Raw genomic sequence first — 144179 nt, forward strand, 5'->3', positions numbered from 1 at the left:
AAGTATTCAGTCTGTCTGTATTAAGCTTCCACATAGAACCGATGTGGCATTCTTGAAAATGTACTGAATGTATAATGTGCATCTCCCAAACACAAACTAATTAACCAATACTGCTTGGAATTAACAGGTAAATTCTGCTTTTGTGTGTTAGCATTACTGAAAAATCTAGGAAGTTGTATAGTAACTGTACGGGCAAATAACTGATTTAAGTAGTTCAGTCCATATTTTTTTTTTTCAATTTTTTTTCATTTGTAAATGTACACATTACATTTATTTACAGTATTTTTTCAAGGAGAAAATTGGCAGTTTTCAAATATTAAATTCTCCCACCCACAGGAAAATGCAATAGTTAACACAGTATCTGGAGAACAGCACCAGTGCACACTATACTGTAGATTTTATAATGCACAATAATCTTTTACGAGAAAAGAAGACATTTCATGTCTAACATAAGGTTCTCTCTGAAACATTCAGTCACTTTTTAAAATATGAGTAATTGCAATTTTCTGTGCATTCACAAAGAACAAAATTCGAATAGATTTTTTAATGGAACATGCATGTTACTTAACCATTTGGCTCAGCTTCAATGTAACTGCTGCTGTTTCAGCAGAAAGGAACAAACGAATGAAGTATGATATCATATAAATACTTGACATAAGTGTTCACAGCCTATTTGAAAATCATAAATATTATGAAGCCAAAATATACAGAACTGGCAGGACAGTCACATCAGAAAATTTACCTTAACAGTAATTGCTGAATTACTTCATTACACAATCAGTCTATTTCTCACAGTTCACTGGTAAATAATTTGTCTGCAAGTATTTTCAGAAACTATAAAAACCACCAGTACATTATTCAGATTAAATTAAATTTGGTCTATCTAGTATGTATACTCCGATTTTTAAAAAAAAAAAATCACTGCAGAATTTAAAACATTCACCAACCTATATTTCTACATATTTACAAGCTAAAATCACTGACAAATATCACAATTCTGAAAGAAAGTAGTAATAAAAACTGTATCATTTTTGGTAGCTAGACATACTGGTAAGTTGTTCTACAAACAGCAAAAATACATTATGTTTTATTTATATACACACGTACGTAATACCATACACACAAAACTTCCTAAGGCATTGGTCATAAATATACAGAATATAATTCATTGGTCATAAATATAAAGAATATAATTCATCAGTATAAATTAAAATTGTAATTACATACTTCAGTAACTATTTGTACCACCTTGTGTATGTCTTTCAGTGAACAGTCGCAGCCAATTTATATCTCATTACACGAAGCAACTGTTGATTTGTCTAGTTAAAACTGTCTCATTTCAGTATAGTACAGCTTATTATCTGGTGAAAGGCTTGAGGAAAAAGTGAAATGATCAGTACTACAACATATGGAACCACTTATGGCTCAAACTGCGTGTGTGCACCCACCCTGCCTGCGCGCCCACACACACACACACACACACACACGCACACACACACACACACACACACACACACACACTAAACTGAGACTATGTATGCTGGTACAATTTTTTAATCAAAATAGTTCAATATCTGGTACTATCAGTGCAATGAAAATTCACAAAAATCTAAAAATATCAGATGTTTTATACACATATATTTCTTAATATCAACTGGTATATAGCAATATTTGTACAGTTATGGAAATACATACCAAGAACAAAGGTGAGAAAGGTCATCAAATATGCTCCATTATTCACCGATTCAAAATCTCTCATACATAAATGTTCAAGAGTAGAAGAGTAATATCTGGCAACATGTAGGCACATAAATTTAATTGTAAATATACATAACTGATGCACAAATGCAGTAGTATTTTTGTTTTAGGAAATTCATGTCATTTGGAGACTCCCTTAAATGTTTTTTGTGGGCTGACTACAAGGTATTTTTCTCTGCTTCCTTCACTTTCGTGTTTCACCAAAATGTCCATGTTCCTTTTATATACTTTGGACTACTGGTTTTACATACACTAACCCACCTCCTATGTCACTTAAAATGGTATCTACATACACTAGGTACATTCCTGCTATGCACATTACTTCGTTTTGTAAAACAGTGGTCACAGACCTTTCTCCATGTCAAGCCACACCCATAGTGACATTTTGGCTGTGCTTGACAAGAAGAAGATCGCAATTTTTTGGCAATTGGAAGCGATTCCGCAATAACAGCTGCCGTTACAGAACGCAGAATTCTCCCTGGTTCTCTGACAGAACCAACAGTTGCTTTATGAGAGTCTGATGATGAATTCTGTGGCCACACTGACCTACTTGATGTGACCATCAGAGAAGCAGAAGGCCTTCTACGAGTCACAGCTGCATTTCGGCGTAGTTGTCCAACATGTGTGGAGGTCATTTTTCTTCTCTTTCCCCAGCGCTTCCCACAATTGTGCCCATTTCTTGAGCAACTCAATCCAGACTGAAAGAAAAAAAAAATGGATGACATTTGTAATGTGATTCATATGAATCATAAAGAGCACACATTTCAACTGAATGACATTTAACTATTGGTGATTATGAGACAACCACCAAGTTAGGGAGGAAAGAGAAAGTAGGGAGGGGGCAAGGAGTAGGGAATGGGGATACAGGACAGATTGGGAGAAGGGATCTATGAGGGAGGGGAAGACAGAGTGGAGGAGGAAGGAAGAGTGAGCGAAGAAAGAAAGGTAGAGGGCATTGGAGAAGGGATGACCGTGTAGGAGGGGAAGAGTCAGAGTATGCTGGAAGGTAAGGCAGTGGAAGGTAAGGCAGTATAAAGGGAAAGGGAAGTGGCAGATACGGGTTTAGATGGCAGGGTGGGGGTTGAGGGTCTCGTAGCTTTTTCCAACAAAGCTGTACCACTCTGTATAGTTCTGTACTCATAATTTCAACACCAAACCTCCCTGTAATACATAGATTTCTTGTAGCATCTGCCACAGAGTTTTTCGAGAGCCTCTAATGCTCTCATACCTATTGAATGATCCTGTGACCGAAATGTGCCACATTTTGCTGGATTTTCCCCTATCTCTTCTATTGATTCAAACAGGGAAGGGTCTTTGAGTGATTACCAAAGCATAAGATTTAGTCAAATGAGTGTTTTGTGACATCTTCCACAGGTGAACTGAATTTCGTTAATAAAAATTTCTTGGTTTTCCAGCTATGTCCGGTGGTTAAAAATCCACAAAATTTTGACTGAGCACACTTTGGTCATTATCAAGCAGAATGAATACAGAGGGGCTGCTGGTATGCCCTTACATTATACTCTATCTGCTGGTTGTGACATCACTGGTGCTTGCAGCTTCACTGTGTATACAGACACATGTTGACTAATCTTTCAACATGATGACTACCTGATCCCCTGTCATGCTGAGCTACAGGCTGCTATCTCTATTTAGGGTGGCATCTGATGATATTTCAATGGCTTCTTTGATTACATAGTTCCAGAAGCTGTTAGCGTGAGCTACAACAGAGGTCATCTCAAAATTGATCCATGACCTTTTCTATAGCCCACCGTTAAAACGAATGTTACCTTCTTGCACTGTTCTAAGTGTGCAGAGTTTGTCCGACGTAAGAGCCACCCCGGATGGTGTCTTTTAGACATCCTGTGTTCCAAGACGTACCACAGCCATAAGTGATCTCAGCAATTACTGGATTTTAGTTGGAGGCTTAAGAATCAACTTGATTTGGTGGCTTTTTACCAGACTTCTTATCTTGGCCAATAGGGAGCCATACAATGACAAAAATTGTGATTCTTCTTCGAGATCACTTCATTTGTTTGGTATGTGCTGAACTATTGCCTGAAGACCTTGCGTAGATGGCTCAGGTCATAAGCGCAGATTACCTGCATCTGTTACGTTCTGTAACGATGTACCACTGTTTTTACACAGTGCTTCAGCTATTACCATCTGCCACAGAAGTATGCACAAGGGCAGGAAAAAAACCAACCTTGTTTTCTAGCTGTTCTGCGGCTCCGTGTCATGCAAGACAGTCACGTGCTGAAGAGACACAAAATCAAGTCCATTTTCGAGCCTTCGTAAAAAACGTGGCATTTGCTTAAACCAGTTAGAGATATGACAAGCCTTGGAACACCTGAGTTCTACAAGATAACTTGCGAGTATGACCAATCTTTTGTCCGACAAACAGTGTTCACTGTACAATAATGGAAGGAGTATGGGAAGCTTTATTGCCTACACTACCCCAAATAGTTTTAGTTAGTAATGCTATACAGATCAAATATGACAAAAGCTGTGTCACAGTTTGCACTAACGGCTTCTGGTGCTGTGTAGTTACAGGATTTTTAAATAAAAATCACTGCTAACACTCATCAGAGAGAGTGTGCCTTACAGCTCAGGGTGGCATGAGATCCAGGAATTATGAGGCTGAAGCAGGCAAACTGAATGTGGAGCCAATGTATGGTCACATATGGTAATTCCACTAGCAGCAGTGACATCACAGCTGGAAAGCTGGAGTACATAGGGGCATACCAGGAGCCTAGAAGCTATCATTACACTTGACAATGACCAAGGGATGCCCAGTTGAAAGCTCGTGGTGTTTTAACCACTTAACGTGACTGAAAACCCAAGACAACATGAGAATCTGAAGTCTTAAATTACACTTCCTAAGTCATTCCATGTGAAATCCACCAATAAAAAATAAATAGAAACCTTGATGATATAGCATTTTGTAATTTTTTGCCAGTTTATTCTGCCTATCAAAATAAGGAAATCCAAAATTATGAAGGTTTTCTGAACATTTCATTTTTGAATTGTTCAAGTGTGGGATTTTAAAATAGCCACATGACGAAATTATTTGACATACAGATGTCAAATTTGTACCACTTTATTCTGTTTATTACAGGCTTTATAAATATGTGCCGTTTGACCAATTTCAGTAAAATGCTAATTTTTCCCAAACCAAACCACCTGCAAATTTTGAAAATTTCATGATCAGGTATTTTGTTTGTTTTGGAAAAAAAGTATGTTAATCATACACTACCCCGTAATATATGTGCCCAATTTCATGATGGCATTCGAAAGAGAACATATGGAAATACATTTTATTTTACTGCTATTTGTATTGCTAACTGTATCTCAACTGCACTTGCTTTGCAAGCTGGTTCATAAAACTATTGTTAAAATGAAATTAATGAGTACCAATGAAGCACTCTTCAGTATATCATTTAAAAATTGTACTAAACTATGGCAGATAACAATTGACATGGATAATGTAAACATTATTACGCATTTTCCATTAACTTTTAATTTACTGTTGCTCAATTCGTATCTGTGGAACAACTGTGTGTGTGTGTGTGTGTGTGTGTGTGTGTGTGTGTGTGTGCGCACACACATTGTTCTATACAAATATGAGTATATATAATAAAACAAGAACAATCATTTCTGTTGACAGTAATTCACTTCAATAGAGATGGATTGTTGACGCAGAATCAGCAAAGCACTGGCAAGGGAAAGAGAACCAGGTTGCTGTGTGGATGTACAAGTCATTAAGTATGTGTGTTCGGCAGAGATAAAGTGGCAGAAAAGTGTAGGTGTCATAATTAACAATGCTTAATTACCCAATAAAATGTTGGAAGGCACATACTGGAATACAAGAAGTACCAAGCAGAGCCATCAAAGTGAAACATTATATCTGTTGTATTTCAGCATGTGCTGTTTAACATTTTATCGGGAAATTTAGCATTTAAATTTGTGACACTACCACATTTGTGCTAATTTGTCATCTGAGGAACTCCCTACAGAATGAAACCAGTGGCTTAATAAACACACATCAAATAAAAAAAGTTAAAGTGGCTTTCTAACATTCACATTAATAATTGTGGAAGCACAACATAATCAAGTATTATCTCCCTCCCAATTGATTAACTGGTGTAAAGCATATACGCCATCAGTCAATTTTTGTATGTGACAAATGATTAGTACGCACGGTGAGTTCATCTCAAAGCATATAGGTCATGAGTGAATATCACACATTATTTCAAAGTTTTCTGAATAAAATGTATGTTAAAAGTTTCTCAAGACACCTCTCAAAAACTGAAATATTTCGATTTTCTGGTGATTTGTTAAACATTATAGACCTCTCTACGTAAGAGTATTTGTGGATATATTATAACAAAAGGGAAAATAAAAAAATTGTAATAAAAAGCTGCAAGCAACTGAGATTTGAACTCTTTTCAATAAAAACCTTGTTCACAATACTGTCAGACATGATTAACACAAGCACACTTCCGAGCTTTTTCTCATTTTTAATTTGGAAAATTCAACTATGAAAATTTAACTTCGTTAACTTCAAAATCAAGTTTTGAAAATATGAATAGTCACAGAATGTTAACTGTCTTGCAGAATGATAAAGTGGAAGGACTGCTAACTGTCAGCCATGACATTAATGCTTGAAATTCTTAGACTGTTAAAACATTTTTACATTTACATGGAAGAATATGAAATTTTTTCGATTCTTTAATAAATTATTTTCTCTAAAACCCCCATCCTGAATATTCTAAAAATTGCATGGTATGTTAGTTGGTTATAGTACTTATGGATCTGAGAAATTTTTACGTCAGAAATAACTACTCTCAAGGTAAAAAAAGTCCTGGACACTTAAAAATTTAAACTGATTGCTGATGTTGAGTGAATGTAATGCAAAATTGGTATATCTTAGTCAAAAGAATTATTTACAGTCTCATAAGTGGGTGGGAAAACAACTGTTCATTTTGTTCAAGAATTTTATTAAAAAAAATTAGATATATAAAACAGCTTTGTATATATATTTTTCTGTTTCTGCTATTATTCACAAATTTGTATTGTCTTCTGTCATGATTTTACTCCTTTATGATATTCCATGAATTAAAACTGCTTACGTTCTAACAACACAGTACTGTTTAAATGAATTCTTTTTTTTTTCCATCTGCTCCTCGTTGAACATGTATACCGTATTTACTCGAATCTAAGCCGCACTTTTTTCCAGTTTTTGTAATCCAAAAAACCGCCTGCGGCTTAGAATCGAGTGCAAAGTAAGCGGAAGTTCTGAAATATGTTGGTAGGTGCCACCACAACTAACTTCTGCCGTCGAATATATGTAGCGCTACACAGGCATGCTTTGCAGGCACAAAGATAAATACTGGCGCCAAAACCTCTGCGTCAGTATATTTTAAAAAAAAAAAAAAAAAAATAAGGGGCGGAAGACGAGCTTTTTTCTCCGCCCCGAATTTCGACCACTGCATTTTCATTTTCATACATTATCCAACGAAGTAAATACAAATTCCGTATTGTTCATCTTCGAATGTAGCAGCTTTTCAATGTACTACGAAAGTCCGACTGGCAAGACTGTTTGTGATGTTTGTCAGTATGGCCAATTCTACATTCTGAATTTTTTCCTACCTGTGAGAAGAGATGGTTGCTAGTGGAAACTTTTGTGAATCACATGCAGTATTGTCTTCACCATAAGAATAATACGAATATAAACATTTTGCCATGTATTCTTTCGTGTTTGCTGCTATCTCATTTAAATCCTGTCTGGCTAATAAACTACGAAACTAGAGTAAGACAACAGAAAACGTGGAAGTATACACATATCATATCATGTTTATATTCGTATTATTCTTATGCCTAATAGGGATACAGTCAGAAATGAAGCACGGCAATTGACTAGATTTTTGAATCTAAGATGACTAATTTCTGTGAAGAAAGTAATGTACTAAAGAGGCGTCTGCAAAGATTTTCAAATGGAGAAAAATTTTTGCTAAACTCTCGTTCAGAACATATTCTATCATACGCAGTTTATTACTTGGTTCTTGTTGATCATTAACAAAGAAAGCAGCAGTGTAAATAACAACAAATAGCAGTCTCTTGCCATTGTTTCGCTACTGAGACAATTCCTCTTTTTTTTTTTTTTTTTTTTATTGTAAGCGGCAGTAGCACGCACAAAAGCAAACCATGCCGCGAGCGGCGACAGGTCGCAAACATTCATTATCAGAATGCGACAAACAATGCATGACACAGTACAATAATGCATTTTCAGCTCGGAGTGACGTAAACACCTATAACAAAGAGAACAGCACTTATCAGATCAAAGAAAAATAAGCAATCAATTCAAACCAGACTAAACACGTGAAAAATGAAGGATACCCGTACAAATACGGACGGAGTGCCTGAGGCATAGCAATGGTTACCTGGTAAAGCTTAACTGCTAAACTTACTGCTCGAACCAAACTACTGTAGCTGTATTGTCATTCATTCGACCTAAACTGTGTCTCATATTACAATGGACCAACTTTGTTTCGCTTTGGAGGTGCGGCCTAAAACTTCTCTCCCCTTGAGTTTCGAGTCTCAAATTTCAGGTGCGGCTTAGATTCGGGAAATTTTTTTTTCCTTAGTTTCGAGTCTCATTTTTCAGGTGCGGCTTAGATTCGAGTGTGGTTTAAATTCGAGTAAATACGATAGCCGAGTTGGATTCGCACATGGACAAGGATGATCAGAAGACAGTACTTGGGAAATGGGAGTTGCACACTGACCTGCTAATGATGGCCATTTCAAAGAATTTGCTGGACCATAAGGTATCATAATGGTTACATCTTGCAGCTCATGCAGCAAAATTATCTGTCCCACCCGCCACTGATAGTAATACACACAAGAAATGAAGTTGCTAAGAACAAAGATCTCTGCATTTCACACAAAGAAACAGGATGCATTTCGTGGAAAACTGTTGTTGCAATGTATATGCCACTCTGGAATGTAACCCAGCAGTGACTAGACAGAATTCCTGCCACTGGCTTCAGAGCAGACCAAACTTTTCTCTTTTTTAAATGTTTCGTAGTAATTTTGAAATGGTCAGTACAAATATAATATCATCTCCTACAGCACAACAGTTTCATGTTGGAGATTAAATTCTGTCGCAAGATGTTTACAGGGATCTCCAAACCACCACACACACTTTTTCCATGAGCTGTTGCTGACAATACACATTTTTTTCTTAATTCTGTACAGTATTTTCCAAGCCCATAAAGATAAAAGTAGTTTGTAAAATGACATGCTGCACCATCTGTCACATACACATGGTTACGAAATGTATGGCCTCTAGATGCTATGTCATTAATTATCATGCTCGTAGCATGCATGTGCACTGTCATGATTGACGTCATCAATGATGATAGAAAAATAGTGTTATGTTCCAAGGAAGTGAGCAACACATGTCAATATCGACACTTGTGATGAATGCCAGTGGTCACTATGAACTTCATTCTGCAAAGAGAAATACCAGTTCTCGGCAAAGTCGAAATGAAGAACTGTGTTAGTATGTGGGATGTGGCAGATTTTACTCCTGCTATGGTCTGTATCCCAATTCTGCAGAAATAATGATGAGCTACTCCTTTCATGATCCAATGCCTAACCTCTGTAACAAACTTCCCTAGTTCCACTGTCTTCTTCACCAGCTCTCCTCCTTCGCACAATGAATAGATTACATAATTGTCAGTATCCGGAATGTGTAATGCTTCAACAGCACAAGGATACACTGCACACTCTTGCAACCAACATGTGTCTTGCAGCTCTTGACACAGAGACAAATCATCAGGTCCACCTCTGTGCAGTTCTTCCCTGTGACACTACTTATTGTGAAATTCTTCCCTGCGACACTACTAATTGTCAAACAAATAATTTTCAACAAAATATGGAATAAAATTCTAAGGGACCAATTTTTAAATTTGGGTTCTCCTTTTCATTAAGATATATGCTTCTCTTACTGATCTTGTCATATCTTTTCACTTTAACTTTTTCACCGTTTTCTTTAACAGAGATAACATCAGTGTGATTAAGACTTTGTCTGCTGTAATTTTTGCCCTCACTAAGGTAATATTCCAGAGCAACATTTAGCATATCATCTTGCAATGGATGCCCGCAGTAGAAATCTGGTCATGCACCAATACCTTTTTCATTCTTTATTTTACTAGCTTTTGGAATTATATAATTTGATGCTTTATATGAAGGACCATTTAGAAATATTAATACACCCAAGACAATTACATCAAGAAAAAAAGAAGGAAAACTTCCAAATTTCTGTTTCCTTTCTTGAGTCAAAATACTTGCCAACTTCCCCCCCCCCCCCACGCAGGTACCTGATGACCCGACCCGACCCGACCCGACCCGACCCCCCCCCCCCCCAACCCACCCGAACTTGATGGCTATAGTTTTGGTTGTATTATTTTTTACTGGAAAGGAAGGGTACCAAGAAAGAAAGACACAAAATGCAGAATGTACAGTGCATTGGGTGACCTACCCCAAACGATCTGAAATTCTATAAAATTTGGAAGAGGTATGGTAGGTCAAACACAACAATGGGGATCACGAAGTTAGGGTGAAAAGTTGTATTAAGTGCCGGAATGATGGGGGGGGGGGGGGGGGGGGGGGGGGACGGGTGTCCAAAATCATAAACCAAAGAAGAGCCCCCTGAAGGGGGTAAGTATGGCAGCATCCTGGGGTGATGCCCCATTCTTCTGAAGTTTTGGAGAGGCACACCGCTGTTACTGCTGGCATCATTGTGTTTGGAGCCATCGAGTACGACTTTAGGTCATGGATGATGGTGATTAAGGTACTCTGGCAGCTCAACAGTATGTCACAGACATACTGTGTTCTTGTGCTCCCTCTCATGTGGAAGAACCATAGAACTATTTTACAATAGGACACTGTTCGCCACACATGGCACACACATCTATGAACTGTCTGTGGTGTTGAGGTACTCTCGTGGCCAGCAAGTTCCTCAGATCTCTCACAGATACAACAAGTATGGGACCAACATGCATGTAAAGTTCGTCTCAATGGCAGTATCCGGGATATAAAGGACCAGTTGCTACAGTTGTGGGCCAGCTTCCTTTGGAGAGAATACAACAGCTTAAGACACCCTTCCTAACCCAATTGGTGCATCCATCAAGGACAAATGGGGTGGGTGCAATGTCATACTGACAAGTGGGCTCACCTGCCAGTTTCTTTGCAAATTTGGCTTGATTTTGAGATATCAAACTTCACGTACTCTCTCAAATTGCGAAGTTTCATTACCTTCTTCCATTCTGGATGGTTCATTTTTACTGACGCGCAGTGTGTATTTTAAGAATTTTCGAAAAACCTCTCAAATCATTCTACACAATGGTGCATATTTCTTTATTATAAACCTTTTGGACTCTCCCGGAAACATATATGAAGCATCTGCCTGATGTATGAGATATCAAAAATTCATCATCTCACATGGTCTATCACTGTCTTTTACACTTTAGGATCTCAATTAAAATGAATAATGATGTTTATAAATGATACAAAGAACACTACTAATTCATGAACCATGTAGTGCACAAATTTACAGACAGAAAACCTGTAATGGCTATTAACACACTGACTGTGTCACACTGTAAAAGGAAGGACAGTGTGTTTGAAACTAACTTTATCAAATCCAAAAATTTTATCTCACTTGGAAAGTGGAGCAAATGTAATTACAACAATGCAATGTAATAACACTTTAAGTAAAAAAAAAAAAAACTGTGCTTCAACTTCTTTTTAAATGATACACTAGTTCTCTTACAAATAGCAAGGGATATTGTAAAATGCTGTATTGCTAACAGTCACGGCATAAAAATAATGATGGGATATCAAACAACACAAATTTATTTGCTAACTTAAAAAGTAAATGTAACAACATATGGAATAGTGGAGGCACCGAGTCACTGACGGGCCCATACACAAGACTGAAAACTTGCTGGCTTTAGGATGAAAGTGGGTTCCATCATCTATCCGATCTACAAAACATACTTGACCATCCCTATCACATTCCCACTTCCAGACCCTTGCCATACGAGTCATTTCGCTGTGGAGGATCTAGATGCAAAACCTATCCAATTCATACACCCAGTATATCCTACTCAATTACCATCACAGGCTTACCCCATTCCATCAGAGGCTGGGCCACCTGTTAAAGCAGCCATGTCATATCAGCTTTGCTGAAATTTCTCCACAGCACAATGTATGTGCATGTCCACCTGAACAACTGGCCACTGCCACACTGTGACTCAGAATTGAGTTCACCCAGCAGTAGAACAAGCTGCTGAGGACAATGTCCTCAATTTCAATGGCTGCTTCACAACGCATACTATATGGAAACTTTCTTCAACACCTGCTTCTCTGAATTACATAGACAGCAGTTGTCCTTGCAATGCAACCTTTATTCTTGTAATCTTCCTGCCCACAAACTCCACTAGCCTCCGGCTCATGTTCACCTCTGCACTGCCTCAGCACCTTAATTTCACCAAGCCCACCCCCTCAACCTCTTCCTCACAATATCTCCTCCTGTACTTTCACCCCCGGCTCTCCTTCCCACTCCACTTCTCCAGAGCATCAGCAATGTGTGTTATACAAACTCACAGGTGTTGGTTCTCATGTGTCACATTCCTATCGTATCATGTGCACCTGCCACATACCTATTCTTATCCAATACATCTGTCGCCTCCCCCAAATTATCTGTCATCCTTCCTCAAACCTCCAACCCTCCTTTCTCTAGCCTCCCACTCTACCCAATAAAACTCCTCATTTCAGTCAACCTGCAGACGAGCAGTTGCATGGGGGGTGGGGGTACATGCACACGCTTATGTGTGTATACGTACTCTAGCACAAGAAAAGGATTCAGCCAAAAGTTAGTAACTTTTCAGTCTTGTTTACATTCCTATCAATGAAACAACACCTCTACTATTCGGTGAGTTGTTACCTTTGTTCTCAAGTTGTTTACATTCTGCCAGAACTTTCCATTAGTATACACATGTACTCATTGTATTTTCTTACCTTCACTCGCGATGAGGTAACTGCATGTCTGTTATCAGACTCGTTTCCCAAACTGTGCTGTTGGTATGGAAATGATACGTTTGTTTGCCGGTCAATGGCCTGTTCCCAATTATTTCGTTGTGTTACAGGCATAACAAGAGATTGTGAAGCAACAGAGTGTCGCCTATAATCCCTACGTTGCATTACTGATGACGTGAATGTCTTCCCATCAAGAGACTTACTCCTCCTAATGCCCTTATGGTTAACATGAGGAGAAATAATTAATTGGTCATTGCTGGTGTGATTTAGAGATGTTGCTGCCTGCAAGGCTGAGGAACATAAGGTGTCATGTGACTGGCTCCTCCTCCTCCTTTTCCTCCTCTTCTGTGGAGTTGTAGAAGTAGCTAGTAACTGCCTGTCATCAGCATCAATCTTGGAGCTATTGTCCTTGTTCAAAGCAGAAATATCTCTGCATGCATCAACAGACTTGCTTCTGCGAGTCCTCTTAAGAATAACAGATGATGTGATTACCTTTCTGTTATCAGACTGGCTTCTCCTCCCTCTAAGTTGATTTGGAAATGAAGCAACCGATTGCCTGAGAACAGACTCTTTGCTCCAACTTCTCTTCCCATCTTTTGTAGTGGCAACTAATCTTTCATCAATCTGACATTTAGTACTACTTTCCTGATTCACAGATGATGTACCATTTGTGTCTTCTGATAGGTTTCGCCTCCGCTTCTGTTGTTGAGATGATGATGATGCTGAAGCAAATGACTGTTCACTGTCTATGTGCCTCTTAGAATTTCTGGTCTGTGTTTGAGAAACGTTCATTGTAGGTTCATCACCAGCATCTCCATTACACTTTTCCTGTTGGGCAAAATTTGTTGTGACTCTTTTCCTATCATATGACTGGCTCCTTATCCTCTTCTCTTTGGATGTGAATGTAGTAACTGTATCATCAGAATTCTTCTTACAGACTTCTTGGACTGAACATGAAGGTAACTTAAGTGTGTCTGCATCACTGCATAGCTTCCTAGAGCTCTTCTCTGGTGATGGGGGACCTGCATCTGAGAGAATATCATTAGGTTGGGGTTTAAAACTTTTCTTTTGCATTAAACGTGATAAAACCAGTGTTCTGTCATCTGAATGACTCCGTTTCCTCTTATGCTCAACAGTAACTGGTGAACTCATATTCTTGATACTATGTTTACCCCATCTGCTCCTGTGAGATGAAAGGACTGTACTCATATCCTCAGACTGCCTTGCCCACCATTTCTGTTGCAACAAATTTGAAGCAAATGGTACATTCTCATTTGAATGGTCTCTCATATTCGGGCAAGTTAAAAGTGAAGTAACAGCTTCTGTGTCATTCAATTGATTCCTCTTACTTTTCTGGAGTGGTTCCACCCTACTTCCCTCCAAAACAGTATCATTATCGGCATTATTTAAAGAGCTGTTCGTTACAGTCTGCTGCCAATCCGGACAAAAATTCTCAAGTTTTGCTGTGTAGCATGTTGGAAACGTGGTAACCTGTTGTTTTGTGGTAGTGGTAGCCTTATTTTCATCAGAACACACTTTAATTTCCTCTACTCGTGCCGCAGCCAAAGATGTTTCATCTCTTCGCACTGAACAATTGTCCTTAATTGTCAGACATACAGGATCACTGAAACAAACAAAATACAACCTAATTAGACACAATAACTGTAAAAGAGTAACATGAAGTGCAGTTACTGCATATAGTTTTTTCTTTTTACGTTCCTACAAATTACTGTTCTTTTAGCAAACTTAAAGGTTCCTAACATGCAAATCTTTTTGTATGTCCAACCTGAAAGTAATACACATGCCCATTGAGTATATGCATAACTGGAAATGCAATGATTCCGCAGTATACTAAAATAATGTTGACAGAATATTCACTGATGAAAGGAATCAACAGAAATCTGATACAAAATTTTATTTTCCTAGCAATTTGTCCTACCATATGAATGGCAGCTGTGACTATCTTCAATCAAAGAATACATGGTAGATGTTATATTGGTGTGTTTTCAGCCAAAATGACAATTCCATTTTTGTGCTGAATATCTCTAGGACTAGCATATTAGTCATTTCAAAACTATGGGCCCTTCACTGTTCCTCAACATCTGACTCCATTGCATACTGACCATCAGTGTACTGCACCTTAACAGAATTGTGTATTGGTAATGGTAGTGTTCTCTTATTTCAGGCGTGAACATTATTGTTCGGTTGAAAAGGAACACATATTTAAGAGAAAATATTTATTACATCATTTTTGGGAAATGGAAAAAGATCCATAGTATTTTCATGCCCAATGTTCTAAGTGCAGTTTTAACATACGGGAAACAGACTTCAGTGATACAAAGCTGATTTACAGCAACAAGAATCCGCAACAGTGAATATAGAAGTAAATGGTGTTCAAGGTTTCAGCAACAGGGACATTAAACACATGTTAGTAGCACTGTGTAACAATGATCTGCATTCAGGATGATTACAATAAAACTACTAATCAGGAGACGGTACTAGACCTGGCAATGTACAATTAAGGGTTATATTTTCAGAATGTTCAGACGAATGTGTCACTTCCATGACTCCATAAAACACTTCATAATCAGTATTTGAAATTTCACAATTACCAACCAAAACATAACATAACATTTACAGATGAAAAGAAAACAACACTCCTCTAACTTCACCAAGCTGCAATGCATTGGAGAGTCTAAGGGAGCTGTGGTAAGTCCATAATTATGAAACAGGTAAGATTAATTTCATTAGAAATCAAACAAAATAAGTAAATCTTGTTGTCTTCTTGTCACAAAGTATATAATGAAAGACGGTTAAAATAATTTTTCCCTAACTTTTGGATCAAAACTGTGGTTATGGGGGTAATTCTGAAATTCAGTTCATTTTCGCAAAATAGCATCTTTAGGAAAAATGGGTATGTTTGTAAACACTGTAACTTAATTTATAAATAAATTTTATTGAACTGGCTTTTGTCGGGGGAAAAAAAAAAATCAACTACGATACAAAACCATTACAATGCTGGAATTATGCTTACAAATACTACACATCTGTAATGACAGCCTTTAGCCTTACCTAAAGATTTTTGTAAATTTCATGATTTTTCACCATAATCACAAGTTTCATCATCTTAATTTTTGTTTCACATATTGTTCATTATCATATTTTTCAACATAAAAAAAAAAATCAGAAGGATGTTTGCTCCGTTTTAACGATTTGAAACAGAAAGAACGTAAATTATTAAGTGTGCAACTGACATAAAACACACTGGTGACATTGCAAAAAGTGTTCACTCTTTTAAGCAAGTTATCAATAGAGAATATTGTGTCTAATCGAAAAGTATATGAGCTACTGGTGCTTGTGTTAGGAATATGCAAAGTCACTAAAATATTTTCATACAGGATACAGCATATATTAGTATGAAGTGGCCACGAATCAAGTGAGGAAGATCCACTTGGTCTCATGAATCTGAACTCTCCATCTCCACTTATGTTCTGTCATCACAGACAGCCGCAGCTAACATTTCTTCTTTTACAGTGACAGAGGTCTTTTTTTAAGACCTTGCTTGGAAGTGCAGTGAACTTGCATGAATTTAATAGAAGATGAGACATGCTTATCAGCAGCTTGCTTTCATTTAGTGGTTTGAAAAAACTATTCACTCTTTTTCCCAGAATGATAGAACCATTTATATATATATATATATATATATATATATATATATATATATATATATATATATATAGAGGGAAACATTCCACGTAGGAAATATATATCTAAAAACAAAGATGATGTGACTTACCAAATGAAAGTGCTGGCAGGTCGACAGACACACAAACAAACACAAACATACACACAAAATTCAAGCTTTCGCAACAAACTGTTGCCTCATCAGGAAAGAGGGAAGGAGAGGGAGAGACGAAAGGATGTGGGTTTTAAGGGAGAGGGTAAGGAGTCATTCCGTCCTCCGTCACAGCGGGACCCACCTCCTCTTCCTCAAAATCACCCTCTCCAAACCTTCCAGGAATTTCTGACTTCCAGCCTTGCCTCTCAATCCTTCTTCAAAAACCTTAATCCTACTCCCAACATCACCACTGCTGAAGCCCAGGCCATCCGTGATCTGAAGGCTGACCGGTCCATCGTCATTCTTCCGGCGGACAAGGGTTTCATAACCATGGTACTTGATCGTCGGGAGTATATGACTGAGGGACTGCGTCAGCTTTCAGACAACACCACATACAAAGTTTGCCAAGGTAATCCCATTCCTGATGTCCAGGCGGAGCTTCAAGGAATCCTCAGAACCTTAGGCCCCCTACAAAACCTTTCACCTGACTCCATCAACCTCCTGACCCCACCGACACCCCGCACCCCTACCTTCTACCTTCTCCCTAAAATTCACAAACCCAATCATCCCGGCCGCCCCATTGTAGCTGGTTACCAAGCCCCCACAGAACGTATCTCTGCCTACGTAGATCAACACCTTCAACCCATTACGTGCAGTCTCCCATCCTTCATCAAAGACACCAACCACTTTCTCGAACGCCTGGAATCCTTACCCAATCCGTTACCCCCAGAAACCATCCTTGTAACCATTGATGCCACTTCCTTATACACAAATATCCACATGTCCAGGGCCTCGCTGCGATGGAGCACTTCCTTTCACGCCGATCACCGGCCACCCTACCTAAAACCTCTTTCCTCATTACCTTAGCCAGCTTCATCCTGACCCACAACTTCTTCACTTTTGAAGGCCACACATACCAACAATTAAAGGGAACAGCCATGGGTACCAGGATGGCCCCTTCGTACGCCAACCTATTCATGGGTCGCTTAGAGGAAGTCTTCTTGGTTACCCAGGCCTGCCAACCCAAAGTTTGGTACAGATTTATTGATGACATCTTCATGATCTGGACTCTCAGTGAAGAAGAACTCCAGAATTTCCTCTCCAACCTCAACTCCTTTGGTTCCATCAGATTCACCTGGTCCTACTCCAAATCCCATGCCACTTTCCTTGATGTTGACCTCCACCTGTCCAATGGCCAACTTCACACGTCCGTCCACATCAAACCCACCAACAAGCAACAGTACGTCCATTACGACAGCTGCCACCCATTCCACATCAAACGGTCCCTTCCCTACAGCCTAGGTCTTCGTGGCAAACGAATTTGCTCCAGTCCGGAATCCCTGAAGCATTACACCAACAACCTGACAACAGCTTTCACATCCCCCAACTACCCTCCCGACCTGGTACAGAAGCAAATAACCAGAGCCACTTCCTCATCCTCTCAAACCCAGAACCTCCCACAGAAGAACCACAAAAGTGCCCCACTTGTGACAGGATACTTTCCGGGACTGGATCAGATTCTGAATGTGGCTCTCCAGCAGGGATACGACTTCCTCAAATCCTGCCCTGAAATGAGATCCATCCTTCATGAAATGCTCCCCACTCCACCAAGAGTGTCTTTCCGTCGTCCACCGAACCTTCGTAACCTCTTAGTTCATCCCTATGAAATCCCCAAACCACCTTCCCTACCCTCTGGCTCCTACCCTTGTAACCGCCCCGGTGTAAAACCTGTCCCATGCACCCTCCCACCACCACCTACTCCAGCCCTGTAACCCGGAAGGTGTACACGATCAAAGGCAGAGCCACGTGTGAAAGCACTCACGTGATCTACCAACTGACCTGCCTACACTGTGACGCATTCTATGTGGGAATGACCAGCAACAAACTGACCATTTGCATGAATGGACACAGGCAGACAGTGTTTGTTGGTAATGAGGATCACCCTGTGGCTAAACATGCCTTGGTGCACGGCCAGCACATCTTGGCAAAGTGTTACACCGTCCGGGTTATCTGGATACTTCCCACTAACACCAACCTATCCGAACTCCGGAGATGGGAACTTGCTCTTCAATATATCCTCTCTTCCCGTTATCCACCAGGCCTCAATCTCCGCTAATTTCAAGTTGCCGCCACTCGTACCTCACCTGTCATTCAACAACATCTTTGCCTCTGCACTTCTGCCTCAACTGACATCTCTGCCCAAACTCTTTGTCTTTAAATACATCTGCTTGTGTCTGTATATGTGTGGATGGATATGTGTGTGTGTGTGTGCGCGAGTGTATACCCGTCCTTTTTTCCTTTTTTCCCCCCTAAGGTAAGTCTTTCCGCTCCCGGGATTGGAATGACTCCTTACCCTCTCCCTTAAAACCCATATCCTTTAGTCTTTCCCTCTCCTTCCCTCTTTCCTGATGAGGCAACAGTTTGTTGCGAAAGCTTGAATTTTGTGTGTATGTTTGTGTGTCTGTCGACCTGCCAGCACTTTCATTTGGTAAGTCACATCATCTTTGTTTTTTTATATATATATATATATATATATATATATATATATATATATATATCTAAAAAGAAAGATGATGAAACTTACCAAACAAAAGCGCTGGCAGGTCGATAGACACACAAACAAACACAAACATACACACAAAATTCTAGCTTTCGCAACCAATGGTTGCCTCGTCAGGAAAGAGGGAAGGAGAAGGAAAGACAAAAGGATATGGGTTTTAAGGGAGAGGGTAAGGAGTCATTCCAATCCCGGGAGCGGAAAGACTTACCTTAGGGGGAAAAAAGGACAGGTATACACTCGCACACACACACATATCCATCCGCACATACACAGACACAAGCAGACATTTGTCATATATATATATATATGTGTGTGTGTGTGTGTGTGTGTGTGTGTGTGTGTGTGTGTGTGTGAATTTTATCATATAAAATTTTTGTATTGCTGGAACATGAGTTTTGGCAAATGTTAACAGATCTTTTGGACTTAAAAATGTGTTGACATATGAACATTGTGAACAAGCTCTTGTGGCTAGACATTCAATAGTACACCAACTCCATCCAATGCATTTTTGTTATGACTAATTGGGGGGGGGGGGGGGGGGGGGGGGGGGGGGGGGGGGAAGGACAACCACACACACTAAGAAAACGAATGGGCGACCAGGGCAGACGAGGGAATTACACCGACACCACCACAGATGCCAACACCAGCATCTCAGCAACCGCCGTCACGCGGCCGCGGGCCACAGAGAAAACACCTCGCAGGGGGAGGGGATGTAAGACGACCGACCGCCCTCAGAAGCTCAATTCGTCAGCATACCTGACAATGGTGACATCTCTGATCGCTGAATATTGTGGCCATTGGACACTATGGACCGGCAGTACACCCGTGACTATTTGAGCATTCTTAAAAGCTGCTTCTTGAAAGTGTCACAGCAAATTTGTTATTTTCAAATGCCCCCAAATTGAGTATCTGATGAGAACAAACATTGTCAATATTTACACAAGTACTTCTTAGAGCTTTAGTAATTCAGTATCAAATCGATTCAGAAATAACATGTTTATCAAACCAATCTCTTTGCTAGTATTACTTTTCTTCCAACACAAAACCTGTAGAATGTGTGTTGGCCACAATGATTTCTAGTAAATAAGAGTGAGTACATTGCAGAAAAGGACTGGATCTTTGTAACTTTCTCTAATACACCTATCAGTTGAAGATGTATTATGAAGTATTTTTAAGGAGGAAAAAGAAAGTTAATGACTACTTTATGTGATTTAAAAAGGGAAATGGATAGGTTGAAGTTAGATATAGTGGGAATTAGTGAAGTTCGGTGGCAGGAGGAACAAGACTTCTGGTCAGGTGACTACAGGGTTATAAACACAAAATCAAATAGGGGGAATGCAGGAGTAGGTTTAATAATGAATAGGAAAATAGGAATGCGGGTAAGCTACTACAAACAGCATAGTGAACGCATTATTGTGGCCAAGATAGATACGAAGCCCACACCTACTACAGTAGTACAAGTTTATATGCCAACTAGCTCTGCAGATGACGAAGAAATTGAAGAAATGTATGATGAAATAAAAGAAATTATTCAGATTGTGAAGGGAGACGAAAATTTAATAGTCATGGGTGACTGGAATTCGAGTGTAGGAAAAGGGAGAGAAGGAAACATAGTAGGTGAATATGGATTGGGGGACAGAAATGAAAGAGGAAGCCGCCTGGTAGAATTTTGCACAGAGCACAACATAATCATAACTAACACTTGGTTTAAGAATCATGAAAGAAGGTTGTATACATGGAAGAACCCTGGAGATACTAAAAGGTATCAGATAGATTATATAATGGTAAGACAGAGATTTAGGAACCAGGTTTTAAATTGTAAGACATTTCCAGGGGCAGATGTGGACTCTGACCACAATCTATTCGTTATGACCTGTAGATTAAAACTGAATAAACTGCAAAAAGGTGAGAATTTAAGGAGATGGGACCTGGATAAACTAAAAGAACCTGAGGTTGTACAGAGATTCAGGGAGAGCATAAGGGAGCAATTGACAGGAATGGGGGAAATAAATACAGTAGAAGAAGAATGGGTAGCTTTGAGGGATGAAGTAGTGAAGGCAGCAGAGGATCAAGTAGGTAAAAGGACGAGGGCTAGTAGAAATCCTTGGGTAACAGAAGAAATATTGAATTTAATTGATGAAAGGAGAAAATATAAAAATGCAGTAAGTGAAACAGGCAAAAAGGAATACAAACGTCTCAAAAATGAGATCGACAGGAAGTGCAAAATGGCTAAGCAGGGATGGCTAGAGGACAAATGTAAGGATGTAGAGGCCTATCTCACTAGGGGTAAGATAGATACCGCCTACAGGAAAATTAAAGAGACCTTTGGAGATAAGAGAACGACTTGTATGAATATCAAGAGCTCAGATGGAAACCCAGTGCTAAGCAAAGAAGGGAAAGCAGAAAGGTGGAAGGAGTATATAGAGGGTCTATACAAGGGCGATGTACTTGAGGACAATATTATGGAAATGGAAGAGGATATAGATGAAGATGAAATGGGAGATACGATACTGCGTGAAGAGTTTGACAGAGCACTGAAAGACCTGAGTCGAAACAAGGCCCCCGGAGTAGACAATATTCCATTGGAACTACTGACGGCCGTGGGAGAGCCAGTCCTGACAAAACTCTACCATCTGGTGAGCAAGATGTATGAAACAGGCGAAATACCCTCAGACTTCAAGAAGAATATAATAATTCCAATCCCAAAGAAAGCAGGTGTTGACAGATGTGAAAATTACCGAACTATCAGCTTAATAAGTCACAGCTGCAAAATACTAACACGAATTCTTTACAGACGAATGGAAAAACTAGTAGAAGCCAACCTCGGGGAAGATCAGTTTGGATTCCGTAGAAACACTGGAACACGTGAGGCAATACTGACCTTACGACTTATCTTAGAAGAAAGATTAAGGAAAGGCAAACCTACGTTTCTAGCATTTGTAGACTTAGAGAAAGCTTTTGACAATGTTGACTGGAATACTCTCTTTCAAATTCTAAAGGTGGCAGGGGTAAAATACAGGGAGCGAAAGGCTATTTACAATTTGTACAGAAACCAGATGGCAGTTATAAGAGTCGAGGGACATGAAAGGGAAGCAGTGGTTGGGAAGGGAGTAAGACAGGGTTGTAGCCTGTCCCCGATGTTGTTCAATCTGTATATTGAGCAAGCAGTAAAGGAAACAAAAGGAAAATTCGGAGTAGGTATTAAAATTCATGGAGAAGAAATAAAAACTTTGAGGTTCGCCGATGACATTGTAATTCTGTCAGAGACAGCAAAGGACTTGGAAGAGCAGTTGAATGGAATGGACAGTGTCTTGAAAGGAGGATATAAGATGAACATCAACAAAAGCAAAACAAGGATAATGGAATGTAGTCTAATTAAGTCGGGTGATGCTGAGGGAATTAGATTAGGAAATGAGGCACTTAAAGTAGTAAAGGAGTTTTGCTATTTGGGGAGCAAAATAACTGATGATGGTCGAAGTAGAGAGGATATAAAATGTAGACTGGCAATGGCAAGGAAAGCGTTTCTGAAGAAGAGAAATTTGTTAACATCCAGTATTGATTTAAGTGTCAGGAAGTCATTTCTGAAAGTATTCGTATGGAGTGTAGCCATGTATGGAAGTGAAACATGGACGATAAATAGTTTAGACAAGAAGAGAATAGAAGCTTTCGAAATGTGGTGCTACAGAAGAATGCTGAAGATTAGATGGGTAGATCATGTAACTAATGAGGAAGTATTGAATAGGATTGGGGAGAAGAGAAGTTTGTGGCACAACTTGACCAGAAGAAGGGATCGGTTGGTAGGGCATGTTCTGAGGCATCAAGGGATCACCAATTTAGTATTGGAGGGCAGCGTGGAGGGTAAAAATCGTAGAGGGAGACCACGAGATGAATACACTAAGCAGATTCAAAAGGATGTAGGTTGCAGTAGGTACTGGGAGATGAAAAAGCTTGCACAGGATAGAGTAGCATGGAGAGCTGCATCAAACCAGTCTCAGGACTGAAGACCACAACAACACAACAACAACATGTGATCTTTAACACTTTAGTTAGGGGACAAATAAGATTTAAATCTGACATAGCACAAATAGCTGTGTAGCATGTTCAAGTGAGAACAACTGTAAAACTTCTATCAGTTCACAGCAGGCACACTTCTGTTACTCGTAAAACTTTTTTTTTTTTAAAATAACTTACCGACTAAAGTGGCGTCATTGACAGGAGCAGAAAGGCACATAGAAAGTACAAAATCAAAAAACAAAAAAGTCCTTCAGACACACTCCCCCCCCCTCTCTCTCTCTCGCTCGCACGCACGCACGCGGTGTTTTCGAGTGCTGCTGGTAGTCTGAATTTTTCATTGTTGTTTCACATATTACTGTTTAGCCATTCAAAGCAACAATCATTACAGATTTATTTCAATGTATGAGTCCTAGCAAGAAGGCTAAAACACCCTTCTGATTTTTTTTTAACATTGAAAAGTAAAGGTATTATCTGAAATAAAAATTAAGATGGTGTAACTTATGATTTTGGCGAATGGGGGGGGGGAGTCTTTAGAAGTAGCTATCATCATCAGAGACTTGTAAATATTTGCATGCATAAATCCAGCATTATATTGAAAATTTTATCTTTCCAGCAACACCAAATTGAATAAAACTGATTAATAAATTTAAAAAGCCACCCCGTCTATCTATGTCAGTTTCAAATTTCAAAATGGTCTCCCTAAATATAGTTTTGATCAAAAAATTCTGGAAAAAATATTTTAACCTCCTTTTACAACATACTTTCTTATACCAAAATTTCATCTACATCTGTGATAGGAGGGCAACAGCCACTGGGTGCTTTCATGTGAAATAGGCAATAACCACCACCCCCACCCCCACCCCCACCAATTGCTATGTAACAGTGGTCCTAGGCAATTTAGCTGCCTGGATTCCAATCAGACTGTGAGTTACTGTTCCCACAACTATATATAGTCCACCTTGACTTTACATATACTATTTGATCCATAACTGCCCCCCCCCCCCCCCCTGCAAGAACCCATTCCCCACCCTATCCTTTGGTCTGTCCACGGCATTTCTTGAACCAGTCATCTGATAGGTTTCTTCATCCATGCAATATGCACTGGAGACCACAATAACCGAAAACTTCCCATTTGAGTGTACGGTCCAGTTCTACATCCCTTTGAAAGAGACTATCATATGAATTATGTTTTTTCACAATTAAACCCATAAAATTAATAATTTGTATCTTCTCATATACGCTGCTGTAAAGGTCAAGCTCTCACATGTTACAAGTAATATCTTAATAAAGAAGCAGGAAATATTAATGAGACACTGATTCATCAGACTGATATTCTTGGTCAAGTGTGCCACAGTGTGCTTGTCTTGTTTTCTTGAACTCCTCTCATGCTCCAATCTAACCACATTAAATTAGATTGGAGGCACTGATACCCATACACACACCAGAGATCCACACAATATCCTCTCAAAACAACTTAGAAGCAATTGAAGAAAACTTGTAGCACTGTGAACAAGAACCTGTGACTGTGACAAAACATTGGTTTAATTAACTGCATGAAAATTACAGTGCTTAACGAAAGCTTTATATTTATATAACTATTATTTACAATGGAAACTCCAGGTAAGAATATCAACAATGTAGGAAAAGGTAGACTGCTACTTACTGCAAAGAAGACACGTCAAATTGCAGGCAGGCACGATTAAAAGACACAGCCTTCGTCAGTGAACGAACACACACACACACACACACACACACACACACACAGACAGACGCGCGCGCGCGCACGACCCCCCAACTCCAGCATCTTGGGCCAGAATGCAACATCACGTGGGATGCAAGCAGTAATCTAGAGGGGGTGGGGAAGGGGAAGGGATAGTAGTGTAAGGATGGGGGGAGAGACAAAAGCTGTACGGTGGAGTTTGCAGGGCTCAGACTGTAAACAGGTGCAGCGTCGTGAGGTTGTTGGGCAGGGAGGTGGGGAAAAAAAAGTAACAAAAAAGGAGAGGAGTAGGCAAAGGTGGATGGATGCATTGGCACAACAATGGAAATAAATATGGTGGGAGACATGAATGGGGAGGATATGGTAAGACAGAGAGGGTGGAAACTGTTGGGTGGAGGGTGTGGGGACAGTATGTTACCATATGTTGAGGCCAGGATAATTATAGGAGGGGAGAATGTGTTGTTAGCATAACAATCATCTGCGTAGTTCAGAAAAGCTGGTGACGGAGGGAAGGATCCAGATTGCTCAGGTAGTGAAGCAGCCATTGAAATCAAGTGTGTTATGTTCAGCTTTGCTCTTAGCCACAGTTTGGCAGTGGTTGCTCATTCTGGTGGACAGCTGGTTGGTAGTCATACCAATACAAAAAGTTTTGATTACCTATTATCGTGTCCTGAAATTACGGACATCCTACCCAAGACACTTCCCATCCTTCCTAAAGTGGTGTTCCGTCACCCACACAACCTTCACATCATCATACTACATCCCTATACTGCTCCTAATCCCAACCACTTGCCACAAGGATCATATCCCTGTTGAAGATCCAGGTGCAAAACCTGCCCAATCCACCCACCCATCACTTCCTATTCCAGTCCTGGCACAGGTTTATCCTACCCCCTCAGGGGCTGGGCTACTATGAAAGCAGCCAAGTTATTTACCAGCTCTGCTGCAATCATTGCACAGCTTTTTATATCGGTATACTATCAACCAGCTGTTCACCAGGATGAACGGCCACTGACAAGCTGTGGCCAAGAGTGAAGTAAACCACAACATGCAGCTGAACATAATATACTTTATTTCAATGGCTGCTTCAGTACCCGAGCCATGTGGATCCTTCCCTCCACAACCAGCTTTTCTGAGCCGTGCAGATGGGAGTTACACTTACAACACATTTTCCACTCCCGAAATCATCCCAGCCTCAACTTAAGGTAACATACTGTTTCCACACCCTCCACCAAACAGCTTCCACCCCGTCTGTCCTATCGTCTCCTCCCCATTCTTGTCTTCCTCCCCATTCTCGTCTCCCACTCTGTAGCCCTCTGCCAATGCGTCCACCTGTCTTTCTCCGCTCCTCTCCTTTTTCCCCCACCTCCCTGCCCTACAATCTCCTGACGCTGCACCTGTTGGCCGCCTAGTCCCTGCACACTCCACCAGTTAGCATTTGTCTCTCTCCCCACCCATACACTACTATGCCTTCCTCTTCCCCACCCCCTCCAGATTGCTGCTTGCATCCCACATGATATTGTGCCAGTCTGCAACTTGATGTGTCTTTTTTATGATGTAGCAAGCTATCTTTTTCTACACTGTTAACTATTATTTGCAATAAATAAATAAAATATGTTAAAGGAGAGAGGTAGGTAGGAAAACGCTTGACATGTCGTTACAGAAAAAAGAAAGTTTCGATTGGATGCGGCCAGGAAGGAGAACATCTGTCTCTTCTTCAACTGAGACATCCAAGCATCTGCCTCAACTTTTTTGGAATACTAGAGAAGAACTGCATCTGATTGAGTACACTGAGATTGAACTCAGCTGCTCCCAAAAGCTAGTTCAGTGTGATTTTTGGCTCTGCAAAACCTGTGAAGGTCCATGTAATTACAGCCAACATACCACCTCCAAAATCTCCTGAACCTGTAAGATTTATTTTCCTAATGTGAGAGCAGATTCCAAATGCATTCTCCTAGAGTGAGACCATACTAATTTTTTGTCCATTGGGGGGGGGGGGGGGTGGGGGGGGGGGGGTGCTTGCTGCGAGAGCGCATCACGCACACAGCTGAGTATGAACCAGCTAACGTACGTAGTGAAGGTGCAGCACGCATACTTCAGAGGTCATTTCACGCGCATGTGGTGTCCGTGAACTCGGCACCAGTACACGGTTGTCGGGGGCCTATCATATGTGCACAACATGCGTGTGTGGGACATAAGTGTAAAATGTGCTTACCCGAAGTTTGTGTATCCTGTGCCATGCAATGGTTGGCTACGTACAGATGAAACAGTTTTGAACCATTGTAACGTGTTCTACTTTCATGGCCACAAATAGGATACAGACATAAAGGATTACGAAGCGAACAGATTTGTATTGTAAATGTTACGTTATATTTACACAGACATATGTAGTTCAGACTACATATGAATAGGACATAGGCATTAATTTACATCATCCTGGATGTTTTTACAATGATTGTGAACTAGCATCTCGATATTTGGTGTGAAATTACTAGTCATTAGGTGCACTGCACCAGTCATATGAGCATCAGTAAGACCACTCCTAAGCTTCGATTTTGTCAGTTTCATTGTGGAGAAAATACTTTCGCTCGAGTATGTTGTTCCAAAAAACTATATACACGAGCGGCTATTTTAAATAAAAACGGAAACTGTTAACGTGTGAAACATTTGTAAAAGTTTTCCAAGGTTTCTGCAGTGTGAAACTTCTCCTTCAGCACACGTTTACATTGAAAGTCTATGAGATCCAACTGAATTTCGGAAGGCACATTTTCAACATTAACTGCCAAAGGAGTCACAAATAGGTTGACATCGCATTCCAGTCAATTTAAGCCTTCAAACCCACTAGAGACTGTAACATCGTTACAAAGCCATCAAAAATTTCTTTGAGCCCCTCCTGCTCCGAATTGTTTTCACTAACAACTAGTGCAACGCTCGGGAAGTGTACACCCGCTATTTCTGACAGTTGCTTTGCCCACAAAAGCAGTTTTCTCCTGAAAGCCAAAACAGTGTCAAACACTTTGCTAATTACCTTATTTCAACCTTGCAAAGCTTCACCCACACTATTCAGATGCTTGGTTACGTCAGATAAAAACGCAAGGTCTAAAATCCACTGAGAGTCGTCCGGTTTTCCTTTCGCATCCATGAATAACGCCGTATCTTTAGGTAAATTAAAAATCGTTCTAAAACAACACCTCCACTCAACCAGCGTACTTCACAAAAATATGGAACATCGCCATATTCACACTAGAGATCTGCCAGGAACGATTTGAATTGTCTGTGTCCCAAATTCTGCGATCTGATAATGTTAACTTTTTATAACCACGTCCATGACGCCAACTAGTTTGGCACATTTTGCTAGCAAACTAAGACTGTGAAGAACGCAATGCACTGCTGGTAGTTCCCGCTGAACACTGACGGCTTTCACCCATTTTTTTGCATAAAAGCAATGACACCAGAATTACGACCAATAATTGCAGGAGCCCCATCTGTCACAATCTATGAAAGTTTTTCCCAACACAGCTCGTATTTCTCTACTATATGTTCAATGTGCGAAAACATATTGTTGGCCATTGTTTTTTAACACATTGGCATTAAATCGAGGAGTTTCTCAATCACATTAAACTGAACATCAACTCCTCGCAAAAAGACTGCAATTTGAGCAACATCACATACATCAGTGTTTTCGTCCAATGCTAATGAAAAGAACACCAAATCTTTGATCCTGTTTCTCATATGACCTTCCACATTGTGTGCCATTTCTACAATGTACCTGCAAACCATTCTCCGTGAAAGAGGAACAGTTCCAAAAACAGGAAGACATGCTGGGCACAAAACTGTTGTGACAGCAACAAAACATTCTTTCACAAATTCTCAAACGCCGAAGGGCCGTGCTGTTTTAGCTATTATAAGAGCTACATGATAGCTTAGTGTCATCGCTGTATCATTGTGGATGATGAGGTTTTCGTACATTAAATATTTACAGGAAAAGATAAAAATGATGGAAAATGCACATAACATATTATTAATAATAGTAATAATGTGAATCAAAGTCATAATTATCTACTTGCATTCGTAAGTCTTTCTCTTTTTTCCATTTCAGTTCGATAAGACTGGCTTTTCTTTCTTCATTATTGAAACAGACTATACCCTTCTCGTGAAGCAGTTGATAATGTCACTTCACATTGTACTTCTTCCATGAAGACAATGTTGCATTGCAAATCATTTACCGAGGTCAGCTTTGCGTTCCAATAAAAAGTACTCTTCTTCCCACTGCGGATTACAGATCAAAGGACTTACGTTTCAACGATTTTAACTCCTACAAAGCCATTTTCCACCTAGTAGTTCTGTTTTATCACAAACACCGAATGCGATAAAACGGCGGTAAGTAAACGGACCTAGTGGCTCCGCACGGTGCAGTGACGTACGTAGCTAGGCGAGTAGATGGTGGGGGTACTGCTGGCTGGTGGGAGAGCCGAGGGCAGGCCTTGTGGACATCTGCGAGCACCCGTGGTTGCGAAACTGTATTTGCCCAGCCCTGGACTAGATTCTGACCTAACCTAACCTGCTTGCACCCGTCAAAAACTGACGAATGAGATCGGGTGCACCATGACCACACTGTTGTCTGATAGCATCTGATCACAACAAAAAATAACCAACACTCATTCACAACTTACAGCAAAAACATCGCAACATACACAATACTACACTAAGCATCTAAACACACACAGAATCAGCTCCCAGATGTATGCTCTACAAACTTATCACAGTACCACTTGACAAACAAATGTAATAAGGAGCTGGACATACTAATTCAGATAGCAAAAACAAAGCACATGAAATGGTGAGATGGCAATGGTTCTTCACAAAATAAAAACGTTAATATAATTTATGTTAGTGAAGTTATGTGCGGTAAAATGAACCACATATGCATAGAAGAACAGAAAGAATGACATAAGCAAGAAAGAATGACATAAGCAAGAAAGAATGACATAAGCAAGAAAGAATGACATAAGCAAGAAAGAATGACATAAGCAAGAAAGAATGACATAAGCAAGAAAGAATGACATAAGCAAGAAAGAATGACATAAGCAAGAAAGAATGACATAAGCAAGAAAGAATGACATAAGCAAGAAAGAATGACATAAGCAAGAAAGAATGACATAAGCAAGAAAGAATGACATAAGCAAGAAAGAATGACATAAGCAAGAAAGAATGACATAAGCAAGAAAGAATGACATAAGCAAGAAAGAATGACATAAGCAAGAAAGAATGACATAAGCAAGAAAGAATGACATAAGCAACAAAAAACCTGAGATTAAAGATCGTACAGTTTACACCTGTAACTTAAAGTGTGAGAAGTGTTGGTGATCCAAGCAAACAAAAGCAAGCAAGGAAAAAACATCATTACAGTGACCACTGAAGATGTTTTAAAATAAAGGGGAACACGTTTGGTTTTAACAAGACTTTCATTACAGTCTCAAAAGACAGTATTTAACTAATGTAATTAGTAATAATTAATAGTTTTTTTTTCCTGCCCATTACATTCTTGGTGCAAGTCTTCTGCAACTGCAATGATCTTAATTCAGTTTTCCACACTCCCCTACATTCCCATAACTTTCAACATACCTGCAAAGTGAATCTCCAACTTTTACAACACGACCAGCTGTATCTTCTGCCACACAACTAGTGTCTCGCACTGCTGGAGGGACTACAGAGGCATCAACGTCACCATCAACAGGACTCCATGAAGGTTCATTTTTCACTCTTGCAGCTACAGGTGGAGGCCCAACCCATTCACCAGGAGTGGCAAATGGCAATCTGGAATTTTTATCAGTTTCTCTGATGCCATCAGCACAACGCTGCTGTGGTCCCTTTCGTGAAACCGAAGCACCAGCAGTTTGAGTGTTGCTAGTCTCTACATGTTCACAATTTTCCTTTACCTACAAGGACAAGCAATAGAAAATAGTTCATTCAGTTTACAGCAATTAAACTGGTAATTCAATTACTACATTCAATCACTGCAATAGGTGCAAGGAAGGCAGCAGGGGTGAACAGAATAAGTGGAGAAATACTAAAAATTCTTGAGTGTGCGCTGTGCCTGACCTAAGATTCCTGTTTGAGTTTTTTATAAATAATAGTGTGCTCTCAGATGAATGGAAACAAGAGGTAGTAACACCTGTATACAAGGGGAGAGGAACAAGGGACAAGAGACAATGTCAAAAACTGCAGACCAGTTAACCAGTAATGTAAGTAAAATATCTGAGAGACCATCGATAAATATAAAGGGTGTCCCACTTCAAACCAGCATACCTCACATACTGGTTAATTATCTCTAGTTGAATTTCCTGTGAAGTGGCAACAGTGTCTCGAAAGTTGGCTACACTGCATTTTAATGCAAAGTTGAGTGCAGCTGTGTGTGTTCACACATCAGTAGTTGTGAGCAGCTCATGCAGTTAGAGAACTGGCGCAGTTTGCATTAGAACAGTGAATTGATACAGTGAAGTGTTACGTTAACACAGGCTCCATCAAGGAAAGTAAAGAAATGTTTCAAGTGAAGTGTCCTGGTAGGAAACTTCCCATAACCAGCACTATTCAAGATCGGTACAAGATACAGAGAGTTGTAGAATCTGTTCAGAATGAGCAGAGGAATAGGTGACAGACACTGAGGAACCCTGAAACTCCAGGCAGAATTCGCATGGACATTATAAGAAGTACCAGAAGTCAGGAAGGAGGTTATCGCATAAGGCTGGTGTATCTCTTACATTGTGTCATCATGTACTAAATAATATGAAAGTAACAGCCTTTCATGCGAGTGTTGTGCAATAGCCGAAATTTGAGAATCAGGAGATAAAGAGTTCATTATTTCGACTGACTTTTAATATCACTTGCTAATGGTTACTTGGAGCCCTTGCTTTACTTCATGTCAGATGAGGCCTGGCTTCATTTGTCAGATTATGTAAACTACCAAAATTGCAGATAACAGTCAAAGGACAACCCACAAATTCTGCACAAAGACCCTCTCCACTCAAAGATAAGCATTTGGCATGCACTGTCCAGCATGCTTGTTATTGGCCCCATATTTTTCAATTGCACTTTGAAACATTGCAACATATTTAAGAGCTCTTTGACTCTTTCTACACACAATTAACATATGCAGACAAGAACGTCAGTAAAGGTCCCCAGACTTAACATTGTGTGACTTATTAATGGGGCACACTAAAAAGCAAAGTGTACGCTTACAATCCTCATACAACAGACGATCTTAAATGCAACATTACCACAGAAATTAATATCACACCTGCAGAATTACAGCGTGTTGCCGGTAATGTCGTCACATGAAGTCAGCAGTGCCTGGACGCCCATGATCATGAGTTCCAGCATCTCTTCTAAACAAGTAACTGTTTTTAATGTTCCTTTTGCCTATTCTTTTTTAGTTAGTTCACTGTTACTTGAAAGTTGGATATAATGCGTACTGAATTTCTGTGGGACACCCTGTACAATGAATGTTTGCATGGAAGTGGGGCACTGGTTTAAGACACAAGGTAAATGGCATGGTACTGCAAACAAAACTGCAAGGGCTGGGATGGAAGAGTAGTATGCTGGATGACAGAATATCTACAACACAGAAAAGAGAGTGTGAAGGTATGAGACTTCAGATCGGAGGTAGCGACAATAGAGAAAGGTATATCACAAGGCAGTACATTATAGCCATCACTGTTTCTGATTATGACTATTTGCTGTCGATACAGTAGTTTACTAGGAAGTACAGAACTTTGAAAACTGTGAGATTCTGGAGAAAGGTTTTGAAGTCATCAGAAACTGGATCCCTAGAAATGGGACGTTAGCAAAAGCAGAGAAGAGACTACTCAAGCAACAAAATAAAGAAAAATTGTGACTGATAGAAGAAGATTTGTTTATAAACAAACCTATTAATAGAAATGCTGGTGTCACATCACGTGATAAGCTGGCCCACGAGCTTAAATAAGAACACGAAATAGGCTCGTAGGTCACGAAAGATTGCCCACGCCTGTTACAGACAATAGGAAAAGGGTACATTTTATTGTACAAAAATGTATAATAATCTAAGGATATAATGTATTCACAAGATCTAAAACGTCATGTTCACCACCTTACTGACAGAATATTTATGAGCATATAAAATTATAAGTGGTATTGTAATATGAACCTTCAAATGACAAACTGAGTCCATGTCTTTATACATGAGAAAAATACTGGAGACCTTAACACTTTGAAGACTGGCCACTTACAAGAATTTCGGGCCTAGAAAGACAGCCATTTATGTCATTATTTAAAGCATTACTGACACATATGTAATTGATATATTGTAAGGACTAACACACACTAAAAAAGATCAAGCTTTAAGATTAATTTTTCATGTTTACTTTAGTCTTTGACAGACTATAAATTTTAAAATAATTTCATTTACCAAGAAAAAATTTTCATAAAACTCAAAACAGCTTTTTCTACCAAGGAATAAAACTGTACTATAAATTACCAAAAGAGATTAAGGGAATTGCAAAAATACACTTATTTAAAAAGGCAGCTAAAAAGTACCTGTTATGCAATATATTTTATACATTGAAGAATTACTTAGACAAAACAGAGTTGGGGTTTGGTTACAAAAAGTTATACAAAAAAATAAAAATAATAATTATAAAACATCCAACATTCCACATAACACCTTCGTACTATGTTTTTCCCTTCTTTTTTCCTTTTCTAGAAAAACTTATCCCCAATCTATGGGTAGCACAATACTAACACCTCAACATATCACTTATTATAGAGGGATGCTGACTCAGTCTTTCTGTATAGCAAATGGGAAGTTGCAGTACAGAAAATGGCCCAGAGATCACTAGTGTGTGTGTGTGTGTGTGTGTGTGTGTGTGTGTGTGTGTGTGTGTGTGTGTGTGTATAAAGTGTTACGAAACAATGTGTGTATAGCGTGTGCAGTGACTGGTAGTGAGATATGAGTGAACAGTGTGGCATTACATTATCTAATAAGTTACTTGTAAAGAAAGTATTTTATACCAGGAGTAAATCTAATGATTGTCTAACTAGAAGTCTGTAAGTGTACATGTTTGTGTATACGAATTAGCTTATTTTAATTTATTTGGTCTAAACTTGTAAATACTTTGACATGTCCTACAACCTCGTAAAAAAGGATCTACGGATGAATAAAGCTACTACTACTACTACTACCACTACAACTACAACACCAGGAAGTATCACCACCAACCTTTCAAAAAGCGCGAGTTGAGTTATTGAGCAAATTTAATCTTCTCGAGGTTTCAAAATTATTTCCTCACTCAAGAAATATGATGTATTTGTAGCAGAATTACAGCCAACTGTGAAGCCTAATGTGTACACACCCAAAATTATGTCATCATAATCAGTTATTGGCTCAGCGATTCACAACAGCAACTGTTAGGTTCGCTAATGTTTCTTTCTATGTAATTCTAGAAACTGACCACAGAAGGCAGCAACTGCCAAAGGACAGGTAGCGAAATGCCTATACATTGTTCTCCTATGAAATGAGTGCAGTTTTTGAGCGACTTGTGGCTCACATCGAGCAAATCGTGACCCAATTTATACTTGGGTGCAGTATTTTGAACACAGCATTGTGGTACAACTTATGTTCGGGCTTGGTTACCAATTTCTTAAAACTGTAAGCAAACATGACTTATGTTTCTTATGACTAAAATGTCAATGCGTCAAAACTGGAATCAGTTCTTATAAAAATACTTGGTTGTAACAATTTGTAGAGATGGAAAACAGAATACCCTCATAAACTCAAGTGTTAAGTATAGCAGGTGGCAGACTTCATTAGTAGGACACTTGGAAAATGCAATCAATCTACAAAGGAAATTGCCTAAACTCGTACAACCTACGGTAAACTATTTGCTGAACTGTATGGGACCCATACCAAATAAGACTAACCAGGAATGTGTAACGCATAATAGTAGAATGAATGGTCACAGGTTTGTTTGATAATCTTGAATATGCTGAAAGACCTCAACTCATGGACACTTTAAGGTAGGCATCAACTACTGCATCGAAGCCTACTTCCAAAGTTTCAAAAAACAGTATTATGAGAGGAATTCAAATAAGGTACTGTCAACAAACTGAACGACCTTGAAAAAATTGCTTGTGAAGTGCAAATGAAGCGCCAGACAGTGAAAGCTTGGGTATATACTGAGAAAGAAAATGTTTTAATCCAATGGATACACTAAGTTAGCTCTATGTCAATCACTCTAAGTGGAGCAGTAATTCAAGCTATGGCTCCAGAATGAGGAAAATGAAAACCAAAAATGTTACTAAATCTATCTACAGATTAGTTCGATAAGTTTAAGGGATACACTGGAACTCTTCACACACAAATTGGTTTGTGAAGCCAAATCTCTGTATGAAGGCAATGTTACTACAAGGAAATATGGGATGCTATGAAGAGTGTAGCATATTTAATGTAGATGAATTTGTACACATTTTCAAACTTGTGCCTGACAAGTCTTCCACAATACAAAATAAAACTTTCCTTGGTGGAAAGCTCAGCAAAGACAGCATGACGGTACTCACTTGTGACATTGCTGACATGATAGAGAAACAACATGATCACAACTGTTAAAGCTGCAAATCCTCAATGCTACAAACATATGCTTAAATTGTCATCTGAATACACGAATCTGTGACAAGCCTTTGTTACATGGCTAAAAGCAATTATCAAAGTAAACTGCAAAACTATGCTTTTTATAGACAGCTGTCTATAAAAAGCATAGTTTTGCAGCAGTTGTGCATGCGTAATTTGTGTGTGTGTGTGTGTGTGTGTGTGTGTGTGTGTGTGTGTGTGTGTGTGTGTGTGTGTGTGTGTGTGTCCCTTCCTTTCCTTCCTCCCAATAAAATCAGAAAAAAAAACTTCTGCTTATGGATCAAGGAATTACTAGTGAGAAAAACTGCATTGTAAGCATCTCATTCCCTGGAATCTGCAAAGCTACGGAATGTCTCATGCACTTTTATTTCAGCTGTGTGGATGGGATCCTGCAGAACGAAATCAACAAAAATATTTTTGGAAGGCCAGAGTTTTTGAGGTGGATTTGTTAGTCAATTGCAGTTTTCGAGGAAACAGTTTCTATAGCGTGCACAACTGACTACATAAATTTTTTATAACAGACATGTGGAAGGATAATTGTTGATATTGAAGATTCCAATGATGAAGGCTGGCAGGCAGGTCACAATAAGTTGGTGAAATTCCTTTAAAGACTTTTTCAGCTGGTGGTAATGTTAAGCTATCTCAATGATGCAAAAGGTGATTATGTTGACAATCAGAGATGGAATGCAAATATAAGCCTGTTCCTTTGAAACATGAAGTCTTGGATGAGATTAGTATGGTATTCAATTAGAATGATTTGCAGATGCATTGAATCTGCTTAACATTAACTGTATGCTTAACAATATACAAAACTTTTAACATTTAATTTCTGTGCTCCAGTAGTAGTAGTTTGTGTTTTATTAAACAAATTGATTAAAATTTGTTTGTAACTGCACACATTTCTTTTATCTGCCATCTCTTTATGTAGATGCATATTTACATTACGTCTTACAGAAGTAGCTGCTATGGTACTTTCTGCTTAAGATATCTCTATGCTTCAATATGGGATTCACACACACTCTTAAGAGTGTCATAGCAAAATTTTATTGTACACAAAAATTAAGTAGCGCAATTAACACACAATATGTAAGTGAAGAAGCAGTAATATGTAGAGCCTGAAACTTATAAACCACCCATCATGAGAAGAAATACTAACTTGTTAACATTTCAGGTACTTAACACTTTGCCGTCCACACGTCTCGTACAAATGTATTTGCCTGGCACCGGCAGCACTAATTCGGATTACTTGGCTTGTCGCCGGCCATTTTTGACATTATCGGAAGATTATAAATTGTTAAGTTTTACTAATCTCGTCGTTAGTTCTCTAAGATCACAACCCTGTTCCCCTACTTTCATCAGCTTCGAAGATATACACACGTAAATAAATATATAATTTGTTTGTTTCATATATTTGTTTATTTGCATTGTCTTTGGTACTTTATACTTCTCTTTCGTATGATATGCAGCAAAACAGTCTCCAAGATGTAACGCAACTCCACAAGACTTGCACATTAAGTTTGTTGTTCTCCTTTTTTTGTTTTTGGAACATACATTGCATTTCCTTCGTTTTCGTTTATTTGTTTTGGGAATAAGTATTAGCTGGTGTTGCTTTATGTGACTGCAAAGTCTGTCAACCGGATCATGAGATGTACGCGATTTAGTGGCAACCCCCAAGTTTTGCTCATAAGCAGGAGCATGGTCTTTTATCCACTAATCGGACACTTTCAATTTTTAAAAAAATTGGGAATTCGGAGACTGTTTTGGTCTGTATTGAAATATTGCCATGTGCGGAACGCATTAAATAACGCACAGTTAAAGAGGTACATACATACCTTTTCTGACTACTTTATAGTTTTTCTGTATACAGGGCAATAACTCAAATATTAGTCTGCCCTATCCACTCCTTTCATGTATATGTTGTAGTCTAATACACTTTCAGGTTTTTTACTGTGTAATTGGCTTTTCTACATTTTCTTTGAGTGACAGTCAAAGTGACATTATGTATTGTAGAGATCATTTGTATCGTTTTAGTTTTCGAAGCTCTCCATACCTGTGCGAGTACTTCACCTGTCAGCTGATGACAAGCTTCAAACACATTGGACTTTTGCGTGCTTTAATTTTTCCGGAAATCCTATATTTTGCTGTATCTTTCCACAAACTCTCATTTTCTTTTCAAGTAACTTCTCCGCAAGTTCTACACTGTTACAATAATTATCCTTGTAGAGATGATGCCACTTTCCATAAGTAGGTGTCTATAGTTCTATCACTGTTTTTGCTAAAGGCTGTCTAGCTCCGCTATATATCTTGAATGAGGAAATTTATTCCATACTCGAATCACACAGCATCCGAAAGAGTATGCCATATTTCGTAATTTTTGATGAATAGTAAACTTTAAAATTTAACTGTCCACGCCACGGTATCATTCCTTCATCAGTTGAGATGTTTTGACTTGGATTAAAGGTTCCTTTAAACTTTTTGGAAAAATAATCAATTATGAATTGCACTTTGAAAAGCCGGTCGCAATTATCCGGTTTATTGTTGTTGTCAGAAAAATGTAAAAATGATAATATTTGTCTGAATCGGTTGCGGGACATCGTTTTGCGACATATCAGTGTGTGTGACACCAGATTTGTTGACCAATAATCATCAATCCTTGATTTTTCACGATTCCCATAAGGATAGCAAGCCCAAACCATTTTCTAAGTTCGGGTCCCGTAACGTCAACAAATTTGGCATTTTTTTATCCAGTTTCTTCTATTGCAATTTTGACTGGAGTACTTGTTGGTTTCGTTGCTAATATATTCAAATAGATCATTCCCAATATAAATTCTACAATATCCTCAACGCTCTGTGTATCTTTGGGAAATATGTTTGGACCGGGAGATCCTTCAAATTTATTATTGGTCCTAGGTAAATCAAAGTCTGACCACCGTGCAGTGTTGTCGTCTTCTGATTCATTTGAATCAATTGGCAACCGCAGCGTTCGCCAAATTCTTCTTGGATGTATTTCACTATCTTCTGACGATTCTGCTTCACTTTCATATTTTTTATATTCAATGTGTCCTTCCCACTCGACCACGTCATCCGTAACGTCAGCCAAGACGTCCGTGGATTCATCGTAAATAATTGTATCATCTCTTTCCGTCTGCCATGATGAAAGGGCATATACTTTTTGACGTGTGTAACTTATTATTGCCTAAACAAAACACAAACAGAATGCAAAAGATACTAAAGTGCTGTCACCAGTCACTGCACTATACTATGTCCACGACACCACTGTGTTGTCGCCGGCCACTGAGCGCTGCTATGCACACGATACAACTGTTGTGTCACCGGCTGTTGACCACTATTTCGTGCACAATGCCACTGTGGTGTCGCCAGATGGCATAGTATTAAGAGCAATCTTAGGCAATGAGATACTGAAGTGAGAAACATGAAACAGTGTTTCAAATCTCTACTCAAATTTGGGGGTTTAGAGTCATATGAACTATCTACAATCTGGCCATACTGACATACCTGCTTCACCACTGTCTTAATGTTAAAAGCTGGGAATTGCAGAATGAATGTAAACAAACACTAAAAACAATGAGCTATCACAATTATCAGCAATATGAATTTGGTGGAAGCAGGGATAGTGTTTCTACTATTATAAAATTTTTGTTGCGTTCATCTCAAACAAGAATTTTATAGATACATAATTATAACTTTAATCCCCTCAAATTGTAGGTCCCTTAACTAGATGGATGGGCCATTTCACAGGTTGGAGGAAGGGGAAAAACTTCTCTTGTTCCAATACGACTAAATGTTTTATGTATTTATAATTCGTAAGAAACACAGAAAGTGTTTTATTACATTGAACAAAACTGTTATAAAAATATTGCAGGTGAAACTTACTTCCTCAAGGGGATGGTCTAACATCACCGCAATTACACTAGTGTTATCAGCTCTCATCTGATTTTCTGACCATCGTTGCAAGGCAACATCCACCAGCTTTCTTGCAGGGTTAATCCAACCAAGTTTTTTCTATGGAAGACAAAATAAAATTTTTATTAATCACATACAGAATTGTAGATATTTAATGGCAACGTTAATTTGTGAAGATCATATATGTATATATGAATAATGAGGCACGTGAGAAATTGCCACATCATGAATGACATTTAAATATATTATTTCTGTGCTACTGACTGCATATGCAATGAATTTCATGGGCAGTATTCGCAAATGTTGCTAAATGCACCTACAAAAGTATACAATTGTACCACACACAGTACAAGAGATTTTGACGTCAAACATCAAGATGCCAGGATCCATGAAAACAATGCCACATCATGTGTGAAATTGTAACACACTTATTCTTTACCGCTAAGACACTCAGTCAACTCAACCTCAGAAAGTCCCTGACATATGGCAGCATCTTTGACAGCTTTTAACTGTGAAGCACATATGGCTGTAGGCAAAAACGATAAGACATCTATGGAGCTGTGAGAGGTGTTGCCTTAGGGACATTTACAAAATTGAGTTGTAGACACAGAAGACAGCTGTGAGTCAGCATACAAAAACCATCCCACAATCATGTTTCTTAATTTTGATACAGTACTTATACATTTGTATATTATGCATATTTCTTTGTATGACTACTTCACAATTTTGAAGGTGTTTTCACGAATACACAGAAAAAAAAATAATTTTTTTTCAATATTTCACTACAAACACAGTTCATTTTTTGCTTTCATTTCTAATAGAAAATTGGCACAACACTGCTGGGTTTGTCAGCTAGTATGAAATGACTTTCATGCACTCTGCTCCTCTCTCTCTCTCTCTCTCTCTCTCTCTCTCTCTCTCTCTCACACACACACACACACACACACACACACACACACACACACACACACACACACACACACACAAAAACCAAATACTTCTACAAAACCCAGTGCTAAAATACAGATTATAACTACGCAATAGCAAAATAATATAAAGGGCGCAGGCTGATGACTATGCACAAATATGAACACCAGCCATACTGAAAGCATATTAAAATCTTCTACTTAATAACCTATGTCTAATATCGTAGATTACACAGAACCTTAAAACATGAACCACATTCATTTCAGCATCTCCTAAAATAGAGGGCAGATCAGTCGGTAATACAAATGCAGCCTTTGACTCTTGATTACAGAAATACATTCAATTACAATGTGATGTACAGTGATTGGTACACTGCAAGTACTGCACGCTGGTGAGCCCTCTCATCATAGGAGGAATCCACACATCCCGGGACAGTGCCCTACGCAATTGCACCTAGAAAGTACTTTTTCTTGTGTGCCCCCCCCCCCCCCCCCCCAACCTCAGCTTGTTGTTCCTCAACTATAACGAACACTCCTCACACACAGACACAGGATCCTGCATCTTGACAGCAAAGTATAAGCACATATAGAGGCAGACACCTGAAAATTGCGTTCTCCACATATACATCCGTAACTGCTTCATTACCCTCATTTTCCCCACGTCCTGGTACCCAGTAGAATGACAGCTCCTTGCCCTGCCTCTGTAGGCATGTTGTGGATCATCTGAAAATATGTTTCTGCTGGGTACACATGACAGATAACATGAAGGGCTCCAAGGGAGTTTGTGCAGATGAGGACTTCGGTAGCATATCTGCTCCTCTGCCCTCAAGGTTGAATATACATTGTGAATGCACTAGGTACGCGAATTTGAGAGTACAGTCTATAAATAAAACGTTGCAGCTAATGGAATTCTGCTTATACTTACCAGTGTAAACTACAACATACATGCAGCGTTCAGATAAAATTCTGTAGAACATATATTTCAAAACACAGTCTGGGATTTTTTTTGCACAATGTTAAATTTAAACTAATTTTGGCTCTCTTTATCAAGCAAGGTGGTGAACAACTCCAACTAACACAAATATGGTCTTCACTAAGAACCATTAGTACCTGCTCAGCACAAAGCCTGTCTGCCGTCGTCGCTTGTGGTTATTTAGTTATTTCTGAGTAGTCACTCCACCGGAGGGCAAGCAATGGTATGGAATGCAGGTTACTTGCAGGCTAAACATGTCACAATATGATGATCTGCTACCGGTTGAAGAGTGGTGAGTCACTAGCCTCAACACAAGACGCTAGAAATTAGACTGATCTCATATGCCGCAGCTGCTGGCTTAATCCTCTCATAGTGAACAGCACTGATGATTGTAAAATACAATGGCCTTGCTAAGCCATAAAAGACAACTTAGCATATCGATAAAATCCATAAGGGTATCTGACTGTGGTCATTTTGTTATGTGAACCACTGTTTTGGGTACTATTAGGAGTGGACTCCATACGGATAGTTTTGCATACTTTACTTACAATAACAGCAAAAATGATTATTCATTTAACAGAATCACATGGTCAGAAACTAAGGAGATTACAGCATTTCAACAGCTGCAGGAACAGCTTTTGCATGCCCTTTCATAATGCTATAATATAAAAACAAGAACGCCATGATGACAGTCGATCTTTGGAAAAGGTAATACACATTGTAAGCAATACTACTGTCAAAAATCATAGCTGGCTGATTCAGTAATTTCCCCAGTAGCTCAGAGAGCTAAAATTGAATCGAAGTTTTTACAACAGGAGTGTTAAGAGGAGTTAGAACGGAAACTATTTTTCACATTTTTGGTTTTTTATATCACTGTAAAATTTGCAATTTTCCGAATATATGTATGTGTGTGTGTGTGTGTGTGTGTGTGTGTGTGTGTGTGTGTGAATATAACAGAGGGAAACATTCCACGTGGGAAAAATATATCTAAAAACAAAGATGATGTAACTTACCAAACAAAGTGCTGGCATGTTGATAGACATACAAACAAACACAAACATACACACAAAATTCAAGCTTTCGCAACCAACGGTTGCTTCATCAGTAAAGAGGGAAGGAGAGGGAAAGACGAAAGGATGTGGGTTTTAAGGGAGACTGTAAGGACTCATTCCAATCCCGGGAGCGGAAAGACTTACCTTAGGGGGAAACAAGGACAGGTATACACTCGCGCACACACACACATATCTATCCACACATACATATGTGCGGATGTGTGCACGTGCGCGCGCAAATGTATACTTCACATGAGGATTTTTTTTTTTTTTTTTGTAATATAATCTACAACGGTTGTAAATGTTAAAATTTTTATGTGCATTACTTCGAGATGTAATAAAATCAGTAATTCTTTATATAGAAGCCAGTGGACTGCTGTGTTATAAAGGTTAAATTACATGTTTGTATCGGTCATCTCCAGAAGAGGATGGGCAACAGGTTGAGGAAGTTGAAACAAAGTTTGAGAGACAAGAAACTTTCTGATGGTAAAACCATAAGTGGCAGGTTGACAGACAAAATGACTGATGAACTACAGCAGTATTATGGAATGGCCATAAGAAATAATACTAAGGATCTGTTGAAAATGAAGCAGGCAGTATGGGCTACCTTCTTCCACAGACTGTCAACTGATGAAACACCAGTACACCACCTTTGCCCTCCTGGACCTGATTCACGGTGCAATGCCCAGTACTTGAACAGTTCATACGGTCATAAACATTCCATCCCAGCAGCAGTCATGAATATCATAAAACCTATTTACAGAGACCTGGCAAATCCTGAATTACTGAATTACTGAAGAAGTGTCTGCATTGTCAGACACAAAATCCCAATGAATCGTTCAGTAATCTTATATGTACTCACTTAGCAAAAAATGTTTTGGTTTGAATGAAGAAACTAAGGGGGACAGTGATGCTGTTATTGCTTTCAATGGTGGCAGTATTGATAGGGTGAAAGTGCTACAGCATATGGGAATTAATCCTGGAGCAAACTGCATCAAAGAACTTTAACAGATGGACAAGGTTCGCATTGACAAAGCAGAGTATGCAGCACAGTTGGCAACTAAGGAGTCCAGAAGGAAGAAAAAACTTGGAAAAAGATCAAGAGGATGATATACAGTATGGTGGAGGATGCTTCTGAGTAACTAAAAAGAAAGAATTAAGCATATATTAAGTGAGTTACAGTCTTTTGAAACTTTAGAAGCCGTTCCTGAAAATTAACATTTTCTGTTTCATTCTCCCCTAAATCTCAGAAACCACTTCGAGCAGAGTATTAAAGTTTTCAGTGACTAATAACATACATATTGTGAGTCTACTGAACTAAAATAAGAACATAATATTATGTATAATTGAAATTATTTAAGATAAAGTACAAAAAGTACACAAAATTTTAACCAAGTAATTAAAAAACTGTATTTCCGCAAGCAGTGGCTGTAATGCAATTATTGTAGTTCAGTAGACACAGAACACACAATTTAATGTCCTGTAAAAGTTTCATGTCAATGGCTACAGTGGTTCCTGAAATACAGGGAAGCCAAGACACTAAATTTAACATGGTCAGGATAGGGTGTTCCAACTCCCCTTGATGCTTGTGACGAAAATGTCTACTGTGAAAATTAGGAGTGTGTGATCAAAAGTAAATTGAAGAAAAGAAGGCAAACTACTGTTGTTCTAGTACACAGTGTGTGCCGACTCGAAAAAGGAAAGGGTAATAAAATGGATTTTGCATTAAATGCGAAAGTTCAGTGGCTGCCACATGTAGATGGCAACAAATGAAACTCTTCAGTAGTAGAATGGGACACACCATATGAACCTGAGATATTTAAACAGCTCTTAATAATATTATGATGAAATGTATGTGGAATTAGTGACAAAACATGAAAAACCTATGATGTGCAGCAATTAGCTAGAATAAATCTTGTAGGGAAAAGACATGGAGTTAGTAATTATCTTCATTGCTTTACTTACTGACTGACATCTTGCTATTTTTGTAGTCTATTTTTATTAGCAATGATTATGTTGCCATGTAACAGCAACTTACTCTTTCCGCATACGAGTTTTCATGTTTGTGCACACAATTCTCAAAATTTGTCTCAACACTTTACAAAACACTTTGCAGAGGAGTGGCACGGCTTTAAAAGGGTCAGTTATCTTGGAAGTCTTATTCTAGTCCACCTGTTTGTTTAATACTTTCATTTTACAGTGTGCCATACCTAAACAAGGAAGTTTAAATTTATTTATTCACTGAAAAGTGCTCTCTCCAAAAGGAGTTGTTCAGACTTGAAATGAAGCTGTGCATGTGTACGTGTCATAGACTTAATATTCTGTGATATCGAGTATGGAGCTAGGCCTTTCCCAGAAACAGGTGGTGTCTAAATTAAGCCTACCACACATTTTTTCAAGTTTTGTCATTGTTCAAATGAAATATTCACCTTTAACGAGCTGCCAAATCTGTGGACCATCAAACACATCAGTCTTTATCTTTTCACATAACAGGCTAGGAAACGCCGAAATAATATGTATTTGAAACTCTGTCCTACTGAAAAAGCTTTAACAAATTGCTTCATAAGAGCCAGTTCCATATGCAGAAGTGAGAATATAATATTCTTTCTGTTAACCAAGTGGTTGATGTAGAATTTTTCGATCACCACTTTTCAGGTCAGATTTTAGCGGTCAATTTGACTGCACTCAATGCTTCTCATGAGCTTTGCTTTCCCCCAAACACAAGTAACAGGGATACTTGGTTTTTCCATGTTACTGACCAAGGAGGAAACAGACCATTTTAAGGTCAATACAGATGATCCACTGGTGCATGTGATACTGCAACCAATCAGTGACTGTCTTCAAACTCATCACACACGCAAACTCACTGGCCAATTGCAACTGCACCAAATAAATTTCCATTGTAGAGGAAAACACACTTTACACTCCACTTTGAGCTAACAATGAACAACCACCATTCAGCTCCGTTATAGGCTGAAATTTCCAACTCATCCATTAAACCACACACCTAGTGGCGACATAAATCTGCATCACTTCAATAGTACTGCAGTAATGCACTTTCTCTTGATTGAAAGTAGGGTACCTCACCTCGTTTTTCAAGCAAGTTGTTCTCATGCAGTTTTGATGCTAACAGTTCTGAAGCTTTTTTGGATAGTCCCATATCTCACGCCAAATCATTCTACTCACGCTGCTGAAATTCCTTATGAGTAGAATGATCTCAGTATCAAAATCTTCGTTCTTGGAATCAATCTGCTCTTCACCAGACCTATTTCCATACTCTATTTTACATTTGTTTTTCTTGTTGTAGCCTGACTTTTCATTATACAAAAATAACAATCACTTGACAGGTCTCTGGGCTTTTGCCACATTATAAGTATACCAAATGTAAAAAGTTTGTCCAAACCATCAAATTGCTGAGAGATAAAGGAAAGCTCATAACTATTCAGACAAGAGATGGTCAAACTCAGGACATATCAAAAATAATGTCTGGATAAACAAAGGCATAAAACCCTTGAAACAAGCGTTTCTGTCCGGATTAACCACTGAAAACAATGACCCATCTGGTAAGGTGAAAAATATTATTATTACACTCACTGAGAGCAAGACGGGTTTTGTCAAAAGCTATTTGTGGACTTTCGAATCCCAGAAAAGAGGAGATTATCATGAGGAGAATTGCACCGATACTTCTGAGAAATAGTTTCAAGATTTTCTTCCTTGGCATCAGGAAAATCATAGTGACTGTTCTTGATAGCGCGCCATACCATTTTTGTAGAAAAGAGAAAGTTCCTAATGCAAATTCTAATAACCAAGATACATTAAGCAGCTAAAATCTAAAAATTATCTCCCTTGAAGACGGTATGGTAAAGAAGAACTAAAAGATATCATTAAAATAGTGGCGCACATGGAAAACACAGTAGATGAAAAGGCTGAGAATGCAAGGAAAACTTTTCTCTGAATTACTCAGTATCACTGTGAATTCAGAGTCACCAAGTTAGTGTGGGCCAGAGTCAAATGCTGTGTTGCAGCAAAAAACAGGACACAAAAAATTAACAAGTTCAAGAATTATTAGAACAGGCAGTGAGAACAGTAATTGCAGAAGAGTGGAACAAATGTGTCCTTCATGTGATGAGAAGTGGGAAGTTTAAGCTCAAAATTGCATTGTAAAGGAAAGAGGGCAGTGCGTGTTAAAAACTTTCAGAAAAATAGTTCAAGTTTGACAGAATGAACTTAGTTTTGTCATTCTTTAACATTATTGTAACTAGTATCGTTATTAAAGTTGCTTGTGTTTGAATCTACTATGCCATCTATCTGTTTATTATGCATTACTTTATTACATTATAGCTGAGGTTTGTAATACAGGGTTTCTCAAGAGTGATGTACGCATTAGTATGGCGTCAGCCCAGAAGCCACCTGCACAAAGAATATTTGGCACCACTGTTTTCACTGGAACAGGTGGTGGTCAATCAGGTAATACTGTTTCTGTTCTGTCCCAGCTCTTGGTGATATACAGAGAGAGAGAGAGAGAGAGAGAGAGAGAGAGAGAGAGAGAGAGAGAGAGAGAGAGAAATTTTGCCCTTGCAAGATCAACATTTAAAATGAGATGAAAGAAATACAAGTTTTTTCTTCACTGAACACAAGAAAACATTCTTCATACAGAAGGCCCACAGTTTTGATACACCTTTCATACAAAAACCAAGCAGGTATTTAATGACAATTAAGAAAGAGGGCATGGAACTGGAATAACAAATCACAAATTAATTTGCATCCCAGATGCTCAAATCAGAGAATCCAAACCCATACCTTTTTAATGAATTACGTTTTCCAACAATGGAAGACAAATTTTTGTTCATACTTGCCAAACAAAATTTTTGCTATAAACATCTAATTTTTGACAGACAAATTAATTTACACACAGTAATGCAATACAGGGTGTTTTAAAATGGACTTAACAACTTTTAAAATTCATATAAATTAACTCATAGTACCTACAAAGTTGATTGTAGTGTCAATTTGTAGGGAAACATATTAAGTTTTGTCTCGCGTAGTTTGCTAGTGCCAAACTGCACCGCAAGGGGTGCTAAAGATGGCTGCCTTCTCTGGAGCCGAGCCTGCTAGCTGTGTGTTTTGGTTTGAAGAATCTAAATCGGCAATAACAGTCCAGCGTAATGTCTATGCCAAGTATGCTAAAGATCTTCTTAATAGGCCTAAAAGTTAAAGAGTGGCATAAATATTTTATAAAAACAGGGAGCTCGGAAAGACATGGGAAGTCGTCAGGTCATCCTAGCACATCCGATGACATCATGGAGCAAGTGAGACAACGTTTTGTCAGCAGCCTTACAAAATCGACCCAGCATGTATCTCACAAACTGCAAATCCCACATGCGACAGCTCGGCATGTGTCAAGAAACCATTTGCATTTGAAACCATACAGACTGACGATCATACAAGCAATAAAAGACACTGATACAATTGCTCCAAGAATTTCCCTGTGGATATGTTAAATCTATTACACAAGGATGAACATTTCTTGGACAAAATCATCTTTTCTGACAAGTCGACTTTTCACTTAAGTGACAAGGTTAACACTAATAATTGTAGGATTTGGGGCAGTGACAATCCACATCAAATGTTTTAACATGTTTGTGATAGTCCTAAACTGAATATTTTTTGCACACTGAGCAAGAACAGAGTGTACGGCCCCTTGTTTTCCATGAAGGGACCAACAACGGGATGGTGTATCTGGATATATTTTAACAATATTTGATACCACAGATCGATGAGGATGATCAAGAACAAAATGTTTACTTAATGCAAGACGGTGCACCACTGCATTACCTGGCTGAAGTCCGGGATTTTCTCAGTGACAGCTTTCCAGGTGCGCCAATTGCATGGCCCCATCTCCCAGACCTGACACCATTTTATTTTATTTTTTTATTTTTTTTACTTTTTTTTTCTATGGGCTTCATCAAGGATATCGTATTTGTACCTCCCATGCCGGCTTCTCTACCTGAACTTAGAGCAAGAATTTATGCTGCCACTGAGCAAGTTACACCTGCAATGCTACAGTGAGTCTGGGAAGAAACTGACTTCTGATGGGGTGTAGGCATGATAACCACCAGAAGCAACATACATCTTCAGTTTAAGGTAAAAAAGCTTTGTATGTTTCCATATGAAAACACTGAACCCAGCTCTAGATCTTCTTTCAATAAATTTATATGTTTTAAAGTTATAAAGTACTTTTTGAAACACCATGTATTTCTGGCAATAAAGATGGAATTCAACTTACGAAGTCAGGTTTCGGGTTTCCATCCAAAACAACATCTGCACTATTGTGTATTTCACATGTTTGAATCACGGCTACTGCTGCATCAGGTGTGACAACATTCCACAGACCATCAGTCCCAAAAACCAAACAGTGGTGTACAGAAACATTTAACGGTAAGACTATTACATCCGGATCAGGAGACACGACGTAAGTATTTGATGTTGGATTAAAACTCCATAAATCACCTGAAAACACAGTTTTCCGTCAGTCAGCAATGGGAAAACAAGTTCATAATGAATTAATGTTTGCATAATTACAAAAGCCAAAATTCAAAACTAACAATGCATAACATTGTTTATCAACTTACCAACTGCTGAAACACTAAATTACAAATGACTGAACAAACTCAACAGCAAAGACTAAAAATTATTAACTATTTCACAAGAATGGTGAATAGGTAGAGGTAGTATAATTGAGTCAATGGCAATCTGAGATCCTGGAAAAGAAAGTAAGAAGGCTGTAACAAACAGTTTAAAATCTCCAATCAAACAACATTCCACTGCAGGTAATCAAAAGAACGAAGACATGTAATGAACTAAATGGAAGATTTGCAGAATGTATAGGTGAGGGACAGCACCAAAGGAAAATGCATGGGTAATGCCAGCCTGTCACTTCCAATAATCCAAAATTTTAATGTTGCTAATGCCTTCACTTTCATTTGTGCAGCTTCTCTAGGCTCCAACAAGTTCCGAGTTTATAGTTGTCACAATTCTTCCGTTCATTCTATTGAGTTCTGTAAACAACTTTGTCACTTCCAGTGGCATTTTGCAAACTGATCAGGTCAGCTTGTCCAGTTAAGTTGATCCCTGTCGGGAACTTTGCAACTCTATTTGTGAGCACCTCGCTGGCCTTCTGTTCAGGGCAGACAGCAGCTGCGAAGGGGCCGCAGTGAGTGTATGCAGCAGTTACCTGCAATACTGTGCAGTGAATAGATCTATGCGTCAGTCAGGCAAATGCTGCAGCTCACATGTGTTTTGTGCAATTTGTAAGGTATTACGAGAATAAACTTTTTTCCTTCTTTAGGGCCAGCAGCATATGTGTGTCTGATAATTACATGATTATTAGAGTAGATACACTAAATAGCTGCTTATAATATGTAATCTTTATTTACGACAGACTGTTTTGGCTTTATTGCCATTTTCAAGTACGTCTAGATTGATGTGATGTCCATATTATGTCATTAGTGGACTGTTTTACAACTGTCACTGCTTTATTAAGATGGTAAATCATGTCAAGATGTTTAAAATAAAATGTTAATATGACATGACAGCAATTTGACAGCTCCACTCTCAACTGTCAAACTGCTCTCATATCGTAACTGTCATTTTATTTTCAACATCTTGACACTGTTTACTGTCTTATTACAGCAGAGACAGTTGTAAAACAGCCCACTAACAACGTAATATGGACATTACATCAATCTAGACGTACTTGAAAATGCCGATAAAACCAAAATAGTCTGTCGTAAATAAAGATTACTTATTATAAGCAGCTATTTAGTGTATCTACTTAATAATCATATAATTATCGGAGAACACACTTAATTGTATATCAAATGTTGTGTTCTAGCAGTTCATTTGAGTAGAAACAAGGGGAAGGCAGTTGAGTTCTCCCATACTTACACCATCTCCCCCCCCCCCCCCCCCCTCTCTCTCTCTCTCTCTCTCTCTCTCTCTCTCTCTCTCTCTCTCTCTCTCTCTCGTGTGTGTGTGTGTGTGTGTGTGTGTGTGTGTGTGTGTGTGTTTTTTATACACAAACTCTACAGTGAATTCTCACTTGTAACTGGTGCTGCCGTGTCAACACTGTTCAACTAGAAGGCTAGTTTGCAGTTTATTTCATTTTCATTGTTTTTGTGTTTATGTCCACTTTTATTTCATTTCAAACCATATCCAGTGTGACATGTAGTGCAAGCTTAATACCTGATGTGAAAAGGGTGCTTTTATTTGTTCAGGAAAAGGAATACTTTCAGAAAGAGAAGGAAAACTTTAATTAGCTGCTGTTCACATTGGGAAGAGAGTGGCAGTATCTTTGAAAGCAAGCAAACACACAACTGTAACAATAGGGAAAAAAACAGTACAATACATGCTGTGATGACACTGGCATTACAAAGCTGCAGATACTAGGAGAACGGTGATGAAGTAAGATGCATTTCAGAAAGATGTCATTCGCTGTCATATGTATGACTAATGTCATCACACAACTATTATAAAAAAGGAACATTCAGCAATTTCATCAAAATTGCTCGTTTTGCTTCAGGAAGATGATCTTTTTAATGGTAGCAAATTTTTATTTTGCATAAAGCTTGAAGACATAGGTTGCTACTGTTCAGTTATTAATGGGCGACACGCACTGGTGTGCAAAATGTAAGGACGAAAATAACTTTTACATGATTTGTCACTGCCAAGTAACACAGCTTGATGAAACTTTGACTATACATAGAAATAACTGTTACAGTATAGTACAGAAGGTAACAAAGAAATGTGCAATGAGACGAATAGAAATAACACTTTTATTCAAAGGCCATAATTACACCAAAGTCACCACAAGTCATGTTGGTACCGTGGACATTAGAGGAGGAGGAGGAGGAGGACGACGACGACGACAACGACTATGACGACGACGACTACTACGACTACAAAATTAGTGTTTTAACATCCCATTGACAACTAGGTCATTAGATATGGAGCACAAGCTCGGAATAGGTTAGGATGAGGAAGAAAATCAGCCATGCTCTTTCAAAGGACCCATCCTGGCACTTGCCTGAAGTGATTTAGGGAAATCGTGGAAAATCTAAATCACGATCGCCGGACAAGAGTTTGAACTGTCATCCTCCTGACATTAGAAAAGGCAGGACATAGTTCTTAAAAGGGTGTGACATCACAAAGGAGTTGCAAACCCTGCTCTGCAACACATTTCCTTGCCGGCCACAAGGTTAGTAAAGAGTTCTTGTGATAGGATATTCCATTCCTCCACCAATGCTGTTGAAAGCTGTTGGATGGTTATTGGTGCATGTAGATGTGATGCAACATGTCTGCCCAACACATTCCACACATGCACAATGGGATTCAAGTTGGGGGAATAGTGAGACCGCCCGTTTGTTTCTAGAGCTCCTCTACCTGCGCTGTTCGATGCATCACGCATCATTACCCATAAAAACGAAATCGGGCACAAATGCACCCCTGAAAAGATCCACATGGGGAAGGGGTTTAGTGTCACAAAGACAATGACCAGCGACTGTACCATGTTCAAAGATTTGTAAGTCAATACCCACATGCAACATTATGCCTTCCCACATACTAATGCCTAGATAACCAAAACTACCAAGTTCGACAACGTTCTTGGGTGCATTATGCATTCCCACCTCTCACCATATAAGGTACGTGATGCACTGCTTAACAATCATTTTGGTGGTCTCTGTGTTGACTTGTCCTGCATTTTGTAATGCCCAGGGGACCACCAGGAATTGCTGCGAGTGAAATTAATTATGTCATTTCTGGTCACTTCACTGTGTATTTCTTTCAGTTACCTTCTGTACTGTACTGTAACAGTTCTTTCTATGTATTGTTCTAGTTTCATCGAGATATTTTACTTGGCAGTGGCGTATCATGCGAAAGCTACTTTCATGCTTAAGTTCTGCAAACCAACGTGTATAAATGGAAAGGACAGATACTGTTGCACGAGGATGCAAATTTCTGTGGAGGATGATGAGCATGTCATTAAATAATATTGTGTGGCTAGACAAAACTTATGTTATTGCAAAGTCATTCATTGTATACAAGCTGCAGTGGTTGAACACACGAGGAAATAGTTACAATCCCTGTTGGGAGGGGGAGGGGGGGGGGGGGAGGACTAAGTGTTGTTTTACTTACAGGTATACCCAATAGTTAATATTTTATTCGAGAAAGACTAATTACCTTCATGAAGATATGAATAGTCCAACTTCTCAGAACTGGTTTATGACACTTCTCACAAGGCCAGTTAGTAATTGTTGTGGATAATGTCCCTTATCTTTGTCAGCAGTTCACAATCAGAAAACAACTTTTGTAAGACATGGACATAAAATTGCTTGGCTTCCTCCACATTAACATCATTTCAAAGCTATTAGAGGTGTATGGGTGCAACTAGAACAATACCTTGCCCTAAACAACAAAAAGTTCATCACTGAAATCGATAAATTTCCTTGTGGAAGATGTCAATCAAGTGACTAGTGAGAACTGGAAATTAGCATAGATAACATGAAAAGTGCAGATAAGAATGATTCAAAATCAGATCTCAACAGTGATGTTGGTAATGTTTTTCCATAACTGTAATTGCAATACACTTGAAAGAAGATGATCTCATGAATGTCGCAGCATGCAAAGTTTTTTCTGATTAAGTGTATTAATATGCTGATAAATTAGTTGGTTGCACATTGTGAAATAAATTAAAATGGAAACACTTAATAATGAAAAAACAAAACTGTGTATGATCCACAATATTGCAAAAACAGTATGCATTTCAAGCATGGAGTATAACACCTTTCCAACGTTTCAGCATACTATATACTGAATGGTAATTTTCAATGTTTGAAGTTAATAAATTAGTACTAGTAACTGCAAATAAATATATGCACATAAATACAACTGATGTTGCATTGTTCATTTCTGCAACTCGAGTATGCAAACAGAAGGAACCAGGGTACTGTACACCTTATGAGGCACTACTGGTCTCTGGCAGCATGAAGCAACCACAGTGCTGACACCACATATGGAAATTTCATTTGTTTTGTTTTTAGGCATAAAAACAACTAAGGTCATATGCGCCCATGTCAGAACCTTAGAACACGAATATGAAGAAAGGAGTTAAAAACGATTACATGTTAAGCCCTTTCAATAGAATGAAGATTAAATGACCTTCGCCATGTTGCTAAGATGGATAAAAAGTAAAACACAATCACCAGCCCATGCATTGTTTGCTAAAACAGCTGATAACTCAGACAGTAAACAGAACACAAATAGTTTTTTTAAAAATAATAATGATTATGATAAAAAAAGTGTACACAAAGGTACTACCGCTAAGTTCCATGTGAAGGTCAAGAAGCTTACAGCTATGGATCGAATTTGTAGTAGTATCCTTAGGAAACGAATGAAGTCCAAGGTAAGCAAGGACCACCGCTCGAAGACAAGGTGGTGATGGGTTTACACTCATCAGGAAAGTGGCGGGTAGCATGAAGTTTGCTACAGCAATTCCCAAAAGTGAGCTCTACAAGGTAGCAGAGAAGAAGGACGTACCCCAAAATGGTGGGCAAAGGAATCATCGAAAGTGGCGGTATATGATGAGTGGCTGGCATGGCAGACAAATGGCATGCATATCTGCTGAGGATAACAACACGCCGGTGTGACAGTGATAGTTTGGCCACTTCTGCATAGACTCTCAACTGGGCCAATGTAGAAGGCGCCAGTGGCCCTGTGGATTCGATGATGGTGGATTGTATTTAGACGACACAAGATGGATGAAAGTGCAGATGGATAAACGAAACAGCCATAGCCTAGTTTCAAATGGACAAGGGATCGATATAAATGGAGGAGTGTTGTCCAATCTACTCCTCAGGAAGTAATGGTTAGGATACTTAGGATATTGAGGGACCGGGTGCAGCAGGCAGCCAGGTAAAATGTGGGAAGACCAAGAACATCATCTATCAAGCATAAACACCTGGAATTTCATATTTTCAGCAAACAGAAGAGGAACAGATGTGGCATGTAAAGATGGTGGAAGAAACCCATTGCGCCACCAGAAATTCATACAAACTGTTGTCAGTGGAAAAATTAAAGCCATTGTCGATCTCCACAAGTAAAGGTGATAGAGACAGCACTTAAGGCACCACTCAAGGAGACAAGTCCGTGGAGAACTGAAATAGATAGCAAAATCGTCAAAGGGAGCTGGTGGCAGACAGACCACAGTAGGGTTAATGGCTATAGCAAAGAGAACGACATTCATGACAGAGACCTGAGGATCTCTGTTCTCCTGGATAAAGGTGTCTGACAAGGCTAAACCCACATGTACCTTACAAACTCATGTCTTTTAAAAACTCCTGAAGGAAATGGGACAGGCACCCTCAGAAGCTCCACTTATACAGAGTACAGAGGATACCACTCTTCAAGCAGATGATGTAAGCTTTCTCCAAATGAAGAAACACTGCAGTCTGGTATTTCCACAGAAAACTGTTCACGACATGGGTTGACAGAGTGACAAGATAGTCAACTGCAGAATGGCACGCTCGAAATCCACGTTGTGCAGTGGTTAGTAAGTAGCGGGACTTGATCCACCCTATCAGCCGGGCATGAATCGTACATTCCATCACCTTACAAACACAGCTGGTGAGAGAAATGGGGTGGTAGGTACAAGGAAGGTGTAATCCTTACAGTGCTTAGGTTTCAGTATGACAGTTGCTTTACACCAGTGTCTGGGAAACATTCAATCTGCCCAGATGCAATTGTACTTATGAAGGAGAAAGAGCTTGCATGCAAGAGAAAGGTGCTGCAACATCTGAATGTGAACATCGTTCGTTCCTGGGGCAAAAGATTGGGATGAAGTGCAAGCATGATCTAGCTCCTTCACAATAAAGGTGGCATTCATGATTCTGAAAGGAGAATGGTATCACCCTAGCAACCGCCTCCACATTTCTGATGTAGGAAGGTAGAGTGACAGCGAGTGGAGCTCGAAATCTCTGCAAAATACCAATCTAAGGTGTTGGAGATAGCAATGGGGTCCACAGTGACATCGTCTGCTATGGTTAGGTCGAAAATTGGAGAATGGATGTTGGTCACAGAGAGCAATCAGAGTTTGGGCCACACAACGGAAGAGGTAGCAGAACTGGAAATTTTGGTCTCAGACTGCGAGAACTGTTCTTACCAATCATTCGCCTCATGGACTACAGAATGTACTCCGATTTACACACCTCTATCTTCATTTGATTATTCGATTATTACACACCGTAATAATTACACACACCTTCAGTTTCAAAGCCAGTACTACCTAAGTGCCCCACAGCAACTGTATCTCCAGTAATTTCTGAAGGAAGTGACAAGTTCTTCCCTGTGTACATAACCACATTACAGTTTATATCACAATTCACCTCAGTTTACAAAATACTACTTACCCAATGACCTTGCAACAGCAAGAAAAGGTATTTCCTCGCAGGGTGGTGCAGAACGTGTCACAGGACCCGTATGGCAAACACGAGAACGATTCCAAACCACTCGACAAATTCCAGCTTTTATTTGCACCTTACCACCACTCCTTTCTATCCTCTTATATTCTTCTGGATCTTCAGGTTTGTGATCTCTAGTTAAGGGTTTCCCTCTCCATTCAGCTTCCCCTGGTAAAAGAAGATTAGTTGTACAAGGTACAAAAATATAGTTTTTTCCTAAATACAGAGTGTGTGTGTGTGTGTGTGTGTGTGTGTGTGTGTGTGTGTGTGTGCATACACATATATATTGCCAAAACACTTTCAAAACAACAGTTGTTCCTCAGTGGAACTTTTCACTTGTTTCTGTGCAGAACAGTCTTGTTTGCAACACAGAATGATTAGTTTGTGTTGTACACATATGGCTTCTATTCAATCATGCTGTACAGTTAAAATGAATACCTCCTTTAGCACTACTGGCATTACACAAATGAATGGATATATCCTCCTAGTAAGAAATATCAAAGAAATATCAAAGTCACAGTCTTGTTTGCAACACAGAATGATTAGTTTGTGTTGTACACATATGGCTTCTATTCAATCATGCTGTACAGTTAAAATGAATACCTCCTTTAGCACTACTGGCATTACACAAATGAATGGATATATCCTCCTAGTAAGAAATATCAAAGTCACATGTCATGCCCTTACTCGGTTAAAACTAATAGGTGCATAGAGAAGACAGAAAAATGAGAAGCAAGTTTCATGATGATTTCATTTAGTACGTGCATGAATGTCATGGAGATCTCGTCACACTCCACTGGGAGACAATAAAAGAGAGCTGTTGAGATGTTTCATATAAATTTCCAATTATGTATGTTCAAGAATAATGAAGGAACACATTACTTCTACCCATATATATCTTGCAAAACAGCTACGTTCGTAAAATCAGAGAAATTCAAGTTCACATTTAGTGTTACCAACAATTGGCCTACCCAAACACCATTGGCAAATGCAGCAAGGAAGAGCGGAAACTGGCTTGCAGAGTAGACATGTTGATGGATTCAAGACTACCCAATTGTGGACACAGCCACAAAATTAAAAAGAACAAAATAGAATGACAGTATAATAAAAAATACTACACGATCCATATTTTCATCACATAAGATGCAATTAAGGTAACAGAGTAATCACCAACAAACACCTATCAACATGAATGTTGAACACTAAATTAATGAGAGGCTTGTTACAAAAACTGGACAAGTCTCAAAACCAGTGGTGGCTCATGAGTATACATTCTGGACATTCTCAAATTTTTAGATTCAGACGAATATAAGAGTGTGAAATTAATAGCATCTGCTGTATAACAGTTATGCTTGTCAGTATATTTATACAACTACAGCCCCTGCCACTAATACTAACAACAACAACAACAACAACAACAACATGAACAAGTTGTTTGAGAAAAGAAAGAACCGTTTTTATGGAATTTCATTGTTTTGTACAAAATTAAACACACTTTGAGGCAAGAATGATATAATGTTTAAGTACCCCATGTTCTCCTATTCATATTTCTGCGCCAACAGGAGTTTTAGTGCTTTCTCATTTTTTCAGACTAATGTACAAGATCCCTACCACAAGTATTAGTTAACGAATAAACTTCTCGGCTCAAAATGATTCACACTTATGTTGCACCCACAACAACTTACACTTATTGTACACTTCTTTGTTAAATGTTCGCTTGTAATCATACTTGTTTGATTTTGTCACATCCTCAGACAACGGATCCGGTCTGAGAGGCCCAACTTCCTCTGCGTCTAATTTTCCTGGTAATCTTTTCTGTCAGCACATAAAAAAATATATTCAGCACTTAAAAACAGATTCAACGGAGTTCACGTTTACACTGCACACAAAAGCCAAGCCCTGCAATAAACAACCAACGCAAACATAAACTGCCATTCACGGAAATAATTACAGTCATAGTACTGTCTACCAACATGGGCACGTGGCTAGCAAGTAGACGAGGTGCTGAAAACCATAACGGCCAAAAGCATACCGTCTTCCATCCCACATTGAAGTGAATACCAGAGAAACCAGTGAGACAGCTTTTTGCTTTTCGTGAACGTTCATATGTACAATGTGGGCCTTGGGCCTACAGCACAGATTGACACCCCCCAAGATCAACAGATGTCAGATGCATGAATAAATGCTACAGTCTCACAACTGACAGTGATGTGCTTTATGTTTCTCACTGCCTCAAATGGATTACTGTATGATAAAACCCAAAACTTAATATATTTCACCCCATTCAGAAACTCACAAAATAGATGTTTTTATTAGAATTTGAAATATACTGATGTCCGATATAATTTTACTACACACTGAGTGAATTGGTATATCAGAGGAGTGTGCTACCGTCTAGCGGGATTAATGTGAAGCGAATGGGGATAAACTCTGTTGCAGTGTGCTACCATCTTGTGGCATTGATGTAAACTGGTAGCTGAGTAGTTGGGACCAGCTGTGGAAGCCGGCAACCATGCACATTGTTTATCAAATCCTTAGGTATTTCGCCATAGGGCAATCACATCACGCCAATTGCACATGCCCGAAAGCTCCTTAAAACCTGCACAACTGAAGGTGTGCTTGCTATCCTGATGCCAAGTTTCACAGATATCTAGAAGAACAGCAACTTAGCATTGTGCAGTAGATTGAGTGCCATGCATTTCAGATTACCACATCTGTGTTGTGACTGTGTGTAACGGCAGTCAAAGAAAAATAATGAATAAATACGCAAGGTGTCAGTAGTTCGTAGATCAACACCTTCAACCCATTACATGCAGTCTCCCATCCTTCATCAAAGACACCAACCACTTCCTTGAACGCCTGGAATCCTTACCCAATCTGTTACCCCCGGAAACCATCCTTGTAACCATTGATGCCACGTCCTTATACACAAATATTCCGCACGTCCAGGGCCTCGCTGCGATGGAGCATTACCTTTCACGCCGATCACCGGCCACCCTACCTAAAACCTCTTTCCTCATCACCTTAGCCAGCTTCATCCTGACCCACAACTTCTTCACTTTTGAAGGCCAGACATACCAACAATTAAAGGGAACAGCCATGGGTACCAGGATGGCCCCCTCGTACGCCAACCTATTCCTGGGTCGCTTAGAGGAAGCCTTCTTGGTTACCCAAGTCTGCCAACCCAAAGTTTGGTACAGATTTATTGATGACATCTTCATGATCTGGACTCACAGTGAAGAAGAACTCCAGAATTTCCTCTCCAACCTCAACTCCTTTGGTTCCATCAGTTTCACCTGGTCCTACTCCAAATCCCATGCCACTTTCCTTGACGTTGACCTCCACCTGTCCAATGGCCAACTTCACACGTCCGTCCACATCAAACCCACCAACAAGCAACAGTACCTCCATTATGACAGCTGCCACCCATTCCACATCAAATGGTCCCTTCCCTACAGCCTAGGTCTTCGTGGCAAACGAATCTGCTCCAGTCCAGAATCCCTGAATCATTACACCAACAACCTGAAAACAGCTTTCGCATCCCGCAACTACCCTCCCGACCTGGTACAGAAGCAAATAACCAGAGCCACTTCCTCGTCCCCTCAAACCCAGAATCCCCCCACAGAAGAACCACAAAAGTGCCCCACTTGTGACAGGATACTTTCCGGGACTGGACCAGACTCTGAATGTGGCTCTCCAGCAGGGATACGACTTCCTCAAATCCTGCCCTGAAATGAGATCCATCCTTCATGAAATCCTCCCCACTCCGCCGAGAGTGTCTTTCCGCCGTCCACCTAACCTTCGTAACCTGTTAGTTCATCCCTATGAAATCCCCAAACCACCTTCCCTACCCTCTGGCTCCTATCCTTGTAACCGCCCCCGATGCAAAACCTGTCCCATGCACCCTCCCACCACCACCTACTCCAGTCCTGTAACCCGGAAGGTGTACACGATCAAAGGCAGAGCCACGTGTGAAAGCACCCACGTGATTTACCAACTGACCTGCCTACACTGTGATGCATTCTATGTGGGAATGACCAGCAACAAACTGTCCATTCGCATGAATGGACACAGGCAGACAGTGTTTGTTGGTAATGAGGATCACCCTGTGGCTAAACATGCCTTGGTGCACAGCCAGCACATCTTGGCACAGTGTTACACCGTCCGGGTTATCTGGATACTTCCCACCAACACCAACCTATCCCAACTCCGGAGATGGGAACTTGCCCTTCAGTATATCCTCTCTTCTCGTCATCCGCCAGCCCTCAATCTCCGCTAATTTCAAGTTGCCGCCACTCATACCTCACCTGTCTTTCAACAACTTCTTTGCCTCTACACTTCTGCCTTGACTGACATCTCTGCCCAAACTCTTTGTCTTTAAATATGTCTGCTTGTGTCTGTATGTGTGGATGGATATGTGCGTGTGTGCGAGTGTATACCTGTCCTTTTTTCCCCCTAAGGTAAGTCTTTCCGCTCCCGGGATTGGAATGACTCCTTACCCTCTCCCTTAAAACCCACTTCCTTTCGTCTTCCCCTCTCCTTCCCTCTTTCCTGATGAGGCAACAGTTTGTTGCGAAAGCTTGAATTTTGTGTGTATGTTTGTGTTTGTTTGTGTGTCTATCGACCTGCCAGCGCTTTTGTTCGGTAAGTCACCCATCTTTGTTTTTACAAATAAATACCAATTTGAACATATTGCTCTTCCACAGAAAGCATACTCGTCTCTTATTATTTCCACGAAAGCCGGTAAGTCCAAGACGTTCCCATTTGGGGAGGGAGGGGGGGATATTGTGAGGCACAAAGGCAGAATACCCTACAACATTTTAAAGATTTTAACAACACGGCAGATAAAAGTATACAGGACTCTCATCTTACTGGACTGATTACATAGCACCACATTTAAAGGAACACACACACACAGGATTGCAGATGAATGATGTCGTAATCATGCAACTATATTTTCCTGAAAGTTGAAAACTGAAGGTAGGGATATTCCAATTTCTAACATAGCATTCCTTAAGTTTCAGCATGTCATACATAGCAAGATGTTGCAAATTGGTTACATATCGCTCAAAGTGTTTTTTGTGGGATTTTAGGGTGCTCAACTACTGAGGTCATTAGCGCCCAGTCACAAATTTAAGTGCACATATAATCTGGTAAAACTCAGAGGGAGGGGGGGGGGGGGGGGGGAGGGGGACACCAAAAAGTTCTTACAAAGACGCAGATAAAATAATTAAAAGAGATGTCTTTGGACAAGTCCGTCAACGTAATAAAACAAAGAATATGAGCAGCTGTTCGAGCGTCATCAGCTAAAATTTCCTGTAAAGTAGATGGCAGAGACAGGACAACACGAGATTGATTAAAATGGGGACGCGACAATAAAACATGGCGCACTGTCAATGCATGACCACAAGGGCGCTGCGGGGCGGGGTCACCGGATAGCAGGTAGTGGTGACTAAACCAGCAATGCCCAATCTGCAATCTGGCCAAAAGGACCTCCTCTCGCCGAGATGGTCGGGAGGAGGTTGTCCAAGCTGTTGGGAACGGTTTTATGGCCCGGAGCTTATTTTCTTGAAGTGGCGACCAAGTATCCCACCATAATGACACAAGCCTCTAACAAACAACCCCACTAATGTCAGATGATGGGACACAAAGGGAGGCTGGCCGAGGCAGGAGGACTGCAGCCTTGGCCGCAGCATCAGCAGCCTCATTCCCAGGCATTCCTACATGGCCTGGAATCCACATACAGTTAACAGGAGAGCCACCATCAGCAAAAGAATGGAGGGATTGCCGGATCCGTTGCACCAAGGGATGGACCGGATATGGAGCTCCAAGGCTCTGAAGAGCACTGAGTGAATCAGAGCAGAGTACATACGGAGAATGGCGGTGGCAGCGGACATACTGAACGGCCTGATTAAGAGCAAAAAGCTCGGCCGTAAAGCTGGAACACTAGTCGAAGAGACGGTATTTAAAGGTGACGTCCCCGATGACAAAGGCACAGCCGACACCATCGTCAGTTTTGGAGCCATCAGTGTAAATAAAGGTGTTACTGGCAAGTCGCGCACGAAGTTCGACAAACCGTGAGCAATACACTGCATCCGGAGTACCCTCCTTCAGGAGCGAGCCGAGGTCAAGATGAATATGAACCGGAGCCTGGAGCCAAGGTGGTATAGGGCTCTCACCCTCTCTGAAAGTAGTAAGCAGGGCAAAATCCAATTGTCGAAGCAGGTGACGAAAGCGGACTCCAGGGGGCAGCAGGGCAGACACATACAACCCATACTGACAGTCGAGAGAATCAGCGAAGAAGGACTGATAAGAGGGGGTGGGGGGGGGGGGGGGGGGGGGAGGGTTGCGCATTGACAACAGCCGGGAGGCATACCAACAAAACAGTACGTCGCGCCGGTAGGTCAAAGGTAATTCGGCAGCTTCAGCATAAAGACTCTCGATGGGACTAGTATAGAATGCTCCGGTCGCAAGACGTAACCCCCGATGATGGATGGAGTTGAGACGGCTTAAGAGGGATGGCCGAGCAGTCGAGTAGATGAGGCTCCCATAATCCAGCTTTGATCAGGCTATGGACCGATATAAGCGAAGCAGATAGTGCGATCCGCTCCCCAAGATGAACCACTAAGAACAAGGAGGACATTAAGGGAACGTGTACAACGGGCAGCCAAATAAGAGACATGCGGAGACCAACAAAGCTTCCTGTCCAGTGTGAGCCCTAAAAACTTTGTTGTCTCCATGAATGGGAGAACAACGGGACCAAGATGTAAGGATGGTGGAAGGAACGCTCTATATCGCCAAAAGTTGATGCAAACCGTCTTCTCTTCAGAGAACCGGAAGCCATTAGCCACACTCCATGAGTATAGGCTGTCAAGACAACGCTGAAAGCAGCGCTCCAGGAGGCATGTTCTCTGGGCACTGCAGTAGATCGCGAAGTCATCAATGAAAAGAGAGCCTGAGATGTTAGGTGGAATACAATCCATAATTGGATTGATCGCTATGGCAAAAAAGGCTACGCTCAAAACGGAGCCCTGAGGCACTCCGTTCTCCTGGAGGAAGACGTTTGACAATACGGAACCCACACGTACCCTAAACATTCAATCTGTTAAAAATGAATCAATAAAAAGGGGCAGGCGACCACGTAGGCCCCACCTGTGCATAGTGCGGAGGATACCTCCTCTCCAACAGGTATCATAAGCCTTCTCCAAATTGAAGAACACAGCTACCGTTTGGCGCTTTCGCAAAAAGTTGTTCATGATGAATGTCGACAAGATCACAAGGTTGTCAACAGCGGAGCGGCGTCGACGAAAGCCGCATTGAACATTGGTAAGTAGCCGTCGAGATTCAAGAATACAAACCAACCGAGCTTTACCATGCGCTCCATCACCTTCCAGACACAGCTTGTAAGAGAAATGGGGAGGTAACTTCCCAGGTTTGGGTATGGGAACAACAACAGCCTCACGCCTACGCATGGGGACCTGACCTTCGGTCCAGACGCGATTATAGGTACGAAGAAGAAAGCATTTGCCTGCCGGAGAAAGGTGTGTCAGCATCTGAACGTGAATGGCATCTGGCCCCGGAGCAGAGGACCGGGACAGTGCAAGTGCACGTTTGAGTTCCCGCATGGTAAAGGGGGCATTATAATCTTCCAGATTCAGAGAGTGGAAGGAAGGTCGCCGAGCCTCTTCTGCCTCTTTTTTGGGAAGGAAGGGAGGGTGCTAATGGGTGGAGCTTGAAACCTCCGTGAAAAAGCGCCCGAAGGCGTTGGAGACATCCACAGAGTCCACAAGTACCTCATTACCTGATGTCAGGCCAGGTATCGAGGAGTGGGCCTTAATGCCCGACAGCCGGCGCAGGCCACCCCAGACGACAGAAGAGGGAGTAAAACTGTTAAAGGAGCTTGAGAAAGAGGCCCAACAAGCTTTTTTGCTGTCTTTGATGACTCTACGACATTGCGCTCGTAGTCGTTTGTAATCAATACAATTCGCCAGCGTAGGATAGCGGCGAAAGACGCGTAAAGCATGTAGTCGAGCACGGATAGCGTCTCTGCAAGCCTCATTCCACCAGGGGACTAAAGCGCGACGTGAAGAAGAGGTATTACGAGGAATGGAACGTTCAGCAGCATTGATGATAACAGCCATGAGGTATTCGACCTAACTGTCACAGTTGAGAAAATCTTGGTCCGGAAAGGTCGACAGGGAGGAGTAAAGTTCTCAGTCAGCTTGCGGTATGTTCCAGCTCGAGGGACGTGGGGATGGGGTGTGGTGCAGGAGACGAACGACACAGGGGAAATGGTCGCTCGAATAGGTGTCAGAAAGGACATATCACTCGAACCGACGGGCAAGAGTGGTAGAACAGATCAAGAGGTCCAAGTGGGAGTAGGTATGAGTAGAATCCGAGAGGAAAGTCGGGGCCAGTATTGAGGCAGACAAGATTGAGATGGTTGAAAACATCCACCAAGAGGGAGCCTATCTGACAGGACGCAGGAGAACCCCAAAGGGGATGATGGGCATTGAAGTCGCCAAACAATAAAAACGGCAGAGGAAGCTGAGCAATCAGATGCATCATGTCAGCTTGACTAACTGCGGATGGAGTGTAAACAGTACAAACAGAAAAAGTAAAGGTAGAAAGAATAATACATACAGCTATTGCTTGGAGTGAAGTGGTCAATGGGATGGGATGGTAATAGACATCGTCCCGAACGAGCAACATGACCCCACCATGAGCTGGAATACCATCCACAGGAGCTAGGTCAGATTGCCCGGAGGTATAGTGGGTAAAAGCAATATGGTCAGTTGGGCGTAACTTCGTTTCCTGGAGACCAATGACGAGTGGACAGTGCAGGCAGAGGAGCAGTTGTAATTCCTCCCGATTAGATCAAATACCTGTTATGTTCCAATGTAACAGAGCCATCGCGAATCGGAGAAATGGGGAACGAAACGGGGGAAGAGCTGGTCACCTCGATGGCCGCGGAGGGCCAGGTTTTGAGGGAACATCGCTACAACAGTCGGGGAGGCGGATCCTGTTCCATCGAGTCGTCGTCAGCTGCGGCCGTATTCCCGGGTTGCGCAAGAGGGGTAGCATCGTCCGCCGACAACAGGCCAGCTGAGTGCCTGGCAGCAGAGCATTCCGGCGAAACTGAGGATGGCCAGGAGCAGCGAATGTCGGATGGAGCATCTGACAAAACGTGCCAAGGTGGAGAGGGGGATAAAGACTTCTTCTTTGAGGCCTTCTTGGAAGACCAATGTGTCATAGCGATGGTGGGCTGTGGGCGCTGGACCCGAAGAAAGTCCTCACGCTCGGGGTCCTTTTTGGAATGCCGGACTTCAGAAGCCGGGGTCCGTAACATTTCGCGATGGATGCCTGAGAAGAGGATCACTTCTCAGGCGGCGGAGGAGGAGGAGGAGGAGGAGGAGGAGGAGGAGGAAGGGTGGCCCCTGGGGCAGAGTGGGCAGGGGCTGCGAGGGAGGAGGATTTGGAAGGGAGGGATTTGGGAGGCGGAGGCATAGACCCCGGATGGGGTGAGGAGGTGGATGGAGAACAGGATAGGGGTGAGGATACTGCGGAAGGAGTGGACATGACCAAAGCAAACGACATTGTCAACATCACGGGATGGAGGTGGTCGTATTTCTTCCTGGCCACAGAATAAGACAGACAGTCCAAGGTTTTCAATTCTTGTATCTTCTTCTCCTTCTGATATGCGTGGTAGTCAAAAGATCTAGGCGAGTGGAGGCCAGGACAATTGACGCACCGAGGTGGTGGGGTGCATGTATGTCCCTCACGAAGAGGACGTCCACAATCGCCACAAAGGGGCTCAGCTTCACACTGTGATGACATGTGCCCAAAGCGCAAACATCGAAAGCATCACATAGGAGGCGGGACGTAAGGTCGCACGTCACACCGATAGCACATCACACTTACCTTATCCGGGAGAACATCCCCTCGAAGGCGAAGATAAAGGCCCCAGTGTGGACACGACAGGCTTTGGGGCCGCACTGGACTCGCCGGACGAAATGCATGCCACAGCGCTCCAGGTTGGTCCTGAGCTCCTCAGGAGACTGCAGCAGGAGGTCCCGATGGAAAATAATCCCCTGCATCCGACTGAGCGCCAGATGTGGGACAATGGACACTGGGATGTCCCCTAGTCGATCGCATGCCGCCGCCGACTGTGTAGCGGAGGTTGTCTTTATGAGAATGGACCCCGAACGCATTTTACTAAGAGCCTCGATTTCTCCGAAGATATCCTCGATATGCTGTACAAAGAACATGGGCTTGGAGGTGGCGGATGTCCCCCATCAGTCCGAGAACAGACTAAATAGTGGGGGAAGTATTTCACCCCAAGCCAGCGGGCCTGTCCTTCCTCCCAGGAAGTGGCCAAGGAGGAAAAGGCAGAAGTACCAGAACCAGAGACAGAGACAGAACCTTTCCTCTTAGAATACGCGGTCGCAGAGCGACCTGATGCTTGTTGACGTTTCATCTACGTAACGTCCGCCCCAATACCACCCACTCCGACCAGGGGCTCTCCCCACGGGCGCCACCCAGCCTCAGCAAGGGCCACCTGGCAGGATGACCATTGCCGGGAGTCCTGATGCCCCAGGTAGACGGGCATCTACTCCTTGGCTGATGTGGGGAGGGTGCAGCTCAGGTATCGGCAGTACGATCCCTGCGTTGTCAGGGGCTACAACCTAGAGGGTACATGGCGACCCCACCACAATGGGCTGGCTACCGTGCTGGATTTCGGGTGCCATGGAAAGTCCATCATGATCATAGGTGCAGATGAGGACGCACTATGGTCGTAACTTGTGCAACCCATCAGGTGTTTAGGCCCAAACTGATCAACAGTGGGTGCAGTTACGATGATTAGTGCCAAGGTCTTAGTACGCTGAGGACCGGTGAGATACACCACGTAAGGTGTCCTTCCCCAAAAGGCTCGTAGATCTGCAGAATTTTGAAAAATGGAGGTCAAACTCCAATGGGGACCATCACATTGAAGGCTGAAATGGTTGAAACTCCTTTTAGTCGCCTCTTACGACAGGCAGGAATACCTCGGGCCTGTTCTTACCCCGGACCCGCAGGGGGGCTCTAAGTGGTATATCTAAGGTGTGGAGAAAGTACAGAAAGATGGGAAATGTGAACGATAGATATTGCAGTGATCGTCCTCATATGACAACACCAATGCAGGATAGTTTCCTCCAACTGTCTACTTGCAGGTGACTAACATCAACTGTCAGAAATATTGGAAATGACTTCTCCCAGGTAAGGAGTCATATCTCTTGCAAAACTGCACCATTGCAGATTGGATTAATGTCATGTTTGCTGATGAGAACAGGATTGGTTTGTGGCTGGACATTACATGTGTTAGGGTTTGGAGAAGCAGTAGACAACACCAGGAATGCTGAAATGTTCAAGAAGGCCATCCGTTTACAGGTGGAAGTGTAATGCTCTGGACGGCAATAATAATGGGATGGCGGACCACCTAATTCCTATCTACAGCAATTTGACTAATCCCTGATCCCTGATACCTCTGTGAGCTCCCATAAATGATTGTTAAGGTTTTACAGACGTGAAAAAAATGGTTAAAATGGCTCTGAGCACTATAGGACTTAACATCCGAAGTTATCAGTCCCCAGACTTAGAACTACTTAAACCTAACTAACCTAAGGACAGCACACACATCCATGTCCGAGACAGGATTCTAACCTGCGATCGTAGCAGCAGTGCGGTTCCGGACTGAAGCGCCTAGAACTGCTCGGCCACAGCTTACACATGTGAGGTCTGTGACAACTTCATCCTACTCAATGACAATGCAAGACCCCATTGTAGTCTAGCAGTATCTCGTTATCTTCAAAGATGCAGCACCAACCAAATGCAATGGCCAACAGAGTCCCCAGACATGAATGCAATTGAGCGTGCACAAGACCTATTGAAGATGGCCATCGCACAGCGTCCGAATCTTCTGGACCTCACTGGTGCCACCTCATACCCAACATAAACTTTATAGTCTCACTCGGAGCATGCCTCACAGAGTGGAAGAACTCCTCTGTGTGCGGGGAGAGCATATGCACTACTAAAGACTGATAATCATTGTCATTGTCATCGTAATCGTAATCATCATCATCATCATCATCATCATCATCATCATGAGATAAAGATTTTCATTGTTTTTATTTTCAAGGAGAGAGCCTGTTTTGTTTTGTAATAATTTTTTGTAACTAACCAGAACTGTTCTTGTCTTCAGAAAGAATTTGTTTACTTTGTTAATAAGGTATTGCACAAACCTCAACGTGTGTACTATAAAAAGTCATTGTAGTAAACACTATGACATTCCAAACTTTTGTTAAAGTGTGTATGTCTCATCAGTGGAGATTCATTTATCAGTTCTGTTTAATGTATACCATGGAGGTTCCCTCTCACTAACAAATGTTCTACAGGATACGAGTCTATCCAGTGTATGGTCAACTATTTTTTTTAAACTTCTGCCATAGTTCCTCTACATGCTCCCACCCTGAGCTGAAAGTTTCGAGTTTCTCATTGAGACATGACACTACTAATTTTTATCTAGTTTACTGTACATATTTACCTTTCTATTTGTTTCAGTTGTCCTTTGTATTTTTGTACTTACTGTTGCCACAGCTGCGTCAAGGTCATTGATACCAGTTTTGATGTGGACATCCTCAAACAAGTCAGGCCTATTTGTTGCCATTTTATCCAATACATATCCATCACGAATGGAGTTCCTAACTATGTGTTCTACATAGTTTTCTGAGAAGTCATTTAGTAATGTTTCACACTATCTTTTATCATGCCCACTGCTAACAAAACTAATTTTTCTAATTAATTGTTGGATGGTTAAAGTCTCCACCCTGGATTATAGTAAGTTCCCGGTTACATCAGGAGGCGACTGAAGGACTATTATTTTATGACCATCCCTGACACTGAGTCTTGTCCAAATAATCTCACATGCAGCCTCAATTTGTATCTTAGCAGATTTGCGTTTCTTGTCCACTGCGACAAATACACCTATTTGCCTATCCTTTCAACATATGCTCAAATTGTCCCCAAAAATTTCACTGCTATAAATTTCAGGTTTCAACCTGCTTTCAATGACTAACGCAGCAGAATACTGTCAAATGATCTTTCATGAAACCCAAATAAATTTTGGTCATAAGTATAGGTTGTTAGTGGAACCAAAGCGAGTGTCCAATCCTTAGCGAATGAGATGGAATCTGAAATTGACGGTAGCAAATAAAAGCTGAAATACGTAACTCTGTTTTCAAATGTTCTTTTAGAATGAAAAACCCACGAGAATACCACAATTTAAGCCTTGTATTAGTGTCAGTGGTGTTCCAGATGAAGTCATCAAAATTGCACAAAGCTTCAGGGCCTAGTGGAATCGCTATCTGAATCTATATTGAATTTGCGGCAGTTAGCCCCTTCAACAAAAAAAACGTACCCAGTTCTTGGAAAAAAGCGCAGGTCCACCTGCCTACAAGAAGGGTAGTAGGAGTGATCCACAGAACTACTATCCAATATCCTTGAAATTAATTTGTTGAAGACTTTTAGAACATATTCTGAGTTTAAACATAATGAGGTATCATTGAACAGAATGACCTCCTCGATGCCAATGGGCACAGATCCCAAAAACATCAATCTAGCGAAACTCAACTCGCACTTTTCTCACATGACACACTGAAAGTTTTGTATCAAGGGAGTCAAGATAGATGCAGTATTGCTCAATTTGCGAAACGCATTTGACTCAGTACCACACCTACACTTACTGTCAGAAATATGACCATATGGGATATCAAAAAAAATACGTGACTGGATTGAGGCCTTTTGGTAGGGATGCGCGGCATGATATGTTGAATGGAGAAACAATGTCAGACGTAAAATTAACTTCAGGTGTGTCGAAGGGATTGGTGCCGAGACTAAGTGTTCATGTTGTATATTAATGACCTTACAGACAGTATTCATATTAGCCTCAGACTTTTTGTAGATGACGCAGTTATATATAATGAAGTACTATCTGAAAGAAACTGCATAAATATTCAGTCAAATCTTGATAAGATTACAAAATGGCGCAAAGATTGGTAAGCTGCTTTAAATGTCCAGAAACGTAAAACTCTGAACTTCACAAGACAAAAAATTGTAGTATCTTGTGACTATAATATCAACGAGACAATTTTGGAATCAACCAACTCAATACAAATACCTGGGTGCAACACTTTGCAGGGACACAAAAAGGAATGACCACAGAGGCTCAGCTGTAGGTAAAGTAGGTGGTAGACTTCGGTTCATTGGCAGAATACTGGAGAAGCACAATAAGGAGACTGCTTACAAATTATGCCCACGACCTGTTCTGGAATACTGCTAAAGTTTGTGGGATCCGTACAAAATAGAACCTAGAAGGGATACTGAATGTACACAGAGGACAGCACGAATCGTCACATGCTTCTAATCTGTGGCACAGTGTCACAGATGTAGTGAAGGAACTGAACTTAAAGACTGAAGACTCTTTAAAATTTCAAGAACCGGCTTTAAATGATGATTCTAGGGATATACTACAACCCCTTATCTATTGCTCACATAGAGGTGATGAAGATAGGATCAGTATAATTACTGCATGAACAAAGGCATTCAAACAATCATTCTTCCCGTGCTCCTCGTGTGAACAAAATGGGAAGAAACCCAAATAACTGGTACAGTGGGATGTACCCTATGCCTTGTGCCTCATGGTGGTTTGCATAGTATAGATGTAGATGTGGATGAAAATAGTGCAACAAAACACAGACAGTGACAGCAAAGCACAGATCATCAACAAAGCAGATGGCAACGCAATCAACACCAGTGAATGGTAAGCTGCACAGGTGGCTATGAACATCTGCAGTTCACTATGTCACGAAGTCTCTTGACTGCTGCCAATCTGAATTAAAATCAGAACTAGGGAGTCCGTATGCCAAGTTGTAGTTACCACATAGCATGAACCCATAGAGTAAACAAAAAATCCAAAAATTTCATACGCTTTTCATATACACTCTGCAACGTGAAAATTTCATTCTGTAAACACTCCACAAGCTGTGACTAAGTCATGTCTCCGCAATAGCTGCTCTCCAAGAGGCTTGCAAGTTTTGCAGAACTTCTGTGAAGTTTGGAACATAACAGAGGAGGTACCAGAAAAAGGAAAGCTGTGAGGACAGCTTGAGAGTCGTGTTTGGGTAGCTCAGTAAGTAGAACACTTGCCCACAAAAGGCAAAGACCCTGAGAAACGAGTCTCTACCTGGCACACAGTTTTAAGGTGCCAGCAAGTTTCACTTTGCCACATGACCATGAGCTCAACCCATATCTGCACATGTTGCACAATATCCAGGGATCAGCACAGTTGGTTACAAGCAGCTTCTAGTCATATGACAGCTTTTGATATCACTAAAAAGCTAGCACTGATATGTTCAAAGTTTCCAGGTAAGGTACCTATGAAGACCTCTTCCATAGTTTTGACAGCACTTGATTCTTGGCATTGAAAGTGTTTGTTCCTATGATTTCTGCATCTGTAGTGGAGCTGTTTGGCAACATTACGGTGTTATAGCATATTAAAGCACTTTCCTGCACTAATTTCATATTGTTTACAAAACAATATTTCCCCCGCCAGTGCTGAAGAACTTCTCTCCAAAATCATGAACAAAACTGCTCAACGTCATGCTGTTGGAGCACTCCACTTTCAGCTTGTTGAACCAGACTGATTCCCTGCGAGAGGCCTGCATGGGGGTCTTCCACACATTCATAGTCTCCTTAAGGGCACGCAGTTTCTTGTGCATACTGAGATTATGCCATTCCATCTCCCAAAGCAGGAAAACCTTGATGCGTAATAATGATCAAAGGTCAGTTACAGGGATGCCGATCTCCAGAAGTTGTTTCCGTGTAGCCTGTTTGGCCAGCCTGTTGGCAAGGTCATTTCCTCGGATTCTGACGTGACCTGGTGTCCACAGAAACACCACAGAACAGCTGGACCATTCCAGGGCATAGACGGACCCCTGGATGGTCACTACCAAATGTTGGCGTCGATAACTTGTAGGATGCTCAAGGAGTCTGTACAGAGAAGAAACTACTCGCCAAGGCATGAGCTGATGCACTCAAGAGCACAAGAAATGGCAGTCAGCTCTGGGGGAATTATGGGAGGCACCAACTTTGACACATGAAGTACACAGTGATTGGAAATTTTGGATAAAAATCGGGAGCGGGTCCCCAAGACCCACTCATATAATGTAGCAAGGATAATATGTTGCCAGGTCGTGTCATACGCTTTTCGTAAATAAAAAAAGGCGGCAACCAGGTGTTGGCATCTGGAAAAGGCTGTTCGGATGGCAGACTCGAGGGAAACTAGATTATCAATGGTGGAGTGACCATGGAGGAAACTGCCCTGGCATGGAGCCAGTAGGCCACCTGACTCCAGGACCCAACACAACTGCTGACTTACCATACATTCTAACAGCTTACAAAGAACATTGGTGAGGCTGATCCACATCAAGCAGGTTTTTACAGGGTTTGAGCACTAGAATGATGGTGCTCTACTGCCACTGCGATGGAAAGACACTATGGCACCACATCCGTCTCCCAAAGCCAGAAAACCCTGCGGTGTAAGACAGAACGCAGGTCAGCTTCGGAGGTGCCTATCTCCAAAAGCGTTTTCGCGTCGCCTGTTTGGCCAGCCTGTCGGCAAGTTCCTTGACAGGGATTCCGACATGACCTGGGGTCCACACAAACACCATGGAATGGCGGGACTGTTTCAAGGCATAGATGGACTCCTGAATGGACGCTACCAGAGGGTGGCAAGTGTAGCACTGGTCAATAGCTTGTAGGCTGCTCAATTAGTCAGTACACAGGAGAAATGGCTCGCCAGGGCACGAGCGGATGTGCTAAGCAGCACGAGATATGGCCTTCAGCTCTGCAGTGACAACACTGGAGCCAACTGGCAAGGAGTGCTGCTGAATATGTCCTCCATGAACATATGCGAAGACTATGTGACCATCAGCCAATGAGTCGTTGGTGTAAACCACTTCAGAGCCCCGGAACAAGTCAAGAATCGAAAGAAAGTGATAGCATAGAGCCACAGGGTTAACGGAGTCCTTAGGGCCATGCAAAAGGTCCAGACGAAGCTGCGGCTGAGGCATACACCATGGAGGAGTACATGAACCTTCCCTTTAGGGAAGGAGTCCAGTTCAGAAAGAAGGGACCGCATGTGAACCGCAATCATTAGCCCCGATCTGGGCCGCCGATGAGGGAGATGGACTGCCACGGACAGGAAAAGGAGACGGTAATTCGGATGTTCACTATGAATCTGTGCTTTGTAACTGGCAAGCAGTTGCTCATGTCTGATCTGCAGTGGAGGGACAGCTGCCTCCACCAGGACACTGGTCACCAGACTCGTCCTAAAACCTCCTGTTGCTAATCGAACCCCACAGTGGTGCACAGGGTCGAGTAAATACAATGCTGAAGGCACTGCCGAGCCATAAACCACACTCCCATAGTCAATTCGGGATTGAACAAGGGCTATGTAGAGCTGCATCAGCGTACAGAGATCTGCACCCCAATTGGTGTTGCTAGCACTTCTGCTTAAGCTGACGAAGATGAGGGAGTCAAAGTCAACTGAGCGTCGAAAACCAGTCCTAGGAATTGGTATGTCTCCACTATAGTGAATGGATCATCATTCCAAGGTTAAGTGCAGGTCCTGGATGAACGGTACGATGCCGACAAGTGCATGACACACGGCTTTGAGGGTGAAAACTAGAAGCCGTGGGCTAGAGCCCATGACTGCATCTTGTGGATGGCTCCCTGGGGGTGCCGCTCTGCAACAACAGTACTGGAGCAGCAGTATGAAATGCAGAAGTCGTCTGCATACATAGAAGGCGAGACGGAGGGCCCGACAGCTGCTGCAAGACTGTTAATGGCCACTAAAAATAGAGAGGCACTCAATACAGAGCCCTGCGGGTCTCCATTCTCCTGGATATGGATGGAACTATGAGAGTCACCTACTTGGACACAGAAAGTACGGAGCAACAGGAAGTTCGGATAAAAATCTGAAGTGGCCCCCGGAGACCACATCATACAATGTGGCAAGGATATGATGTCGCCAAGTCGTGTTGTATGCTTTAAGTAAGTCAAAAAAGATGGCAATCAGGTGTTGCTGTCTGGAAAAGGCTGCTCGGATAGCAGACTCGACAGGCACAAGAGCATCAGTGGTAGAGCGACCCTGGCGGAAGCCGCCCTAACATGGAGCCAGCAAGCCACATTGACTCCAGGATCCAACCCAACCGCCGACATACAATACGTTCCAGCAACTTACAAAGAATGTTGGTGAGGCTGATGGGCCAGTAGCTATCAACATTAAGCGGGTTTTTACCAGGTTTGAGCACCGGAATGATGGTGCCCTCCCACCACTGCAATGGAAAGACACCACTGCACCAGATCCGGTTGAATATGATGAAAAGATGTCACTTGTAGTCAGATTAGAGATGTTTAATCATCTGGCTGTGGATGCAATCAGGCCCAGGAGCTGTGTCGGGCAATGTGCAAGGGCACTGAGGAGCTACCACTCTGTAAATGGGACGTTATAGGATTCACTGCACTGCTTAGTGAATGAGAGGACGTTCCCTTCCAGCCGCCATTTGAGTGTGTGAAAGGCTGGGGGGTTATTCTCAGACACAGAGGCTCAAGCAAAGTGCTCGGCAATCGCATTTGTGTCGGTACATAACTAGTCATTTATGGTAACACCGGGGAAAGTTGTTGGGGCCTGGTACCCGAAAAGACGTTTGATCTATGCCCAGACTTGGGCAGGTGACATGTGGCACCCAATGGTGGAGACATATCTCACCCAACACTCCTCCTTCCGTTGTTTGATAGGGTAATGAACACGGGCACGGAGCCATTTAAAAGCTATGAGGTGCTCCAGGAAAGGGTGCTGCTTATGCCACTGTAGAGCTCGTCGACGCTCCTTAATTGCTTCAGCGACTTTCGGTGACCACTAAGGGACTGCCTTATGCCTCAGGCACCCTAAAGAGCGAGGGATCGCGTTTTCTCCGCAGAAACAATTGTGCTAGTCACCTGTTCAACCATCACATCAATGTTACCGTGTGGGGGAGATTCAGCGGTGACAGCAGAGGTGAAAGTTCCCCAATCTGCCTTGTTCAAAGACCATCTGGACAGGCGTCAGTGTGCCTGATGCTGGGGCAGTGACAGGAAGATAGGGCAGCGGTCACTACCACACAGGTCGTCATGTGCTCTCCAGTGGACAGATGGGAGAAGTCCTAGGCTGTAGACTGATAAATCAATGGCCGAGTAACTACCATGAGCCACACTGAAATGTGTGGTGGCCCCAGTATTTAAGAGGCAGGGGTCGATTTGCGACAGTAATGTTTCGACATCTCTGCCTCAGCCAGTAGGCATGGTACCACCCCACAAGGGGTTATGAGCATTAAAATCTCCCAGAAGTAGGAAAGGTTTAGGGAGTTGATCAATCGTTCAGGGGTACTGCACCATCTGGAGGAAGATATACATTCCAGAGAGTTATTTCCTGTGTCGTCCTTATCCTGAGAGCCACAGCTTCAAGAGGGGTTTGAAGGGGCACATGTCCACTATAGACCAAGTTTAGGACATAGACACAAACTCCACCTGACACTCATTTATAGTCGCTGCGGTTCCTGTAATATGCCTTACAGCCGCAGAGGGCAGGGGACCGTATTGCTGGGAACCAGGTTTCCTGGAAGGCAATGCAGATAGGAGGTGTAAAGCTTAACAGTTGCCGTAGCTCAGCCAGGCGGTGGAAAAAACCGCTGCAATTCCACTGGAGGACGACATCTTGAGACTGGGAATGCATGGAACATTCAATGAGGCAGTTTATGCCTCAGTCATCTGCTGCCACCGATTTATTGCCTGAGCAGTCTACATGCATTGTGTCTAAGCGTTTGGCGAGATCTAGGTCCTCAGGTGACGTCAAAATCTCCACACCCCATCCTCAGCTGCAGAGCTTGTAGGTAGCAGTGGTGTGGGTGCCACCACAATTTCCTTGGTCTTAGGGGTTTTCTTTTTGGATTTCTCTCGCTGCTGCTTGGGTTTGCCTGGCTGGGAGGACTTCACTGGCTCAGTCTCCAGGACTGAGGATGAGCATGAAGCCCTACGACCAGCTGCTTTTGGGCTCTTCAGCCACTGGCGGGTATCATCTTTCCCACTACAAGGAACCTGGGAAGGGAGTGACCTAAGGGACCCCTTCCTAGCGAGAGAAGCCAAAGAAGATTTAAGCTTCTCCGGCTTAGAAGTGGGGACGGGCGACACCAAAGGTTTGGGGGGGGGGGGGGGGGGGGGTGTTGCTCCCGAAGTAGGTGGTGCAGGAGCAACAGTGAGGGAAATACCCCCCACCATCAAGGGGGCAGGTGTGTAGTCTTCCGCCTCTGAGAGGTGACCTGGGTTGGCGGAGCTGTTGTTGTTGTTGTGGTCTTCAGTCCTGAGACTGGTTTGATGCAGCTCTCCATGATACTCTATCCTTTGCAAGCTTCATCTCCCAGTACCTACTGCAACCTACATCCTTCTGAATCTGTTTAGTGTATTCATCTCATGGTCTCCTTCTAAGATTTTTACCCTCCACGCTGCCCTCCAATACTAAATTGATGCCTCAGAACCTGTCCTACCAACCGATCCCTTCTTCTAGTTAAGTTGTGCCACAAACTTCTTTTCTCCCCAATCCTATTCAGTACCTCATTAATTATGCGATCTACCCATCTAATCTTCAGCATTCTTCTGTAGCACCACATTTCAAAAGCTTCTATTCTCTTCTTGTTCAAACTAGTTATCGTCCATGTTTCACTTCCATACATGGCTACGCTCCATACAAATACTTTCAGAAACGACTTCCTGACACTTAAATGTATACTCGATGTTAACAAATTTCTCTTCTTCAGAAACACTTTCCTTGCCATTGCCTGTCTACATTTGATATCCTCTCCACTTCGACCATCATCAGTTATTTTGCTCCCCAAATAGCAAAACTCCTATACTTACTCATTTCCTAATCTAATTCCCTCAGCATCACCCGATTTAATTCGACTACATTCCGTTATCCTCGTTTTGCTTTTGTTGATGTTCATCTTACACCCTTCTTGCATGACACTGTCCATTCCGTTCAACTGCTCTTCCAAGTCCTTTGCTGTCTCTGGCGGAATTATAATGTCATTGGCGAACCTCAAATTCTTATTTCTTCTCCATGGATTTTAATACCTACTCCGAATTTTTCTTTTTTTCCTTCACTGCTTGCTCAATATACATTTTGAATAACATCGGGGAGAGGCTACAACCCTGTCTCACTCCCTTCCCAACCACTGCTTCCCTTTCATGTCCCACGACTCTTATAACTGCCATCTGGTTTCTGTACAAATTGTAAATAGCCTTTCGCTCCCTGTATTTTACCCCTGCCACCTGCAGAATTTGAAAGAGAGTATTCCAGTCAACATAGTCAGAAGCTTTCTCTAAGTGTACAAATGCTAGAAACGTAGGTTTGCCTTTCCTTAATCTAGCTTCTAAGATAAGTCAGTATTGCCTCACGTGTTCCAACATTTCTACGGAATCCAAACTGATCTTCCCCAAGGTCAGCTTCTACCAGTTTTTCCATTTGTCTGTAGAGAATACGGGTTAGTATTTTGCATCCGTGACTTATTAAACTGATTGTTCGGTAATTTTCACATTAGGAGCTGATGGTGCCAGAAATGTTGTAGCAGCGGCATTAGACGGTCATATGTACAGGATGCATGCGTTCCAGGAGACACCGGCATATGACATACCTCGGAAAGTGTCCACGACCAAATAGTTGAATTGCAGGTTGTGAAATAACGCCTCCCATGACTCAGTAGAAATAATTAATTATTTATGTCAAAGGAAAGATATGTTTTGCATTAACTAAAGCGATCATGTAATGCTGATTGAGTGTTAATGCCAAGCTTACTGTGATCAGCACAGCAATAACATCTCTGTTATTGCTATAAATTACGATGCGTGACCGATTTTGCGCTCCCTATTGTTCTAGCACTTTTCTGTTAGCCTCTCGAACTAACAGATTCTATTTTGTCAGACATTTTAGCTCTAGTGAACTCTATTTCTTAATACTATAATTATTATTTATGTTTTACGACTTCTTATTAATCGCAATTACTGCTATATTATTGCTTCTCACAGTGATTTCCTCTGCTGATGAGCATTCTAATTTCTAAACAGGAAATATTAAACTTTATTAACGATAACTAATGTTTGCCGTCAGTTGGCAAATTCCACTGTGTTTTCTTTGCAGAAGATGTCTACCATGAAACAATTTTTCTAAATAATAACCTGAATTATTGTAAAAAAAAAAAGCTGCAGGGGTGGGGGTATTTAGTAGTAAGATTTCCAGAGTCTCAGATACTCTTATATTTCATCATAAGTCAACCCCACTTCTGGACACTAATAATAAAAAAAAAAAAAAAACATTTCTTTGCGAAGTTTTAACCTGCTCTTTAAAAGCTAGCTATCATAAAACCAAAAACGATATATTTACCACTGAATGACTGCTTCCAGAACTTCGCTATAGAAACTACAAAAGGTAAATTTCATGTTGCTAACTTAACTTTATAAAAGTTACTATTTACTGTCAATAGAAGTTACCTCAATTATAAAATATTCTCTCTATTTAACAAGATTTAACATTCATTCAAGTAATATAAATAGTCATATTTTAAGGTGGAGATGGAAAGCCATGACAAGAGGTCCAGGAGATTGAATCTAAGGGCACTATGGATAATACATACACCACGTAAGGCATCCTTCCCCATATGGCCCGCACTTCTGTAGAATTTGGAAAGTGGCAAGTCGAACCATAAAATAGGACCTGAAGTTATAGGGCCGAAAAGTGAGACACTCCTTTTAGTCGCCTCTTACGACAGGTAGGGATACCTCGGGCTTACTCTAACCCCCGGACCCACTGGAGGGGGGGGGGGGGGTCATGTTTGTTTTCACAAAGTGTGTAACACTGCATCATGAAATACAATAAGGACTTACTAACAATACTTATGCGACAAATGCATATGAACAGAACCTATGTTGATCTCTGCACACTGTTCTGCATGTTAGAGAGGAAACTGATTCTTAGTCATACTGTATGGTAGCTTTAGCATTCTTCCGGGATGTTGTGTGGCTTGTGGACTGCTCAACTTCACAGCTATCAGAGCCTGTATAAATTCCCAAACTTTACACAGTCCAATCTCGCCACTTTCATGAATGATGATGACAACAGAAACACCCAGTCCCTGGGCAGAGAAAATCCCCAACCCGGTCAGGAATCGGACCTGGGACCCTGCGATCCAGAGGCAGCAACGCTAGCCACTAGAACCACAAGTAGTGGACAGCATTCTTCTGTAATAGACAACTCTCCCTCCCATAAGCAGTGCTTGCTTTTCAGTTTATAGGTTGTTTGTACCTCCCCAGCATCTTCTCTCAAGTACTGTCATGTGAGCAGATTAATTAACTTTAAAGAGCTCATGTTTACACTATATGATCAAAAGTATCCAGACACCTCCAAAAACATACATTTTTCATATTATGTGCATCGTGCTGCCACCTACTGCCAGGTACTCAATATCAGCGACCTCAGTAATCATTAGACATCCTGAGAGAGCAGAATGGGGCACTCCGCGGAACTCACCAACATCAAACATAGTCAGGTGATTGGGTATCACCTGATTCATATGTCTGTACGCAAGATTTCCACACTCTTAAACATCCCCAGGTCCTCTGTTTCTGTTGTGACAGTGAAGTGGAAACGTGAAGGGACTCATGCAGCACTAAAGTGTACAGGTTGACTTCGTATGTTGACTGACAGAGACTGTCAACAGTTGAAGAGGGTCGTAATGTATAATAGGCAGACATCTATCCAGACCATCACACAGGAATTCTAAACTGCATCATGATCCACTGCAAGTACTATGACAGTTAGGCGGGAGGTGACGAAACTTTGATTTCATAGTCGAGCTGCTGCTCATAAGCCACACATCATGCCGGTAAATGCCAAACGACACCTCTCTTGGTGTAAGGAGCATAAAGATTGGATGATTAAACAGTAGAAAATGCTATGTGGGGTTACAATCTGATGGCAGGGTGTGGGTATGGCAAATGTCCGGTGAATGTCATCTGCCAGCGAGTGTAGTGCCAACAATAAAACTCTGAAGCGGTGATGTTATGGTGTGGTGTGGTGTGCTTGTGTCTTTCATGTAGGGAGCTCGCATCTGTTGTTGTTTTGTGTGACATCATCACAGCACAGGCCTACACTGATGTTTTAAGCACTTTCTTGCTTCCCACTGTTGAAGAACAATTCGGGGATGGCGATTGCATCTTTCAAAACATCGAGCACTTGTTCATAATGCACAACCTGTGGCAGAGTGGTTACATGACAATAACATCCCTGTAATGTACTGGCTTGCACACAGTCCAGACCTGAATCCTACAGAATACCTTGGGTATGTTTTGGGATGCCAACTTCGTGCCAGGCCTCACTGACTGACATCGATACCTCTCCTCAGCGTAGCATTCCGTGAAGAATGGGCTGCCATTCCCCAAGAAACCCTCCAGCATTTGATTGAACGTATGCCTGCGAGAGTGGAGGCTGTCATCTGTCATAAGGCTAAGGGTGGGCCAACACCATACTGAACTCGAGCATTACCGATGGAGGGCGTCACGAAATTTTAAGTCATTTTCAGACAGGTGCCCGGATACTTTTTATCACATAGTGTATATGGTGCACTTATTTTCAATTTATTAAATGAGCATGCATTTGCTGCTGTTAAGTGAGCTCCTATCTTCAATAGGTTCTTATGAACAATGGTGAGAAGTCTATAATATTTAAGTGTGACGATGTCAGTGACCTTTGTGGTGTTGTTGGAAAAGGGACTGGATTTGTAAATGTGGTACAATGATGGCATCTTTCGTTGACAGCGTATTGTGGAGCCACGTAAGTAGCATGTAGTCGCTTGGTGGTGAACTTCTGAATGACAGGAAGTTATTGCATTTCTCTCACCATTAACTGTGTTATTGGTAGACTGCATAAATCTCTTCCATTCAGGAATTGCCGGCACTTTTAGAATAAGCTAAACTCGGTGGAACTATTTGCCACACATCCACAGAATATCTTCCAAGATGGGTGTGACTATCTCTGATCGTATGGGACCGATCATGTTCACATTTAAAATAGGAATCTGCTGTAACACATTGATTGACATATGCTAAATATCTTAAGTTCTAGAACACCTAGGTGACCTACTTCTGCTGCAGAGGGAGACAACTTAAGCCTCTGGGCCCCTCCAGATGTTTGGAGAGCCGAGACTGGGGTGACGCATTTGATACCATCCATGCTGTGAAAAGTATTCCACTCAGTGGTAACTGGTACAGCAAAATTGACATGTCGAATACATACTGACAATATGTTTGTTACAGTTGGGACAGACTCTTCACAGCAGTAGATTGCTGACAGCTCCAGCTGATGAATCTTTTTACACAATAGCTCATTTAGCAACTGCAGACAAGTGCTGATTTAATAAAATGAAAATAATTCCACTACATAAACATAACACAAGCTCAGTGAAATAATTTTGTCTACACACATAAAGAACTAGACAAGAAATGCAGGGGAGGTATAGTTTGTGCAAAATGAAAAACACTCGTGGTGCGTGCAGTTGCCTTCCTTCAGAAGACCACTACAGCTGTGGTACAGGATGACTAAGAGTCAATTTCCCCTCTAGCAGTGTAGAATAGTACTTAGAGATTTACAATTCTATTCATAAGTGTTAATATTGGTGCACACATTTAACATTTGTTCTTAACTCTTTTCATTTAAAGGTAAACAGTAACTTCATACCATTAAAACAGTAGTCTTAATAACCTACACTTTTCCCATCACCTGTAACCCGGAAATGTTAGTCCTAAAGAAAAAAAAAATTGGGCTTTTTTATAGGAAATTTTATGTAGTTTAATTTTATATTGGTAAACATTTTCACTAGAAGCCGTGATTTTCAAATTATTTAAAAAACTTTAAAAGCTCCCCCTCCCACGCCCATTGGTAGGGACTTTTTACTATGTTGTTCTTGTCATTCCCTCTTACCTACATACAAAAATTTGCAACTAACCCCCCCCCCCCCCCAAGTCAACCTTTTTTTGTCTTTGTTGATGGGCAACCAAATGTTTTCAGCTCTGTGTTCACCAATAATAATATCCACTTTCAGCTAGGCATATTTTCAAACAAGTAGGGACCCAACACGCCCAATTAAAAAACTGCACACCACGCAGTTACTTTTGGTCTATGAAGTGGACATCTCTGAGGTTATTTTCGACCTATATCTGAAATTTCGTTTCTTTACTGCACCTTAAAGATGAAAATTGGCTTTGTCAGTAAAGAGATGGCACTTTAAGTGCACATTTTGAATAATATCCTGGCACATTCTCTGCCCTACTGTAGCCTAATTTTCCTGTCCTGATGCAGTGTGAGGGCGACCAGGAGTTGTCCTTTTCAAAGCAGAACTTGTTTCTCTGAAATTCTGAATCCCTGTGTTAATCATTTTCTTATCAGAAAGGGGTCATGTTGACCAAGACTAAAGTGGACACAAAAACATCACTGTGTTGCTATCAACAATTTTTCCATTTCTAATGAACTCCTCAACTACATGCATACATACGACAATCACCAGACCATGCCACACATGACACTAAAAATGACACATAAACAGCTGATGACAGACGTTCTCCCACCACTCTGCACTATTTCCTGACAGCTGTGTGGTTTCAGAATCAAAATTTTCAACACATTATTTCAGTACACAGTCAACTTCAGACCTACAATGACACAGGCCAACAATGGAAAAACTTTTTTGCTGAAAATACCTTAGTCTTACATTTTCAGGGAAGGAAATCCAAATATGATACTCAAAAAACTGTATCCCCCCCCCTCCTCATTTCTTCACATTTTACAATTAAATTTATTAAATTTAGCAATTTTTTAAAGAATTTAACAGCTTTTATATAGTTAAAACAATTTAAAAAGGAGGTTAATGAATGTAGATGATGTTGGTATTACTGCTGAAAAACATTTGCTGGCAAAAAAGGTTGATTCTATTTTTGTGTTCACTGTCAACCTAACCTCACATGTACATGTGCTCTGTACAATGTCTAATCATAGTTCTAAAAACTCTGCTGACAGTTTTTGTTATATTTGTGGTGAATTTGTGATTAAAAAACACCAAAGAAAGATTACAGACTTTGTGAAAAAGGTTTATCTATTATACGTTGGATCTAAACTTGGTAATGAAGATAAATCTTGGGCGCCACATAAGGTATGTTACGTGTGTGTTGAAGATCTGAGAAAATGGAGCAAATAGGAGGAAAAATGCCTTTAGATTTGCTGTTCCTATGATATGGAGGGAGCCAAGAAATCATTCCGATGATTGCTACTTTTGCAGTGTTGATATTACTGGTCATAATTCGAAAAGCAAGGTGGTCATAAGCTATCCTAACCTTCCATCTGCCATCTGACGACCAGCAGTGCATGGTGTATATTTGACTGTTCCTGAACCACCAGATGATTTAAATTCTATTCCAACAGAATTATTTTCTGATGTACAATGTGATTTATATGAACCAGATGATGATGAATGCCATTGTAATTCAGAAAGTCTAGAGCCCAAATTGTTTACTCAGACCAAGCTTAACGATTTTGATAGCGATCTGGGCTTAACGAAAGAAAAAGCTGAATTGCTTGGCTCTAGATTAAAAGAAAAGAACTTATTGGCAGCTGGAACCATCATATATATGTATAGAAAGAGAAAGCATCAATTTTTCAAGCTTTTTCAACATAAGGTGATTTAGTGTACTGTTCAGACATTCCCCATCTGATGAACCAGTTTGGTATTCAATACAAAAAGGAAGAGTGGAGGTTGTTTATTGATTCATCCAAAACTAGTTTAAAGACTTTTTTATTACACAATGGTAACATGTATGCATCTATAGCTGTTGAACATTCTGTACATATGAAAGAAAGCTATGAAAACCTAGAAATAGTGCAAAATAAAATAGGCTATTCTGCTCATGGTTGGATGGTATGTGGCGATCTAAAAGTAACATCCATGCTCCTTAGTCAGCAAGGTGGCTTTACCAAATTTCCATGTTTCTTGTGTGAATGGGAGAGCAGGGCTAGGAATCAACACTGGTGCAGAAAGAACAGCCTGTGAGGAAGTCTTTAAAACCTGGTGAGAAAAACATTCTATGCCAAAACCTTGTAGATCCAAAAAATGTACTCCTAACATCTCTACATATATAGTTAGGCCTAATGAAACAGTTTGAAAGGCTTTGCATAAAGATGGACCATGCTTTAAGTATCCCTGCCAAAAGTTTCCACACCTTTCAGAAGCTAAACTAAAAGAAGGCGTCTTTGTCGGACCTGACATTAGAAAATTGATGTTTGATGTTAACTTTGAATCCACAATGACCTTAAATGAGAAAGAAGCATGGGTATCATTCCAGTAAGTCATTACAAAGTTCTTAGGACATGAAAAATACCCAGAATAGGTTTCTATTATAGCTTCAATGTTAAAGAAGTTTAAAACTTTAGGATGTTTAATGAGCCTGAAAGTTCACTTTTTGAACAGTCACTTTGATTACTTCTCGGACAATATGGGAGATGTTAGTGAGGAGCAAGGAGAGTGTTTTCACCAGGACATTTAAGTGATAGAAAAATGCTGGAACACCAACATGATGGGGGACTACTGTTGGTCACTTCACCGAGAAGTTATGCAAGTGACTCATCGTAGAAAAAGCTACACAAGAAGCTTCAAAGAAAAAAGAGAAAGAAAATACAAACCAATTCCAGCTGACAAGTGAAACCTCTATTAACACATATCATTGTTTTAAGTAGCTTACTGTAAATACAAACCATGCTTATGTTGTAACAAAGTGTTTCACAAATTTCCCCATTTACCGTGTATCATAGGATTTTTATGCTATGTAATAAAAAGCATATTGCTCGAAAACTATGGGTGATACAAAAAAAACTAAGGCTAGATTTGGATTCAGCTCATAAAAATCTACAGAGATCAGCTATCAAAGGAAAACAAGTTTTCCAAAAAAATTTTTCATTTGCCTGTGTGACTAATAACAGCTACATTTTAACTTAACTGTTGATATAGCTTGAATAAAATAACTTTGTGATTGATAGGCTGCAGTGCCAGGGGAAAGGTGAAGGGGAGATGACAGCACTGCTGGGCAGTGGGTATGCAGCCAGCCCCATTTGACAAGGCTCTGCTTGTACCTACAGAATGGCAACACAGCCGAGCACGTGGTGCTTAAGAAAAAACAATTGGCCTGCAGCTGGCCTCTACCACAACTTTCTTATATGTCCATCACAAATGTAGTTTCATCTGAGTATACCAGCAAGAAACTGGAAAACTCCGCCAATTCAAAATTAAATTAAAAATATAACTTGGTAGACACCCTTTCTATGGGTTATCTGAATATTTAGATTCAGGTACTGGAAAGTACGCTTAGTTAAAACAAGTAGTTATATTCACTGTAAAGCACCATAAATTGGTAGCAATGTACAGTAAACAAGACTCAGTATTTACAGACGTATGTCGATGTTCTCTTTGGGAAATACCATTGCAACGAAGTTAATTCACTACTAATAGCACATAAACAGCAGCCCCCTAGTGTAACTCAGAAAGCAGCAACCGTTTTTTTGAAAGTAGCAGCTTAGTTTAAAATTTAATCAACTGAATTTAAATGAGATAAGCACAAAGAGCATCAAGCAGTATAGTGATTGTTTACTGCTAATACAGCATAGAGATTATTTGTCTGCTTTTTGTTTTGTCTCTTGTTAATAAATAACGTGACTTATTTCACATCCCTACAGGCTCTCCTTCTTAATGGGGCCTATGGAACACAATGTATTGTTGTATGGATGGTTGACTGACTGCAAACCGTGTCCTATGAGTCTTCCCTGGCAGCATGTCTCACTAAAGACTTCAGCTTTCAAGCCGCGTCAATTAAAAAAAATTCGAGCTTTCGATGGCTATTTCCACCATTGTCATCATCAGGAGTAAAACCACATACTGTTAGCGCTGGCATGTTTTTCCACTTATATGGGCACAATTGCAGCCTCTGGCACCAATCGGAGAGGGCCAGAATGATGAAGGTGGAGAAGGAGAGTTGGGCATCTCATAGCAGAACCGAACGAAGTCAGGTGGCACGATGGACTGGTGCCTCACTTGAAACTGCCACTACCGCCTCCCTACAAACGTCAAGCATCCGCCATTGCTTTTTTTCGACATCCAAAGACCGCCCGCACACCCTACTAAGTTTGTACCACTGCTCTCTGTTAAAATTGCTGTGGCTCTTTCTAATCTCAGCCAACTACTTTATAACGGAATCCCAACGTGTTGCTGCATGAGCCAGGACTCTCATGTTTTCAAACTGTATTTTGTGTCCGTTTTCCGGGCAATGCTGAGTTATGGCTGACTTGTCAAGCTCTCTTCATTTAATATGTCACTTGTGCTCGCTACAATGCTCTGTAACGGTGCGAATTGTCTAACCTATAAAGATGCTGCCACATTCGCAAAGGACACAATAAACACTGGGAACACGAAGAGCTGTGTTGTCTGTAACAGAGCACAGCATCTCTTATCTTGAGAGTGGGACAGAGCAAGGGTCTCAGTCCATGTCTCTGCAGCACATGTCCTAACTTCCTGCTTGTTGCTTCACAGTATTGCAGGAAAGCAATCAGCTTGGCCTCTTCTGCCAATTCACAAGGACTCCTCCTTCAGTGGCACCATAAAGTGTTTGCAAAATCCCCCTTGTTGTAGCCTTAGCCATCAATAGCTCAAAAATTTTATTTGAATCGATGCAGCCTGAAAATCGAGATTTTAATCAGTCACGCCACTGCGAAAGACTCTGAGGACACACATCTTTCCTCTACGGTGAGGACATAATGCACAGCAAGAGACTGCCGGAAAAATTACGGAAAAGGAAATCACATTTGCTAAGTTCTTTAGTCTTTAACATTTTTGCAACACTACTTGGATAAGGCAGTGACTTCACGTTTTGCTGTAGTTATGTACCACATTCGAACTACTGCAGTGGACAGAAGTTTGAAGAGGACAAGTCAAACCATAGTGAGACAGTGGACGGTGATCTTAATGCCGGAAACCTATTTGACTGATCAATTTTTGTCATCAACTTTGTCGCCATTCAACTGCAAGTGGGTGCATAGCCACAGCAGCACAACAGCATGTCAGTTTATGCAAAACATCTAAGCAATGTAACAAGTTTGACCACTTAACTCACGGAGGACCTGACGTGGAGAATAATGAGGCCTATAGAATAGTTGTTAATCTCTCCAACCAAGAACTGGATGACGACTCCATGGCAGAACTGAGTAAAAGCCTAACTTTTCACCAGTCCTGCCATGTCTGCCAACTTCGGATAACGTTAGTTGAACAGAGCAGAGAATTTGGTATCTCTTGTATGATGCAGCTAAAGATGTCAGACTAACCACCAGCTGTGTATTGGCAAAAGCTAAGCAACCGAAATCTAATATGAGCCACGAGAAACGATGTGGCTGATGTATATTGCACGAGAGCAAGGACTTTGCTGTCTTGCCAGCCAACGAAAGAAATGCTACTGTGGTTCTGAACACTGAAAACTACCACATGAAGGTGCTACATTTATTAGATGATGATGCATACCAGAAGCATCTTGAAAGAAGTGCATAAGGCGGGGAAGAGTTGTGTAAACCAACACTATAGATGACCACCAATAAAATGTGGATTCCACTATGTTTGTTATTGTCAGTTATTACTCACTGTGTTACGTCTATTATTTTACAGGTATTGTGTGATTTTTCTTTCAAGAAATATACGAGTATGTACCCTACAAACTGCCAGTGTCTATCGCAATTTTCTTCTTATCATCCATACTTTCTAATACATAAACTACTTTAGAGGTGCCAAAATGTACTAGAATAAATAAAATGCCTATAAAATGCCACACTGTACACTGTATTTGTGGTGAGACAGTCGCAATTCCTGAAACTCATCGCCTATGGCCTCTAGCCTGTCGAGGAACACCACTGTCCCAAGGTCCATAATCTGCCGCATTATGTCACACAAAAACAGAACCAGCCTGCAGGTAGATCAGTTGACACTAGATTCAATGGGCAGGGCTTACCCGTTGGGAAACGACGGGCTTCAGATCAGCAGAAATGGCCTACAGTTTTGGAGTATTGTGGAAGTCCACTCGCGTGGCCAGCTATTCGTGTGTCACAAACACCATGTTGATAAAATGAGACCGCAGTGATTAATCTACACAACAGAAAACTTACGCAAATACTGTGAGAATCAGTATTAATGAGGATAGGTAGCAACTCACCATAAAGATGATTGCTGAGCTGCAGACAGGCATCTCAGCAACCATTGCAACCACAATCTCAAAACTGAAGTTTTGGCCATAGCCTTTGTCAGAAAACAAGACCACATACATAATCTCACAATCTCTCAGATACAACTCATGCACACTTGACCACTGACTCCGGCTGCTGCATCAACAATCTCTGAGAACCAGATCCAAATAAACCACTGTTCACACCTCCCTGTCTCCCATCGGCAGCTGCTAGGCTAGCAGCAAGAAGTGGAGGCAGCATTGACTGCAAGCTAAGGGGAGTGGTAGAAGGGGAGAAGCAGTAAAAATGAGGGAGTAGGTAGTAGCCAGTGACAATGCATGACATTTCATAAACAAACCATTTCATCTACTAAGAAAATGAGATTTTCCCAGTTTTTTCCCCAAATTTCTCTGATTTCCCTGACAAGTTTCGAATTCCCCATTTCCAAAACTTGTGACAATCCTGCTAACTCACCTTCCAGGCATGCACCATTTGGCCCTTTCTGACTGGTGCCAGAGGCTGCAATCATGCCTACATAATCTGAAAACTGAGCGAGCACTGGCAGTCTGTGGTTTTACTCCTGACGATGATGGCGTGAATAGCTGTCGAAAGCTTGAGAATTTTATTCGAATTGTGGCTTGAAAGCCTAGAAGATTATATTCTGAATGCAACCTGGTCATTCATATGATATTTGTTGGAAACTACCAACAAATCAACTGCAATGCTGTCTATGAAATTGTGTGGTTTCCACTAATGCTTGAAAAAATACTTTTGTAGGAAGGCTTGTGTGATTGCTGTTTATTACTTGTGACTGTGTTCATTGCTTATCATCTACGGGTGAAAATAATCTATTCCCTTTCTCAAATCTTAATCAAGAAATTAGTAATTTCTGCGTACAAGAACAAGTTGAACATTATGTTTTAGTACACGAGCAGGCACCAAAAGTAGTAATTTCATTTAATAGGCAAGTTGAAGGTGACACACAGAGCCCCTTTCGGATCACTGTACAGAGACTACTCAGAAGGATGTAATTAGAAAGAGCAAATGATTACAGGATGGAATGGGACATCCCTTAATTGTGTAGGTAGATTAGAAAGATTGGAAAGAGAAATGGGCACATTAAGAATTAGATACAGTGGGAAATTATGCACTGCAAGGACAGGGAGAATCGATTTTCCGACCAGGTGAGTATACGTTCGCCAACAAAGAAACCAAAGAAGGGTAATGCAAGTAAGTCTAATTATTATCAAAAAAAATAGGAATGTGAGGGTATTCAGTACAGTAAATGGATCATCTCAGCCAAGAAAGACAAAAGGCCATGACCTACCACAGTAGTAAAAGTGTGTATGCATACTAGCTCGGCATGTACAAATAATGGAAAAATGTATCAGTCTGGCACCCAACAGCCTGGAACGTGTGAAGGTCTGGCACCATCCCATGTATTACAGTAGCGAACGTAAATATAGTAGTAACCTGTAGAAGTTTTATTGACAAAAAATGATAATTTTCTTGAAACCGAAGCTTCCTTCAAGTTCTAAACCAAGAGAAAAACACGTAACTCTGACCATCGACCATAAACTTGAGATCATCACACACCTGCAGAAACATGAAAATACAAGTATTCTGATGAATAGATTTAATGTTGGCTCATCAACCATTTAAGACATAGAAAAACAAAAAGATGAACTAATGGAATTTGCTTCTCAATCAGTAACACATGAGAAACTGGCCTCGGGGGAAAAAAAACCAACCATTTAAAAACCTGAACCTGGAACAATTCAACAGTGTACTATAGAAATGGCTCAGTGCAGTATGCTCCAGTGGAAATCTCAGGGTCAATGGTTATTTAAAAGCAAAGAAATTTGGATGAGTTTTACATGTTACAGAAAGCAAATGCAATTTTTCTAACAGCTCGCTCAGAATTTTTCAAGTTTTGGCATGGAACTCAGACTTTATGTAACTGGAGAATCAATTTCAGCAAACCAAAACTCAGAAAAGTACAATGATGAGTATGAAGAAACAATCACAGGTAATAATGTAACAGCTGATCAGATTTACAATGTTGATGAAACAGGCCTGCAATGGCAGTACTTACCACCATCTACCTGAACTGTGAGAGGGGAAAGGCAGCTAAAGGATTAAAAAATGTGCTAAGGCTTGTGGAAGCCACCAAATACCTCTTTCTGTAATTGGTAAATCTGGAAAACCAGAGGCATTTACGAACTTGCCTGTCCAGTATGACATTCAAACAAATGCTTGTGTGACCACAACCCTTCCCAAAACCTGTTTTTCATTATTTTGTGCCCAAACTCACACAAGGCTTCAAAAACCTTGGTCTACCAGAAGACAGCAGAGCCATCCTTTTGGACTATCATAAAGTACATCTGCCAAGTTAGTTACTGAAAACACACTTGCTACAGTGTGTTAACTGTAAGACGGCAGAGTTGTGAGGGGAATGCGGGGAGAGGAGGAAGCAAGCATGGGCTGGCGAGGGGAGAGGAGCCGTTGGGGGGAGGGGGGGGGGGGGACAAAGCACGCCTACCAGTTGCAGTGCTGGCACTACAAATTGCGGGTCATGCTTAAACGAAAGCAGACGAAAGGCTCGGAAGTAAAACTTGCTTTAAATGTTGTTCGTAAACGAAACTGAAATCGTCATGTACATTAAAATCTATATATATAAAGATGAATGTATGTATATAATAGAGGGAAACATTCCACGTGGGAAAAAATATATCCAAAAACAAAGAAGATGTGACTTACCAAACGAAAGTGCTGGCAGGTTGATAGACACACAAACAAACACAAACATACACACAAAATTTAAGCTTTCGCAACAAACGGTTGCTTCATCAGTAAAGAGGGAAGGAGAGGGGAAAAACAAAAGGATGTGGGTTTTAAGGGAGAGGGTAAGGAGTCATTCCAATCCCGGGAGCGGAAAGACTTACCTTAGGGGGAAAAAAGGACAGGTATACACTCGCGCACACACACACACATATCCATCCGCACATACACAGACACAAGCAGACATTTGTAAAGGCAAAAGCCTTTACAAATGTCTGCTTGTGTCTGTGTGTGTGTGTGTGTGTGTGTGTGTGTGTGTGTCCATCCGCACATACACAGACACAAGCAGACATTTGTAAAGGCAAAAGCCTTTACAAATGTCTGCTTGTGTCTGTGTATGTGCGGATGGGTGTGTGTGTGTGTGTGTGTGTGTGTGTGTGTGTGTGTGTGTGTGCACACACTCGCGAGTGTATACCTGTCCTTTTTTCCCCCTGAGGTAAGTCTTTCCACTCCCGGGATTGGAATGACTCCTTACCCTCTCCCTTAAAACCCACATCCTTTCGTCTTTCCCTCTCCTTCCCTCTTTCCTGATGAAGCAACCGTTTGTTGCGAAAGCTTGAATTTTGTGTGTATGTTTGTGTGTCTATCGACCTGCCAGCACTTTCGTTTGGTAAGTCACATCGTCTTTGTTTTTAGCTATAATGAATGTATGTATGTTTGTCTGCATTTTGCGAGCATCGCTACGTAATACTGCATTTCCTTCTAACCTTAGGCCTACTGGTAGGGGTTGTTGGCGACTCCCGAGATGGGTCAGCAACTGCCTCTTCACTCATTTTGATAATGTTTAGCACGACTGCACAATAAAAACACGCAGAACAGTACAGCGTAAAACAATAACGAAGCAGACAACAATTGCTACCTCGTATAACACAGTCAGCAACGTAATGTTGGCATCAGTCGAAAATGCGTGCCTACCAAAGCCTCCCGACGTTTACCGACTTCTACCGATTCAGGACTAGGGAGAGGTCTGCCATCTAAAAGTTTACACACTGTACACTTCTCTCATCTAACGTTAGTCTCTGATTCAACCAATAGTTCAAGAGGTAAACCATAATGTTTAATGTTTTTATTGAAGCTCTTTCGTTTTCACATTTAAATGCCGAGTGTCATGTAACCCCCCCAATGAACCATGGACCTTGCCGTTGGTGGGGAGGCTTGCGTGCCTCAGCGATACAGATAGCCGTACCGTAGGTGCAACCACAACGGAGGGGTATCTGTTGAGAGGCCAGACAAACGTGTGGTTCCTGAAGAGGGGCAGCAGCCTTTTCAGTAGTTGCAAGGGCAACAGTCTGGATGATTGACTGATCTGACCTTGTAACAATAACCAAAACGGCCTTGCTGTGCTGGTACTGCGAACGGCTGAAAGCAAGGGGAAACTACAGCCGTAATTTTTCCCGAGGGCATGCAGCTTTACTGTATGGTTAAATGATGATGGCGTCCTCTTGGGTAAAATATTCCGGAGGTAAAATAGTCCCCCATTCGGATCTCCGGGCGGGGACTACTCAAGAGGATGTCGTTATCAGGAGAAAGAAAACTAGCGTTCTACGGATCGGAGCGTGGAATGTCAGATCCCTTAATCGGGCAGGTAGGTTAGAAAATTTAAAAAGGGAAATGGATAGGTTGAAGTTAGATATAGTGGGAATTAGTGAAGTTCGGTGGCAGGAGGAACAAGACTTCTGGTCAGGTGACTACAGGGTTATAAACACAAAATCAAATAGGGGTAATGCAGGAGTAGGTTTAATAATGAATAGGAAAATAGGAATGCGGGTAAGCTACTACAAACAGCATAGTGAACGCATTATTGTGGCCAAGATAGATACGAAGCCCACGCCTACTACAGTAGTACAAGTTTATATGCCAACTAGCTCTGCAGATGACGAAGAAATTGAAGAAATGTATGATGAAATAAAAGAAATTATTCAGATTGTGAAGGGAGACGAAAATTTAATAGTCATGGGTGACTGGAATTCGAGTGTAGGAAAAGGGAGAGAAGGAAACATAGTAGGTGAATATGGATTGGGGGACAGAAATGAAAGAGGAAGCCGCCTGGTAGAATTTTGCACAGAGCACAACATAATCATAACTAACACTTGGTTTAAGAATCATGAAAGAAGGTTGTATACATGGAAGAACCCTGAAGATACTAAAAGGTATCAGATAGATTATATAATGGTAAGACAGAGATTTAGGAACCAGGTTTTAAATTGTAAGACATTTCCAGGGGCAGATGTGGACTCTGACCACAATCTATTCGTTATGACCTGTAGATTAAAACTGAAGAAACTGCAAAAAGGTGAGAATTTAAGGAGATGGGACCTGGATAAACTAAAAGAACCAGAGATTGTACGGAGATTCAGGGAGAGCATAAGGGAGCAATTGACAGGAATGGGGGAAATAAATACAGTAGAAAAAGAATGGGTAGCTTTGAGGGATGAAGTAGTGAAGGCAGCAGAGGATCAAGTAGGTAAAAAGACGAGGGCTAGTAGAAATCCTTGGGTAACAGAAGAAATATTGAATTTAATTGATGAAAGGAGAAAATATAAAAATGCAGTAAGTGAAACAGGCAAAAAGGAATACAAACGTCTCAAAAATGAGATCGACAGGAAGTGCAAAATGGCTAAGCAGGGATGGCTAGAGGACAAATGTAAGGATGTAGAAGCCTATCTCACTAGGGGTAAGATAGATACCGCCTACAGGAAAATTAAAGAGACCTTTGGAGATAAGAGAACAACTTGTATGAATATCAAGAGCTCAGATGGAAACCCAGTTCTACGCAAAGAAGGGAAAGCAGAAAGGTGGAAGGAGTATATAGAGGGTCTATACAAGGGCGATGTACTTGAGGACAATATTATGGAAATGGAAGAGGATGTAGATGAAGATGAAATGGGAGATATGATACTGCGTGAAGAGCTTGACAGAGCACTGAAAGACCTGAGTCAAAACAAGGCCCCCGGAGTAGACAATATTCCATTGGAACTACTGACGGCCGTGGGAGAGCCAGTCCTGACAAAACTCTACCATCTGGTGAGCAAGATGTATGAAACATGCGAAATACCCTCAGACTTCAAGAAGAATATAATAATTCCAATCCCAAAGAAAGCAGGTGTTGACAGATGTGAAAATTACCGAACTATCAGCTTAATAAGTCACAGCTGCAAAATACTAACACGAATTCTTTACAGACGAATGGAAAAACTAGTAGAAGCCAACCTCGGGGAAGATCAGTTTGGATTCCGTAGAAACACTGGAACACGTGAGGCAATACTGACCTTACGACTTATCTTAGAAGAAAGATTAAGGAAAGGCAAACCTACGTTTCTAGCATTTGTAGACTTAGAGAAAGCTTTTGACAATGTTGACTGGAATACTCTCTTTCAAATTCTAAAGGTGGCAGGGGTAAAATACAGGGAGCGAAAGGCTATTTACAATTTTTACAGAAACCAGATGGCAGTTATAAGAGTCGAGGGACATGAAAGGGAAGCAGTGGTTGGGAAGGGAGTAAGACAGGGTTGTAGCCTCTCCCCGATGTTGTTCAATCTGTATATTGAGCAAGCAGTAAAGGAAACAAAAGAAAAATTCGGAGTAGGTATTAAAATTCATGGAGAAGAAATAAAAACTTTGAGGTTCGCCGATGACATTGTAATTCTGTCAGAGACAGCAAAGGACTTGGAAGAGCAGTTGAATGGAATGGACAGTGTCTTGAAAGGAGGATATAAGATGAACATCAACAAAAGCAAGACAAGGATAATGGAATGTAGTCTATGTAAGTCGGGTGATGCTGAGGGAATTAGATTAGGAAATGAGGCACTTAAAGTAGTAAAGGAGTTTTGCTATTTGGGGAGCAAAATAACTGATGATGGTCGAAGTAGAGAGGATATAAAATGTAGGCTGGCAATGGCAAGGAAAGCGTTTCTGAAGAAGAGAAATTTGTTAACATCCAGTATTGATTTAAGTGTCAGGAAGTCATTTCTGAAAGTATACGTATGGAGTGTAGCCATGTATGGAAGTGAAACATGGACGATAAATAGTTTGGACAAGAAGAGAATAGAAGCTTTCGAAATGTGGTGCTACAGAAGAATGCTGAGGATTAGATGGGTAGATCACATAACTAATGAGGAAGTATTGAATAGGATTGGGGAGAAGAGAAGTTTGTGGCACAACTTGACCAGAAGAAGGGATCGGTTGGTAAGACATGTTCTGAGGCATCAAGGGATCACCAATTTAGTATTGGAGGGCAGCGTGGAGGGTAAAAATCGTAGAGGGAGACCAAGAGATGAATACACTAAGCAGATTCAGAAGGATGTAGGTTGCAGTAGGTACTGGGAGATGAAAAAGCCTGCACAGGATAGAGTAGCATGGAGAGCTGCATCAAACCAGTCTCAGGACTGAAGACCACAACAACAACAACGATGTAACTGACTTTCAAAAAAAAGTTTAATGTACGAGATGACACCTATGATGTCGCACTGTTTTGGGCTCAAGTACAAAAGGTTACTTTAGGATGGGCCTGTAGAAAAATTTTGCCAACTGCAAATCCCACATCTGATTCTACACCACATACTATAGATGAGGGATAACATCCCAAATCAGTGTTCGAAGTTTTGGATGTTGGAAGAAGTGTAATCAAAAACAATCCTTTCGAAAACATGTGAAGGGTCATTCCCTGTAAATGAGGAATCATTATCAAAAATTAATTTTTCTGATGGCATATTTTCCCTTGTTACATATGTAGGTTGGACACTGAATTTTGTTGGCAAGATTGATTTTCCCTCCAAAACCTATTGTTTACTTGTAGGAGCCATTGTTTTGAAGACTATATTGTCGAGTTTGTTCATGCAGAAGATTCGATCAATTTCAAAGTAAGGAGAAAAAAAAGTCATGAAATTTATAATAATCCTTTATGGTTTATATATCACTTTAAAGTGCATAACTTCTTATTCTTTTTGGTATATTTCTAGAAGCAAACAATTTAAGCATGATAAATACAAAAATATTTATATAACCTAACCCAAAATGAGTTACCAAATGCCAATACTTTTAAAATTTTCACAAAATACATTGAAGTACAGAAACTTATATGCCAAGCTGTCCTTCACATAAGTGTACCGATAATTTGGTGTCTAAAATTTTCTCTTAGAAGCCTTCTTCTGGTACAGGATATTTAATTCACACAACATGAGTTACCTTTATTTATATAATGAGAGTTACCATAGTTTTTGTAGGATTAGTTATAATTCTGAGTAGTCAGATTGGTTCTGAATCACATACAACACAACTAATAATATATTTCAACATATTTAATGTTTTTTCATCTCCATATGCCACATAAAATCCCATACAGAATAGCTATTTCTACTTTGCAACAATTTGCAATTTTTGCAGCATGCCTTTAAGTGCATGCTGAAAAGATTAGAATAAGAAGGCAGAAACTGAAAGATGAAATCACATATGAAGAGTATAAAATCACACAAAAGGAAACTTTGAAAAAATTAAGGAAAAATAAGCAGGAACAGGAAAAATCTTTGAGTAAAAGGGAACAAGAATGGATTGCTGCAGACAGGATTGAATGTTAGAGAAAGAGTTGCCAAGTACAGGAAGCAGCTAAAGGAAGTATCTCAACAGAGGAAAGTCAACTGGACCTGACGGGATACAGACTCGATTCTACACAGAGTACGCAAAAGAACTTGCCCCTCTTCTAACAGCCGTGTACCGCAAGTCTCTAGATGAACGGAAGGTTCCAAATGATTGGAAAAGAGCACAGGTAGTCCCAGTCTTCAAGAAGGGTCGTCGAGCAGATGCGCAAAGCTATAGACCTATATCTCTGATGTCGATCTGTTGTAGAATTTTAGAACATGTTTTTTGCTTGACTATCATGTCGTTTTTGGAAACCCAGAATCTACTATGTAGGAATCAACATGGATTCCGGAAACAGCGATCGTGTGAGACCCAACTCGCTTTATTTGTTCATGAGACCCAGAAAATACAGGCTCCCAGGTAGATGCTATTTTTCTTGACTTCCGGAAGGCGTTCGATACAGTTCCGCACTGTCGCCTGATAAACAAAGTAAGAGCCTACGGAATATCAGACCAGCTGTGTGGCTGGATTGAAGAGTTTTTAGCAAACAGAACACAGCATGTTGTTATCAATGGAGAGACGTCTACAGACGTTAAAGTAACCTCTGGCGTGCCACAGGGGAGTGTTATGGGACCATTCCTTTTCACAATATATATAAATGACCTAGTAGATAGTGTCGGAAGTCCCATGCGGCTTTTCGCGGATGATGCTGTAGTATACAGAGAAGTTGCAGCATTAGAAAATTGTAGCGAAATGCAGGAAGATCTGCAGCTGATAGGCACTTGGTGCAGGGAGTGGCAACTGACCCTTAACATAGACAAATGTAATGTATTGCGAATACATAGAAAGAAGGATCCTTTACTGTATGATTATATGATAGCGGAACAAACACTGGTAGCAGTTACTTCTGTAAAATATCTGGGAGTATGCGTGCGGAACGATTTGAAGTGGAATGATCATATAAAATTAATTGTTGGTAAGGCGGGTACCAGATTGAGATTCATTGGGAGAGTCCTTAGAAAATGTAGTCCATCAACAAAGGAGGTGGCTTACAAAACACTCGTTCGACCTATACTTGAGTATTGCTCGTAAGTGTGGGATCCCTACCAGATCGGGTTGGCGGAGGAGATAGAGAAGATCCAAAGAAGAGCGGCGCGTTTCGTCACAGGGTTATATGGTAAGGTTGATAGCGTTACGGAGATGTTTAGCAAACTCAAGTGGCAGACTCTGCAAGAGAGGCGCTCTGCATCGCGGTGTAGCTTGCTCGCCAGGTTTCGAGAGGGTGCGTTTCTGGATGAGGTATCGAATATATTGCTTCCCCCTACTTATACCTCCGAGGAGATCACGAATGTAAAATTAGAGAGATTAGAGCGCGCACGGAGGCTTTCAGACAGTCGTTCTTCCCGCGAACCATACGCGACTGGAACAGGAAAGGGAGGTAATGACAGGGGCACGTAAAGTGCCCTCCGCCACACACCGTTGGGTGGCTTGCGGAGTATAAATATAGATGTAGATGTAGAAGTATCTTCAGCTACACCAAGTAGTTCTGCCTCACCACCATATAAAAATATGGTCTTCACTGGGAAAAGTCATATCAAAAGTGAAACGTTTACTTCCAGCATCACCCAGAAAACAAAAATGTGTTATTAGAAGGTTGTATCATACATTTGTTGAACGTTTAGAAGTAGAAAGAATCTTTAAATAAAAAATAAGTGATGAAATAATAAGTGCAGTGAGCAAATTCTATAAAAGGGATGACATTAGCAGCCAGGCCCCTGGACGCAAAGATGTGATGGTAAAAGCTGAGAAAGGTAAGAGTAAGATGCAAGTACGACACTCAATGTTTTCTTTGAAAGAAGCCCATGCAATTTTTTGTGAAGAAAATGGAAAATCGATTACCAAGTAAATTCGCAGAATTAAGATCCAAGCATGTCATGCTTGCCAATAAACTTCAACACAACTTGTGTCTCTGCAGATATCACGAGAATTTCATCTGTGCTATTAACTCTCTTCATTGCATAGTACCTCAAATACACCAGTAACTGGCTAGAATTTTTTCCACGTGCAGAGCCTACAGCCGGCTATTGTTTGGGAAAGTGCATGAAATGTAAAGACTTATTGGCCAGTTAAACTTCCTGATTTATGTACTGGTGTACAAGAGTACGGCGTGAAACGGTATGTGTGGTAGGAGAGTGATGGCAGAATTTTGAAAGTAGAGGAAGAAGGTACATTACAGAATCTTATTGGTCATATTCTTACCATGGGACCTAAATTTTTAGAGCACTGCTACTTTAAGAGAGAACAATCAAAGGACTATCAGAGTGATAAGGAATCACCGCCTTCTGCAATGCCAACTGCCATGATGCAAATAGATTTTTCCAAAAATTTTACATGTGTAAGTCAAAGCGCACATTGGCAGGAAAATCAAATTAGTATTTTTACTGCCATGATTTGGCAGTAAGGTACTTCTCAACCCTACGTGTTGGTATCTGATAATCTGGACCACACAAAAAACACTGTCATTCCCAACGTTGATAGACTTCTTGAAAAACTACTAAAAATATTAGAGAAGTTAAAAACATATATATTGCAGAGGCTATAAAAGTTCAAAGTAAGAGTCATGCCAAAAAAATTACATGGAAGTACTTTGCAACTTCTCATGAGAAGGGGCCAGTGGATGGAATTGGTGGGGCTATCAAACGCCAAGTTTTGTCTTGTGTGAAAAGCAGGAAATGTGTTGTAAACAATACAACAGATTTTGAAAAATCATTGTTGAATTCTTCTTAATGTGACAGCAGTTCTTATGGGTGAAGAAGACTTTACCCAAAGAAGCAAAAAACTACATCTCTCGGCCTTAATCACGAACTGCAGCCTTTCTTGAACGTTTCTAAAATTCATCACTTGGAACTCTATAATAATGTAGTTGTAGGACACAACACTTCATCAGCTGCAGAGGAAAACACTAACAGAACAGAAAAATCACTAGATATACAATTAGATGACTGGGTGGTGGTGAAATATGACAATTCATATTTTCCTGGCAATGTTGCTAAAATTGAAAATGGTGAATTTAAAGTTGATGTTACGATGAAAATGGGAAGTTTTGAAAGTGTTCAGAAATTAAGGATGAGATATACTACACTAAATACAAGCTTGTCAGAAAAGTGAACCCCTCCAAGTGTTCTAAATTCCCGTGGTTATTTCAGGTTTGACTACGATCTGTGACAATGTAACGTGAGTTACCGTATGTTTTAACGCAAGTTACCTGTTCATTGTGTTTTAAAATTTATTTTGTTGGAGATTAAAGGTTTGGAACTTTGTTAAAATACTTATAAAATCTTCAGGTACTGTGTGTAAAACTTACAAGAAATGTTCACATAAACAGAGCAGACTTTTGTATATTCTTTATCATATGCAAAAGCCATTTCTTGGAAATGTAACACGAGTTATCAAGAATAATTATAAGATTTGGTTTTATAAATATGGTAAAGTAAAAATTAGTGTGATATAGGTTTATACAGTATAAAAAATATTTAATAGAAACATTCCTTCTGTTAATTGTCCAAAACTTGTAATATAAACATCACTTTGTAACGTGAGTTACCATGGAATGACCCTGAAGAGGAACTCTTGCAGTGGATTCCAATGGATATCAAAGAAACTATTGAGCAGGCATTAACTGATGAGGACATTATTCAAAGTGTAATCAACCTGTACACAATCTTACAGACAAGGAAACAGAGAATCAGCTGTACAGGAGCCGCAGTGTCTCTAAGTAAGTTCATTACTTTTTCTGTTTATAATGCTAAATACAATGCCTGATTTACACATCATTAGAAGTAACTTTTATTCCTAGTAAAAACAATCTCTAAAACAAAAAGATACTTGAGAGTTTTCTTTTTTTAAGTCAAACTAAAATGTTGTAAAGTGCAAGTATGTAAAATAAACGTTTTGAATAAAAATGTGGCCTAATTTTTGGCTACGGTTATTAACCTATTGATTCTGCTAATCAACATTTTACTGTAAAACACTTGTTACAGTTGCTTTTGCCTTACGGCTAAGCATATACCAGTAGTAACAGTTACCGTCCAATAGACGGACATTTTCAGTAATCCAGGACTGGGATGGTCCCAAATGTGACAGACTTTTACTGTATTAAGTATGTTAAGGAAGCTGAAATTTTAATTATCGTGGAATACAGGACTCCATTACAAGGGAAAGGAACAAAAGGAATAATATGTTAACGCTAACATTTTGAAACTGTATTTTTACCATAAAAAAATCACTCTAGACGCACATACCAATAGTACACTTTAACTTGGGCCCCACCATGATAGAAGAAAGTCCACAGACTTTGTGCCACTTTTGAATGTTTATGCTCATTGCCAACCTTATCTACATAACAGTATTGTATGCCTTGGCAATAAGCAGCCAGCATGAATATATTGTCGATTCACTCGTGTTGTTGTGGAATTCATTATTTAGTAGCAATAAGATCCCATATATGATTACTTACACATTAAAGTAATGCTCACTTTTGTGTCATTTCTGTGATGCACTTTTCTTTTATAAACTGTAAGCTGGCTGCTGTGGGAGAAGGCGGCGGCAGCGGCAGGGCTTTTCCAAGCAGCCAATCACAAGATTCTGTTCACAGCATGCTCGCCAAAGTGGCCAAGTTAGGCGTATACAGAGTACCAGGCACACCAAAATTTATTAATTATGAAATGCTGACTGGCTTAAGAATTCAGGAAAGAAAGTTAGAAAGATGGGAACTGGCAAACTTTAAATCCAAGATTAGGCAATGACTGACGGAGGCAAAAGAAATACAATAGAAGTTAAAAGGGTAACTTTGAGAGATGAAATAGGGCAAGCAGCAGAGGTATCAATCAGCAAAAGTACACAGGCTTGGTAGAAATCTTTGAATAACACATGAGATATTAAAAATAACTGCTGTGACTAGGTGCAGAGGGTTCACACTTGGTAAAATATACATAATATATTAGAATTTCATGTGACAGGTTGTACAGCACGACCCCCATGAACCTGCAGAAGGATATCTCTCTTCTTTTTTTTTTTAACCAAATGTTAGCAACTTAACTGAATGGGCACAGAAATCTAAATTATTTTCTGGTCCATAAACTCTGGTGCCAATTAAGGTACATGGTATTAAAAATAGGGAAAATTTGGTGCCCATTTGGCTTTTGTGGCAACTTTAGAGGCTAATATTATGGTAAACACATTTGTAGAAAAGTTGGTAAATTATTAGTTGTCTACAAAGCAGACAGACAATATGCTGACAAATTATCATGTGTCCAGCTTCTTTTATTCTCTACCTATTCATTATTAAAAATCAGAAAAATTGATCCAAACATAATTTTTCAAGCCTGAAGAGCAATCATGCCATGGACACTGCTTTTCTAACCTTTGTTTTATTTTTATATTCTACATAAAAAGACAGTAACAGGATGCTGCCGTGTTCTACCATTATTATGTCAGGAATAGTGCCTTGTTGAACTTTTTGATTTTTTTCGAAGCATTTACAGTTTTGAAGAAACTGGACCACATGCAAATAACTAGTGCCTAGTCTAAGTTACAGCTTGAGACGAAACTCGGCAGAAGTTCATAAAATCCCAATACTTGAGTAATAAGAAGATTCCCAAAAGCCACCGGTACTGTTGCCAGCTTTAAAATGCACAGTGTTAACAGCTGCATGCAAAACAGAAATCACTTACATAGCTGCAACTTAATGAGATATCCCCAAAGACATTTACAAAACTACATTACATGATTGGCTGAGGTAGGCACATGAAGCTGCTACACACTGGCCACTGTAATGATAGATGATTCTTACACTGACTTTACTGAAGATAGTCTGCACAGTTTTCAACAAATTTGAGCTGGGACAGCTACACTGCTTGACATGGAAGAATCTTTGCATTTTCAAGCCATTTTGTTAGCTTGTCCACAGGATCTTCAAAACAATACCTCTTCTCACCCACTAAAGCTTTTTCTTTATTTGAAATGAAAATAAAAAGTCAAAAGTAATAATATTTAGAAATATAACATCTAAGTATATGCAAATCTGATGAGATAGTTTTAGATGAAAGCTCTTCATACCAAAAATAGGGTCGACAGAAGTGTCCGATCCCACACGTCAGCTTTGACCCATGACGTAAGGGTGTTGTCGTGTGTGACGTCATGACGGCGCGGAGTTTGGTTTGTGAGTGTGGCGCGTTTGTAGATGTTGTCGTGTTGTGCTCTTTGGTGGTATGTTCAGGGTTTTCATTTGTGTGGTGTAATGGGGTCAGTTTGCTTTTGCTCATTATCCAGAATTGTTTGAGTGTCGGCTGTGTTTGTAGTGGAATTCGTTTCAGTGAGTTAATGATTTTGTGTGAAGGTTAATTTAGTGTTGTTCGCTGTACGTCGTGTGGTAATTTTAGTAAAATTAACCGGTTGTTGTTTTTGTTCAGGAATGGATATGACGGATAAAATTAACAGTGCGCAGGTCAAGGGAAGTGTTCGATCGCAATGTGTGGCTGTGTATGTTGGTATTGGTATCGAGAGATGTTTTTGAGCTATATAGGCCAAGGGCAGTGTTTGATCCTAATTTATGGGATCGGGAGATGCTGTTGAGCTATATAGGTCAAGGGAAGTGTCAGATTCCAGATGATATTGTGTTTAGTGGTATTTGGGGAGTTTTGTGATGTCTGTTTTTTTGTGTAGTTTTGTATGGGGGTGGGTGCCTAAATTTGTTTATATTTAGTTTGCCCCCACCCAAAAAACACATTTCCCACACTTGTCCCGTTAGTGTCATTAGGCTTTTTGTGGAAAGTGTGTGTGTTTGTTTTTCGATGTATTTTCGTCTTCATAATGTGTACGTAACGACTTTATATGCACCATATTGGAATCGTGCTTTATGGTCATTTGTGCCATATTTGTGACGTCATGGGTCAAAGGAGACGGGTGGGATCAGACACTTCCGTATTTCCCAAAAATATTTAAAAGCTACCCAGAAGTAAAAGACCAGAGCAACACTAAGTGCAATAATAACATAGAAGTATTTGCAGGGAAATCAGATCCCAGGCAGATTCACTTGATAAACTTTAAAGAAATGTATGCCTAATTCATTCACAAAAGAAGTGGCTTACAAAATACTTAAGACCAGTTCTTGAGATCTGCTCATGAGTTTGGGGCCCTTACCTACTTGGATTAACAGAATACGGAGAGAAAATCTAATGATAGTTGGCAACATGCATCAGAGATATTTTTATTTCCAAGTTGAGTTGGGCAACATATTACTTCCTCCCACATAATCTTATGGAATGATCATGAAGAAGAGAATCAGAAAAACTAGAGCTCATACAGAAGTTTATCGACAACTGTTGTTCTCACACACCATTCGTGTATCGAACTGGGACGATGGGCAGAAAAATACTGATACTGGAAGAACCCTCCACTGCCGATAATACGGTGGCTTGCAAAATATAGATGTAGAATACACACAACAGCAGCAGCCTGGTAGAATTGATAACAAGTAAATTCTCTATGAAATAACTATAGGCACTTCATATAGGCCTAGATTTAGTCACAATTGATTTTTCCTCAATTTTACCTCATGCAGGACAAAAATAGTGTTTGGCAGAGCATTGAAATTTCAACATTTTGTGTGAGCACAAAACATTACACAGCTAATAAAAATGCCCCGGTCGCATTGCTATTGGTTTCAATTTTGTCTTTATCTTGCCTCTACCATACTGTTGTAATGCTGGAATAACATTTAGCAGTTTACTCTCATTCCTTAGCTAACATCTGCGCGAAATTACAACTTAACTGAAAATGGTCAGTTTGGGGATCATTATCCACTTGACATAGGTTGACCAATTTTATTCCATGACGAAATTATAACATAGGCCTATCTCAAAAGGCAGTACACGTACTACATTAACAAATAAGGTGGTTTAATTTACAAATTTACCTCCACACTTAGCTTCGCCTACAGGTAAAATACCCTATTGACAATTTTAACTGCAATGAAAATTTGTAAATATATTCTAAGTCACAGAATATGGACAATTCTGAAACTACTACTGAACAATTCATGCCACAATAGATGAATGGAAATCTCTTTCGGCTACACGAAGTATGTAATCAGCCGAATCAGAAATTTAATATGTAACGACTATACCAACGGCAAAGAGAAAATTGAATAGCTACATTTTCAGATAATCAGCAGGTAGAAACGAAAATGAAAATAGACTAGCAAATCGAGTGAAAACAGTTCGATGACTTTTTAATGCAAGTTTAAACATATATGAACTTAAAAACTAACTGGTTTAAATGTCATTAATTAACCAACAGATGACAGCACACATTTTCGTGAGACATCAAAATAATTACTTCAAGTAAGAATGAGTATGCCAGACATTTCATTCTCTCGTTCGAATCGCTGATCATTCCAGGAATGTGTGGAAATGCGTTGTGTGTTTGCAGTAAACAAAACGTTAGACCCTTTTTTGTAAAATAAACACAGAATACAACCTCTCCCCCCCCCCCCCCCCCCCCAAATCACATTCGTACAACTTCGTGACTAAAAACTTATTTTTGGTTGTCCTCCAATTCGCTTATCAAAATCAAGTCTAAATTAACTGATGCATGATTGTTTACAGGGAAACAATGAAATACAAACATACATACAGACAAGTTTTAAATTTCACGTATAGGCAAACGACATCTCAGCTTTATGGACACACCGTTTCTATAGTGGGTAGAGGAAGCACAAACCACGTATAATAAAAGGCACTCTTCTAACTCTCTGTGAAACTAATTCGCACAGTGTAACAAAAGGAAATCAACGTTGAACAGTCCGAGAACAATCACAACGTTGAGTAAATTTTTTTTTTTTTTTAAACAGCATGTATAATTAGCAAACAATGTTACTGTAAAATATCGTGGCAACAATAAGAAAAACTGAAAACCTTTTTCCTTATATCCAAGAACGACTCCGGAATCTCCGACGTGACCTATATACAATTTGCTTTTCTTGACGAAGCATATTGTGGCAGTTGTACCCGCTGTGCTAGTATGACCAGAAGGTGTCTTTCGCCAATTACCTGAAAACATTGTGAACATAAACTTCAGGCGGAAACCAGAGCAACAAAATGCAGGGAAGTAGAAAGAAAGATGTCGCACAACGCTGGAAGTGTTTAAGTCTTACCTACATCACGCCACATTGCTTCGTGAGTATCGAGGAATCCTTTCCTTATGGCTCTCTTAATACGAGAATCTTCATCAGACCAGAAATCTTCTTGTGCGATAATGTAATTCAGTAAATGAATTCGTGCAAACGTCGATGCTTCCTCACCACCATGGCCATCGAAAATACCAAAGTAAGCGTACTCTACGGAACCATCTCCGAGAGGATGATAAGCGACTGTGAATGTGTCTTCCATATAGCGACGGCCTCCTTGACTACAACTGGCCGTAACGCGCAAAGAAACACCCATACCAGTAGCCATGTTTCAACAACTTACACTGAAAACACACGCTATTTAATCACATACCAAACACACTCTCACGCATACACAGAAACACGTTGCATGACGGGAAGACTACGATAATGATGCGATTGGCAAATCCAAGTTTACGTAGCAGGAACGCCACGTTTTGTTGCCAACATAACGCCAACACTATTTATTTCAGTAGCACAGCTGTAAATCTAGCCATGGTTTTCAGTTATGTATTCAGTAAGATTCAGCATCAAAATTGATTAATGTTGTTCAATTAGCATCACTGTGAATCGGCATTAACTCTCAAATACTCCAAGTAACGTTTTGTGAGTTTGTTGCGGTCACTTCGTAGGTTGTCAGCATTTATGTCGGGGAATGTAGCTCGGTTTCAAATGGACGTATTTTGACGTGAGAGAGAACGTTGTCAAGCAAGTAAGTTTGGAATCTATATTTATATCTCTATACTACTTAACTTAGGCCTTCACTTACTGTTATGTACTATACCAAAACCTAAATAACTGTTTGAAAGTTACAACGTCATTAGTCTGTTTTTAACGGAGTTATTATACGCATATCTGCGTTACTATTTTGCTATGATGAGCTCCTGGAATGTCAAGAATATGAATTTTGGGTATTTATCTTTGTCGTTGAAGCCACTGTTATGCCCATAGTGAAGAATATTATATATATGTTACTGTTAAGTAGAAATTATTCGAGTTTCACTCACTGTAAAAGTGGTGGAAGTTATTTTGTCTTGTACTCTGCACAGAGCACATCTTGTTATTAAAATTGAGATTTATGTAGTGAATCGTAGAATACCTTCTCGCTTGTAACCTAATGGGACTTATCTTTATCACAGCTGCTGCAAAATGAAACTGTTCCAACACCATCGTCAACAGTATCAATTAAAGCAACGTCACCTATGTACTACTCTGCTGTACATGCATATGATGTACTCCTTCCGTCTACTAACTGCCCTGCTGTTTATTTTCCAATGCGTTAATCGTGTAATCGTTCGTTGTGTGCCCTGATTCTCGAGTTCCGTGTGGTCAAAAACATTTTAAAAAAGGAACGGGGGGAAGGGGGTGAGATGTAGTGTACTTAGTCGTACTGTATTATTTGTATCTGTTAATGAGGACCAGTTAACAATCGATTCACTTAGATATCTTGAGGTTGGTGGGAATGTTGCTGGAGTATATTACATTAAAATATTTTCACAGAATTGGTGAGAGTCAGAACAGGTACCAGGGCTGGATGTGTGATTGGCTCCATCTCCAAATGTAGCTATCGAATATTATTGTGATTTTAAAGAAAGGCTGACACGATTTAAATATAATTCGGAGAATAGTGGAGATACACAAAAAATACCCATTCGGATGAAATATAGAATAAATGTAATTTCTTATTAAACACTAAACGTATACTCTCAAGTGCAAGTTGTACGATGCCCTATATGTTAAATGAAATATTGTCCGCGGAATTCCAGCGAACTATAACGGTTATTTATGGGGCAATGGGTTAAATTAGTGTGCGGTGGTATACACGCGTCAGTCAAATCACTATTTGGTTGCATGTCGGAGGCAGTGTTATCTTGCATTATCGAGCCTATAAACATTCGAGGAAATTATACACATTGTGAGATGCCATTGCATTGTAATTAGAAAGCAAATGAGCCAGAAGAAATCGCGCGAGCAGGAAGTTTATAAATCGGTCTGTCATCTACATCTACATCTTCATCTATACTCTGCAAACCACCGTGAGGTGCAAGGCAGAGGGTACGTCCCATTGTACCAGTTGTTAGAGTTTCTTCCCGTTTCACTCACGTATGGAGCGCGGGAAGAATGATTGAATGCCTCTGAGCGTACAGTAATTATTCTAATCTCATTCTCATGATCCCTACTTGAGCGATACGTAGAGTCACCATTTAAAGCTGGTTCATATAATCTTGTGAACAGTTTTTCTCGGGATAGTTTACCTCTTATCTTCAAGAGTCTTCCAGTTGAGTTTCTTCAGTACCTCTGTGACACTCTCCCACAGATTAATCAAACCTGTGACCATTTGTGCTGCCCTTTTCTGCATACGTTTAGTATCCCTCTTTAGTCCTATTGGTATGAGTCTCACACACTTGAGCAATATTCTAGAACCGGTCACACGAGTGATTTTTAAGCAATCTTCTTTGCAGACCGATTACACTTCCGCAGTATTCCACCAATAAACCGGACTCTACTGCCTGCTTCACCCACGACTGAACCTATGTGATCATTACATTTCGTACCCCTACAAAGTGTACAATGAGTTGGCCGATTCCAGCAGTGACTCATTGATATTATAGTCATTGGATACCATGTTTTTCGTTTTGTGAAGTCCACAATTTTATATTTGTGACTATTTAAAGCAAGTTGCCAATCATTGCAACAACGTTGAAATCTTATCAAGATCTGACTGTATATTTATGCAGCTTCTGTCAGATAGTACTTCAGTATAAATAACTGTATCATCAACAAAAGCCTGAGCTTAGTATTAACATTGTCCGCAAGATCATTAACATATAACATGAACAGCAGGGGTCCGAACACACTTCCGTGGGGTGCACCCGAAGTTACTACTACATCTGACGAAGACTCTTCATCCAAGAAAACATATTGCTTCCTCCTTACCAAAAAATCTTCCGTCCAGTCATAAATTTTACTTGATTCGCATATGATCGTACTTTTGACAATAAGCGTTAAGTGTGGTCGGGGTCGGACTGGGACGGAAGGGCCCGATGGCTCCCCACAGGCCTTGGATAAGGGTAGATGGGATACTATCGAATAATAACAAAAATATACAAATTATTGATTTCCAGTGATATATATTACTAGGTAAATATAGCTCAGGTTACGTATAATAAACAAATCAGAAGCTGGCCTCTTTTTTTAAGAGGAGAAGTTTCAACTAAGCTGTTAGTCACTCGATCGTAAAAGCTGCTGTTTTCGTCATTCTTGATTATATCCCATCATGTGTTTAAGATAATAAACGAATCCAACAGTTCTTGCTCTAGAAAAGACTGAAATCTCGTCTTAATGCCCTTCAGCGCCGAATATCATCTCCCACAAGTAGTTATGTGGGCCGAGCAAATGTCCAGTGAGCGAGACGTTTATAAATGGGCATTTGCCTGGAAATTTGCCCTAAACAGTTTAAATGCCCAAAATCTGGGCATTTATAGAAAAATTACTTCTTAAAGTTGTTACTGCCAGGATGTATCATTTACCAATTAAAATAAGAAGAGGGATAATACTCCCGATATTAAAGGTTAGTAAATGTTTACACTTAAACCTACGTATTTATAGTGTTACCTGTTCTACTCTTTACTCTCGGTCTCTCTCTGTCGCACTCAGTCACACACACACACACACACACACACACACACACACACACACACACACACACACCGTGTTGAACAGCTGTGTAGTGGTAAGCCAGTTTAAGAAAACATTGTCCTTTGTATAGGAAAATTTTCGCTACCAGTCACAATATTGTGACTGGTAGCGGAAATTTTTCCACACCCTATAAAGGACAGTCACGAGTTCAATAGCATCCACTATGGATAAAATTCACTTAATTGTCCTTTGTAATGTAACACACGTTACAGTCCGTGTCAAATCTCTGAATATTATTGAATTGAAGAATGATGATAGCTAGTTAATATAAACTCTACTTTATTTCAAAAATTACTTGTAAACTTGAGTGTTTTTACTTCTTTATTATGCACTACTTCAGAAATTGATCTAATTAAAAATGTAAAAAGTTATGTTTATAGTCCAATTTATTTCTCATAATGACGCTCCCCTAACTCTCAAGCAGCTTTTTCAACTTGGTTATACAACCACTACAGAGGCAGTGTTGCAAAACACCTTTTCCAGTACAAAATATCAACTTAAATTTTTTTATAAGCACCGCTTTTCAGTTAATCTTTAAAATGCATAAATGCCTGGGCATTTATGAACTTTGGGCATTTGCCATGGGATTCATCCTGGGCATGTGCCTCTACTTATAAATGCCCATGTATTTTACAGCACTTGCGTGAACGAAATTGTATTACACAATAAGCAACATAGAAGTTGGAGTTACGTACTGATGTGCTTGTTATATTGTGACAAAAGCTTACATACACCTTGTACGCAACTTTGGCAGGCGTCTGATCCGCTTCGGGAAAAACAAATGGTGTCCTTGCACTTTTGTCTAAGACATTTTCGGGGGACTGATGACCTTCGCTGTTTAGTCCCCCTTAAACATCCCAACAACAACCACCACCACCTAAGACATTTTCGTTACGTTCGTCGTTTTGTTCCTCACTCTGAGAATTTGAGACATCGCCGCCTTGTTGCCTAGGTGGAACGTGTTCATAACAAAGAATTTTCGACAGTTCATTAAAACTTTTTGCAAAAAGATTCTTTTGACAGCAATTCTCTATCGACAGACGTAATGCGTCATTAAGAATCCCACTTCTGATATTTCATGAAGTTCAGCAGATCCAAACAGGTGACATCTTTCATTAATTGTACGTTGCAACTGAATTTAGCATATATTTTCACTAAAACTGCGTTGATAATGGCTTTGTAGACAGGAAAGGAAAAGAATATGATCTCTTAGGGTCCGCAGACAGTAATGCCACTTCGTCCTGGCAGAACTCGTCGTGTTTTTTCTGTTTTTAGAGAGTCGCAGTAATAGCAGCGTGGTCAATATGTCGATCTCAGTATTTTTGACTTGCATTAATTCTTGAACTTGAGTGCAATCAAAGTTGCAGCTCTGAAGACGTCGTCAAAATTATGTAATTGTTTTCGCAAATTTATCTACAAGCTTTTGATAAGCCCCCGAGCCTTAAGGTAGGCTAATGTAGGAGTTTGGAGACATTGGGTACCGAGATTGATAGGTCAAATATTTTCCTGAACGCGAAGGCTGTCAGTCTAGTTTCTAATTTCAAACAGGACTCCATGAATGCTTCGCTTGAAACAAAACCTTTGGCTCGAACTCCATGCTCGAAGCTATGGCACTCAAAGCTTGAGCGTAAGAGTGCGTGAAAATTAATTTTGATGCTTCTTCCTTCAGTGTCGCTTGAAGAACAATAAACCTGCCTGCCATATTTCCTGCCGATCAAAGGATACACTAATAAGATCTTGCAAATTTCAGCCTATTTGGGCTAATTCATGAGTTACAAGAGCTCGATGAGCTACTCCTGTTAATTTACAAACAGGAACCATGCTGATCGCCCGTACTTGTGGGATTCCATTCGTAACATGCACTCCGTCTTCAGGCCACAAGTAGCCCATCGGGACCATCCAACCGCCGTGTCATCCTCAGCTGAGGATGCGGATAGGAGGGGCGTGTGGTCAGCACACCGCTCTCCCGGTCGTTACGATGGTTTTCTTTGACCGGAGTCGCTACTATTCGGTCGAGTAGCTCCTCAATTGGCATCACGAGGCTGAATGCACCCCGAAAAATGGCAACAGCGCATAGCGGCCCCGATGGTCATCCATCCAAGTGCAGGCCATGCCCGACAGCGCTTAACTTCGGTGATCTGACGGGAATCGGTGCTTCCACTGCGGCAAGGCCGTTGCCCCCATTCGTAACAGCGTGCCCAAATTACAGCCTGATCAACAACATCCTGGCAAAAATTCACATTGACGCTAAAAGATTTCGCCGCCTGAATTTCTTTGACAATCTCTTGTTTAACTTGACGTATGCATATGTTTATTAATTTATTGAAAAAGTGGTTCAAGTGGATCTGAGCACTATGTTACTTAACTGCTGAGGTTATCAGTCCCCTAGAACCTAGAACTACTTAAACCTAACTGACCTAAGGACATCACACACATCCATGCCCGAGGCAGGATTCGAACCTGCGACCGTAGCAGTGGCGCGGTTCCAGACTTTTTTGACAAAACGGTAATAAGACCACGCTTACCTTTTGCTGGCGCTTTTCTTTTCTTACTTTCAAGAGTTACCCAGGATATGTAGGTTTTAGGAACTGGATCATACTTCGATAACAGGACAACTAAATTTAGAAAGTTTCCGTGATTCTTGTTTTGGCCGTCATCGATATCCGTCAATGAGTACAAGGCTCCACGTTTTCCACGATAAGCAATACCTTGTTTAGGTATATAAAAGGGGCGTTCAAAAAGAAAATATTGACCCTGGCTGTTCAGACACTTGTCCCTCTGTGACACAAGGCGGTGAATGGCGGTTTCATAAAATTCCCGGGACTGCGATGTGAACCAGTTCCGCACGCACAGCTGGACGTTGTCGTCGGAGGTGAATCGTTTGCTACTCAGAAGAAGCCTTTTTAAAGGGACCAAAAATTGCGTAATCACAGAGAGAGAGAGGTCCGGACTGTATGGAGGCTGGCCGAGAACCTCCCGTTTGAATTTGTGCAGGAGTGCCGCGACCGTGTTGGCCGTATGAGGCTTAGCATTGTCGTGGAGCAGGATGACCCCACGGGTGAGAATGCCTGGTCGTTTTGATTTGATCGCTTGGCGAAGGGTAGTCAAGGTTTGCGAGTAACGCTGGGCATTCACTGTTCTCCCGTGCTGCAGGAAGTGAATCAGAAGGAGGCCATCTGGGACAAAGAAGAACGCCAACATAACATTTCCTGCACTCGTGTGGACGACGACCCTCAGTTTCAGTTCCTATCTAAATCACTACGTTTGCATGCGAAATTTCGGAACAGTTTTTCGCTGTCGTGTTTACGTGTTAAGGTCAGAAGTGGATTTGCTAGCCCAGTTAAATATAGCGCCTGGAAAACAGCTGTTACAGTTTGATTAGTCAGCACTATCGCTAATTCTCTTCAGGTAGGTGAGGTGTAAACAGCTTCAGTCGAATATTTCTACTGAAGCTTCACTGTATGATAAGTCGCTCCGTCTGTGTTAGCCGAAAATTTTTAAAAACAGTACGTAACCTCACAGCCCAAGCACTTTCAGAACCAGTTGCGGTTACACGGGAGCGAAAATCGATTGCGAAACTGCAAAAACCGGCAGCTGGAAGCGGATTTCCAGTATCGATTTTGAAGTGTTTACCTGACCATCCAATTCGGTATTGAGAAATCGGGTTACGAAATCTGGTTTTGAGAGGCCCATACGAACGGTGTGATTTGCTAGGGACTAACATAAACGTTACTTATTAATAATATAGTGTTTGCAAATGCTTCATTTTCTGTACCAAAGCCAGATTTTAGATGCTTTTATTGCAGTTGTTATTCTTACCACGGAAACAATGAACTCTTGGAGTTATTGTTTATTTATTTGGCCTCCTGGCGCTAACGGTCATTTAGCCAGCTAAACGATAAATAAAAGACATGTAATACAACCAATAAATTGATGAAATAACAGTGATGCAAGTATAACAATATAAGGATTAACATTGTTGTGGCACAAATATCAATAAGGTTACACGTATGCGTTTAACAAAGTTGTTGAACATACCGCGTATCAATTTCACATGGCACCACAAATTAATAAATATAACTAAAAAATAGGAACTCAACTCTAGAAATACAACTTTCAGAGCCTAAATCAAAATCTTACACATATAAAACACGCATTAAAATAACAGTTAACATACCTCCCACTGCTGGGTTATTATTACAAAGATATCTTGGCAGCTTGTCAAAATGTGAAAAGCTCTTTGGTATGTGCAGCATTATTCAAAGAAAGTAGCTCTCGTAGGAAACTCTACTTTCACATGACGTAATTGTTGTAAAAAAGATTTGTCATTGCCTCCCCCGTTTTGCACCTGCAAAGAGGACGTGAATGATTCCATCTTCTGCAATGTTATTACAGTCACAGAGCGGGGTTGCAGCAATTCCAGTGCGGTGGAGGTGCATTGGAAAGTTTCCGTGATTGAATCTCATACGGCAGACAGCAGATTCATCCATCTAGGTAAGCGAAGATCGTGGAACCAGGGTGTACGGTGGATAACAAACTGAACTCAGGCGTAATATACTGTATTTACCTGAATGACTGAAATACGTTCCAGCCCTTTTGCCATTGTTGGAAGGCATTTCGCTTGACCAGACGGTACAGTTCAGGGGACGGAGGTTTGAGGTCGGCGAAAGTTCTGGAGTGTGTGGCTTCCTTAGCAGTGATATCGTATTCTTCGTTGTGAACTATGCGGCAATGAGGTTTAACCCAAAGGAATTCTATTGTCTCCCTTTGGATCTCAGACTGGATGCATTGACAGATGATTTCCAACATGAAGTTGCTGGTGTTAAAATTCCGCGTCTTATGCCTTAGAGAGTGTAGAACGGACTTGGAATCAGATAAAATCAGGTCCGTGGAAACATAAAGGTGGCTGATGTATTTGAGGCTTCTAGTGAGGCTACCAGTGGCGGATACAGAGAAAAACCTCAAGGAGGGGGCGCTAAAGATATCTTGAGCTACCTTTACTTTTACTGTAATAAAAAATAATCAAGTCACATGCAAAGTATAGGAAAGTTTTATACTAGACAATGCCATTTTATGATATAAAAAAGTTACAACTGTCGTTCTCTGCCGGCCGCGGTGGTCTAGCGGTTCTAGGCGCTCAGTCCGGAACCGCGCGACTGCTACGGTTGCAGGTTCGAATCCTACCTCGGGCATGGATGTGTGTGATGTCCTTTAGGTTAGTTAGGTTTAAGTAGTTCGAAGTTCTAGGGGACTGATGACCACAGATGTTAAATCCTATAGTGCTCAGAGCCATTTGAACCATTTTGTGGTTCTCTTCCTTAAATGATGAATTCTACCTGCCTATTCTTCCTGGCAAATAGGTTAACTACGTCGTCAATACGACAATCAATGTCAAGGTGAGTGTTCAACAGAGCTAAGGCATTAAGTCGATCCTCCTTCATTGTCGACCTCAGCCATGTTTTTACGCAGCAATGTTGAAAAACTTCTTGTTACTGTAGCAATAAATAATTCGATTCAGTGGAGTCGACTGACGAAAGAAACGAAAGAGTAGCGTGCGGGCTGACTGGCCCGCAAGGGGGCGGGGGGCACGCCCCCTCAAATGTCTCCGCCACTGGAGGCTACAGCTTCCGCAGAAAAAGGCGAAGTTTTCTTCGGCAGTTGAAACATTTTTGAGACATGTCTTTGTGAACAGGGAAAGGCACATCGCACATTTTCTCCCTCTCTTAATGTTGAGCCATCTATATGTAGAAAAAGACAGGCCGTATCTGGTATATAAGGCACTTTATATCACGATAGATGAGTGGATTTTCCGTTAGTGACACACCGTCTGAATGTATACACACTTCATGAGAGAGGACTGAATAAATGTCCATATAGACAGATATCGAAATGGTGCTGAGTATTTCTGTTAACAGGTGGCCACCAAACTCAGGAGTGTGATCGAATAGTACTAACGGTTTTCCAGTCACTTATTACATGATTCATGTGAGGGGTCGATGCCAACCGAGAATCAAAGGTGACGCTGATGACACTGGGTGACATACAGAGTCTAGGGCCATTTTGTCGAGAATAAGTGGAGAGGAACGCTTGGAAAATACGACAAGCTGTGACTTATCAGCCGAAGCTTCCATTCCGTGCGCTCGGAGTCAGCTTTTCTGGCGGGACGTGACGGAGGAAAATCCAGTTTCACATTCCGCAAAGGAATGCAAGGACAACAACGAACTACTGAGGATGGTTTGATAACAGTTGCTAAGAATTTGCCCTAAATTTCACACTCGTGATTCAATTAAGTCCTTCCAGCATTTTTATTACATTATACAGTTTCCTTCATCCCAATACAAATTCAAAACGACGCATTACTGAACATCACTTTGTTGAGAAAAATGTTTTAATTCCGTGCGTTCTTTTATTTCAGATAACTAGAAATAGTTAATGTGGTACTCCTTACATAATGTTCTGTCGCAGTCTAAATCATTTGGAATGCAGTAAAATAAAAAATGTCGTAAAATGTCTCCACTTTGGGCTTTGAAAGAACTAATACACCAATCAAACGAATCACGAATGAGTTCGCAAAGGTTAAATAATCGAAAAAGAATACCAGCGCCATTGTTATTTCACGGATGGGAAGACAGAAAGACTAGTATTAAGACTGGTATGAAAAGGTAGTAGTGAAAACAGTTATCGGGCTCCCCAAGACCAACTGGATGACAGCTCCACCCAGACCTACACGGCAATAGAGAAAATTGATACAACTGACGACCTTAACAAGTTCAACTTCTGAAGTTACTCAATAATGAATTATTGTAAAACATATGTAAGCACTATAATTTTATTTTTTAAATTGGTGTAATTTACTTTCACTTCACTGTAAAACAAAAGCATAAGTATTATATTGATTTGTACATTGACGAAATGTCTAGTGCCAGTAAAGCTGCGATATGTAGTGTTGTGGCCCCATTCAGTAAACAGACATCAGGAAGTCCACATGTAATCCACAGTGAGTCGTGCAACGGATAGTATGTTATAACCTATTTGCCTGTAACACTGTCAGTGGCGTTTTGCGAGCCTTTTGTTAAGCAAATGTGTGAATCATAGCATCCAAGCCTAGTTGCCTTATCAGGTTATATTCAGTTGCCAAGATCCCCAAATTTGTGAGACGTTGGTGATGCGTATTTGATCTGAGACGATTTTTAACACGAGTCAAAGTGCTGAATGACTTCCAGCTTCGGTTACTAGCCACTGGAAGACAGTAAAAGATGCGCAAAGCTATTCATTCAGATAAAAATCTTGAAATTTTAAGCTTGTACGTTTAATGGTTGAAGTTTTAAGTAATTCGAAGTTTTAAGTAAGAACTGTTATTTAATTTATTCTTCTAAATCTGTTCTGACAACATTATGTTATTCTTTGATAAATAACTTTCATGCCTGAGCGACCCGATTGTCAGTAATCTTTGAGTATTTTCATAAAAACCCAGTTGTTTCATATAAAGTCTTCACTGTTTCATATCGGCTTTTCAAGTTAGACCCTAGACTGTGAACAACGACGTAAAAACATTTTTATCTTGAATAAATGTTCGGAATTCACATAACTGTGTCACTACATTCGTAGTTTCATCATAAAATGATTTCCTCCTCTTTGTGCACAATCTGGAAATTCAGAATCGATATTAATTGACACAAAGCTTTACACCTCGCCACGGCCTGTTAACACCGACATTGGACTGTTGATGATTGGAAACATGGTGCCTGGTCGAACGAGTCTCGTTTAACATTGTATCGAGCGGATGTACTTTTATGTCCTCCTCGATACTGTAGATTTTTGTACCATGGGAAGCAAGGGAGATGATGTTGCTTGATGGTCGGTATCCTCTTTCTACAACACAACTGCACACATGTATTAACAGGGTTCTTTATTTACAAGAACAGGAAGATATTTACATCTAACCAAGTCCATGTGTTGTGGTACAAGGCCTTCCATAATAGTCCATATTAGCCTCACTGCTGGTGAAGTACGAGATAGTAACTGAGACTTACTGACTGAGAGACTGTCTGAAACTGCAACTGAGCCCCCCAGGCCGCAGCGGCGATCTAAATACTTGCGGTCGAGAGGGCGTTGTCGGAACATTGCTTGCGAGTCTGTCTTTGGTCTCTCTCCTGATAGACGTGTTTGATCCAGCGCCAAGTATCTCCTCGTAACCTTTTTGCTTGACCAGTGTGCTGGCGACAGCTTATGCCAGCACATGGACGTTTACAGGTAGGAGACATCCTCATAAATCCATGGACCCTGGATATCAGTAGGGGACTGTTAAAGCTGGTGGAGGCTCTGTGATGGTGTGGGGCATGTGCTGTTGGATTGATATGGGACCCCTCAGACATGTAGATACGACTCTGATGGGTGACACATATGTAAGCATCCCGTCTGACCACCTGCATCCATTCATGTCCACTGTGCATTCCGATGGACTTGGGCAATTCCAGCAGGACAATGCGACACCCCACATGTCCATAATTGCTACATAGTGGCTCCAGGAACACTCTTCTGAGTGAAAACATTTCCGCTGGCCACCATACTCCACAGACGTGAACATTATGGGGCATATCTGTGGTGCCTTGCAACGTGTTATTCAGAAGAGGTAGCCACCCCCTCGTATTCTTCCGGATTTATGGACAGCCCTGCATGATTCATGGTGTCAATTCCCTCCAGCACTATTTCAGACATTAGTTGAGTCATGCCACGTCATGTTGCGGCACTTCTGCGTCCTCGCGGAGGCTCTACACGATATTAGGCCGGTGTACCAGTTTCTTTGGCTCTTTGGTGTAATATTAAAAAAAAAAGAAACGAATCCCTAGCAGTGAATGCGTTTCTTAGTTCGTAGTTTGCTTAAGGCAGAAAAACAAAAATAGCTACGACAGCTACAGTTGAGGAGAACCGCTGAAATAATATTCCATGCTCTTTATTTATGGTGTTCGAGTTGCAGTCGGTGCATCTGCATATTACTCGTAACTACGCTTTAGACCCAAATCATAGTTACAGAAATGCGGATAAAACTCATTGACCTATACTAGGCACTTGTCTTCCTAGACAATGCAGTGGCAGCCGGTAACACCGCATCTTCGAAAGGAGAGCTTTCCCGATGCCATCCAGCCAGCACATCGTCTGAGCGGCCGTATTCTGCCTGTCGCTAGTCTAACGGAGAGTTGGGAACATTGTAGAATATGTTTGGCAGCTCTGTGACCGTCGATGTACTTCCTGGTTTGGATCAGAATTATCATGGTAATTTCACTTCATATTTTACTGCAACGATGAAATATTCTGAATTATTCTCACTTAGTTTTGAGTCCAGGAAGCTCGTTCCAACAGGAACTGCAGCCTACTTCGGCATTCCGTTGTGCATTTACTGTCTCAGCCATATCTGGGACAACAAGGGAGCGCTTTTTGACGCAGTTTTGGTGCTGCTTTGTAAAGCGATGTCATTGCGCTAACACAGCCAAGTAACATCAAATGTGGACTGCTTTTCATAGACTTCCATAAGACATTTGATCAAATGAATCACCATTGTGTGATAGACACAACGCGCCGAAAGGACTTCCTACAAAAAACAATCGACATCATCAGAAACGTGGCTATGGCATAGATCTCCGTTAATTTTCAACTAACAAAAAAAAATTGAAATAAAAAGGGGCATTACCCAAGAAAGTCCCTTATCAGTGCTGCTGTTATGATATCGCTGAAACCTTTCCTGAGACAGCTACAGCATAGACTGACAGGCATTACCATTCAGGAAACAAAGACAGTGGGAGATACCTAAGGGGACGATGTAGACGTAATCGTCAGAGAAAACGCAGACTTTAGCGAAGACAAGGCTTTTGGAATAGCACTGCCAACTTCTCTTTTAAAAATGATAGCAATAAACTGGCGGAATGTGGCAAGGAGAATAAAAAATGGTTCAAATGGCTATGGGACTTAACTGCTGTGGTCATCAGTCCCCTAGAACTTAGAACTACTTAAATCTAACTAACCTAAGGATATCACACAAATCCATGCCCAAGGCAGGATTCGAACCTGCGACCGGTCCCGCGGTTCCAGACTGTAGCGCCTAGAACCGCTCGGCCACCGCAGCCGGCAAGGAGAATCAAGGGAGAACTGACTGAAAATTGTCAACGTAGCATAGACCAGTTCCAGAGAATACAGTTTATCAAAACGTATATTTTATGCAAGGTCTACTACATAGCACAGTATCTACCCATCCCATCGTTGAGGGCGAAGACGATCACGTGCACCTTGCGAAATTTCGTTTGGAAACGGGAATTGTTTCCAGAGCCTGTAAAGGCAGCAACGTTGGATCCAAGCAATGGAGGAATGGGACTAACCGACATCAAGTCTAAAGCGATGGCACTGTATGTCAAACGAACATCGAACATAATGTGTAACAACCCAGGATGGGGCGTGAGTCGTGCTTGGGTAGCTCAGTTGGTAGAGCACTTGCCCGCAAAAAGCAAAGGTCCCGAGTTCGAGTCTCGATCCGGCACACAGTTTTAATCTGCCAGGAAGTTTCATATCAGCGCACACTCCGCTGCAGAGTGAAAATCTCATTCTGGAAGCATCCCCCAGGCTGTGGCTAAGCCATGTCTCCGCAATATCCTTTCTTTCAGGAGTGCTAGTTCTGCAAGGTTCGCAGGAGAGCTTCTGTAAAATTTGGAAGGTAGGAGGCAAGGCACTGGCAGAAGTAAAGCTGTGATGACGGGGCGTGAGTGGTGCTTGGGTAGCTCAGTTGGTAGAGCACTTGCCCGCGAAAGGCAAAGGTTCCGAGTTCGAGTCTCGATCCGGCACACAGTTTCAATCTGCCAGGAAGTTTCAACCCAGCAAAACTATACGATCTTGTCAGGCCGGAAAGTGTAGAACTGGCGATCAGTATGCAGAAAATAACTTCAGCAAGAAGCTTTTAAAATCCAAAAAACATTATAGCGAAGGCGATTTTAGAAGAAAGAAGGAAACGTGAAAGGAGAAATAACATAGTAACTAAATATGTCGGGATAGCATGGAATGTAGTCTGGCAAGACATCAGTAGTAATGTTCTTTCGTCAGACGTGAGAACAGTGTGGTACAGGTTGTCAATAACATCATTAGCAGAAATGATCGTCTCTTTATCATCGGTTTAAGTGGCATTAACCGTCGCAGTAAATGCAACATAGCTGACATGGCGATCGTATTATCAACTGGACGTGGACCAGGGAGAAAACTTCCCAAGTAACAAGAACTTCCACAAACAATGTACCGACTAACATTTTCTATAGACAAGAAGAAAACTGCTACCCTCAGGCGAAAAATATCGTCAGTGATCTGGTTAATGGGCAAATACACAAGCTACATTTGGAAGCGATGAACATCTTGAGTACAAAATATATATGGAAACTGAACTTGCAAAAAAACTCTTTAAGTGTCCTGACCGCAATAAGAAATATGGTAGCATACTCCGAATTGCCTCAATAGAGTGGGAATACGTTAGGGCTACGTGACTTGTGAAGGTGGATGGGTTGGGCAACGAAGCACTAGCACTGCTGCGGAGAGGCCCCCCTGCTTCTGCGGCGAGTTCCCTACCTTAACTCTCCCAGAAGTCACACATGAAAAACAAGTCAGTAGTACAGCAGATATAAGAATATGAGGCAAACATCTGGTGTGTGTTAGAAAGCAAATTTCTAAATTTCCTAAGAATGCTGTTAGAAGGCTGAAACTGACAAGAGTGACAAGGCAGGGAAGGACTTTGCAACTCTGCCCCTCGAGACTGCTCTTCTGTCCCCCTAATGTATTCTGGGGAGACTAAGGCGCTTACATCAAGGATTTACGGAATGATTAACTTGGATCTGGACATAGATGAAGAGGAAGCTCAAGCTACAGGGGAAGAAAATGTGTCTGCTGAACTGCCACCAGTTGAGAGTGACAGTGAAGATGCTCTCGAACGGGGGACATTGTTACATTTGTTTCCGTGTGCTAGTGTTGAAGACTGAATGTCATTACTAGTTCTATGAGTGCTGTCACTGGTGACTGGGATTAGCTGTTACCATATTTATGTCATCTCATTGCAAGCTAATCATTTGTATTATTGTCTTTGTTTAAAAAAAAAAGTACGGCGAAGTGTTTGCATTAGTTATCGGTCCTAATCTCCCTGGAGACAAGATTTTTACCTCTTTTCTGAAAGAGACATTAGAGACAGACAGACAGTTAGTAAAAAAAAAAGGAAAAAATGTCCCAAGAGCACTTTTCCCCGTAAGTCTTGTCGCTACTTTGATTCTGTACCCTGTATATAAGCTTCTATCAAGCGTATTGACATAATTGTGGCACTGAATAGATTGTTACTGGATTTTGTTATTTGTTAAGTATCTACTGCTGCGTTTGCATACTTTCATAGTAATCCTGTAACGCTACTTCAGTATGACTGTGGACTGGACGTAGAGACATACCATTTCGAAGCCGAAAGTGCGTATTATTCTGCTAATTCGTGAAGATTTTGGATACTTAGTTTTATTGAAAAAGTTTTTTTTCGTGACATTAGCATGATAAGTTGTAATTCATTTGTATTAGTGCAGTGCATACTAAATAGCGTTTTTTCCTTAGTTTGTTGAGCACAGCAGGCAAACATGTGAGATAAATAAATCGGCAGCTGTATAGCCACCCACGTTACGTGAAACAGTCTAACAATGTTTGGATAGTTTTTCGACTTCATATGTATAGACAATATGTTGATAGGGCTTCATGTGCTTGCATTTTATGCTGTGTTGATAGGAAGTAAAGCTGTGCAGGTGTGCATAACGATGAGGCGAGAGGTCTCGCAAGTTCTATAACCGACTCCACCTTTTTCATGTCATTTCATTTCCTCACTTCTACGATTCTTTCAGGACCAAGGTAGATATATTTTATTTTTTGTTTACTCTTGAATGGAAAATATTTTCCGTGTATTTCGTGTAAACACATTGTGCTGGAATCACAGCTGTTGCCGTCTACATTTGTGGGGAAATGTTTTGATAGGATTTCTAACAAGTTTAAAGAAAGCGCATTTTCGACTCCATCACAGAATGGTTATAATGCATGATGTCTAGAGAAAATATTGTGCATTCAAGATTAAACACGAAATAGAACTGTATGCAATTGGACTGTAAGAATCATAAAAATGAAGAACTGGAGTGGAAACCAAGAGTCGGATTGGCTGTGCTGGCAGAAGGGGAATGTCCTTTTATTTATTGCTAACTGAGTTCCCAGCGTTGCCTGGGTATGTGTTTATTCAAATTTATTAGTCTAGTAGTAGTCAAATTGCAGCCTGAGGGCCACATGCCGCACGAATGAAGCATTCAAGGGGCCCTCGGTTCTCAGCTGTATTTTGTGATAACGGCGTCTAAAACTAACAGCTGAGGCAAAAACTTTAACTAATGTTAGGAGCTTGTTAAGAGTTTAGTTTTGTTGCTCACTAACAAACAAAAATACTTACAGTGACAGTTATATTTCAAGATGTGGTTCATTTTAATTGACGTTGGTGAATACAGCCACGAGCTAAGTAAAGCAGGCCGCTTACCTCAGGAGCAGAGGGGTAAATAGCGCAACCGCTGCAGGATTAGAGGATGTCAGAGGGGTAATGTTTAATTTTTTGTCATCCAGTGCTGACAACTCAACGGGTGTGCTCCAGTCGTACCGTTCAGTAGCTATGGTATGAATTCTGATACAGATGGAACTTGGATTCGTGAATACGCATTATAGAGATGATCATCTTCAAATGCGGTGTGTATTTGTACCAATAAATATTAAAAATTGAATTAAGGTTGTTATAATACCGCACAATGAGTAGAGGAAAAACATTATTCTAAACAGTTATGATCGTGTCTTTGTTAATCCATTTAAAAATAAGTTCAGTTACTGTTTTTAATCATCCACTCACATAGTCAGCATAACATTTCACTTATGATGTGTGTATGCAGACTGAAGAGACGAATGAAAATTTGTACCAAGGTCAGGATTTGAATCTGTCTTTCTTGCCCAGTAGCACTCGCTAACCACTACGCCACCCTGGCACAGTGGCTTTTGCACAACTGCACGGACTTTCCTAGCACTCCTCCTTGCTTAACCCAAAGTCCTACACGGCTCAGCCCACTTCGGTATTTCCCCTAATCTCGAACAGCATGCGGAGGCGGCCAAGTGCAACTACTAGTCATTTCCTTTCCTGTTTCAGTAGCAAATAGAGCAAGGGAAAAAAGACTGTCTGAAAGCCTCTGTGCAAGCCCCCAAATTTCGCGGCAGTAGAATCTTTCTGCAGTCGGCCTTAAAGGTCAGTTCTCTAGATTTCCACGATGGATGCACGCGGAAAGTGCATCATCTTCCCTCCAGGGATTCCCATTTGATTTCACGAAGCATTCCCGTAATACTTCTGTGCTGATAGAACCTACCCGTAACTAATATGGCAGCACACCTCTAAATTGCTTCAAATGTCTTCCTTTAAACCGACCTGATTATATCCCAAACACTCGAGAAGTACTCAAGAATGGGTCGCACTAGTATTCAGTATGCCATCTCCTTTATAGATCAGCTAAATTTTCCCAAAATTCCCCCAATAAAACAAAGTCGACTATTCCAGTTCGTATCACGTTTCAGCGTTACACCTAGGTATTCAATCGATGTGACTGTGTCACACTACTAATCCTTTATTCGGTCATTACAGGGTTATGTTTCCTACTCATCCACATTAACTTTAATTTTTCTGCATTTGGAGCTAGCCGCCATCATCATACCAATTAGAAATTCTGTCTAAATCATCTTGTATCCTCCTACAATCATTCAATAACGACACCTTCCTGTACACCACAGCATCATCAGTAAACAGCCGTAAATTTCTGCTCATTTTGTCCGTCAGATCATCTGTGTATATATATATATATATATATATATATATATATATATATAATTTTACACGTCTGGTTCTGTAGCACGAAATTAAGGAGCACATCTCTATGGTCATGGAACGTGTCATTAAATGAAATTACAACATAAAATTAATAACAGATAAAATAAAACGCTTATGAATCCATAAAAAATGACAAGCCGTAAGTTTATGCTAACGCAGTCAACAATATAACACAAAAATTACTTTAATTTTTCTGCTCGATAGAATAGGAATGACCTGAGAGACAACTCTTCAGTTTCGGTTTGAAAACGAGAAGACTTTTGAATTCTTGTGGTAGCTTATTGAAAATGCTGCAGGATATTGCACACCTTTCTGCACAAGAGTAAAGGAAATGCAGTCCAAACGCAGATTGGATTTATGCCTAGTATTAACTGAGTGAAAGCTCCTAATTCATGGGAACAAGCTGATATTGTTACAAGAAACGACAGTAAAGAATATATGTATTGAGAGGCCAATGTTAGAATACCTAGACTAATGAACTGGGGTCAACAAGAAGTCTGCGAACTTACACTACTTATTGACCGAATCGCCCGCTTCTGAGGCAAAAATACCCTATGAGAATGGGAAGAGTTACCCCCAATAGCGGTGCTATCACAACTTACGTGGGGCACTCCTGATGAACACTCGCTGTCTTGGACAATATATTGAGTTCTATTACCTAAAAAGTCTTCGAGCTACTCACATATATGGGACCCTAAATCACATGTTTGGCCCCTCGTCAGCAGTCTGCAGTTGGGCATTGTGATAGACACTTTCCGGAAATCAAGGAATATGGAATCTGCATGTTGCCCTCCATCCATGGTTTGTAGGATATAGTGTGAAAAGAGGTCAAGCTGAATTTCGCCCAATCGGTGCTTTCTAAATCGGGGCTGAGATGTGAATAGAGGCTTTTGTGTCTCAAGGTAATTTATTATATTGAAACTCAGAGTGTGTTCAAGAATTCTACGCAACCTGGTGTTACGGATAATGGTCTGTAATTATGTGGGAACTTTCTTTTACCTTTCTTGTATACCAGAGTCACCTGCGCTTTAGCACTTGAAAATAGACTCATGAGCAAAAAACATGATAACAGCCTGTTTATTAGTGTCTTGGTTGACCTTTGGGACGCAGTACAGAAGTGAATGTGCATGGCATGAACCTGACAAGTCCATGGTATTTTTCTGGATGTATGTGCCACTCTATGTCTACGCACAAGTCACGCAGTTCCCGTAACTTATACAGACCGGCGGTAAGAGGACGCGGAGCTGGTGCCCAATAGCCTCTCACATGTCTCCCATCATGTTCGGGTCAGACGTATGTGGTGGACAAGACATCAATGTGAGTTCATTATCATGCTTTCCAAACCAATGTAGCATTGTTTTGGCTTTGTGTCACGCTCAGTTATCTTACTGGCACATGCCATCACTGTCAGAGAAGTCATGAAGCGCGAATGGGCGCATGTCGTTCCTAATAACTTTCACGTTGTCTGCAGTTATCACAATGCCATCGATTACTACTATAAGGTCCATGGACCCCAGTTGAATGTACCCCATTGCATAACAACGGCCTGCATGTTCTGAGTAGCCATTCGCACAGCTGACATTGTATCGAGTCGCGACCATCGACCAATCATATTAAGCAACGAAATTCATCCGACCAGACGAGAAGTTTCCATTAAGTCATGATCCAATCTCGATGAAGCGGAACCCACTGCAGTCGTAACTGACAATGTCGTTCACTCAACATGGAAACACTTAGGGATTGTATCTTGCAAAACCTGATGTTCAACAACATGTGCTGAATTGTATGCTCAGCAGCACTTGCATCTCCACCCGCATTGTACTCTGTCGTCAGATACGTCGCACATCACTGCCTGTAGCGGAGTTGGTGTAAGTTGATCCCTGACATTTGGCATCACTGTTGCCATCTTTCAACTGTGAAGTGTAAACGGCTGCAGGCGAAAACAGTAGCCGTATATAGAGATCCAGCAACGCTGAGACATAGCCGTATTACCACGCCCGGGTTCCCGGGTTCGATTCCCGGCGGGGTCAGGGATTTTCTCTGCCTCGTGATGACTGGGTGTTGTGTGATGTCCTTAGGTTAGTTAGGTTTAAGTAGTTCTAAGTTCTAGGGGACTTATGGCCATAGATGTTAAGTCCCATAGTGCTCAGAGCCATTTGAACCATTTGAACATAGCCGTAGAGACATTTACAAAACCGCGTAACGTGACTGGTTCCAGTGGTGTGCGAAACTGCTGCGCCCAGCCTAGCGCAACTGTCAAGAATCTTCTTACGCAACTTGAGTATAGCATGTTATACAGGGCAGAGAAACCTCCAACCTCCATATTCTGTGATAATGTATTGACATCGTACACCTAGCCACTTACTTGTGCTGTCACCATCCTTCAACCACTTTCAGTAGATCCAGAATGAGATTTTCACTCTGCAGCGGAATGTGCGCTGATATGAAACTTCCTGGCAGACCAAAACTGTGCGCCCGACCGAGACTCGAACTCGGGACCCTCGCCCTTCGCGGGCAAGCGCTCCACCAACTGAGCAACCGAAGCACGACTCACGCCCGGTACTCACAGCTTTACTTCTGCCAGTACCTCGTCTCCCACCTTCCAAACTTTACAGAAGCTCTCCTGCGAACCTTGCAGAACTAGCACTCCTGAAAGAAAGGACACTGCGAAGACATGGCTTAGCCACAGCCTGGGGGATGTTTCCAGAATGAGATTTTCACTCTGCAGCTTCTGTAAAGTTTGGAAGGTGGGAGACGAGGTACTGGCAGAAGTAAATCTGTGAGTACCGGGCGTGAGTCGTGCTTCGGTTGCTCAGTTGGTGGAGCGCTTGCCCGCGAAGGGCGAGGGTCCCGAGTTCGAGTCTCGGTCGGGCGCACAGTTTTGGTCTGCCAGGAAGTTTCACTTTCAGTAGATGCTCACGATAGTAGTATGTTAGCCTGCCAATTTCGCTGTTTCTGAGGTACTCGTTCCAAGGCGCCAGGCTATAACAATCTACCATCTATCAGAGTCGCTCAAGTCAGTGGGTTTTCACATTTGCTGTGTGCATCGTGGCTACAATTTAATTCAGATCTCTTTTTTTTTTTATTTCGCATTCCTATAGCTAACAACAGAAAGTCTGCAATTGAATAATAACCATGTCTTGAAAAGGATAGGTTCCTACTCACCATATAGAGGAAACGCCGCATCACAGACAGCCACAGCGAAAAGACTGCTATATACCCACATCAAAAAAAGTATTGCATCACCTTGGTTCCGAGAGTTCCGGAACTGTACAGAAAATTGGAATAGAGATGAATATAGACATCATTTCCGCCTTTTTTTATTGCTCATGAAAACCTCACATTGCATGTTGTACCACCATACAGTGAGACCTTCAGAGGTGGTGGTCCAGATTGCCGTACGCGCCGGTACCTCTATTACCCAGTAGCACGTCCTCCTGCATTGATGCATGCCTGTATTCGTCGTGGCATACTATCCACAAGTTCAACAAGGCACTGATGGTCCAGATTATCCCACTACTCAACGGCGATTCGGCGTGAATCCCTCAGAGTGGTTGGTGGGTCACCTCGTCCATAAACAGCCCTTTTCAATCTATGCCAGAGATGTTCGACAAGGTAGTCATTCACAATATCTGCACGATGGGGGTGCGAATTGTCGTCCATAAAGACGAATACGTCGCCAATATGCTGCCGATATGGTTGCACTATCGGTCGGAGGATGGCATTCACGTATCTTACAGCTTTTGCGGCGCCTTCCATGACTATCAGCGGCGTACGTCGACCCCACATAATACCACCTCAAAACAGCAGGAAACCTCCACCTTGCTGTACTCGTTGGATAGTGTGTCTAAGGCGTTCAGCCTGATCAGGTTGCCTCCAAACACGTCCCCAACGATTGTCTGGTTGATGGCATATGGCTCTTCTGATTTTCAGTCTTGATGACTGTGCGAGACCGGGATCCAAGATTGCTAGACCTACCTTGATTAGTATGGGATCGTTCTGAATTAATCACTGTAGTTTTGTTGCCAGCCGTGCAGAACGCTTTATCACTTTTACGGCAGTTGGTCTACCATATCGGATTGGTACTAAAAGGTTTTATTTTTTTTGGTAGAATTTCCAGTTTGTGTCCATACATACAGGGTGATTTTGTCCACCATGTACTAACCCTAGGAATACATCTATGGGAGGACATGGAACAAGAAATGTCTGATGAACTTATGTCCGGTTTCCCTCCTATAGACGATATATTCAGTAATACTTTGTTACAGAGACTGCGGTATAATATACGCTGTACAATGTAGCCACTGTTACAGTATGAATGCTTTCCTCCTAGAGGGTGGTACTGTTCCTCATACGTCATACCCCAGCGCCCTCTCCTGCAGTAGTCATTGGTAGCGTCGTCTCTGATTCACTGTCCTGTATGTGATATAGCGTTGTACATAATAGTTCCATATTCGAATCGAGAGAGCTTGGCAACATGGTGTTTACTTACGGAGAGGCAAATATCGGGCGGCGGGCGGTATGGTTGTATCAGTAGACGTATCACCACCAACAACAAGCACAGCATTCAGTGTCTACAAAGATGTTTCGCCGTTTGTCTGAGACGGTCATTTCAGGAAGCAGGAAATAATGAAGGGCGTACCCGAAAATGTTCGGACACCAGACTTGGGTGAAAATGTGATTAACACTGTGGAAGGCGACAGCCGTGTCAGTACCAGGCAGTTGGATCCTGGAGCAGCGTATTCATGCAGCCTTTGACACTGTTCTACATCTACATCTATATTGATACTCCGCAAGCCACCCAACGGTGTGTGGCGGAGGGCACTTTACGTGCCACTGTCATTACCTCCCTTTCCTGTTCCAGTCGCGTATGGTTCGCGGGAAGAACGACTGTCTGAAAGCCTCCGTGCGCGCTCTAATCTCTCTAATTTTACATTCGTGATCTCCTCGGGAGGTATAAGTAGGGGGAAGCAATATATTCGATACCTCATCCAGAAACGCACCCTCTCGAAACCTGGCGAGCAAGCTACACCGCGATGCAGAGCGCCTCTCTTGCAGAGTCTGCCACTTGAGTTTGTTAAACATCTCCGTAACGCTATCACGGTTACCAAATAACCCTGTGACGAAACGCGCCGCTCTTCTTTGGATCTTTTCTATCTCCTCCGTCAACCCGATCTGGTACGGATCCCACACTGATGAGCAATACTCAAGTATAGGCCGAATGAGTGCTTTGTAAGCCACCTCCTTTGTTGATGGACTACATTTTCTAAGGACTCTCCCAATGAATCTCAATCTGGTACCCGCCTTACCAACAATTAATTTTATATGATCATTCCACTTCAAATCGTTCCGCACGCATACTCCCAGATATTTTACAGAAGTAACTGCTACCAGTGTTTGTTCCGCTATCATATAATCATACAATAAAGGATCCTTCTTTCTATGTATTCGCAATACATTACATTTGTCTATGTTAAGGGTCAGTTGCCACTCCCTGCACCAAGTGCCTATCCGCTGCAGATCTTCCTGCATTTCGCTACAATTTTCTAATGCTGCAACTTCTCTGTATACTACAGCATCATCCGCGAAAAGCCGCATGGAACTTCCGACACTATCTACTAAGTCATTTATATATATTGTGAAAAGCAATGGTCCCATAACACTCCCCTGTGGCACGCCAGAGGTTACTTTAACGTCTGTAGACGTCTCTCCATTGATAACAACATGCTGTGTTCTGTTTGCTAAAAACTCTTCAATCCAGCCACACAGCTGGTCTGATATTCCGTAGGCTCTTACTTTGTTTATCAGGCGACAGTGCGGAACTGTATCGAACGCCTTCCGGAAGTCAAGAAAGATAGCATCTACCTGGGAGCCTGTATCTAATATTTTCTGGGTCTCATGAACAAATAAGGCGAGCTGGGTCTCACACGATCGCTGTTTCCGGAATCCATGTTGATTCCTACATAGTAGATTCTGGGTTTCCAGAAATGACATGATACGCGAGCAAAAAACATGTTCTAAAATTCTACAAGAGATCGACGTAAGAGATATAGGTCTATAGTTTTTCGCATCTGCTCGACGACCCTTCTTGAAGACTGGGACTATCTGTGCTCTTTTCCAATCATTTGGAACCCTCCGTTCCTCTAGAGACTTGCGGTACACGGCTGTTAGAAGGGGGGCAAGTTCTTTCGCGTACTCTGTGTAGAATCGAATTGGTATCCCGTCAGGTCCAGTGGACTTTCCTCTATTGAGTGATTCCAGTTGCTTTTCTATTCCTTGGACACTTATTTCGATGTCAGCCATTTTTTCGTTTGTGCGAGGATTTAGAGAAGGAACTGCAGTGCGGTCTTCCTCTGTGAAACAGCTTTGGAAAAAGGTGTTTAGTATTTCAGCTTTACGCGTGTCATCCTCTGTTTCAATGCCATCATCATCCCGTAGTGTCTGGATATGCTGTTTCGAGCCACTTACTGATTTAACGTAAGACCAGAACTTCCTAGGATTTTCTGTCAAGTCGGTACATAGAATTTCACTTTCGAATTCAATGAACGCTTCACGCATAGCCCTCCTTACGCTAACTTTGACATCGTTTAGCTTCTGTTTGTCTGAGAGGTTTTGGCTGCGTTTAAACTTGGAGTGGAGCTCTCTTTGCTTTCGCAGTAGTTTCCTAACTTTGTTGTTGTACCACGGTGGGTTTTTCCCGTCCCTCACAGTTTTACTCGGCACGTACCTGTCTAAAACGCATTTTACGATTGCCTTGAACTTTTTCCATAAACACTCAACATTGTCAGTGTCGGAACAGAAATTTTCGTTTTGATCTGTTAGGTAGTCTGAAATCTGCCTTCTATTACTCTTGCTAAACAGATAAACCTTCCTCCCTTTTTTTATATTCCTATTAACTTCCATATTCAGGGATGCTGCAACGGCCTTATGATCACTGATTCCCTGTTCTGTACATACAGAGTCGAAAAGTTCGGGTCTGTTTGTTATCAGTAGGTCCAAGATGTTATCTCCACGAGTCGGTTCTCTGTTTAATTGCTCGATGCATTGTTCGGATGCATCCTGCCCGAGGTGAACGTGTGAGACAGGAAATGCTACGGCGCGTACACGAGTGCACTCAGGCATATGGAAACCATTTCAGCACATACTGTAACTGTGGCTACATGGTACAGCGCTTATTAGACCGCAGTCTCTGTAACAATGTATTATGGAATAAATCGTCTCTAGCTTGGAAACCGTACATTTCCGGACGAAAGTTCATTAGAGTTTTGTTGTTTCGTGTCCTCATCGATCGAACCTTGAGTTTGTACACGGTGGAAAAAATCACCCTGTATATATTTCACTGCGACCGCTCATTGTGATGATTCGTGCACTTTTCATCTTCAGGTTAATTTTTTGTCAATAGCTTCATGTTTGTGTGTTCAAAGAATACATCTCTATATTAGTGTTGTACAAGTTTGTGACTGATGTGGCCTTTCTGCATTTTTCTCAACAAACATGGCTGTTGTAATTTTGTTTAATGCCCAACCCGTAAGGAACTGTAGCATTGTCGTACTGGTAGTACATAAGGATAAACGTCGCACCGCATGCCGTGAATGGACAGAAGCTGAGACAAAACTTGTAAGCCAATAATTAAAAAACAAGTTTCTAATTTGACGTGAGATAGAGAACATTTCCGTACAATATTTTTTATAGTCATCAGTCATTTACTATTTAATATTGGCTTCGATGTTTTCTTTCTCTGCGAGGGAAATATCCACCCTTTTAATGTTTCTTTGATTGGTTACTAAATGTGCAGTAATGTACGCCTCCTTATCATGTTGCTGGAAATTCTGTTTCGTTCAAAAATTTGTTAGCTTCTTCGCGCCTGTTCGCCGTCGTAATAAGACCTTTACGAACTGAAAGAATATTGTTTATAGCACCTTCAGCTAAGAACTTACGAACTAGTTTCTCGGTTGCTATAGGGTAAAGACGTCCTATGTTCTGCAACTTACTTTCCGATAGAAGCAAAATATTGCAATTTCAGTTAATATGTTCGTGCTATTAGATTTGGGGAGGCGGGTGCTTTTGGTCATATTCTGCTCTGCCAGATCAGTGGAAATGAACTGCGGTATTTTGTTTTGCTTTCTCTAGCCAGGTTGGGATCCGGGGAAGGGTCATGCGGGGTCATTACCGCCTCCAAAGAAGAATTTACTAAAACTATATTTTTATATGTGTATAATTTCTAAACTTTTTAACCAGCTTGCGATGAACAGCGCAGCAGGAATAGGAGGGGTCTATCTGCATTATCGACTTTCGTTTGTCAGATTTTCCTCATTCTTGTTTACGTTTTGGCGATACAAATGAAACGCTTTTGTGAAAAGTTATAGCAGAATGGGTAGAATAAGGAAGTCTGGATATAAGCCCAAGTTTCGTGGAAATAAGTATGTAAAAATAACTCACGGAACTGATAGTTGCGAACAGAGGGAAGAAAATAAGATTGAAAGTGAAGTCAGTGCGAGGAATGTTCGAGTAGAAATTTTCTAGGCGCTGCCGGTTTTCCAAGTGCCACTCAAATGCGTGACAGTGAAATACATGGTTTGAACAGTGTTTCTACTTCTACTGACACAGACATTCTGATTTTCGTGAGGTTATTACGTGAACTTGTAGAAACTGTGGTGGAAATGTCACTTTGTACGAAGATGTGGGGAAAACCAAGGGAATTGTTTGTAACTTAGTTCTAAATGTTGGACATGTAGATGTACTTCCAGTACAATGTCAGCTCAAGTAACCAGAAGCATACTATATGGAAAAAGTAAGATTAGTTCAAAATGGTTCAAATGGCTCTGAGCACTATGGGACTTAAGGGGCCCAAAATGACAAAATTTGACATTTTTATTTTATGTAAATTATGAAAATATCGATGTTTATGCTTAATTTGGTGTTGGTTTTATTGAAATATTCGATTATTTACTATTTTAAATAAATATTTGAAAATAAGCTGTCTACAGATGCTGAACCAATACACAACCTGTGTTCCACTGAATGGTGTAAATACTTGAAGGCAAAAGAGGAGGGTAAAGAAGACACTTTCTCGCACAAAATTTCTATACCAATGCTGTTATGCTTGCCATGAAACCTGTGTTTCAGGATCTTGCCCAACCAGAGCTGTTCAAGAAATGTCTCAATGGCAGAACACAAAATGCGAATGAATCATTTAACAATGTTGTATGGCCAGGGATACCAAAAAAAATGTGTTTGTTGGAAGGTCAGTCTTTGAATTGGTGTTTTGGATGCTGTTCTTACTCTTAATGATGGCTATTCTGGAAGACTACAGGTTTTGGAATATCTTGGCATTCATAAAGGTTACAACAACACTAAAAGCGTGATGGACTTGGACCAACTGCGAATCATGAAGGCAGAGATTGCAACAAACAATATGTCAAAAGAAGCCAGATCCAAGAGAAGGAGGGCAGCACTGAGTGAGGAAGATGAAGGAGGAGATAAGGATTCTAACATATTTTTTGTGTATTAGTTGGCTAAATATTAAAATTTTTTTCTTTAAACGCAATTTTATCAACATGACATTTTTCAGTATAATAGCTCCTTTTTCTCAGAAACTTCTGAATCTACATCAATGAATTATTTACCACATAACATAGATAGTACAATGATGTTGTAACTCTACTTTAGTAGTATTTACTGTAATAGTTAAAATTCAAGAAATTAAAATTGTAAAAATTTACACTAAAAAATTATATGTTTAGGGAAAAAATCATAACTTTTTTCCAGTTGTTACTTTGTGCCAGGAAGGGCTCTCAACAAGGGAAGTGCCCAGGCGTCTCGGAGTGAACCAAAGTGAAGTTCGGACAGGGAGGAGATACAGACAGACAGGAACTGTCCATGATATGTCTCGCTCAGGCTGCCAAAGGGCTACTACTGCAGTGGATGACCGCTACCTACGGATTATGGCTCGGAGGAACCCCGACAGCAACGCCACCATGGAGCCACAGGACGTCGTGTTACCACTCAAACTGTGCGCAATAGGCTGCGTGATGCGCAACTTCACTCCCGACGTCCATGGCGAGGTCCATCTTTGCAAGCACGACACCATGCAGCGCGGTACATCTGTACGAGGGACCCAACAACATGCCGAATGAACCACTCAGGATTGGCATCACGTTCTCTTCACCGATGAGTGTCGCATATGTCCTCAACAAGACAGTCATCGGAGACGTGTTTGAAGGCAACCTGGTCAGGCTGAACGCCTTAGAAACACTGTCCAGCGAGTGCAGCAAGGTGGAGGTACCCTGATGTTTTCGGGTGGCATTATGTGGGGCCGACGCACGCCGCTGGTAGTCATGCAAGGCGCTTTAACGACTGTACGATGCGTGAATGCCATCCTCCGACCGATAATGCAACCATATCGGCAGCGTACTGGCGAGGCATTCGTTTTCATGTACGACAATCCTCGCCCTTACGGTGCACATCTTGTGAATGACTTCCTTCAGGATAACGACATCGCTCGACTAGAGTGACCAGCATGTTCTCCACACATGAACCCTATCGAACATGCGTGGGATAGATTGAAAAGGGCTGTTTATGGACAACGTGACCCACCAACCACTCTGAGGGAACCACGCCGAATCGCCGTTAAGTAGTGGGATAATCTGGACCAACAATACCTTGTTGAACTTGTGTATAGTATGCCACGGCGAATACAGGCATGCATCAATGCAGGAGGACGTGCTACTGTGTACTAGAGGTACCGCTGTGCACAGCAATCTGGACCACCACTTCTGAAGGTCTCGCTGTATGGTGGTACAACATGCAATGTGTGGTTTTCATGAGCAATAAAAAGTGCGGAAATGAAGTTTATGTTGATGTCTATTCCAATTATCTGTACTGGTTCCGGAACTCTCGGAACCGAGGTGAAACACAGCTCTTTTTGATGTGTGTACTACAGAGCTCCACGTGCCCCTATAGTAGGGACCGCGAACATTAGACTATTTAGAGCGCGGGCAGACATTTAAGCCGTCGTTTTTCCCATGTTCCTAATACGGCTGTAATGGGACGTACCCTCTACCATGCGCTAAGAGTAATTTGCATATTACGAATGCAGCTATAGATCTGCATCGGCGCGCCGGCTTCAAATAACTGCTGCGCAAAAACTGGTGGGCTGCCTACACACGCAGGCGCAGCCCACTTGGCGTGCTTATCGCTGAGGTAACTCGCTAGCAGAACTCGTTTAACTGAAATCCTATGTTACAGTTTTCAGATCATTTAACAATAGATTTTGTTGTATTTTATCAAGTAGCAAAAGTGTGAAATTTGGGTACCATTTAGGCGTTGTTATTATCGTATTACGCAAATATTGGACGGCGAGATTCAGATCTGAACAGTTGCTGACGTGCTTATTACAGCATGTTCTTACAACACCTAGGGACACTAGAAAGAATGTCTGGAAAAATATTCCGTATATAAAAAATAAAAAAGCCTTTGGAGATCCTACGGCTCTCGAGAAGGCTAGGGAAATCTAAAAAGTTTTATTTCAAATGGCTCTGAGCACTATGGGACTTAACATCTATGGTCATCAGTCCCCTAGAACTTAGAACTACTTAAACCTAACTAACCTAAGGGCATCACACAACACCCAGTCATCACGAGGCAGAGAAAATCCCTGACCCCGCCGGGAATCGAACCCGGGAACCCGGGCGCGGGAAGCGAGAACGCTACCGCACGACCACGAGCTGCGGACAGTTTTATTTCAGCGCTTGCGTTACGCACGGCCGTATCGCTCTGTCAAGCTTAAAAAATATGTTGTGCCGCACACGTTCTGTATTTGGATGAGAAGTTCAAATCCTTGTCTGGCAGTCTTGATATAGATTTCCCGTAAACCGCTTCGTCAGAATGGCACCATAATGAGTCCGTAACAATGCCACGGCCTATTCCTTTCTCCTTCCTTTCATTCTGAGCCAGTCTTCAGTAACTACAGTTTCAGAAGAATATTGAAGTCTAGTCATCCTTGAAGTCTAGTCATCCGTCTCTCGTGTCACCAGAATAAATCGCCCAGGCATCTCACATAAGTCGGAATTTGCTAATGTAGCTATTATCTTTATTTAATACTGTTTTAGAAAACGCCGTTGACAGTGTTGACTGCGGTACACTCTTTGAAACTCTGACGTTATAAGGGATAAAATACAGGACGTGAAACCGGAACGTAAAAGAGGAGCAGTTCTTGAAGAGAAAGTAAAGCAGCGTTGTAACCTATCACCCATTTTATTCCATCTGTACATTGAGCAAACAGTAAAAGAACCCAACAAAAAAACTGAAAACTGAATTAAAGTTCAGAGAGAAGAAATAAAAACTTTGAGGTTTACTGATAACATTGTAATTGTGTCACAAACGGCAAATGAATTGGAAGGTCAGTTGTGCAGAATCTATAGCGTCTCGGAAAGAGGCTATAATTTGAATACAAATAAATGTAAACACGGGTAATGGAATGTAGTCGAATCATGTCAGGTGATGCTGAAATAGTTAAATAGAAAATGAGACTCCTAAAATAGTACACGAGCTTTTGCTATTTAGGCAGCAAAGTAACTGATAACGGTAGAGGTAAAGAAGACATGAAATGCGGACAACAGCAAGAAAATCTTCCTTTACAGGCTTACAATATGTAAGTACTATGAAGCCTCTTCTGAATGTATTTGTTTGTAGTGTAAGCTTATGTTGATGTGAAATGTGGACGATGAAAAGGAAGACAAAGAGAGTGTACAGTCTTCTCAAATGTAGTGCTACAGAAGAATGCGAAAGATTACACGGATAGATAGGGTTAGCGAGGAAGAGACACTGAACAGAATTGGGGAAAAAAGAAATTTAGGGCACAACTTGACTGAAAGGCTGCTACGGCACATCCAGAGCAATCAGCGACTCGCCAGTTTGGTAATGGAGGGAAGTATGGCCGGACGCGGTGGCCGAGCGGTTCTGGGCGCTTCAGTCCGGAACCGCGCGACTGCTGCGGTCGCAAGTTCGAATCCTGCCTCGGCCATGGATGTGTGTGAGGTCCTTAGGTTAGTTAGGTCGTTCTACATTTTAGGGGACTGATGACCTCAGATGTTAAGTCCCATAGTGCTCGGAGCCATTTGAACCATTTTTTGGAAGGAAGTATGGAGACGTGTGAATTATAGAGGTAGACCAAAGACTTACTATAGTAAGCAAGTTCAAGTGGATATAGTTACGACGAAATAAAGAGATATGCATTGGCTAGACTAGCTTGTAGAGCGACATCAAACCAGTCTTTGCAATCAAGGATACAACAACAACAGTGGTATCTAAAGTGTATAGGCTCCTGGAAATTGAAATAAGAACACCGTGAATTCATTGTACCAGGAAGGGGAAACTTTATTGACACATTCCTGGGGTCAGATACATCACATGATCACACTGACAGAACCACAGGCACATAGACACAGGCAACAGAGCATGCACAATGTCGGCACTAGTACAGTGTATATCCACCTTTCGCAGCAATGCAGGCTGCTATTCTCCCATGGAGACGATCGTAGAGATGCTGGATGTAGTCCTGTGGAACGGCTTGCCATGCCATTTCCACCTGGCGCCTCAGTTGGCCCAGCGTTCGTGCTGGACGTGCAGACCGCGTGAGACGACGCTTCATCCAGTCCCAAACATGCTCAATGGGGGACAGATCCGGAGATCTTGCTAGCCAGGGTAGTTGACTTACACCTTCTAGAGCACGTTGGGTGGCACGGGATACATGCGGACGTGCATTGTTCTGTTGGAACAGCAAGTTCCCTTGCCGGTCTAGGAATGGTAGAACGATGGGTTCGATGACGGTTTGGATGTACCGTGCACTATTCAGTGTCCCCTCGACGATCACCAGTGGTGTACGGCCAGTGTAGGAGATCGCTCCCCACACCATGATGCCGGGTGTTGGCCCTGTGTGCCTCGGTCGTATGCAGTCGTGATTGTGGCGCTCACCTGCACGGCGCCAAACACGCATACGACCATCATTGGCACCAAGGCAGAAGCGACTCTCATCGCTGAAGACGACACGTCTCCATTCGTCCCTCCATTCACGCCTGTCGCGACACCACTGGAGGCGGGCTGCACGATGTTGGGGCGTGAGCGGAAGACGGCCTAACGGTGTGCGGGACCGTAGCCCAGGTTCATGGAGACGGTTGCGAATGGTCCTCGCCGATAGCCCAGGAGCAACAGTGTCCCTAATTTGCTGGGAAGTGGCGGTGCGGTCCCCTACGGCACTGCGTAGGATCCTACGGTCTTGGCGTGCATCCGTGCGTCGCTGCGGTCCGGTCCCAGGTCGACGGGCACGTGCACCTTCCGCCGACCACTGGCGACAACATCGATGTACTGTGGAGACCTCACGCCCCACGTGTTGAGCAATTCGGCGGTACGTCCACCCGGCCTCCCGCATGCCCACTATACGCCCTCGCTCAAAGTCCGTCAACTGCACATACGGTTCACGTCCACGCTGTCGCGGCATGCTACCAGTGTTAAAGACTGCGATGGAGCTCCGTATGCCACGGCAAACTGGCTGACACTGACGGCGGCGGTGCACAAATGCTGCGCAGCTAGCGCCATTCGACGGCCAACACCGCGGTTGCTGGTGTGTCCGCTGTGCCGTGCGTGTGATCATTGCTTGTACAGCCCTCTCGCAGTGTCCGGAGCAAGTATGGTGGGTCTGACACACCGCTGTCAATGTGTTCTTTTTTCCATTTCCAGGAGTGTACATTGCAACCCACTGGCAGTCTACGTCCGTATTCTGTGATCCTGCGAAAGCAGAACTCACATAACAACCATAGGGATCGCCGTTCCCTTTTGGTGCTACCGAGGGTCGTACGCGAACCCCGTCATGGACCAGGATTAGTCTCTCAGCTAATTTCAGCATATAAAAGGTTTGTATCCTGACATTAGCTCATTAACGCCCGGACCAAAGAATGGATTTTTCGAAATTATACCCTTAAGAAGGTCTTAACGGAACTAAATCGACAAATGTGAAGGTAATATCCGGAGTACCACAGGAAGTGTGATAGGACCGTTGCTGTTTACAATATATATATAACTGATCTAGTAGAAAGCGTCTGATGCTCTTTAAGGCTATTCGGAGATGGTGCAGTTGTCTATACCAAAGTAGCAACGCCAGAAGATATTAAGACTTTGCAGAACGACCTGCGGAGAATTGATGAATGGCGCAGCCTCTGGCAGTTGACCCTGAACGTAAATAAGTGAACATATTGCGCATGCATAGGAAAAGAAATCCACTACTGTACAGCAACACTGTTGATGACAAACAACTGGAGCGACCTTAAGTGGAGTGACCATATAAAACAGACACTTGGCGAAGCAGACACCAGACTCAGATTCATCGGAAATGTAACTCATCCACGAAAGAAGTGGCTTATAAAGGCGCTTGTTCGCCCTATTCTTAAGTATTGTTCATCAATCTGGGATCCCTGTCAGGTAGGACTGATAGAAGAGGTAGAGAAGATCCAATGAAGAGCGGAACTCGTTTGCCTTCTCACTGACACTTTTGTGGGGAAAAAACGAGGACACTCTTCAGAAACTGATCGGTAGGCTCATCAAACAGCCCAACCTCTCTAAATTTTCCAGTGCCTACTACAGAAATATAATGTCGGAACTTACTGTTTCCTACGTGTTTAGTGAAATATTTCTTGAGTTATACCCAAGCCTGCCAACATTTTTGATTAAAAGTTGGGTCGAACGTCTATTTTCGGAGGTCGGGTCCAGTGCCTCTTGTTTTAACTTCGCTTTGATGGACGAGGAAAATTCTCACAGAGATACTTGAAATATTCTTCATTTGTTTAATAAATGGAATTTGCACAAACATATAGCAAAAATCATTATTAATATATTGAGTGTCAGTTGTAAAAAAATTGTGGATTATAAGGTCTTTTGTTGTCATGTTAAAAACTAGACGAATAAACTACTTTTTCTCTAACGCTCCTTCAATGTTGGTCTGTGTCACATATAAGTGTGGCTTCTACATCGTTGGTCTGTCTCATAGATAAACGTGGGTCTGTAATGTGGGACGATATCAGCGTTGCAGAATAAACGTTAAGTCAAGTTCAAATCAAAGTTATGAACAGACCAGACCGTAACCTTTAAGTACTTTTTTTTTTAATGTATCATGAGATTACTCTGCTGTATGTGATATATCTCTCGCATTGTTTCGCACAAAGTTCAGTAGTTTCAAAGGCAAACCGAAAGTAAGCAATCAGAATATCACTGTAAAATGTACCAAGGATAAGGCAATAAAGATCCATTGTCCGTTCCACGATATGGGGCAGCTCATATACAGGTGTGCATCATGTGTAACTGACAAATGACATAGCTCTGCGAAGATCGGAGGATATATATCGAAAGAATTGCTATAGTGTAGTACAGTACAGCACAGTACAGGAGGTAACTGAGAGAAGTAGGCAGTGAGACGAACGGAAGTGACACTTATATTCAAAGACAATAATAACACTGAAGTCACCGCGATCTTGTTTGTCATTGTTCTTGGGTGAATTACGTACCGTCACATGGCGAGAGATTGGAATGTAGTGTAGCCAGGAACATTGTCTAACATGAAATTTTCGTAGTCCACAGTTTTATGGTGTGGACAGGCATAATGTTGCACGGGCGCACTGACCTCCAAATCTTTGAACACAGTACACTCACCAGCCGACGTTATTGTGGCACTGTGTTGCTCCTCCACGTGCGTCTTTTCACGGGCACAAGCGGCCCTGACTTCATTTTTATGAACGCCAATGCGCGACCACATCTAACAGCAGGTGGATCAGCTCTTGCAACGAAAGGATATTCGGCGAATGGGTTGACCTGCCCGTCCCCCCTCCCGCAACCCCACCCCCCTCTTAAATCCCATCGATCATCTGGAAGTTGAGTGGCCGGCCGCGGTGGTCTAGCGGTTCTAGGCGCTCAGTCCGGAACCGCGCGACTGCTACGGTCGCAGGTTCGAATCCTGCCTCGGGCATCGATGTGTGTGATGTCCTTAGGTTAGTTAGGTTTAAGTGGTTCTAAGTTCTAGGGGACTGATGATCACAGACGTTAAGTCCCATAGTGCTCAGAACCATCTGAACCATTTTTTTGGAAGTTGAGTTAAGAAGACGTACTTCAGTGCGTTCACAACCAGCAGTTGTCAACCGCTCTGTTAGAGGAATGGAACGCCCCACCAGAAGAACCCCTAACCAGCCTTTTGGATAGTATGGGATCACGCTTCAGAGAATGCATCGTCGTCCATGGTATCCACATATCCTATTAAGAACCATGAGCCGCCTTTTGTAGTGTCCCGGGGACCTTTATAAATCGCGGTCACTTCAGTGTAATTATTGTCTTTGAATAAAAGTATAATTTTTGTTCTCTCACCGGGTATTTCTCTCAGTTACCTTCTTTACTAAACCGTAGCAGTTGTTCTACGTATGGACTAAGTTTCATCGAGCTGTATTATTTGGCAGTGACACGTCATGCGAAAGCTACTTTCATCCTTTAGTTTTTCACACCAGTGTAGATTCCGGCAGCTGGTTATAGTCTGTCACTCCTTTTCGTTTTAACGTTCATCCTTAGCAGCACAACTATAAAATTACAGTGTAATAGCGCCTGTTACCTACCAGTTCATCGTGATCGACTTCCTTTTCCCCTTCCATCTTTGTCTTCCGGTTTATTTCCATTATACAACATTTCTGTATTTTGATTCCAATTTTCAACTTTCTCTTCTTTCTGTTATACTTTTTTCATTTCTGAGCTCTTAATATCCGTGCAGTTGCTTCTCTTTTCTCCAAATATTTCTTTAATTTTCCTGTAGCAGCACTGTCTCTCCAGTAATCATGCATGCTCCTACGACGGCATGCTGAAAATTACTGTCTCCGAATTTTTCACGCGAAAACCCTTAAAGCTTTTTTAAATAAATCTAGCTTTATTAACTTTCAACATGCATATTTAAGGTTGAATACCAAGTGCAAAGTTTTTGTTTTACTAATTTTTGTTTATTTACTCTAGTTTTCGGCTTATTGGGCCCTGTTCAGGAAACAACTGACTAGCTTGTGAAAGGGACAATTGTTCTTTGGTAACCAAAGATTATAAGCAAAGATACAGCCCACTTGCTTAGAGTGTTGTGCATCAAACTGGTTTCTTGGCGTTGAAATTACACTTTACCCAGTGGATAATATTAAGCACAATAAATAATTAAAATACACAGTGTTACAGGTTAAATGGTTATAGGGCTAAAGTGTGTGAAGTCTTTACATTGGCTGAGAAACAAACTGAGGGCTCTTCATTTAAATTATGCAACAAACATATTTTTTTAATATTTTAAATTAAACATATGGCAACTGATAATATAATAAACAATAATTAAAATGCACACACAGTATTACGGCTTATATGTTGCTGCATGTTTATTCATCATATCTCCATATTTATTTCTCAACGTAGTCACCCTTACGACGCAGACATTTCTACATTTACATCTACATTTATACTCCGCAAGCCACCCAACGGTGTGTGGCGGAGGGCACTTTACGTGCTACTGTCATTACCTCCCTTTTCTGTTCCAGTTGCGTACGGTTCGCGGGAAGAACGACTGCCGGAAAGCCTCCGTGCGCGCTCGAATCTCTAATTTTACATTCGTGGTCTCCTCGGGAGGTATAAGTAGGGGGAAGCAATATATTCGATACCTCATCCAGAAACGCGCCCTCTCGAAACCTGGACAGCAAGCTACACCGCGATGCAGAGCGCGCCTCTCTTGCAGAGTCTGCCACTTGAGTTTGCTAAACATCTCCGTAACGCTATCACGCTTACCAAATAACCCTGTGACGAAACGCGCCGCTCTTCTTTGGATCTTCTCTATCTCCTCCGTCAACCAGACCTGGTACGGATCCCAGTTGCCACTCCCTGCACCAAGTGCCTATCCGCTGCAGATCATCTTGCATTTCGCTGCAATTTTCTAATGCTGCAACTTCTCTGTATACTACAGCATCTTCCGCGAAAATCCGCATGGAACTTCCGACACTATCTACTAGGTCATTTATATATATATTGTGAAAAGCAATGGTCCCATAACACTCCCCTGTGGCACGCCAGAGGTTACTTTAATGTCTGTAGACGTCTCTCCATTGAGAACCACCCAAAGAGAGATCAATTTGTTGATAACGTCGCTATGGAAAATGTTCGACTTTGTTGACGGAGGCACAACCGCACTTCTGCTTGCACCGCCTCATCACTATCAAATTGAAGTGCTCTAAGGTGCTGTTTTGAAAACAGATGAATGTCGGATGGGGCCAAGTCGGGACTGTATGGAGGATGATCGATGACGGTGAAGCCAAGGCGTCGGATTGATGC

The 144179-nt window shown here is 41.3% G+C and overlaps 1 protein-coding gene and 1 pseudogene across 1 annotated transcript; both read right to left on the reverse strand.

The window, feature by feature from the left end:
- Nucleotides 1-214: 214 nt before the first annotated feature.
- Nucleotides 215-106523, reverse strand: LOC126418635 (uncharacterized). The gene is made up of 8 exons (XM_050085488.1): nucleotides 106151-106523; nucleotides 105912-106046; nucleotides 55995-56213; nucleotides 48818-49041; nucleotides 39551-39679; nucleotides 30619-30932; nucleotides 12844-14485; nucleotides 215-2456 (listed from the first exon to the last, which is right to left on the reverse strand). The coding sequence occupies exons 1-8, from the start codon at nucleotides 106449-106451 to the stop codon at nucleotides 2028-2030; spliced, it is 3393 nt and encodes a 1130-aa protein (XP_049941445.1). The 5' UTR covers nucleotides 106452-106523; the 3' UTR covers nucleotides 215-2027.
- Nucleotides 106524-111922: 5399 nt separating this feature from the next.
- LOC126420194 (5S ribosomal RNA) lies at nucleotides 111923-112040 on the reverse strand (annotated as a pseudogene).
- Between the last annotated feature and the right edge of the window lie 32139 nt (nucleotides 112041-144179).

This window comes from Schistocerca serialis, chromosome 9 (genome assembly GCF_023864345.2).
Source record: "Schistocerca serialis cubense isolate TAMUIC-IGC-003099 chromosome 9, iqSchSeri2.2, whole genome shotgun sequence".
Taxonomy (NCBI): domain Eukaryota; kingdom Metazoa; phylum Arthropoda; class Insecta; order Orthoptera; family Acrididae; genus Schistocerca; species Schistocerca serialis.

What these genes read in the sequence shown, in the direction of transcription:
- LOC126418635 (XM_050085488.1), bottom strand. Translation starts at nt 106,451, where the DNA reads ATGGCTACTGGTATGGGTGTTTCTTTGCGCGTTACGGCCAGTTGTAGT. An exon ending in TAGACCATCCCCTTGAGGAA is followed by an intron (nt 30,933 to 39,550) that starts GTAAGTTTCACC and finishes TTGTCCTTGTAG; the next exon opens with GTAAAGGAAAATTGTGAACA. An exon ending in TTACCTCATCGCGAGTGAAG is followed by an intron (nt 2,457 to 12,843) that starts GTAAGAAAATAC and finishes TTTTTCTTTCAG; the next exon opens with TCTGGATTGAGTTGCTCAAG.